We start from the raw sequence: 144,179 nt of genomic DNA, 5'->3' as shown, positions 1-144,179 counted from the left end.
AGTCGCCGTACACCTTGAGTAGTTTGACATTGGAGTCAATCGCTGCCTGGACGGCCAGGGCACATGCTTCATATTCGGCCATGTTGTTGGTACAGTCGAATCCTAACCTGGCTGTGAAAGGCACGCATTGATTGTCCGGAGAGACCAATATTTCTCCAACGCCATGGCCTAGAACATTCGACGCTCCGTCAAACCATACGGCCCATTTGTCCCGATCTTCGTCCAATTTTTCCTCAAACAAGGCCATGATGCCCTCATCCGGGAATTCGGGATGCATGGGCTGATAGTCGTTAAGAGGCTGCTGAGCCAAATAATCTGCCAAGGCGCTTCCTTTTATCGCCTTTTGGGTGACGTAAACTATATCAAACTCGGATAGCAGGACTTGCCACCGGGCGATTCGTCCCGTGAGAGCTGGCTTCTCAAAGATGTACTTGACCGGGTCCATCTTGGATATCAACCAGGTAGTATGGCTCAGCATGTACTGCCTTAGGCGATGGGATGCCCATACTAAAGCACAACACGTTCTTTCGAGCAAAGAGTAATTCATTTCACAGGCCGTGAACTTCTTACTCAGGTAATAGACAGCGCGTTCTTTCTTCCCGGATTCGTCGTGTTGCCCCAACATACACCCCATTGACTCGTCCAAGATTGTCATGTACAAGATGAGAGGCCTTCCAGGTACTGGTGGCATAAGCACAGGGGGATTCATGAGGCACTTCTTGATCCTTCCGAAAGCCTCTTGGCAACCCTCATCCCAGCGGTCAGTTTGGTTTTTGCGCAAGAGTTTGAACAACGACTCACAAATGGCGGTGAGCTGCGATATGAATCTGGCAATATAATTCAAGCGTCCCAGGAAACCTCGGACTTGCCTCTCTGTACGGGGTTCCGGCATCTCAAGGATAGCCTTCACCTTTTCGGGGTCTACCTCTATCCTTTTCTGGCTTACAATGAATCCAAGCAATTTCCCTGATTTGACCCCAAAGGTACACTTGGCGGGGTTCAACCTTAATTGATATTTCTTAAGCCTTTCAAACAACCTCCGCAGGTTGACAAGGTGTTCTTCCTCGGATTTAGATTTGGCAATTATGTCGTCCACGTAGACCTCGATCTCTTGGTGCATCATATCATGGAACAAAGCTACCATGGCCCGTTGATAAGTTACCCCAGCATTCTTGAGTCCAAAGGACATCACCTTGTAACAGAATGTTCCCCACAGGGTGACGAAGGTAGTCTTTTCCATATCCTCTGGTGCCATCTTTATCTAATTGTAACCGGATAAACCATCCATGAAGGAAAATAGAGCGAATTTGGCCGTATTATCTACGAGGATGTCGATGTGTGGTAAAGGAAAATTGTCCTTGGGACTGGCCTGATTCAGGTCCCGATAATACACACACATTCGTACTTTCCCATCCTTCTTAGGGACCGGTACAATGTTGGCGACCCATTCTGGGTACCGAGCGACGGCCAGAAAACCAGCGTCAAATTGCTTTTTCACTTCTTCTTTTATCTTCAAAGATGTTTCGGGCTTCATCCTTCTCAGTTTCTGCTTTACCGGGGGACACTCGGGATTTAGAGGTAATCGGTGTTGTACAATGTCAGAACTCAAACCGGGCATATCTTGGTACGACCAAGCAAAGATGTCTTGGTAGTCTCTCAGCAGGGTTATTAATTCTCCACGGATAGGTGCGGTAATACCTGTGCCTATCTTTACTTCCCTTTTTCCACTGCCAATTCCCAAGTCTACTAGTTTTGTTTCTTCTTGATGAGGCCCCATTTCTTGGTCCTCATGGGCGACTATCCTTTCTAATTCTGGGGGAATTCTCACATCCTCGTTCCCTTCATCTTCCGTTTGATTCGCTTCTTGCTCGAAGTTGATAGGCGGGTCCCAGGTATTAGTACCTTCGGGGGACTCGTCATCGGATCTGCCATTTCAGAAATAAAGAAGTAAACATGCAAATGGATGAGAATGGGTAGAGACGTAGGAACAGATGAAGAAAGATCCTTGTATTATAAATTCAAAAACAAAAGACACAAAGCCTTAACAAAAGAAAAACTCTAAAGCCTAGGCCCAACTATAGAGCTTTTAAAACCGTAAAGGTTTACATTATGCTCGTCGCGTAAATGCCGGGGCGTTCTTCCACTCGCCAATTTCCCAGCTGGAAATCAGGAGGGCACGGTCGTACCAAATCCAATGTACTCGGAACACCATCTTCGTATATCGCGACCACTTGACCTTCGTCCCCCAAACCCGCGCTTATAAAGCTCCTACTTATGTGGCAGGGTGGGCTTCCTTCACCTTCTTGTCTCAACCGCGAGTTTTGACTACCGCTCTTCCTTCCCGCTATGTTTCTCTTTATATCTGCCTGAGTGGGCTTATAGCCTAACCCATACTTCCCATGATTTCCTTTGGCATTTATCAGGCTAGTTATGCCGCCGTTGTCTTTGCCTAAACCCATCCCGGGTTCGTAACCGTTTCCCAACATAACTCGGGCCATCATTACTGCTGCATCGGACAGGCAAGCTTGCCCAGAGAAGGAATCCACGGAGGAAATGCTTACCACCTCGAAAGACTGGAAAGCGGTTTCTAATGACTCCTCTGCGGCCTCCACATAAGGCATAGAGGATGGGCAACTCACCAAGATGTCTTCCTCGCCTAATACGATGACCAAATGTCCTTCCACTACGAATTTCAACTTTTGGTGGAGTGTAGAGGGAACAACTCCCACTGAGTGGATCCACGGACGCCCCAACAGACAGCTGTAGGGGGGATTAATATCCATTATTTGGAAGGTAACTTGGCATGTGTGAGGGCCTATCTGTACTGGGAGATCGATCTCTCCCCTAACTTCTCGGCGGGTGCCGTCGAAGGCACGAACCACCATTGAACTCGGCTTTAGGTGGGAGGCATTGAATGGTAATTTCTCCAAAGTGCTCTTAGGCATCACGTTTAAACTGGAACCATTATCGATGAGCACCTTGGCTACGATATGGTCCATACACTTGACTGATACGTGCAAAGCTTTGTTATGCCCTCTCCCCTCGGCGGGGATTTCTTCTTCGGCGAAGGCGAGATAGTTGTTGGCAGTGATATTATTGACCAGCCCTCCGAAACCTTCTACCGAGATGTCTTGGGCCACATGGGCCTCGTTCAAAACCTTCACTAGCAGAGCCCGATGAGGCTCAGAGCTCATGAGTAACTCCAACAGCGAGACCCTGGTCGGGGTTTTGTTGAGCTGTTCGATAACCTTGAATTCGCTCTGCTGAATTATACGGAGGAACTCGCTGGCTTCCTCTAGTGACACCTCCTTTTTACCATCCTTTTTTTTCCGGAAGACCTTTCGCCGGAATATCTTTATTCGAAGTGAGGGGTGCTTCGTCATCTTGTTCCTCCACCACTTTTGCTTTCCCCTTGACGTTCGCGGGTTGGACTGGTAGGTCCGGGGGTGCAAACACACGACCGCTACGGGTCACACCACTCGGTCCCGTGATATTTGTTACCTTAGCCGACAATAAGCTGATGTCGGTGACTTCTTCTTCCTTCCCCCTCGGAGGTGTATATCTCCATGGGACTGCGTGGCTATTTTGGTACGGGAAAGGGACAGGTTTAGCTGCCAAGGGGTGTCCGGGCTTTTGCGAAGCTGTGCCCTTGGTGAAATATATCACCAAGGGTTTGGGCTTTACAACAGTGCTCCCATCCGTGGACTGCATGCATATGTGCTGCTCCTCTCTTCCTTCACTGCCAACTTCCAGTCGACCTTGATCTATCATCCGCTGTAACAATTCCTCTACTCCCAAACACGTTTCCATGTCATGCAGCTCGCCGGAATGCAGCAAACAGGAATCCTCCTTACGCCCACTATGGGGAATCACACCTCCCTTTTGTAGGGCCTCAAAGATAAACCTCCTAGGGGTTGCCACATCCCTTAAAGGTTTAGACCTACGCGGCCTACCGGACTCAACGGCATTAACCGCTCCCACTCCATGATTGGCGAGCGGGTTGGTTTTCACATTGGGTCGATCCTCTTGGAAAGTCAGCCATCCAGCATCTATCAAATGTTGGACCTTGTGTTTAAAGGCCAAGCATTTTTCAATGGAATGGCCCGGGGCGCCCCCATGGTACTTGCAAGTCGCGTTAGGGTCATACCACTTTGGGAAAGGGGGTTGGAAGACCTTTCCGGGAGTTACCACGGCCAATTGGTTGGCGATGAGGGACGGCAAAAGGTCTTCATATGTCATTGGGAGTGGGGTGAATTCTTGAAATGGCCTCAGAGGGAAGTTCCTCATTGTGTTGGAATTGCCGGCCGGGCGAGTCGTGTTCGGAGTTGGAACTTGGGGAGCTTCCCTCTGGGTGGGTGCCTTAGGCTGCACAGGTGCTAAACTAGAGGCGTTCCCGGTGTGAGCCGAGAAGCTCGGGTGATGTTGCGCGTACTGATGGGTACCATGAGGTGTCTGCGGGGGTTTGACCCATGCGGGCGTTGAAGAGACAGCATGGGTATCTCCTTCCTTCCTTTTTTCCCCCGTTGTCCCGATTCTTTTGGCATTCGCACTCGTGGAGGAAACGTAATCGAACTTTCCTCTTTTCAATCCTACCTCAATTCTTTCCCCGGCGAACACTAGGTCCGCGAAGCTGGACGGCATGTAACCTACTAGCTTCTCATAGTAGAACACTGGCAACGTGTCTACCATCATAGTGATCATCTCTCTCTCGACCATGGGAGGAGCCACTTGTGCTGCCAGGTCTCTCCACCGCTGTGCGTATTCTTTAAAGGTTTCGCCCTCTTTCTTGAACATATTCTGCAGCTGAGTGCGATCGGGAGCCATATCGGAATTATACTGATATTGCCTTAGGAAGGCAGTAATCAGATCCTTCCAAGTATGGATACGGGAAGCTTCCAAATTAGTGTACCAAACTACTGCGGCTCCGGCCAAGCTATCTTGGAAAAAGTGTATTAATAGCTTCTCATCCTTAGAGTGTGCGCCCATCTTGCGGCAGTACATCTTGAGATGGTTCTTGGGACAAGTCGTCCCTTTATATTTGTCGAAGTCCGGTACTTTGAACTTCGGGGGGATAACAACATCGGGTACTAAGCAGAGATCCGTCATATCTGCGAACGGATAGTCGCCAAATCCTTCTACGGCCCTCAATCTCTCCTCGAGGAGATCGAGCTTCCTCCTTTCCTCAGTTGCCGGGGGCGGTCCTTCCATGGACAAAACTATTGGTTGTGCTGTGATGTTGGGCTGAGGCAACGTGTTGGGTGCTGGCCCTTCGGGGATCGGGGGATAGAACTCGACATCCCTGCGAGCATAGTCTTGAGGGTCTTCGTGGACCTCGTCGGGCTGTTGGGGAGGCTCTCTTTCAAGGACGGGAGAAGCAATATGGCCTGCATCGTCTTGCAGGACAGGTGGTGAGTAGTTGGGCGGCAATCATAAGGGTAAGCCGCTCGGTTGTATCCCAGATGAGGGTTGCCGTCATGCCCCAGCGTGTTCCTTCCCCGCCCTACTATGTTTGAGGGAGGATGGCGCGCGGTAGCCAAGAGAGTAGGGTCTGCTTCGGCAGCCGAACTGACAGCGGCAGCGGTGGCCACGTTTTTCTCCATGAGCTGCCTCATTCCTAACATGGCCTCCATCATGGAAGCCATCTGTTCTTTTTATCGAGGCCTTCAACCATATTATCATGTTCTGCTATTTCAGTTTAATTTTTACTAATTTAACTTTTTATTAAATATAGCAATCAAGCTCTCACATTGCAAGCTCAAACACCCATTAAATTCTCAATTTTTCTAATTACTGTTGTTTTTTTCTTCTTCTTTACTTAGGATTGTTGATTCTCATTTGTGTATCCAGTTAATGAACTTTGTGATAAATTTAAAGCAATCACTAAATTTTAAATATTTTGTTTTATCTTAAATGGCCAACTTACACAATAGCTAACTATAAAATATTATTTAATGCTTGGCTTTCATAATATGATATCATCTTATAAACAATACCTATCATCATAACCTTAACAATAATATTCTGTAATTAAGCAAATCCAGAATTGAACAAACCAGCGTGAATCACAACAGCGTGTGCATACACAGGTTCTGCACTAGTTTAGTCAAAACCACACACATACATTCAATTTAAGCATAAAATTAAAAATTGTTTGTTAAAAGAACATGGCTAGATTCAATCTCCGGTCCTTGTAAATATTTAAAATAGAAAGAACCAATAAACCAAGTTAACTATTTAATAAACAATGACATATATAACTTAAATATAAATTTATAAATTATCATAAACCGAGTCATGTGAGTCAATTGTTAACTCACTTAGTCGACCCTGACTTAGTGGCCCAATACCCCAACTGAATCAATAATCAATGACCTTAACCCAATAATGACAAATATATATAAGTTAAATATAAATTATCATATACCATTATGATAGTTTGGAAAAAATGTTCCATTAAAAAAAATTAAAGGGGGACATTTTGGAGAAAAGTTATTTGCTTTTCCATTTACAATAAATTCTATTGAAAGATGACGGAAGCATCTAAATAAACAATAAATACTCATTATTAGAACGTACAAAATAAATATCCAACCTCAAAATAAATTTAGATGATTTAATATGGATATTTCATTTCTTCCCAATAAAAAGTTACAAGACGAGAAAACAAAATTAACAAGGACAACAAAATACAGAAAATGATGGCAATTCATCCAAATAAGATTTCTTTGATTCTCACATATTAAGTCGATGATAAAATCATGGAATCCACCTACTTATACGATCACATAGAGGGCATCGAATTACAGGTTGTTCTACAATGCCATAAAAAGTTACGCCACTGCAGCTAGTAGAGAACAGAAAAAGTCTTGGAATGTTTTGAAAATCTTGAAGGTTGCTTATTTCGTGAAGAACTTCTTGGTCTATGAACCTTGATCCAATAGTATTTTCAAAGAAAACACCTCCTCCAAGATCGACCAGGGGTCTAAAATCGAATATCACAAATCCAGTCTCATTGTTGCGGTAGTAAACAAGGTTCTTCTGTGACCAGATCAAGAACAACAAATTAAAATAAAAAAATACAAAATAATTTTTTTAACTAATAGGAAAAGTATACGTTTGTTATGTTATACATGTTAGAGATAGTGATAGAGGTACCTGAATATCAATAATTGCTTGCCATGGAAAAGGAACAGGGCATTCTCGGTTATTTAGAAGAAAGTTAAACAATACAGCACTATCCATGACAAAGTAAAACGAGAATAGAAGGTTATGGATACTTGAGACAAGTCTCGCTCTATATATAGTGAGTTTGACGCTGTGTATTGATCTTTCTCATATTAATATAAATGAAAGAAACTACTTTTATTGAACCGTTTCATGAAATTTAAGGAAAACACAATTTGTTGACTTTGAAAAGTTAACGGAACCACCCTTAAAATAAAGAATTAAAAGTAATTAAATATATATGTTTATCTTCTTGATTTCTGAGGGGTAGACTAATTCCTTAAAATAAAGAATTAAAAGTAATTAAATATATATTAAATATATATGTTTATCTTCTTGATTTCTAAAATTATTTCTAGATCCCTAAAATAAATGTTATTTATAGATTTTAAGATGAATGGAAGAGAACAAAAGTAGTTTTTTTTTTTGGTTTTGAAGGGATGAAAAAAATATTTTACAAGAATCAAAATTAAAATATTCATTTTACATAAACTAAAAATCTGCACTATCATATATAATTTCATACTAATTTTTTTAACAATAATATAAATACTAAAATTTCCAAAATATATATATATATATATATATATAGAGAGAGAGAGAGAGAGAGAGAGATTTATATAGTGGTATTAAATATTAAATTTTACCATAATTACTTTTATTTTCATATGTTTTCTATAAACATAGATTAATATAGAAATGTCATATATTTAATAAACATATATTTTATTAATTAAATTTTGATAAATATATTATATTTTATAATTTTAATATTTATCAAGATTACGGTGGGTATTATATATTCTATTTAATAAATTCAATAAATAATACTATATAAAATACTATATAAGGAAAAAATATTTATTTATTTATTTATATATATAATATTTTAATAACACTAAATACTACACTAATATTTGTGTTCAAGTCTATTTTACTTTTTCTATTTGGAAATTTTAAAATATGTTTTATAAACTTATTTTTTAAAATAATAAAAAATGTAAATTTTATATATCTCTCTCCATCTATAATGATGATGATTGTTTCCTTGTCATATACACAAACATCATTTTTTTTATTATCATACACGAACATCATTTACATGTCAAGTGATATTAAGTTGAACATGATACTTAAGTTATCATAAATCTTTTAATGCATATCTTCCATTCATTTAGATTAAAAAAATCTTGTTGATATGATTAATGTAGTACTTATTTAAATATATAATCTAATATATTTTTTTCTTAAATGGCATAAATTAAACTATTTATTAAGCATAATGCATATTTAAATTTAAAAGATTTATCAAATTTTACATTTATTATAGCATATCATGAGTATGAGCTATGTACGCATTAAATGTACCCCAGATACATATTAAAAAAAATATAACATTTAATAGAGTTATATTATATTTATTATATCTAATAAATATCACATTTTATAATACTATTAAACTCAATCATTTATTCTATTTATGAAATACTATAATAAATTCTATTAAATATAAAATGTTTATTGTTAAATAAATACTACATAAATACAAAAAATGTTTTATTATTTAGTCTTTCCAAGTTTAAATCCCTTGTATATATTAGATATATTTGAAATTAATGAAATATTTATTATTATTGTAGTATTTTGTTTCCTCCCAATAAGTATCATTTACATTTCAACAAAAAAAAGTATTATTTTCACTAGATACAACCCTATGAGTATTATTAAGATAATATTTGTGTACATGTAGTATTTATTCGAGGAACTTGCTAACATAATCCCATGTCACTTTTTTTTTTAGCAATAAGTTAGCAAGTAATAACTAAAATTATTTTAAAACACACTCAAGGTATAAGTTGCTAACATACTACTATAAACATTCTTTTCCTTATTAAAAAAATGACAATTTCAAAAAAATTAATGGGTGTATATTAGAAAAGCAACACTTGAAAAGAATAAATAATAAAATATTTAATTTGAATTGATGTGAATATATAAATAAATATTTTTCTCAATGACATTAATTATTGTATTTATTAAATAAAATAAATAATTAATTTTAATAGTGTTATTAAATGCTATATTTATTACATATAATAAATATAATTTATGTCTATTAAATGTTAATTTTTTAATATATATAACATTTAATAGACATAAATTATATTTATTATATGTAATAAATATAACATTTATTATTACTATTAAAATTAATTATTTGAATTATATTTAGTAAATGTCATTAAAAGAATTATTATTTGTTGCAATGTGAATATGATAGCAAAAAACAATTAAAGAAAAATATAATGAATGAGAACTTAAATAAATTCTTATTGATATCCTCCTTCATCTTAGAGTAGTGTGAAACTAGAAATAACATAGTTTATGATAAATAGAAACCATTCAAACCCCTTTATCCCTTCATTACATATATAACATGACATTATTGTGAAGTGTAAATAATATCAAACAAAACTCATTTAATATATGTTTAAAAAATATTTAATGTCATTAATTAGCTATAATATATTTAATATCATTAATTAATTAACTTTGATTTCATTTATTGAATATAATATATTTACTATCTTTATTAAATATTCCCTCAGTCCCAAAATAAGTATTGCAATTGAAAAAAAAAACTTATCCCAAAATAAATGACATCTTAGTTTTCCCTTGCACTATTAATCACTTTTTCCACCAATACTCTTAATAAATTTCACTTTGGTTTCTTAATGAAATATTATATATTAATCCTTTCATCTCATTATAATTACTATCTTAGGTTGTTTTATATGGATAAAGAAAATTCAATAAATAAATGAAAGAGAACAACAATTTTACAAAATTAATCTTATCATAATTAATTCAATTTTTGTTTTGAGCCTATATCATTAATATTATAAGGGTTACAAGTGGAAAGTATTAAGTAATGTTATATTAAAAAACTATAATAAAAATTATTTATAAAATTCTTACTTTTTCATCTCTTTATTAGCTTTAATTTTCTTTGTTTATGTAAAACAACTTAAGATGACACTATTTTTTAGGACAGGAGAGTATTATTTGTGTGTGTGTGTGAAAGAAATAATTTTTCTAAAAAAATTGCAAAATGATGAGATAAAAAAAACATCACAAGAAGGCTAGTTTAAAAGTAAAAATAAGAATATTTTAATATGTAAGTCTCACTGTAATACTCTTGAAGCTTCAATATTTTACAATGAGTAAAACAAAATAATATATCTTAAAAAAAAACTACCAGTCAAAATATATATTAAAAAAAGTTTTACAAACACCAAATTAACAAAAAAAAATTAAAAATAAAATCAACAAAAGCATTAGGGAAATGTTAGTGACACTTTCTCTCATACTTTCTTTTTAAGACTTGTTCTGATTGGTTAAAATTTATTAAAATTATCATTTTTGTAGGTTTCACCTCTTATTTAACGTTTGTCTCTCCTAAGTTATATTAAATGATAAGCGAAACCTATCAAAATGATAATTTTTAATAAATTATAACAAATCATAAAGAAAGTCTTTTACATGATACGAGAGAGTATCGTTAACTTTTCTCAAAGCATTATATTATAAGGATCAAAAACATATTTAAGCTTAAATTATCATAACAAAATTAAAAATTAATTAATGATATTAAATATATTATAATTAATTAATGACATTAAATATTTATTAAACATATATTAAATGAGTTTTGTTTGATATTATTTACACTTCACAATAATGCCATGTTATATATGTAATGAAGGGATAAAGGAGTTTTAATGGTTTTCATTTGTCATAAACTATGTTATTTCTAGTTTCACACTACTCTAAGATGAAGGAGGATATCAATAAGAATTTATTTAAGTTCTCATTCATTATATTTTTCTTTAATTGTCTTGTGCTATGATATTCACATTGCAACAAATAATTCTTTTAATGCAAAAAATTGCAACTTATATTCTTTATTTGGTCTCTATTTCCCTCATTCTTTTTTTCGTCTAACTTTAAGTTCTTTCTCTTTTATTATCTCTTCTCTTTATGTTTTTTTTTCTTTTCTTTCAACAGAGAGAGTTTTAGGAGTTCTTGCTGCTTTGTTTCATGCTTTAAGATTTTGGCAAAAAAGTTGTGGAGTAGATCTTGCACCACTATTGAAAGTTTGGAGAGGACAACCATTATGAAACTATGAGTAAGTGACCATAATATTTTTAAAGAAACTAAATTTCTAGATATACCTCAAAATCCAAACTAGCACAAGTATATCACAATAACCTTCACCTAAACATATGTTCTTTTTTCCAAAACCAAGTGCAAAATTTTTATTTTATTTTTTAGTTTGTCCTCCTCATAGGATGTTACATTAATTTTTTCTTCCTCATGGTTATTAACAAAATATGAACTAATAGGATTACATATTAAAATTTAATTATATTTTTGTTATATTGATTATCCATTAATTATACTATTTATTAAACATAATAAATATTTAAGTTTAAAAGATTTATCAAATTTTACATTTATTATTGCATAAATATGAGATATGTACGCATTAAATGTACATGAGATACATATTAAAAAATCTAACATTTGATAGAGGTATATTATATGTAATAAATATCACATTCAATAATACTATTAAACTCAATATGTTATTCTATTTAGGAAATACTATAACAAACTCTATTAAATATAAAATGTTTATTGTTAAATAAATACTACATAAATATAAAAAATGTTTTATTATTTAGTCTTTCCATGTTTAAATCTCTTGTATATATTAGAATATATTTGAAATTAATGAAATATTTATTATTATTGTAGTATTTTGTTTCCTCCCAATAAGTATCATTTACATTTCAACAAAAAAAAATATTATTTTCACTTGAAAAGAATAAATAATAAAATATTTAATTTGTATTGATGTGAATATATAAATAAATATTTTTCTCAATAACACTAATTATTGTATTTATTAAATACAATAAATAACTAAATTTAATAGTGTTATTAAATGTTATATTTATTACATATAATAAATATAACATTTATTATTACTATTAAAATTAATTATATGAACTATATTTAGTAAATGCCATAATTAATGTTTGTTAACCTACACCCACTTATTTTTCAGAAGAAATAAAGTAGCATAGTTATGACTACAAGTATCTTAAAATATACCAAGCCATAATTTATTAACTTATTTCTTCTAGATATTATATATATATATATATATATATATATATATATATATATATATATTAAAAAACTATTCCTTGTAATTTATTTCGTGGTTATACATCACATAAAGTGTTTATAAGTAACTTTGACAAGTTTATTAATTACTATTTATCTAGTGAAATTTTATAATTTTTAAACTATTAATTTAATTATAAAGTAAGAAAAAGAATATCATAATTAATTTTTTAATGGTGTAAATAAATTCTTTATTTAGGCAAATAAAATAATTTTTAATTTTGTTATGATAATTTAAGCTTAAATATACTTTTGATCCTTGTAATATAATGCTTTGAGAAAAGTTAGCGATACTATCTCGTATCATGTAAAAGAGTTTTTTTATGATTTGTTATAATTTATTAGAAATTATCATTATGATAGGTTTCGCTTATCATTTAATATAACTTAGGAGAGACAAACGTTAAATAAAAAGTGAAACCTACAAAAATGATGGTTTTAATAAATTTTAACCAATCAGAACAAGTCTTAAAAAGAGAGTATGAGAGAAAGTGTCACTAACATTTCCCTAATGCTTTTGTTGATTTTATTCTTAATTTTTTTTGTTAATCTAGTGCTTGTAAAACTTTTTTTATACATATTTTGACCGGTAGTTTTTTTTTAAGATATGTTATTTTGTTTTACTCATTGTAAAATATTGAAGCTTCAAGAGTATTAAAGTGAGACTTACATATTAAAATATTCTTATTTTTACTTTTAAACTAGCCTTCTTGTGATGTTTTTTTTTATCTCATCATTTTGCAATTTATTTAGAAAAAATTGTTCTTACACACACACAAATAATACTCCCCCTGTCCTAAAAAAAAAGTGTCATCTTAAGTTGTTTTACATAAACAAAGAAAATTAAAGCTAATAAAAAGATGAAAAAAATAAGAATTTTATAAATAATTTTTATTATAGTTTTTTAATATAGCATTACTTAATATTTTCCACTTGTAACCCTTATAATATTAATGATATAGGATCAAAACAAAAATTGAATTAATTGTGACAAGATTAATTTTATAAAATTATTGTTCTCTTTCATTTATTTATTGATTTTTCTTTATCCATATAAAACAACCTAAGACATTAATTATAATGAGATGAATGAATTAATATATAATATTTCATTAAGAAACCAAAGTGAAATTTATTAAGAGTATTGGTGGAAAAAGTGATTAATAGTGCATGGGAAAATTAAGATGTCATTTATTTTGGAATAAGTTTTTTTTTTTCAATTGCAATACTTATTTTGGAACTGAGGAAATATTTAATAAAGATAGTAAATACTTTATATTCAATAAATGACATCAAAGTTAATTAATTAATGATATTAAATATATTATAACTAATTAATGACATTAAATATTTTTTAAACATATATTAAATGAGTGTTGTTTGATATTATTGATAAAGGGGTTTGAATGATTTCTATTTATCATAAACTATGTTATTTCTAGTTTCACACTACTCTAAGATGAAGGAGGATATCAATAAGAATTTATTTAAGTTCTCATTCATTATATTTTTCTTTAATTGTTTTTTGCTATGATACTGACATTGCAAAAAATAATAATTCTTTTAATGGCATTTACTAAATATAATTCATATAATTAATTTTAATAGTAATAATAAATGTTATATTTATTACATATAATAAATATAATTTAGGTCTATTAAATGTTAATTTTTTAATATATATATATATATATATATATATATATATATATTAAAAAATTAACATTTAATAGACCTAAATTATATTTATTATATGTAATAAATATAACATTCAATAACACTATTAAATTTAATTATTTATTTTATTTAATAAATACAATAATTAATGTCATTGAGAAAAATATTTATTTGTATATTCACATCAATTCAAAATAAATATTTTATTATTTATTCTTTTCAAGTGTTGTTTTTCTAATATACACCCATTAATTTTTTTGAAATTGTCATTTTTTTGTAATAAGGAAAATAATGTTTATAGTAGTATGTTAGCAACTTATGCCTTGAGTGTGTTTTAAAATAATTTTAGTTATTACTTACTAACTTATTGCTAAAAAAACAAGTGGCATGAGATTATGTTAGCAAGTTCCTCAGATAAATACTATATGTACACAAATACTATCTTAATAATACTCATGGGGTTGTGTCTAGTGAAAATAATACTTTTTTTTTTTGTTGAAATGTAAATGATTTCAAATATATTCTAATATATATAAGGGATTTAAACTTGGAAAGACTAAATAATAAAACATTTTTTGTATTTATGTAGTATTTATTTGACAATAAACATTTTATATTTAATAGAATTTATTATAGTATTTCATAAATAGAATAAATGATTGAGTTTAATAGTATTATAAAATGTGATATTTATTAGATATAATAAATATAATATAACTCTATTAAATGCTATATTTTTTTAATATGTATCTCGGGTACATTTAATGCGTACATAGCTCATACTCATCATATGCTATAATAAATGTAAAATTTGATAAATCTTTTAAACTTAAATATGCATTATGCTTAATAAATAGTTTAATTTATGCCATTTAAGAAAAAAAAAATATTTGATTATATATTTAAATAAGTACTACATTAATCATATCAACAAGATTTTTTTAATCTAAATGAATGAAAGATATGCATTAAAAGATTTATGATAACTTAAGTATCATGTTCAACTTAATATCACTTGACATGTAAATGATGTTTGTGTATGATGATAAAAAAAAATGATGTTTGTGTATAGGACAAGGAAACAATCATCATCATTATAGATGGAGAGAGATATATAAAATTTCCATTTTTTATTATTTTAAAAAAGAATTTTATAAAACATATTTTAAAATTTCCAAATAGAAAAAGTAAAATAGACTTGAACACAAATATTAGTGTAGCATTTAGTGTTATTAAAATATTATATAAATAAATAAATAAATATTTTTTCCTTATATAGTATTTTATATAGTATTATTTATTAAATAGAATATATAATACCCGCTGTAATCTTGATAAATATTAAAATTATAAAATATAATATATTTATCAAAATTTAATTAATAAAATATATGTTTATTAAATATATGACATTTCTATATTAATCTATGTTTATAGAAAACATATGAAAATAAAAGTAATTACGGTAAAATTTAATATTTAATACCACTATATAAATCTCTCTCTCTCTCTATATATATATATATTGAAAATTTTAGTATTTATATTATTGTTAAAAAAATTAGTATGAAATTATATATGATAGTGCAGATTTTTGGTTTATGTAAAATGAATATTTTAATTTTGATTCTTGTAAAATATTTTTTTCATCCCTTCAAAACCAAAAAAAAAAACTACTTTTGTTCTCTACCATTCATCTTAAAATCTATAAATAACATTTATTTTAGGGATCTAGAAATAATTTTAGACGTATCATATGTTGACATGATATCATAAACACCAATAAGTGTTACTTGAGATGGTTGTTTGACATTCCAATAAACATAACGGTTAACGAGTGACACATAATAGTAGAAACTAATGTGATTTTAACTAAAAATCAAAGAATTTTTTTACAAGAACTAGAATAAAACTTACTGATTTTACATGAACTAAAATCATATTTAAGTCAAAAATTAAATACTAAAATTTCCTTTTTGACTACAACCTTTCTTCAATATCTTATTGATACATGCAAGGAATTAGTCTACCCCTCAGAAATCAAGAAGATAAACATATATATTTAATTACTTTTAATTCTTTATTTTAAGGGTGGTTCCATTAACTTTTCAAAGTCAACAAATTGTGTTTTCCATAAATTTCATGAAACGGTTCAATAAAAGTAGTTTCTTTCATTTATATTAATATGAGAAAGATCAATACAAAGTTGAAATTCACGTCAGACTCACTATATATAGAGTGAGAGTCGTCTCAAGTATCCATAACCTTCTATTCTCGTATTACTTTGTCATGAATACTACTGTATTATTTAACTTTCTTCTAAACGACCGAGAATGCACTGTTCCTTTTCCATGGCAAGCAATTATTGATATTCAGGTATCTCTATCACTATCTCTAACATATATAACATAATAAACGTATACTTTTCCTATTAGTTAAAAAAATTAATTTGTATTTTTTTTATTTTAATTTGTTGTTCTTGATCTGGTCACAAAAGAACCTTGTTTACTATCGCAACAATGAGACTGGATTTGTGATATACGATTTTAGGCCCCTGGTCGATCTTGGAGGAGGTGTTTTCTTTGAAAATACTATTGGATCAAGGTTCATAGACCAAGAAGTTCTTCACGAAATAAGCAACCTTCAAGATTTTCAAAACATTCCAAGACTTTTTCTGTTATCTACTAGTTGCAGTGGCATAACTTTTTATGGCATTGTAGAACAACCAGTAATTCGATGCCCGCTATGTGATCGTATAATTAGGTGGATTCCATGATTTTATCATCGACTTAATATGTGAGAATCAAAGAAATCTTATTTGGATGAAGTGCCATCATTTTCTGTATTTTGTTGTCCTTGTTAATTTTTTTTTCTCATCTTGTAACTTTTTAATGGGAAGAAATGAAATATCCATATTAAATCATCTAAATTTATTTTGAGGTTGGATATTTATTTTGTACGTTCTAATAATGAGTATTTATTGTTTATTTAGATGCTTTCGTCATCTTTCAATAGAATTTATTGTAAATGGAAAAACAAATAACTTTTCTCCAAAAAGTCCCCCTTTAATTTTTTTAATGGAATATTTTTTCCAAACTATCATAATGGTATATGATAATTTATATTTAACTTATATATATTTATCATTATTGGGTTAAGGTCATTGATTATTGATTCAGTTGGGATATTGGGCCACTAAGTCAGGGTCGACTAAGTGAGTTAACAATTGACTCACATGACTCGGTTTATGATAATTTATAAATTTATATTTAACTTATATATGTCATTGTTTTATTAAATAGTTAACTTGGTTTATTGGTTCTTTCTATTTTAAATATTTACAAGGACTAGAGATTGAATCTAACCATGTTCTTTTGACAAACAATTTTTAATTTTATGCTTAAATTGAATGTATGTGTGTGGTTTTGACTAAACTAGTGCAGAACCTGCATATGCACACGATGTTGTGATTCACCCTGGTTTGTTCGATTTTGGATTTGTTTAATTACAGAATATTATTGTTAAGGTTATGATGATAGGTATTGTTTATAAGATGATATCATATTATGAAAGCCAAGCATTAAATAATATTTTATAGTTAGCTATTGTGTAAGTTGGTCATTTAAGATAAAACAAAATATTTAAAATTTAGTGATTGCTGTAAATTTATCACAAAGTTCGTTAACTGGATACACAAATGAGAATCAACAATCCTAAGTAAAGCAGAAAAAAAACAACAGTAATTAGAAAAATTGAGAATTTAATGGGTGTTTGAGCTTGCAATGCGAGAGCTTGATTGCTATATTTAATAAAAAGTTAAATTAGTAAAAATTAAACTGAAAGAGCAGAACATGATAATATGGTTGAAGGGCTCGATAATGAGTGTGCTTGCTGAATAATTCGGAATTAGTAAGCCAAACTTGTAAAGGCACAATTGCTTTTGGCAAACAAAATGAACAACTACAAAATAATATGGTTGAAGGCCTCGATAATCAGTTTGATAAATGAATATAAGATTGCCTCGTATGAAAATGTATAGTAAAGATAGTGAATATAAAATTTATTCTAAAAGTGTGCAAATTTGGTTAGAGGTTTGTAGGAAAACCTATTACTGTTAAAGTGTTGTTGTTGTTGTTGTTGGGAAAGTGCATATGAATGGCAATGGATCCAGAACTGGGTGACTTGTAATTTACACTTTTCTAAAATGCAGTGTAGAATGTAGAGTTAAATCTTTTAAATAAGGAATATGTAGTAGAGAGCATGTGAAATAGATTTTAGAAGGTGATTCAGAGGTTAGGAGGAAGACTTGTGTTAGCAAAAGATTGTGTCACACCAAAATTCATAATAAAGATAGTATATGTAAAAGCCTATGAATTTCTGCAAAATGAATTATTGAATACGGTTAAATAGGCATTTAATGAATAATGTCATGTATTATAATCTAAGTAATGGTGAAACCTGTTAGTTAAAAGTGAGTTCCAGTGAAAGGTACACTAAATTCAAATGGATGAAAGTTAATATTGAAACAGCATAACATCATGTTTGATTTATTGTCATTCATGGTTGTGAAGTGAGTGTACATGCTGAATAAATCAGAATTAGAAAGCCAAACATGTCAAAGCACAATTGCTTTTGACAAACAAAATGGAAAACTACAAAATAATATAGTTGAAGGCCTCGATAATCAATTGGATAAATGAATATTAATAGTCTAGAAATAGGCAGAATAGTAAAATATAATATAGGATCTAGTTAACAAAACCTATTAGAAATTTTGGAAAACCTCTTTGAAGACAACATTGGTATATCTAATAAATATCACATCTTATAATTCTATTAAACTTAATCATTTATTCTATTTATGAAATACTATAATAAATTCTATTAAATATAAAATGTTTATTGTTAAATAAATACTACATAAATACAAAAAATGTTTTATTATTTAGTCTTTCCAAGTTTAAATCCCTTGTATATATTAGATATATTTGAAATTAATGAAATATTTATTATTATTGTAGTATTTTGTTTCCTCCCAATAAATATCATTTACATTTCAACAAGAAAAAAATATTATTTTCACTAGACACAACCCCATGAGTATTATTAAGGTAGTATTTGTGTACATGTAATATTTATGTGAGGAATGTTAGCGATACTCTCTCGTGTTGGGAAAAGACTTTCTTCATGATTTGTTATAATTTATTAGACATAATCCTTTTGATAGGTTTCGCTTATCAGTTAATATAACTTAGGAGAGACAAGCGTTAAATAAGAAGTAAAACCTACAAAAATGATGATTTTAATAAATTTTAACCAATCAGAACAAGTCTTAAAAAAAGATTATGAGAGAAAGTGTCACTAACATTTCCCTAATGCTTTTGTTGATTTTGTTCTTAATTTTTTTTTGTTAATTTGGTGCTTGTAAAACTTATATATATATATATATATATATATATTGATCAGTAGTTTTTTTTATGATATGTTATTTTTTTTTACTCATTGTGAAATATTAAGGCTTCAAGAGTATTGCATTGAGACTTACATATTAAAATATTCTTATTTTTACTTTTAAACTAGACTTCTTGTGATGTTTTTTTATCTCATCATTTTGTAATTTTTTTTAAAAAAAATATTTGTTTCACACACACACACAAATAATACTCCCCCGTCCTAAAAAAAGTGTCATCTTAAATTATTTTACATAAACCAAGAAAATTAAAGCTAATAAAAAGATGAAAAAAAAGAATTTTATAAATAATTTTTATTTTAGTTTTTCAATATAACATTACTTAATACTTTCCACTTGTAACCCTTATAACATTAATGATATAGGCTGCAAAACAAAAATTGAATTAATGATGATAAGATTAATTTTGTAAAATTGTTGTTCTCTTTCATTTATTTATTGATTTTTGTTTATCCGTATAAAACAACCTAAGACAGTAATTATAATGAGATGAAAGAATTAATATATAATATTTCATTAAGAAATCAAAGTGAAATTTATTAAGAGTATTCGTGGAAAAAATGATTAATAATGCATAGAAAAACCAAGATGTCATTTATTTTGGGATAAGTTTTTTTTAAATTGCAATACTTATTTTGAGACTAAGGAAATATTTAATAAAGATAATAAATATATAATATTTAATAAATGACATCAAAGTTAATTAATTAATAATATTAAATATATTATAATTAATTAATGATATTAAATATTTATTAAACATATATTAAATGAGTTTTGTTTGATATTATTTACAAAATATAGCTCGGGAGATACCAAAAGTAGCTTGAACTATTGAAGTGATTGAGAAAGATCGATCAATAATTTCACACCTGATTTGATATAAATAAAGACTTTTTCTGTGGTTTTACCTCCACAGCCAGCAAGGCAAGTCAAATTTATTAGCTACCCCTGAAAACGTCAAAATAAATTAGTGTAAACCTCCATTTCAGGTCCCAAAAATACAAAACGTCACTATTTTAGTTATTCATTAAAGTTTACGTCAATTCAATCTCTGTAGCATGTAATGTTAATATCAATTTATTTTCTTGATCATTATAAACGTTTATATTCTCTCCAAGTTCATTCAGCAAATCAAATAAATAACATTGAGATGGAAAAGGCACACAAATGATTGAATTGAAAAATAGAAATATTAGTGCTCATTAACTAGTAAGAATAATATGATTTATTATTTTATTGGTAAGTCAGAAACACATGCAGCAGATAATTAATTTATTATATTTCTAGTTTCTAGATAAGGGTCAAGGATTGGACTAGTGGGTAATTTCCTAGCATTTTTTTTTATTTGGTTGTAAGGGATATGCCGATCGAGGATACAATATTTGTTAAGGAAATTAATTTATGATTTTTGTTGGTAACTATCTCTATAATATTTGAACGTTTGTGTTCTAAACTTAGCTTTTAATAAAATTGTTTCCTAAAAAACTAATAAGAAGAATAATTCTTAAGTGAATATAATATATATTGGTACAATCAATTAAAAATTTAACATATATTAAATAATAATAATAATAATAATAATAATAATAATAATAATAATAATAAAAAGTTATATTATATTATAAATACTATATTATATTATATTATATTATAAACACACGCATACATTTATCTTTTGAAATATTTTTTTGTGATTTATGATTTTATTCTGTTTTTTATTTGAAATAAAAGTTACAAAAACTAGTAAATATTTTTTGTAAAAATTATTATTTGTTAGAAGTTAAATATGTAAAAATTTTAAAAAAAAATCAGATCCCCTCCGATGAATGTCTGGATCTGATTTTTGAAACAATGCACGTACAAAACACGCAAGCAAAAGTGCATTACTTTTTTGGCATTCATTTCCTGCATTTTTAATATCATGAAAGAGTATCGAGTTCCAAGAGTACAAGACACGAATTTATTTTAATAAGAGCACTTATAACTTATTGGGTTGAAAGAAAAGTTGCAGATTTTATTGTTTTCAAGTTAATATTTTCTTCTAATGCACGGCATTTGTGATTTATATATTCCAATTTTTTTTTAGAAAAATTAGAAAAAATAGGAATTAGAATAAATGAAAATTCAGAGACTTTATTAAATTTCACATATATAGTTCAATCATCAATAACTTTACACATATAATTGGCAAAACTACTACTTACGGATTTATGCCATTGGTGATTCTATATCAAGAAGTATGCAGATTTCCAAACAAGTCAAGCACTCAATGTTAAGCAAACTTACAATGGTATATAAGATCATCATATATTACATTTGAGGTGCTTCCAAACTAAAATAGTGCATTCCAGGAATGCAGAGAAGTATTACTTTGGGAAGCTATTTAGCACAAGATCATAAATATATATATATAAAAAAAAAAAACCGGGATTCATTCTCAAAACAAGATCACTGCATAACGTACACAACAAGTTGCGAACATTCTCAAAACAAGGTTCCGTGCTTAAATTAATTCAAAAGAACGAGCTAGTGTTCTTCTAAGGCATGCAATGCATTTTTTCCAGATATAGTCAAACTTGAAAGATAATCTTTTATGCATACCTGACCAACTTATGTGCACTTAGCTCAACTATTTCCTGATTGTCAATAACTCTGACTCTAAGGTATTCTTGTCTATAAAGTGAATCCCGCATGGCTTGGATATATCCTTCAATGTACAACTGCACCAGGCCACAAATCTAATTATTAACAGACAACCAAATCAACATTTTAAAAAATCAAGATGGAAGAAAGTATAAATATTTCTTTTGTTAAACATTAATGTATAAACATAAACACATAAGTTGGAAATTGAAGTCATTAGAATAATTAATCGTTATCCTTAGTATTATAGACCTCTTCGTAGATTTTGTTAGAATATCTAGAAAATATCTTGTAAGAGTCTCTGAAAAGTAAAAAATTTCTTAATCCAAAAGTTGATGGTACAAGACAGATGGGTCTGTGGGCCCAATACTAAAAGATATTGTAACATCTTTCTTAGAATAAATAACATCTTAAATGATATTGCAACATAAACTAGGGCCAGATCACTTTATATGATGTGTTGCTTTACTGCAATGAGATGGTCTTACTTGCATATCGTGGTGTATTAAAATTACAAAAAAAAAAAAAGGCAAACTATAGATTAAGCTAAAACAAAATCAAAATCTCATTTTGTATAAATACGAGTACACTTTAAATAATAGGATAGGATTACTAATTAATTATTACTATTGTTTGAAGTGGGGGATTAGGGATAGTCATTCTGGTGGATCATATGATGTAAAATCATACTTTTACATTTGTCCAAGGACGAGAAATACCTCAAAATAGATTGCTTTATCAGTAAGAGTAAGTTTGCCAGGCTATGCCATATTATTCTCCCATTTCAGAACAGGTCTCTTAGTTGGAACCAATGCATAAAATCCTCTCCTCAAAAAGTTGAGGAAACTCTGGAATTTGATATGATATCTGTTTTTCACGCACTCTGCAGTAATATCAGTACCAGTTCTGAAATTGTATCAAGCAATAAGCATGCTGTAGAACAACCATAAAAGGAAAGATGGAACTAACAAATTATATCATTTATTTATGCTGCAATACTCAACTGAGGCAACTGTACCATATGAAAAGTCTATAAAATACAAAGATTTTTACCATATAATTGAAGCATCAAAACTAAAAGTGAACCTCCAATGTAACGGATTCGAAAATTGAAGGGCAAATGAGAGGAGTATGAAGCAGAAGCATTATAACTCATGGCAAATTCCCTGGCCTCTAAGACCACCAGAGGAGGGGGTGCCATTCCCTCCCCCGTCCTCCTTCTCAGGCTCGTGGGCATTGAGACATTGTTGTACTCAAGAAATAAACATACTCAGTTCTGAATAAAGATATAAATATTTGGCTTTTAAGCTAGATTTGAGTACAAACACAGGGTTTCCCCTATAAAATAATTTCCTCCTTCAAAACACAAGGAATAACAATCTAACATCTTATTTCCCTTTTACTCTGCAACACTACTTATATATCACTATAACTATCACATCATAATTTATAACTGCCTAATACAAAATTAATATCAAAATAGATGCCTAATGACTTCCTAATACATAATTATAATAAATCAGGTTTTTCCCTATAAGACCTCCTAAGTAAACCTAAAAATAAAAAATAAAAGTAATGTGTCCTAATAGGAAAGCTGCTTACATACCTTTAGTATGATAGATTGAAAATTATATTCTTGTGTATCTCAGTCATAACTCCACTCATAGCTAGCAAGAACCACCCTATATTTTTGGATTGAAGAAAGCATTTTAAGAAAAGAAACTAAAAAAATTATCAGAATCATTTAGTATATTAGTTTATAGTAAACATTTTAAGGCAAAAGAAGAAAATAATCATTATTTAGTGCTTTGTCTTATTACATTGTCTTTTTTCAGTAATTTTGGGATAACAAACAAAATTTTTTACTGTGCATTTCAAGTGCAAAAGTAAAAACATGTATCATATAGCACTTCAATTATATACTTTAGTCTTGAATCTGTTAATATATATTCTATTTGATGAATGCACTGGTCCAAGGACCAATATAAAAGAATTTACATCCAAAATATAACAATTCACGCATATTCACCTGCTAAATTGTTCAATACAAATCACAGCAGCTAGAGAAAGAACCCCACATGGTGTTCTACGGTCAATTGTCTGCTCTATCATTAAAATGTCTTCCATAACTTGAAATCCACAATCATTTTCAGGATCAGGCTTCCTAGTTTGACCAGGTTTTGCAAGTGGAAAGGTAACTTCATTCCATAAATTTTGGGTCCTTGACATCAATACATTCAATCTTTCTTGGATAGAACCTTTGAAAAAGAAATGGAAATTTAATTATTGAAATAAAAGCCAGAATGAGAGAGAGATAAAGGAAAAATAATACACTATAATTTGGAGAAATGTTATTTTCTTTTAATCTCAAAGACAAGATTGTGACTAAAACAAGAAGGCAGAAGCTTAAAAAGTGTGGTACCACTAGTAGCATTAGAAGTAACAAGAGAAGGAACGTACTAGTACTCATGTCATTCAGCTTCCATTTATCCCCAAAGGACTGTGCCACAAACTTGAATGAGAACTTTTGCTTTGAGAATATTCTTGTGGAATACTTGTAGTTGTACGCACTGTGGGGAGAAATCACATGAACTTAATAGATCTGCTGCCAAATTATTTATTGTTGTATAAGCAATTATGTTTGAAAGTTGCAACCTTAGACTTACTGGAAAAAAAAGTAGCAACTTACTGAAAAATTTGGTGTTGTGGTTGTTCCCCTGTATTTTAGTGCTGCCAAATCTTAGGCTCTAGCTGCCTTTTCTTCTTTATCATAACCACCTGCAAGTAGTGACAACAAATGATAACTAAATGTAAACAAATTTTAACGTTCTCTTCTTACTTTTGGCCTAAAATAGAGGAACGTTGTAGATCATCATACCTTGCCTTCCTTTGCGAGTTTGTCCATCTCTTCTACAACTATTATCCCACAGGTGAGCCTCGTACCTCCCTGTCCACCTATGCCTTCAATTAAGTCAAAAACCCTAATTTCATAATCATTTAACAATTTTTTTTTTTAAAAAAACAACAATTCATTTACTAGAGGAACTTTTTAACTGAGATATGAAGCAGTGGTGAAAGATTTGTGACAGCTCAAATTTATATGCATAAACTAAATAAAAAAATATTCATACACATCTTTGTTTAGGTTATAAAATAAAAAAACCCTGTTAAATCCCGGTAGATTGAAGTTCTCTGTCCAAAAGTGTCAATGGACTTTCTCGGTGCAGTTTCAATGGCTTCAGTTTGGGAGGAATCAAGTGCGGCCGAGGTGTTTGGTTGTTTGTTATCAGAAGAACTCTCTCCATTATCCACACTAGCAGTGAGAAGGAGCAGTGATGTGCTTGATTGTGAACCAGTACTCATGGAAAGTGACGAGGGAGGAGGTTCTAGAAAGGGCTACTATCCGAGGCGGCAGATGAAGACAAAAAGTCGTCGTCGGATATCATGTAGTTGACGTGGACGGTTTTTTTAAACAACTCATCTCTATACAACATTCTAAGACAGTTTTTATTAACTGTGTTAGAATGAGTGTCGTAAAAGGCTCTTATTATTATTATATTTACAAAAATGTCAGCGCATCACTTTTTAGGTCGGTTCCCAAATAACTATCGTAGAATTCCTGTGGTAAATTGCTGTTTTTCTAGTAGTGGCTTTGCAAGAAAAAAAAGCTTACGTTCTATTTATACACGTGACATACTAAACATTATTTTATTTCAAATAATCCACACGACTTTGCACGACTACATGTAATCAAATCACACGTTTTGCTTCTACGCGACTAGCCTTAATATTATTCGATATATGTATTATAGAATTCTTGTCCAATTTTATGTGATATATTGGGAAACCATAAAAAACACATTTGATCTTGATGAAGCAAACACCACAACTTGTAGATGGAGAAGTACGTACTATCTCAAAAATATGGAAATGAAATCTTAATTTGGGTTTAAGGTTGGGGTTTCAGATATAAGGATTTGAGGATATAAATGGGGAAAGGTTGCTAATGCCATCATCATCTACGTCATTTCCAAGTCACATGATATGAACCTACTCGGATGCCACATTAGTAAATTAACAAATCACTAGAAGAATTTTTAGGGATTTTAATGGGAAAAATTAAAATGGAGGACAAAATGGAAAAACTCATGAATTTTTTAGGGACTAAAATCTTATTTAAACTTAAGACAAATTGTGTTTTTAAAGAAAATTCAATGATGAAAGTTCATGAATGAAATATAAAAGGATAATTCATACTAAAAGAATACAGAGAAGATGTTCCTATTTTAATTAAGTCATTACTTAAATTGTAGACGCACACACGCATATTGTGCTATAAAAATAACAATAACAGCATAATTAATAGAAAAAGAAATAAAGAAAAAATGCACTTTCCCCTTCTTATTTTAGTTGTCATCTTTTAAATATTTCCCTAATTCAAATTATTTGTAATTTTAAAATATAAAAAAGTATTAATTAACGTTTTCCCAATGATATCCTCAAGAAAAAAAATACACTCATAGTTATATAACTACAACTGTATAGTATAATTTATCATTTATGGAATTTATTATGAGAATTAATATAATTAATTGTTTTATTATAATTAATTAATTAATTATTTTAGTATAACGTGTGCTCATGCATTACCTTTTTTTTTACACCAAAGAACCATTTATGATTCAAATTTGTAATATTTTTTTTAAATCAAATCTTAAATTAAGAACAAATAATACTATATCAACATTCACCTTTTTAATAAATATCAATAACAAAATTTGACCTTTTATTGTTATTCCATTTGTTTTAGAGAAAAGGCCATATATATATATATATATATATATATATATATATATATATATATATATATATATATATATATATATATATATATATATGGCCTTTTCTCTAAAACAAATGGAATAACAATAAAAGGTCAAATTTTGTTATTGATTATATATATATATATATATATATATATATATATATATATATATATATATATATATATATATTGTCGTCCTTATCTATCCAGCTGGATTGGTTGCTTGCGATATGCCAGTGGTGTGCACGTATTCATTGGCCACGAGTTTAGGGCACAATTACATGTGTACAGAACTAGCAACAATAGAAAGTGTGTTTAAGTTATAATGTCACGGACCTTCTTGTCTCCTGCGTCATATGGGGGTGGTGGGTGGAGGGTGGAGGAGGATGCTCAATCACAATCATATTTCGAGTCTACCATTTGGCCATTAAGACATTGTGAACATATACACTCTAGTGCATAGCCTAAATTCAGCATTGTATATGATAAACTGAAAATATATAAGGATTGTTGTTTTTTGGATTCTGTTCCATGAATTATTAATTATTCCAAATGAAAGGTCAATTATTATTGTAGATGTAATTGCCTTTGGTGTTTTGATGATGATCATGATGATATGATGCAATTGATGCAAATGGACTTTTCAAGATTAAATTCAAGACAATACTTCAAGATTACAAGTCATAACATCAAGATGATCACTAGTATATTAGGAAGGGAATTCCTAATTGAATTAGCAAAAGGTTTGGCCAAGTAATTTAAATTAAAAAGTGTTTTTCAAAGGATTTACTCTCTGGTAATCGATTACCTGAGGATGTAATTGATTACCAGTGGCCAAATATGTTTTACAACAACTACTAAAATTTGAATTTAAATTTTAGACTGTGTAATCGATTACACAATTTTGGTAATCGATTACCAGCAGTTAATAAACATTTTAATTCAAATTTTAAAAGTTGTAATCGATTACACAATCCCTGTAATCGATTACCAGACAAGATTTTCAGAAAAATCTTTCTAAGAGTCACAACTTCTCAAAGGGTTTTTTCATGACCACCAATGGTCTATATATATGTGACTTATAACACGAATTTGCTTAGAGTTTTTCAGAACAAAAGTGTTTATCCTCTCAAAGAGCAAAATCATTTTATCCTCTTAAGAATTCCTTGGCCAATTCAATTGCAATTCATTAAGGAATTATTTGAGTGCTCAATCTGTAAAATCTATCTCTTTCTAGAGAGATTCATTCTTCTTCTCCTTTTAATTCTCTAAGGGATTAAGAGACCGAGGGTCTCTTGTTGTAAAGAAATTCTAGACACAAAGGAAGGATTGTCCTTGTGTGTTTAGAACTTGTAAAAGGAATTTACAAGATAGTGAAACTCTCAAGCGGGTTGCTTGAGGACTGGACGTAGGCACAAGGGTGTGGCCGAACCAGTATAAATCTGAGTTTGCACTTTCTCTTCCCTTAAACTCCTTTGTTTATTATTGCTTTATATTCATATTCAAATTGTTTTATTTGAATTAATATTTAAGAAGTTCATTGTTAAGGGAATTTATAACTTGAATAGAAAGTGAAATAGATTTTTAATTGGGGAAGTAGTTTGGAATATCTTAATTCAACCCCCCCTTCTTAAGATATCTGAGGCCACTTGTCTAACAAGTGGTATCAGAGCTTCATTCTTGTATAAAGTTTAGAAGCTTCAAGAAAAAGATGGCCTCAGCAAACTCCTTATTTCTAGAAGGGAATTCTATTAATAGACCTCCAATCTTTAATGGAGAGGGTTACCATTACTGGAAAACCCGAATGCAAATTTTTATTGAGGCAATAGACCTAAATATTTGGGAAGCCATAGAAATAGGGCCTTATATACCCACCACAGTAGAAAGAATTACAATAGATGACAGTTCATCAAGTGAAAGTATAACTATAGAAAAACCTAGAGATAGATGGTCTGAAGAGGATATAAAACGAGTACAATACAATTTAAAAGCCAAAAACATAATAACATCTGCCCTGGGAATGGATGAATATTTCAGGGTTTCAAATTGTAAGAGTGCTAAGGAAATGTGGGACACTCTTCGATTAACACATGAAGGAACTACAGATGTTAAAAGATCTAGGATAAATGCACTAACTCATGAGTATGAATTATTTAGAATGAATGCAAATGAAAATATTCAAAGCATGCAAAAGAGATTTACACATATAGTAAATCATCTAGCAGCCTTAGGTAAAGAATTTCAAAATGAGGATCTCATAAACAAGGTGTTAAGATGTTTAAGTAGAGAATGGCAACCCAAAGTAACGGCCATTACTAAATCAAGAGATTTGTCTAACATGTCCCTTGCCACTTTATTTGGAAAGTTGCAGGAACACGAGACGGAATTATTGAGATTACACCAACATGAAGAAAATGACAAGAAAAAGAAAGGAATTGCTCTTAAAGCATCATCCTCATGTCAAGAAGAAAGTGATTAGGAAAATGATCCAGATGATGATGATGATCTAAGTCTTTTTGTAAAAAGATTCAACAAGTTTCTTAAAGTAAGAGGAAATCAGAGGCGATCCAATTTTAAATCAAAGAGAAGGACAGAAACTTCATCCTCTACTTTAAAATGCTTTGAATGTAATCAACCTGGACATCTGAGGGTTGATTGTCCCATCTTCAAGAAAAAGATGGAGAAATCTGAAAAGAAAAATCTTAGTGAAAAGAAACTGAAGAAAGCATACATCACATGGGATGAAAATGATATGGAATCTTCTGAAGATTCAGAAAATGAAGAGATAAATCTCTGCCTTATGGCTAAAAGTTACGAAAGTGATGAAGAGGTAACATCTTCGAATAACTTATCTATTTCTTTTGATGAATTGCAAGAAACATTTGCTGATCTGCATAAAGAGTCAATTAAACTTACAAAATTAGTTTCATCTTCAAAGAAAACAATTTCAAATTTAGAAAATGAAATCTCAAAATTAAACAAAGAATTAGATCATCTTAGAAATGAAGTCTCAATTTCTAAAAAAAATGAAAAAGTTAATATCTCCACTATTTCTGACAAGAAAATATCAGATCCTTGTAGTTGTTGTGAAAAATATGAAAAAGAAATTAAAGAGTTGAAAAATTCACTTGCTAAATTTTCTTATAGTAAAAATAATTTAGATGTCATATTAAGTAAACAAAGGTATGTTTCCAATAAGAATGGACTAGGGTATAAATCTGAAAAACAACAAAAGTTTCATAAAAACTTTTCTACTTCCACACAAAAATGTAATTAAATCACTTGTTTTTACTGTGGAAGAAAAGGACATGGCATATCAACTTGCTACTTCAAGAAAAATTAAAGAAACATTAAAATGATATGGGTCCCAAAAGGATCCTCAGTTTATACTAACATGCAAGGACCCAATAAAGTTTGGGTACCTAAGTCAAAAACTTAATTATGTAGGTGTCTTTGAGGAAGAAGTGGTACATAGATAGCGGATGCTCAAAACATATGACTGGAGATGCATCAAATTTTACACATATCTCTCCAAAGAAAAGCGGACATGTAACATATGGTGACAACAACAAAGGTAGAATCCTTGGAGTTGGTAAAATAGGTACAAATTCTTCATACTCCATTGAAAATCTTCTACTTGTTGAAGGCCTTAAGCACAGCCTGCTTAGCGTTAGTCAATTATGCGACAAAGGCTATCTAGTATCATTTGATTCTCAAAAATGTCTTATAGAACATAAGCATGATATTAATATAAAGCATGTAAGACATAGAGTCAATAATGTTTACATGATAGACTTAAGCATAAAACTAGAAAACAATCATTGCTTTCTTAGCAAAGATGATGATCCATGGTTATGGCATAAAAGAATTGCTCACATAAACATGGATCACTTAAATAAATTAATTTCAAAAGATTTAGTAGTTGGTTTGCCTAAATTGAAATTTGAAAAAGATAAACTATGTGATGCATGTCAAAAGGGCAAACAAACAAGGGTCTCATTCAAACCTAAAAATGTTGTTTCAACCACTCAACCCTTACAGTTATTGCATATGGATTTATTTGGTCCATCTAGAACCATGAGTTTTGGAGGAAATTACTATGCCCTAGTTATATTGATGATTTCTCTAGATATACTTGGACATTATTTATTACACATAAAAGTGATGCATTCCAAGCATTTAGAAAACTTGCTAAAGTCATACAAAACAAGAAAAATCTTAAGATTGCATCCATTAGAAGTGATCATGGGGGTGAGTTTGAAAACAAAGATTTTGAATTATTCTGTGATGAACATGGTATTGAACATAATTTTTCTGCACCTAGAACCCCTCAACAAAATGGAGTTGTTGAGAGGAAAAATAGGTCATTGGAAGAAATTGCTAGAACTTTATTAAATGATACTTCTCTTTCAAAGTATTTTTGGGCTGAAGCGGTCAATACTGCATGTTACATCATGAATAGGGCCTTAATAAGACCCATTTTAAAGAAAACCCCATATGAGTTATATAATGGTAGAAAACCTAATATTTCTAATCTACATGTTTTTGGTTGCAAATGCTTTGAGCTCAATAATGGTAAAGATAATCTAGGAAAATTTGATGCAAAATCTGATGAAGGCATTTTTCTTGGATATTCATTACAAAGCAAAGCATATAGGGTATATAATAAAAGAACTATGAATATCAAGGAATCCATTCATGTTACCTTTGATGAATCTAATGCTATCTTGTCAAGAAAGAATATGCTAGATGATATTGCAGATTCTTTAGAACATATGAATATTGATGAACAAGATTCAAAAGGAAATGATACAGGAAACAATGAAGATCCTCCAGTAGATGTCAAATCCAATGATGAACTTCCAAGAGAATGGAAAGCTTCAAGAGATCATCCCCTCGATAACATCATTGGTGATATCTCAAAAGGGGTAACAACTAGACATTCTCTTAAAGACTTATGCAATAATATGGATTTTGTATCTATGATTGAACCTAAAAATATAAAAGAAGCCATAATAGATGATAACTGGATCATTGCCATGCAAGAAGAATCGAACCAATTTGAAAGAAACAATGTGTGGAAATTAGTAGAAAAACCTGAAAATTATCCTGTCATAGGAACAAAATGGGTTTTTAGAAATAAATTAGATGAACATGGTATAATTATTAGAAATAAAGCCAGGTTAGTAGCAAAAGGGTATAATCAAGAAGAAGGAATAGACTATGAAGAAACATATGCTCCTGTTGCAAGATTAGAAGCCATTAGAATGCTCTTAGCATATGCATCTATAATGGATTTTAAACTTTATCAAATGGATGTTAAGAGTGCTTTTCTAAATGGATTAACTCAAGAAGAGGTATATGTTGAACAACCCCCTGGTTTTGAAATTACGGATAAACCAAATCATGTTTATAAATTACAAAAGGCTCTTTATGGTTTGAAACAAGCCCCTAGGGCGTGGTATGAACGCTTAAGCAATTTTCTTCTAGAAAAAGAATTCTCTAGAGGTAAAGTGGATACCACATTGTTCATAAAGAGAAAGCATAATGATATTTTGTTGGTTCAAATATATGTTGATGATATAATTTTTGGATCCACTAATGATTCATTGTGCAAGGAGTTTTCCCTTGATATGCAAAGTGAATTTGAAATGTCAATGATGGGAGAACTAAAGTACTTTCTGGGATTACAAATCAAGCAAACTCAAGAAGGTATATTCATCAATCAATCCAAGTACTGCAAGGAATTGATCAAAATATTTGCGATGGATAGTGCAAAACACATGTCTACACCGATGAGCACTAGTTGTTACTTAGATAAAGATGAATCTGGTCAGTCTATAGACATAAAACAATATCGAGGTATGATCGGATCTCTTCTTTATTTATCTGCTAGTAGACCTGATATTATGTTTAGTGTATGCATGTGTACTAGGTTTCAATCCAACCCCAAACAATCATATTTAAGTGCAGTAAAGAGAATCATGAGATATCTATTAGGAACAATCAATTTAGGATTATGGTATCCTAAGAATTCAACATGTAACTTAATAGGATATTCTGATTCTGATTTTGCTGGATCTAAAACTGATAGAAAAAGCACAAGTGGAACTTGTCAATTCATTGGATCGGCTCTTGTCTCATGGCATAGTAAGAAACAAAACAATGTTGCTTTATCTACTGTTGAAGCGGAGTATATCTCTGCCGGTAGTTGTTGTGCACAAATTTTATGGATGAAGCAACAATTATCTGACTATGACATCATTCTTGATCGCATACCTATTAAGTGTGATAATACTAGTGCCATAAATCTATCCAAAAACCCAGTTCAACACTCTAGAACTAAACATTTAGAGATTAGACACCATTTTCTTAGAGATCATGTCCTAAAGGGAGATTGTGTATTAGAGTTTGTTGATACTAAGAATCAACTTGCTGATATTTTCACAAAACCTCTCCCCAAGGAAGTATTCTTCTCTATTAGAAGAGAATTAGGCCTCTTAGATGTTAGAGATTTAGAAAAATAAGGATTGATTGATTAATTTACTCTTATGATTGATTAGTTATAGATTATTTTGTTTGATCTTGTTTGAATTCTTGTTATTATGATAGAATTTATGATTTCTTGTGTATGTAATGATTGAATGATTGAATTAAGTGCATTAGTAGTGATAATTAATCATATTGGATGTGTTTTAGCATAAACATAGATATTCTCTTAAGAAACTAGCCTAGGATAGGCTCTGGTAATCGATTACCATCCAGTGTAATTGATTACACATGAACAGGCAGCCTGTAATCGATTACAACATCCTGTAATCGATTACCAGAAGGCTTATTGGTCCTGTAATCGATTACCAATCCCTGTAATCAATTACAATTCGTCCTCGTCTATAAATATTCACGAAATCAGAGCTGTTGTGCAGCCATAGCCTCCTCTCACGTCTCCTCCATACCTAAAACTTCAAATCTTCGAATCTCACTCAATTCTTCACCAAATCACGTCCCGTAAACCTCAATCTTCCTCTTTTTCACTCCTCTTTCACTTCCACCGATTAAAATCCACAAAAACTTCATCAAATGGCAGAGCCATTGAAGAAGAGAAAGGGATCATCCTCCACCGCTGCTACTGCTGCCCATCGCCACCACGGACCATCTGAAGCATCCACAACACCTACTTATCCATCTTTATCATCTCCAAGATCATCAACATTGTTTTCTTCCAATGATTAGCGTCTACGGTACCTTTCTCAGTTTTCTTCTAGAATCATCTTAGACCCTAAGTACCTAGACGTAGAATTCTTTAATGATGAAACGTTTGATTGCTATCAAGTGTTTCAAAATTTTGGTCTTGTTGATTTCATGTCATTAAAATTGCCATATTATCCTGAACTTGTAAAGGTCTTCTACTGCAATTTAAAAATTCAGGATGGCATTATTATTTCTGTGGTGCATGGTATTCCTATGGTCATTGATCAGTCACTGTTCTTTTCTTTAACTAATTTACCCATTCAAGGTGAACCTTTTGAGGGCACCATTGTTGATTACTGGAAATTTGATTATTCGAGTCATGATGCTCGTCGTATGGTCTGCAATGATCAAGCTGAAATGACCGGTAGATTGCTGGCCGGGTCATTAACATTTGATAATCGCATCATGCACTATATAATTGTTAGGATTTTGCTTCCTTGGTCTTCAAATTTAGCACAAGCCTCTGAGGAGGATTTGATTCTTATGTGGGATTTTCTTACCGATCGTCAGATCGACTGGGCCCATTTGGTTCGGTACCGAATGCATAAGGCATTACTGGCCAATGCACCTCTCCCTTATCCACATTTGATTACTCTGTTTCTGCGTCATTTTCAAATTCCGCTTGATGATGAACCATTTGTTCAAGTCAAGCGTTCCTTTGCAATTGGTGCTGGTGCCGTGACTTCCTTTGGGTACCGTAAAGATCGGAATGGTCAATGGCTGAAGAAGGATGCACTCCCTCCTCAAGATGAACGTACTCCTTCACCTCCTCCTTAGCGCGATGATTCAGCACTCATGAATGAAGTCCTCTCCGAATTATGGGGTCTTCGTTCTTATGTTGGTGACCGCTTCGACTCGTTAGATACACGCTTTGCCGGTATGGACATTCGCCTCACACAGCTTGAAGAGGATGTAGGTTACATTCGTCAGAGTTTCGATCTTCCACCACCACCTCCGCCTTCTTAGACTTTAGTTTCTAATTATATGTCTTTTATAAGCCGTGTATTTTGGCTATTCAGTTTCTTAGAGTTTAAATTATTATGTTAAGTACTTTATTTATCTTGTGGTATTTGGATTTCAGCCTTTTCTGCTTTGACCTTATGTGGTTTTTGACATTTTGATTTATTTGGATTCTGGTTTGGTTATTTCTTATTTGTGAGTTTGGATGGTTATGCCTTATACTTTGATATTTATATTTTTCTACTCCATTGTTATATCTGTGTTGATTCCCGAGTACTTTGGATTTTTGATGTTGCCAAAGGGGGAGAAAAGGTTGTAGAAAAACTTAACAAACTTAGAAATCAAGTGATCATAAATTCCGAAAGATAGGGGGAGTAAACACACATTTTATCTATATACAATTGTTTGTTGCTTGCTTGAATCTTGATTTCAGGAATTGTATTGTCATCATCAAAAAGGGGGAGATTGTAGATGCAATTGCCTTTGGTGTTTTGATGATGATCATGATGATATGTTGCAATTGATGCAAATGGGCTTTTCAAGATTAAATTCAAGACAATACTTCAAGATTACAAGTCATAACATCAAGATGATCACTAGTATATTAGGAAGGGAATTCCTAATTGAATTAGCAAAAGGTTTGGCCAAGTAATTTAAATTAAAAAGTGTTTTTCAAAGGATTTACTCTCTGGTAATCGATTACCAGAGGATGTAATCGATTACCAGTGGCCAAATATGTTTTACAACAGCTACTAAAATTTGAATTTAAATTTTAGACTGTGTAATCGATTACACAATTTTGGTAATTGATTACCAACAGTTAATAAACGTTTTAATTCAAATTTTAAAAGCTGTAATCAATTACACAATCCCTGTAATCGATTACCAGACAAGATTTTCAGAAAAATCTTTCTAAGAGTCACAACTTCTCAAAGGGTTTTTTCATGACCACCAATGGTCTATATATATGTGACTTATAACACGAATTTGCTCAGAGTTTTTCAGAACAAAAGTGTTTATCCTCTCAAAGAGCAAAATCATTTTATCCTCTTAAGAATTCCTTGGCCAATTCAATTGCAATTCATTAAGGAATTATTTGAGTGCTCAATCTGTAAAATCTATCTCTTTCTAGAGAGATTCATTCTTCTTCTCCTTTTAATTCTCTAAGGGATTAAGAGACCGAGGGTCTCTTGTTGTAAAGAAATTCTAGACACAAAGGAAGGATTGTCCTTGTGTGTTTAGAACTTGTAAAAGGAATTTACAAGATTGTGGAACTCTCAAGCGGGTTGCTTGGGGACTGGACGTAGGCACAAGGGTGTGGCCGCACCAGTATAAATCTGAGTTTGCACTTTCTCTTCCCTTAAACTCCTTTGTTTATTATTGCTTTATATTCATATTCAAATTGTTTTATTTGAATTAATATTTAAGAAGTTCATTGTTAAGGGAATTTATAACTTGAATAGAAAGTGAAATAGATTTTTAATTGGGGAAGTAGTTTGGAATATCTTAATTCAACCCCCCCTTCTTAAGATATCTGAGGCCACTTGTCTAAGAATTACCAGGTACGTGAATTAATTATTGAATTTATTTTAATTTATCTAATAATATCAAATTTGAATTCTAAATATACAACGGTATTAAATATTAAAAAAAAAATTTCACTCACCGAATATGATTGTCTTTCATAAAAAAATATGTAGAGCATGTTTGATCAAAAGCTTATTTAAAAGTAAGACTTTTGAGGAGCTTATAAATTTTTTGACTAGCTCAATGATAAGTTACTTGAGCAACAAAGAAGATATGTTGTGTGTGTTGTTGCTGTCAATGGGTTTTGGGGTGGTGTGTTTGGGATTGTGTCAGGGTGATTGTTGAACAAGGAAAATACAACTCTTTATGGTATAATGTACAACAAAATTGTATTTCCATTGTATATATGGGACAAAAAATATAATAAAATAACAAAAAATATGATTCTTTTGTATATTGTATTATTTAATCTTATTTTCATTATTTTATTCTTTTATCCTCATTCAGTAATGGAAACATGATTATGTTGCTTACATGGGGTGAAAAAAAAATAATTACAACTTAAACACAATTATGTTACACACTTGTACAACATAACGTGTTTCCATTATGTTTTGTTTATTTCACCTCCTATATAGGCAGTGGAAAGACGTTTCTGTTGTGTTTTTGTCAAAAGAATAATTTTGAGATAGGGTTAAAAGACACCCATGTAGATTTTGGTAGTGCCAATAGCAACTCCCAAAGAATACTATAAAATTGGACCCAGACCATGGTAGTGGTCCAATAATGATGATGTACAGGAATTTTAATTGAAATTTGTAAATAAAAATCTCACAAAATTAAGTATCACATCCTACCAATGTATCTTTATAAAATAGTTGATTTTATTCCTATTTTATTTTAAAGTAGTGGCCCAATAATTTATTTTATTTTTGCATTATAGGTGGTAGTTTTACTTTCTATTATTCTCGCTTGTTTGAAGTGGAAAACATCTGAGGACAGACCCGAAGACTTCAAAATATTGGACCTTGGATTTTCGGAGTAAGATTATAATGGGAATTACTAACACCAACTATTTACTAAACAAGTCCCATTATTTATTTTTAGTATTTTTCTCACAAAATTACCCCTTTTCCAGAATCTAATTCTCGGAACATCTTTGGAATGTTGTGGAAAAATTTCGGTAATGTATAATGCCTTACTATCTACTCCTCACTTAGTCAGTTTTAGAACTTCCAATTCGCATATCCCAAATCAACACTTAAGAGATCAAAATCCCTCAACAAATGAATATTATTGGAGACGTTGCTATGGTGGATAAAACTCATGACAAGAAGACTGCAACATGCTATCATGACATGTATAATTATCTTCAATGGAATCTTAATCTTTGTTGCCACCAAGGTTTGTGACTCGTGCTCTGGTCGTGTCTTCTTTTGGTTCTACGTGTACTAGCCCTTGGTTCCTCCATATGTCGAGGACAATCCTCACCATCCTACGATCTCGTAGGTTATCGTTTTTTCAACTATTTAACCACTCACTCTCCGCCTTTATGTCGTTCCAGTGGTTTAATTTCTCGCAATCATTTCAGATTCTCATGATTCTCTTCACCATCCTTGTGTTGTTGTTTATGGTTACAGCTTCTGAAACACGCCATAGGACCGTGGGATGTGTGCTATCCCTTCATGCTTAATTGCAAATTACGTTTTTGCTGCATTTCTTTTTCAAAGGGGAGTGTAATGCGTTAGAAACTGGAATTAGATGAAGGGTTTAAGTTTCATAAAAGGGTCATTTTGAGAAAAAGAATGATAAAAATATAAAAGGAGGTGTATTTAAAATATTAGGTTAGTGTATTTAGTAATAGCCTTATAATGATCCAATGATTCGGCTTAAAAGTTTTTGAGTCATATTGAATCGTTCATTTGTAACGTCTTAAGTGACAAAAAAAGAAAAGGACCAAAAGGGGAAGAAAAAAAAAGACCAAAACAAAATAAAAAATAATAGAAAAATGTCTTTTAGATTTCACTACCTGTCAAAAGAAAATAAAATAAAAATCCAAACTATGTGGAAGACTCCACAGTCTTACCTCATCAAATAAAATTAACTTCCAATTACTTCCCCAACGTTAAGAACATGTGGACAATACATGTGTTTTAGAATGAAACTAATAACGCTGCTAACTTGGTTTGGTTGATATTTTAACCAATTCTTAAATGGTCAAATCTAATTCAATTCATAGTTTGAGGTTGGATTGATTGGGTCCTTCTGAACAAAAAAAAAAAAAGTGGATTGGGTCCATCACTAGTTAACTGTTTTTCTCTCTCTTTTTTTTTATATATATTTATTGTAACGTACAAAGGCTTGTTTGTAGTTCTAAACTTATCAGTGTTAATGAACTAGTATGTGATTATTTATAGTTTTGTACTTTTAAACTCATTAGTTGATGTATTTGATATTTCAAGTATTTGAATATTTTGATAGACTGTTTTTTTTTTTTTACAGCTTTGATAGACTAGTTAATGATTATATAAAGATTATATATGGTTTTGTTTATGTTTAAATGATAAGTGAGTTTATGAGTCACTATTTTATAATTTTTTATTTATTTTTAAGGCTTAGATATGTTTTTAATCTCTTTTATATATATATATATATATGTTTTGACATTTGTTCCTTAATAATTTTTTTCTTCAAATTGGGTTCCTAATATTTTAAAAGTTTTGTTCGAGATCTTTGTCGTTAGTCGATATCCGTTATCTGCTTACGTGACCGTTAACCGGATACGTGAGCATACGACGTGTGATGTCACATGTACTCGTTGCTTGAGTGGGATTACACATGCCACTGCCACCTCATTAATAACCCCTCCCATGATGAGAATCCTGAAACTGGCCAAATACAGGCTAAAAGCCCAAGTAGAGAAGGACAAAGCCCCCAAGTGGAGAAGGATGAAGGCCCTAGTGGAGAAGGATGAAGGCCCAGAGGCAGAAACACTATCAAGACTATTAATTGTTGCTGAAGGCCCAAACTAATTTGAAGGCCCAAGTTAAATATGTTTTTTAGTTATAATTTTTATTTATTGTAATTTTGGCTCAAACTGTTTAGAAGGCCCATGTCTATTTTTATCTTTTTGTTCAGATACACTATAAGTAGTGGTTTTTGTTTTCAATAAAAAAACTTTTGGCATTTTCATAAAATTTGGTAAGAGCTTCTCTCTGGGTTCCTTGTTGAACCAATCTCAGACTTATCAAGGTAATCCTTGTGGTGTCTACCCTGACTTATCTTCCTTCATCGGAAGTGGCATCTACCTTGACTTATCTTTCTTCATCGGAAGTGGCGTCATCCAAAACTCCGTAGCCTGTATCAAACGATCCACTCCTAGTCAGGTTCACATCATCCCACCTCCTTCGTGACTGCGGTTTCACCCACCACCACTCCCCTTCGACACCGACTAGTCCTCCTCCACTTGCCTATGCACATGCAGTCAAAACCAATTCAAAAGTTTCCCCATCAAGTGGCACCCATGCTTGCTTCATCTGTTGGAAAACCAATAAACCATCACACCCTAAACCATTACTCGTGTACCCACCAATCATCAAATGCTATGAAGCAATCTTTTTGTCTGGCATTTGATCAAGCACTTGACGTGCATTCTTCACACTACCACATTTGCAGTACATCCTAATCAATCTGTTGCTCAATTCAACGTCCCCACGAAAGGTCGATCTTCTCAAAATTTCATGGACCCTTTTCCCCAATTCAAGCGACCTCGTATGCTCACACAACACCTTGACCCATGAGTTCCAACACTTGATCGAGGTTACCTTCTTCACGCAAGGCCACCAAGTCCACATTCAAGGGGTTTTGGTTTTGATGATTGAGCATCAATTTTTGTTCATTGGGATATTTCTCCTTACGCAAAGAAGGGATTTTGTGAGTGGAACGACGGTTGGTGTTGCCGTTTCGACGCCTACTAATGTTGGGAGTTGCGTAGGTGCAAAAAGGAACGAAGGAAGAGGAATGGGTGAAGATTGCATGTGGAATGGAAGCCATTGATGCGTGGAGTTTGAGCTCCATGCTTTCTACTCTGCTAGTGTTCCAATAGCTATCGCTAATAAAATATCTAGTTTATTGCTCCTTGACACCATCAATCGTGAAAGTAGATCTATGAAGAAGAGAGAGAGAAGAAATGGCGCTTGTGGATTAGGTTGTTTTGCGGATCCAAATGGGGCAGTTGCATCAAGTGCTCGATCCGGTTCTTGATGGTAGTGACTCCACTGTTGCCATCGCGAAGCTTGCTTTTCAGTGTGTTGCAACGGATAAGGACAACTGGTCAGACGCAAGGGAGGTGGTGGAGGAGCTGAAATGGGTGTGGAACAGAACAATTACGATGGCAAAGGAGAGAAAGTGTTAGGTTTTTTGAGGGAGAAAGAGATCAACACTTAAACGACGTCATTTTTAATTAAAAATATTAATTTTTTTCCTACGTCTAATCCCACTTAGGCGAGTACATGTGACACCACACGTCGCATGTCTACGTGTTCAATTAATGATTATGTAAGCAAATAACGAATTCTGACTAATGGCAGGAATCTCGGACAAAACTTTTAAATTATTAGAGACCTAATTCGAAATTTTTTTTTATTAAGGACCAGATGAAAAAAAAGATATATATATATATATATATATATATATATATAAATCTATAATGATAAATAAAAGGAATACCACTTTTGATAACTTCTTTTTGGTTTCTAATAAGTAATCGATCCAAACCGTGCTCCAAGAATAACCAACGTATTCTCATTTGTTCGTGTAACTTCTAACTGGTAACCACTTTACTATTCTTTAAGAAAACAATAGCTAAATAATTGCACCCGATCTTTCCTCCAACATATATGCATATTACCATTCCCTCCAAAATAACCGCACACTATCTTTCCTCCCACGTAACCGCAGATCACTTTTCATCAAGATGAAACATGACAATTTGTTTTTAATTTTCTCTCACTTTTAATTTAATTATTTTTTTTTTCATAAAAAAATTATATAGTTTTTCATCATTAACAACTCCCACACTTCATCTCGCACAACTCCCATTTTTATCATCTTCCCTCTCATAAAATTGGAATTGCAGAACATAATATTGTTATATTTGTTATTTTTTTCCATCCATTTCTATTTTTTTATCTAATGAACTTTGTGGTTTCTAACGCTACGTTATTGTGTTGATACGGATGCAACTATGCACGTTTAACACAAGGGATTGGTTTTTCAATATAGATGTGTTTTTATGAGCCTTTTGTTTTTATTTTTTTGTTATTTATTTTAAAACATTTTGTCCAGTGTGAGTACATAGTTTTTTGAGTTTTTATTTGGTTTTATTATGGTTGGGTTAAGCATGGTAGCTACTTCAACTTTAATCTCTTTCTTCAACTTTCTCTTTTTCTATTTTCATAGTTTCATTGGTCTTCTACCTTAGTTCTAACCTAGGTTAGCTTTTGTGTTTACATGTACAAATGGAACAATATAGAGAGGTTGGGTTGAACCCATAAGCATATCCTAAGATCTACTACATTATGGGACACCAAATTTTGATATTGTACTTCTTTCAATTTTTTCTTTTGCGGTTTGAACCACCGTCTTTCTACATCTTATCATTTTGGACTTACTATTCCCAAATTTTTAATGTGGGTTTAAGATATTTTGTTTTACTCCAAAAAGGAGAATTTGATTAATCTCTATCTCATCAATTTGAACATTGGAAAAAATGACAGGTATGTGCAACTTTATTCTATATTTAAAAAATAAAATGTCTTTTTTTTTGTGCATTTTGAATGAAACTGAAAGAAAGAAATGCATCTTACTTTGCCAAAGAAGACAAATGTCTCGAAGAACCTTTCAATGGAGACAAAACAACATGAATCTTAATGAGCTATAAAAGAAGAAAGTTGGAATTGAAATCATTCATAGAAAGATAAAGATTTGTCAATGTACTCTTTCATTATTAGTTTAATTAATATCAAAATTAGTATCTCATTACTTACTTTGACTTGACATTTTATTTTTATAAAAAAATGTTTAAAACGCAACATGATTTTAAAACAACTTTTAAGAATTGAATTTTTAATTTTTATTTAAAAAGGGAAAATTATGATTTAAATTTTAAAACTGAATCAAGATAAAAAAAAACTACCTCTTCATCTTATACAATTTTCAAGTTTTAAAATTTCCTTTTTTTTTTTAAATTAAATAAATTTTAAAACTGCATACGAATAATTGTGGAAGTGAGTAACCCACAATTTTGGTTAAATGAAAAATATTTTTAAGAGAAAATGTAAGATTAAAGTATTGAATTCTTTTTAAAATTATGATAGATTTTTGAATAAATTTAGAAAAACAAAAGCAGAAAAAACTCTGGACCCACATAATTATAAACCTATTTTCAAAAATGACTTTTTATAATTTTAAAATCAACAATAAAAAAATAATTTTAAAATCATTTATTTTTGTATCTACTAGGTATCTATATACCTATACCCACATATGTTACCCACATTTTTAGTTATATGTAAAATTAATAAATCATTAAAATGTATTAATTAAAAAATTAATATAAGTAAATTAAGAATTCACTCTTAAATTATTCATGACATTAAATACATCGCAACATAACATTAAAAACAACAAAACATAACGTTGAGTCATTCAAATATATGTCATAACTAAACAAAATTATAAATGTAATAATCTAATATTAAAAAAAAATTACATACTCACTCAGTTATAACAAAATAAAGTAAAAAAAAAATTATCAAATAAAATATGAAGTCTTATAAATTTGAAGCAGTAAAAAAAATGTCACATTCTTTTATCAAAGTCTTGTAAATCTAACCGAGGCACTTGCAGAGAAATTGGAAGTGTGGGGTTTGACAAATTAATCAAGACAAAAAAATTGCTAATTGTGGGACTAAGTGACAAATTGGCTTAAAATTTAATTCATATGCAACCGCATGTGCGAAGGAATCTCAAATGGAAACTAAATTTGCCTAGCTTTGAATCACAATTTCTCTAAGGTTCTACTAAACCAATGACTTGGAATAATAGAAAGAATGTTGTACAATGTACACAAATTCGTCAGGTGTTTTACTTATATTTCTTCAGAAATTTCTAAGTGATCATTTTGCTTTCACCAGTGTTATAAACTAGTATCCTAATCCGACAATGCGAGATCTTTTTTTTTTAATTATTTATATTTTTAAATATAAAAACAACGATATAGAATGTAACCAAATTTTAAAGTAAACCAATATTGATTCGTTCCAGTAACTCTTATTTCACATTAGGATGAAAGTTAATACTTTTTCCTTTTTATATGGTTATATTTTGTAATGATTTTGTCACTAAAACCTTCTAATAAAGCTAACAAAAACTATCACGATATCTTTTTCAGGAATGCACTTATTAAATTATTAATGCAATATTAAATAGTTAGTTGAATTAGATATGTATACATATTCACACATTAAAAAAATAAAAGACCATAACATCTTTTAATATATTCATACACTATATTTCAAGAAGTCATTACATAAGTATGTTCTTTTAAATCCAAAACATATAATAATTAGTAATATATATATATATATATATATATATATATATATATATATAATTATTTATATATCTATGATATTTACATTTTAATCAAATAAATATATATAATAGGTGTGTGATAGTTACTATAATACCCATATCCTCGCCCATCTCTATTAAATTTTTACGAGTAAATACTGATCCCAAATCCATTTCCATTAGGCAGATATTTTTTGGGTGCGTATTTTTTGAGGGTATTCACAGGATCTGGATACATTTTGTCATCTCTGGTTAATTAAGAGTGACATACTTATACATTAAATAGACCTATTTTGTGATTCTTAAACGGGAGCTTAAGATTAATTGGATATTTTTTTATTCCATTTTAATTAATAAATAAAAAATATTAATTTATTTATATTCATTAAAAATACTAAAAGATAATCTATTTGTTGAATACATTTTCTTAATATACTCTTCAAGCTTCTTTTCACCCAATGAAGTTCTTAACTAGTATTAATTTTCAAATATTAATTTTTCAGTACAAACGGGTGTTACTTGATATATATGGTCACTTGCCTTAATAACAAGAATCAAAAATAAAATTTGAACTTTTAGAGAAATGAAAATCAAATAAAAAATTATTAAGAATTAAAACTAAAACTCATTAATTTTGTAAAAATTAAAAATATATTTAAGCCTTCCATTATGTATATGGTTAAAAGTTTTTTGAAATCTATTTTGCATGACATGGTGGTTGCGATCCATCTATGGAAAATATTACATAGAAGGAATAATAAATCAATATAAATAAGCATGCATGATTGAGTGATGCATAATATTTTATGTTGTTGAGTCTTTGATGTTTTCTAATATTCAAATAATTCCATTTGTAAATAATTTAGTAATTAATTTAGCAGAAGCCTGGTATAAAACGACAGACATGCTCATTCTCAATTGATAATAATGAAGTTAGATCCGAATATGTAGGCTCACTCACTCTAATGTTGCTTGACGTATTAAAATTGAAAATGATTACACTTAAGAAAAAGGACACAATAGGACTGTTGAGCGTTGACCTCATGAGGCTAACGTGTTCAAGTTGCAGTGAACATTTCCCTTAGACCTTCACGCACAAATTGTTGTTGGCTTCTAAAAAAATTGCTAACACGGTGTATAAGCTTGTTTTATTTGACGCTTGACTGTACACTAAGAAATAAAAAAAAACATTCATAAAATACATTTTATAATCGAGTGATATGATAAAAAGTGACATGTATAATAAAAAGATATAATATGTGATATTATAAGAAAAAGGAAAAATATGAAATGAAAATTAAGTGGATGTTTAACATTTTCCTTAAGAAAACTAGATCAGATTGGTAATCGTATGTTCGATTTGTCCCACTGATATGATACGAGACAGTGCAACCAAGTTGAGAGTGAGGAAGTCCAGAACAATAGGTCCAAGAGGGCTATCAAGCAAAACCATGGCTTTGAATACGTTTATCATCGACAAAGGGGGAATAGAAGGTTCTAGAGAGTGGCTATGGTAATCTCTTAGAGTGAGTGGATAGTTTGTTAGAGGGGTATTCTGTTAGAATAAGTCATTCAGCCTAGCTATTGGCTACATATGGTTGTAATTCCTTTTATTGAGATATGTTGAATATTGCCTGATTTCTCTCTCTTTATTCTTCTTCAAGAGGTGTCTTTGACCTCTAATTCAGAGAACCATCACTCCTTGATTATTTGGTGCTTTCATTGAGTTCCCTCCTTTGTATGGTTAACAACACTAGATCCAAGAACTCCACAACCAATTCCACCACTCATACCGACAAGCTCGATGACATTGTGCAACGCCTGTCCCGTCTCCAGACCTCGTTGACAGATTGCATGGATGAAGTTGCAAATTCAGTTTCCATGCTAGAGAATAGTTCTTCCATATACTTATATGATTCCACTCATAGCTTCGGCTCCCATCACCGGAAGTATTTCTTGAGGCTCGATGTACCCCACTTTGACAACCAAGACCCATTGAAATAACAATAATTATACTAAAAGGGAGATTTAATAGTATGTTAATAAAAGATAATAACTCTTTAAAGATGTTTTTCACATATTCACATAGACATATAAATATGTGATAAGTTGTCCATTGAATAGAGAACAAGTTTTTTCAAGCAATTACTTAGTATGAAAAAGATGACAGAAGGTGCTAAAAGATTACTAATAAATCGTTGAAGAGGAAAGTAGAAATATTTGATTTATACTGATTCACTTAACTTGAGCTATATGTAGTTTTCCTTTGCATGATAGTAAAGAGTTATACTAATCAAAAATTGATTGTAAAACAAGTATTTTGTCCTATCACTCCTCGCTTTACAACTATTCTTAATACCACTTTTGGTACTATCTTAGACTCCTTTTGAATCTAAGAAACCCAAGTATTGTTTAACACTATGTCACTCCCCCCTGTCTTTCACAAATAGTAGTTTGAATGAATACAAGTATTCAATAACACTCAATGAGTGGATAAATAGTAAAGCTTAAATACAAGATAACTTTGCTTAGCAAATGATTAACAATAAAAGCTTAAATAGGTCGTCCAATGATTTTTGCAGGCTTGAGAGTTATTCTCGTTTTCTCGTGATAATATTGGTTTTTCTTTTTGGGTAGAGTTTGTCTTTTATAGACTTCACTGAAGGATCCCTTACGAGATCAGTGTTGAGTCCTTGAAATAACTGTTGTCTCACAATGAGAGATGAGGCTACATGGTATTTGCTGATTTGCAAGGATATGCGCAGAAGTACATATAGAAAGTTGCATGTGCTCCTTGTACTCGATGAAAGTGACCCATGTGAGATATTTTGTGTAGACCTTTCTTTATTATTTTGTCCTTTCCTTTAATTCAAATGTTAACAATTCAAATAAAGAGAGACAAAATAAAAATTCACAAATGGGAATATATGTACTTCCTTTTTTTTTTTTCAATTATCACAATCTTTTCGAACTTTATTGATCGCTTTGAGAGTGTGTATGAATCTCGTACAAATTGGACGCGAGTGGTAATAATACGTAGTGTATAACACTGGTTAATATCACGAATGAACACTCTTGGTTTTAGCGCGTTGAACGCTAGTTAATATTTAATATAGCATTAACCTCTTTGAGTGTGGACGATATATGTAGATTATAGTTAAGTCCTTTAATAATATTGATCCTGTCCACTTGTCATAAACTCATTAATTTATATTTATTGTTAATCATCAAAATCCAAGGTAGATGTAAAAAGTGGCTGTTTAGACCTAACACCCACATGTCTAGATCTTCAAAATTTCCCAATTCTTTGAGTATCATGTTATTTTGGTGGAGGAACGAATCATTGTTGGATCAAGTGGCCTCGGAATAATTAAGAATGGGGGGTTGAATTAATTATTAACGAACCTTTACTAATTAAAAATCTATCATTCTTAGGCTTTTACTATAATGTTAAGAAAGTAAATAACAGAAATGGAAACTTAACCAAAAGTAAAAGCGATAATTAAAGTGCACAACGGAAATTAAAGAGTGTAGGGAAGAAGAAAACAAACCCAAGAATTTATACTGGTTCGGCAACAACCCGTGCCTACATCCAGTCTCCAAGCGACCTGCGGTCCTTGAAATTTCTTTTCAACCTTGTAAAATCCTTTACAAGCAAAGATCCGCAAGGGATGTACCCTCCCTTGTTCTCTTTGAACAACCAAGTGGATGTACCCTCCACTTGAACTGATCCACAAGAGATGTACCCTCTCTTGTTCTCAGTTACAACAACCCAAGTAGATGTACCCTCTACTTGTACCACAAAGGATGTACCCTCCAATGTGTTAAGACAAAGTTCTCAGGCGGTTAGTCCTTCGAAACTTTTTGAAGGGGATACAAAAGATATCTCAAACGGTTAGTCCTTTGAAATATTTTGTATAAGGGAAAGGAAAGAATCAAAAGAATTTTCAGACTGTGTCATTTTGAATTCTTTGACAAGGGAGAAGGGAGACACAAAAGAATTCGGGCGGTTAGCCCTTCGTTCTTTTGGAAAAGGGAGAAGAGAGACACAAAAAGAATTCAGGTGGTTAGTCCTTGGCGAATTCTTTTTGGCAAAGGGAGAAAAAAAATAAAATATATAGCACACTTCTGTTTTCAAGGTTTGAAAAACCAGACTTTAGAAAGCTTTTGCAAAGGAAGAAGAAGAAGAAGAAGTTCAAGAGAATGTTCAAAGAGATTCAAAGGTTGTAAAAGAATATGTGGAAAAGTTGTTTGTAAAGGTTGTAAGTCATATTCAAATGCAAATCAAGGTCTTGCTTTTATAGACTCTTCAAGTCTGGTCAAGAAAACCATTGGAAGAGTTATAACCTTTAGAAAAATCTGAAAAACATTGGAAAAGTTACATCTTTTGATTTTTGTTCAAAACTTGTCATTGGTAATCGATTACAAAATCCTTGTAATCGATTACACAAAGCATTTTATGAAAGGATGTGACTCTTCACAATTGAATTTGAATTCCAACATTCAGATGCACTGGTAATCGATTACCAATATCTTGTAATCGATTACACCATTTTGAAATTAATTGGAACGTTGAAAATTCAGTTGAAAACTTTTGAAATCAAACTTTGCCACTGGTAATCGATTACAGGAAACTGGTAATCGATTACCAGAGAGTAAAAAACTCTGGTAACTTAGAAAATTTTGAGAAAACTCTTTTGAAAAACAAAATTGTGCTATGTTTGTTTTTTGAAAAATCTTTTCAATACTTCCCTTGTGAAGTCTTCTTGATTTCTTCTCTTGGAACTTGAATTCATCTTTTCTTGAATCTTGAAATCAAACTTCTCTTGATTCTTGAATCGTTGACTCAATCTTGAAATCATTCTCTTGGGCTTTTTGTCATCATCCTTTGTTATCATCAAAACATCTTGAATCAACTTGATTCATCATCATGAAGCTTGCTTCTACAATCAGTCACTTCATTCTATGTTGTCGGCGCTGCCTTGGTGTGGTACCAATGGATGTACAAAAATGGTCATATTCACTCTTGGCCTCAATTTCTTCAAGCCTTAGAGACTCATTTCGCTCCTACGATGTTTGACAATCCCGAGGGCAAGCTTTTTAAATTCACTTAATCATTAACTATTGCCACTTGAGTGATTTTGAGGCCTTGGCTAATCGTATGGGGGAGGGAGGGTTAAACCCATCCTTCTTGCTAAGTTGTTTTATCTTAAGACTAAAGCTGGGGATCAAACAGGAAGTGCTTGCACATCAACCAAGAACTCTCACCTAAGCTGCAAGGTTAGCTCATTTGCAAGAGGAGAAATTACAGGATTTGTTCCAATTAGCTCGTCCATGATACTTGCTTCCTTCTCCTTACGCCGTCACGCAGACTTTTACACCTCCTGCTCACAGAAAGATTTCAGACTCTTCTCCCATCCAACAACTTCCATCGTTGTTGCCCACACTCCATTCTTTAGCGAACCAACCATGATTAAAGTACAAGCACATTTAAGATGTTGAGATAGCTGATATGGATGATCCACACTCCTCTCTATCTGATTTCGATGATCTAGGTGAACAAGGAAGTATGGGTGGCACGAGTATTGTTCCATACTCGAAGACACAACTGGCCCAACTGAGTTTTAATGCATTGGACAGTTCTCATGCTTCATACCAGACCCTTTGGGTCATGGGTTAAATAGATATCTATGTGGTATGCATTTTTGGTGGATAGTGATAGTACCCATAATTTTGTCCAAAGTGGGGTGGCCGCTTTTTTAGGCCTCGTAAGTAGCCCAACAACGTTTTTATAGGTTCAGGTTGGGAATGAAGAAAATTTACATTGTGATAGAGTGTGATAAGGAGTAAAACTGGTGATTCAAGGTCATGAATTCGAGGTTGATCTCTGTTTTAGAGATTAGTGGGTCAGTGATGTGCCATTATTTTCTCCTACTTCTTAACCCCTTTTGCACCATTTTAATTACTGATTAGTCTTAATTGTCAAATTAATTAGGCAATTTTATTATTTGGGCTCATTCAGCTAATTTGATGTTTTTAATCTAATTTCAGGAATTAATGAAGCATTGAGCTTAATCCGGATTTTGGTCGTGGACTTAAAGAGGGAAAATAAAGCAACATTTACCTTAGTTAATTTCTAATTAGGAGATTGCAATTTTATTTTATGTTGTTCAGTGTTTATTTCGTTTTGGGCCAAAATAATGTAATAGGGCCCACTGACTTTGAGTGACCCTTATAAATAGCAGCCTTGGGATTCGTGTAAAAGAGGCTATTCTGTTAGGCTATTATTCAGAGCATAGGGTTTAGGGTTTTACGTTTTTGAGCTTATTGTTACTGTTCACGTAATGCACTTTTCCATTCTCTGCTTCTAATTGCAATTTCGTTTTTATTTCTTCTTCTGCATTTAGTTTCATTTACGTTTCTGCTTTAGTTTCATTCTCGTTTCTATTTCCAGTTTCATTTACGTTTCTGTCTTTAGCTTCAATTGCGTTTTCTGTTTTTGGTTGAATTTATGGAAGACTAAATTTCTGGTGTTGTTTCCTTCTGAGGACGAAGCTTAACTCTCTTCGAGGTTCTGTTTATAATGTAACTTCTTGGCAGTTTTCCCTTCACCAATTAACCCACATGCGTTCTATTAATATGTGCACGCTTCGAGGTTCTGTTTATAATGTAGCTTCCTGGCAGTTTTTTGGCTGAATTTTTTTATAGTCACTTCTTTTTATCCATATTTTGTGGGAAAAATAGCTGGAACCCTTAGTTTGGTCAGATTTGAAAGTTTCAAAAAAGTAGCAAATTTGATTTTTGTCAAAACTTCAAACGGCCATAACTTTTGCTCCGGTTATCAGAATCGCTATTATTATATATGTATTTGGGGTAGAAAAAAATTTTCCATGCCGTGGCAGCTGGCCATAATGGACTGGCTATATTACCTTGCTCCAAGGTCCATCACGAGCTGGGATGACCTCAAGAGAGTATTCTTAGAAATTTGTTTCCCTGCTTCCATGACCACGACCATCAGAAAGGATATTTCAGGCATTAGGCAACTCAGTGGAGAGAGCCTATATGAATATTGGGAGAGATTTAAAAAATTATGTGCCAGTTGCCCTCACCACCAGATTTCTGAGCAGCTTCTTCTCCAATATTTTTATGAAGGACTCAGTAACATGGAGAGAAGTATGATAGATGCTGTCAGTGGTGGAGCCCTTGGAGACATAACCCCTGCTGAAGCCAAGAATTTAATTGAGAAGATGGCTTCCAACTCCCAACAGTTTAGCGCCAGAAATGATGCTATAGTCATTAGAGGAGTGCATGAGGTAGCCACAAACTCATCTGCATCATCTGAAACTAAGAAGCTTGAAGGTAAACTAGATGCCTTGGTTAACTTGGTAACCCAACTGGCCATGAATCAGAAATCTGCACCTGTCGCAAGACTCTGTGGTTTATGCTCCTCTGGCGACCACTATACAGACCTTTGCCCTTATGTGTAGCAATCTGGAGCAATTGAACAGTCTGAAGCATATGCTGCAAACATCTACAATAGACCTCCTCAAGCTCAGTAGCAAAATCAGCCACAACAGAACAATTATGACCTCTCCAGCAACAGGTACAATCCCGGGTGGAGGAATCATCCCAACCTTAGATGGTCGAGTCCTCAACAACAACAGTAGCAACAACAACAACAACCTTATTTTTAGAATGCTATTGGCCCAAGCAGACCATACGTTCCTCCACTAATCCAGTAGCAACAACAACAACAACAACCGCAACAGCCCCAGAAACAGCAAATAGTTGAGGCTCCTCCGCAACCTTCCCTTGAAGAACTTGTAAGGCAAATGACTATGCAAAACATGCAGTTTCAACAAGAGACCAGAGCCTCCATTCAGAGCTTAACTAATCAGATGGGACAATTGGCTACACAGTTAAATCAACAACAGTCCCAGAATTCTGATAAGCTGCCTTCTCAATCTGTCCAGAATCCCAAAAATGTGAGTGCCATTTCATTGAGGTCGGGAAAGAAGTGTCAAGGACCTCAACTAGTAGCATCTTCCTCATCCACAAATGAACCTGCTCAACTTTACTCTACTCCAGAAAAAGATGATGACAAAAATTTAAAGAGTAAGTTACCTAACAATTTTTATGCAGGTGAATCTTCCACTGGTAATTCTGATTTACAGAAGCAACATATCCCTCTTTCATTCCCTCCAAGAGTAATTTCCAACAAAAAATGGAAGATGCAGAGAAAGAGATCTTGGAAACATTTAGAAAATTAGAGGTAAACATACCTCTGCTGGATGCAATAAAGCAAATTCAAAGATATGCTAAATTCTTGAAGGAGCCGTGCACTAATAAGCGAAAGCTTAAAGGAAGTGAAAGAATTAGCATGGGTATAAATGTCTCCACATTGATTGGTAAATCTGTCCCCCAAATCCCTGAAAAATGTAAAGATCCAGGTACATTCAGCATACCTTGTATTATAGGGAACAATAAGTTTGACAATGCCATGCTAGATTTAGGAGCTTCTGTTAGTGTTATGTCTCTGTCTATTTTTAATTCTCTATCTCTTGGTCCCTTGCAGTCAACTGATGTGGTAATTCATTTAGCTAATGGAAGTGTTGCATATCCTGCTGATTTCATAGAGGATGTCTTAGCTAGAGTTGGTGAACTGATTTTCCCTGTTGATTTTTATGTTTTGAATATGGAGGAGGGATTTTCTCAAGGATCAGTTCCTATCATTCTAGGTAGACCTTTTTTGAAAACTGCTAGAACTAAGATAGATGTATATGTAGACACACTATCTATGGAGTTTGGTGATATAAATGTTCATTTTAATATTCTTGATGCTATGAAACACCCATCTGAAGATCTTTCTGTATTTCGTGTTGAAATAATTAACCATGTTGTTGATGAATACATGACTGATCTTCATTCTAATTTGCATGTCTATCACTCTTCATGCATTGAATCTGAATTTGTACTTGATCATATGTCTGAATTTGATGTTGAGAGTGAATCTGAATTTGAATCTAGTGATGTTTTACCTCTTGAGATTGATTTTATAGAGTTAGATAGAACTAACCATGTTTCAGGAAATACACATACCTCTGACTTTCTTTATGAGATACAGGCTGAGAAACCATCTCTTTTTACCACTATCCAGCCGGCCACACCAGAATTGAAGCCTCTACTAAAATATGCTTACTTGGATGATAGAAAAAGCTTTCCAATATTATATCTGCCTCCCTTGCTGATGAGCAAGAGGAGAAGCTGTTATCTATTCTCAAGAAGCATAAGAAGGCTATAGGCTGGACCTTGGCAGAAATTCCTGGTATTAGCCCATCCACATGTATGCATCAAATAAATTTAGAGGATGGGGCTAAACCAATAAGATAGCCTCAAAGAAGACTCAACTCGGCGATTTTTTATGTAGTGAAGCAGGAGGTAACCAAGCTTTTGCAAGCTGGAATCATTTATCCTATCTCTGACAGCCAATGGGTCAGTCTCGTCCAGGTAGTCCCGAAGAAAACCGGCCTCACTGTGATAAAAAACGAGAAGGAGAAGTTGATTCCTACTTGGGTGCAGAACAGTTGGAGAGTCTGCATCGACTATAGGAGGCTGAACCAGGTTACCAAAAAGGACCATTTTCCCCTGCCATTCATTGACCAGATGCTTGAACGCCTGGCAGGTAAATCTCACTACTGTTTCCTTGATGGTTTTTCTGGTTATATGCAAATCACTATTGCTCCTGAGGATCAGGAAAAAACCACATTCACCTGCCCCTTCGGCACTTTTGCCTATAGAAGGATGCCTTTCGGCCTGTGCAATGCCCCTGGTACCTTCCAGCGGTGCATGATTAGTATTTTTAGTGATTTTTTTAGAAAATTGCAGAGGTGTTTATGGATGATTTCACTGTATATGGATCCTCTTTTGATGTTTGTTTGGATAGTCTGTACAGGGTTTTGAATAGATGCATTGAAACTAATCTTGTTCTAAATTTTGAAAAATGTCATTTTATGGTTGAGCAAGGTATAGTTTTAGGCCACATTATTTCCAATAATGGCATTGAAGTAGATCCTGCAAAAATTTCTGTTATTTCACAATTGCCTTACCCCTCTTCCGTGCGAGAGGTGCGATATTTTCTTGGTCATGCAGGATTCTACAGGCCTTTTAAAAGAGATTTTTGCAAAGTAGCCCTTCCACTATCCAACTTGTTGCAAAAGGAGGTGGAGTTTGACTTTAATGATAAATGCAAAGAGGCTTTTGATTGCCTCAAAAGAGCACTGACTACCACCCCCATCATCCAGGCACCCGACTGGACAACCCCTTTTGAGCTTATGTGTGATGCATCAAATTATGCATTGGGGGCTGTCCTTGCTCAGAAAATTGATAAATTGCTTAGGGTGATATATTTTGCTTCTAGGACTTTAGATGCTGCCCAAGCGAATTATACTACTACTAAGAAAGAGCTACTAGCCATAGTTTTTGCTCTTGAAAAATTTTGTTCTTATTTGCTTGGTACTCGCATTATTGTTTATACTGACCATGCAGCTTTAAAGTACTTGTTGAAAAAGGCTGATTCAAAGCCTAGGTTGATTCGATGGATGCTCTGGCTCCAAGAGTTTGACTTGGAGATCCGTGATAGGAGCGGAGCATAAAATTTAGTTGCTGATCATTTGAGTCGGATCGAACATGTGTCTGATGAGGACTCACCCATTCAGGATGATTTCCCAGATGATCATTTATATATATTGTATAGTATTTCTGATTCTCTTTCTACTCCCTGGTTTGCTAACATTGTCAATTATTTAGTTGCTTCTGTTTTTCCTCCCTTAGCATCTAAGGCCCAAAAAGATAAAATTAAAAGTGATGCTAAGCATTTTATTTGGGATGACCCCTACTTGTGGAAATTGTGCAGTGATAAGGTCATTAGGCGATGCATTCCAGATCATGAGACTGACTCAGTCCTGCAGTTCTGTCATTCTTCCGCACCGGGAGGTCATCTGGGTGTTCAATGGACAGCTCGCAAAGTGCTTGACTGTGGCTTTTATTGGCCCACCATCTTTAAAGATGTGTGGAAGATTTGTAGCACTTGTGAGCAGTGCCAGAGAGCAGGAAGTGCACTTACATGGCGACAACAAATGCCTCAGCAACCCATGCTATTCTATGAGGTGTTTGATGTCTGGGGCATAGATTTCATGGGCCCTTTTCCTGTCTCTTTTGGTTATGTTTACATTCTCCTTGCAGTTGATTATGTTTCAAAATGGGTGGAAGCCAAGCCCACTAGAACTAATGATGCTAAGGTTGTTGCAGATTTTGTCAGATCTAATTTGTTTTGAAGGTTTGGAGTACCTAAAGCAATTGTTAGTGATCAAGGAACCCATTTTTGCAACAAATCAATGCATGCCTTGCTTAAAAAGTACGGGGTTGTACACAGGGTATCCACACCATACCACCCCCAAACCAATGGACAGGAAGAAATTTCTAACAGGGAGATCAAGAGAATTTTAGAGAAGATTGTGCAGCCAAGCAGGAAAGATTAGAGTACCAGGCTTGATGATGCTCTTTGGGCACATCAGACTGCCTACAAAGCACCCATAGGAATGTCTCCTTATTGGGTTGTCTTTGGAAAGGCATGCCATCTTCTAGTGGAGATTGAGCACAAAGCATACTGGGCAGTGAAGACCTGCAACTTCTCTATGGATCAAGCTGGTGAGGAAAGAAAGTTGCAACTGAGTGAGTTAGATGAAATCCACCTAGAAGTGTATGAGAATGCCAAGTTCTACAAAGAAAAGACCAAGAAGTTCCACGATAGCATGGTAATTAAGAAGGACTTCATGGTTGGGCAAAAAGTGTTATTGTATAATTCTAGGCTTGGACTCATGAGTGGTAAGTTGAGGTCTAAGTGGATTGGTCCTTTTGTTGTTACTAATGTTTTTCCTTATGGTACAGTTGAGATCAAAAGTGACTCCACAAACAAGAGCTTCAAGGTCAACGGACACCGACTTAAGTCATTCCTCACAAATCCTTCTTTAGTGGACGTAGGGGTGGAAGAGACTTCCTTACTCCACCCTACTCTTCCTCCACCATGACTTAGGGAGTTCTTCTTTTCCTATCTCCTTCTTTGCTTTTATTACACTTGTCCGATTCTATTGGATGGTTTAATTGCTTTTAATCTTTTAATTGTGCTACATTGAGGACAATGTGTTGTTTAAGTATGAGGGGGGGGGGGGGGAGTGTTCTTTGGTTTTGCTAGTTTTGTTGGTTTTGTTAAATTTGTTAATTTTGTTAGTTTTGTTGGGTTTCTAGTTTAATATTTTAGGTCAATTCTGTTTGCATGTACAACTTTGCATATTTTTCTTTGAATTATAGGATATGTTTAAGAAATGGGTAATTGTTTTGAAAATAAAAGTCTCTTGACATTTTGTGATTTGAAATCCTTGTTTTTCCTCTACATGTCATGATAGTTTTGAAAGTTCAATTTGAAAGTGATAAGTTTACCTTTGTGAGAATTTGAGCCATCCATCATCATAATCATTTGGTGTATTTTTCCCCATTGATTGCTTGCACAATAGCCTTGGCTTAATTCTTGTTGATGCTTCCTAATTCACATGCATATTTGGAAATAATTTAGGCAATTTTGTTCTTATAAGCCTCTAGCCAAATGAACTTACCTTGAATTAATTCCTTTGATAGCCCTTTTGAGCCTTGTTTCCTTTTCCTTGTTTTGAAGCTCACTACAAGCCTTAAGTGAAAAACCATGATATCACCTTACCCTTAAGGAATTTTGGAGCTTTGGAATTGTTTTGGGAATAAGTGTGGGAGGTTTTGTTTCATTGGATAACATGTTTTGTTGGCTATGCTTCATGATGTATTTTGGGCTATACTTGATGTACATTGTATATTGGTTAAATGTTGGACATGCTGAATGAGATGCTGTTTCTCAAATGCTACAGAGTAAAAAAAAAAATTCAGTTGAATCAATTCGAAAAAGAAAAAGAAAAGCAATAAAGTTGAGTGAATAAGATCTTAAATGGAAAAAGAATGATGAGACTCTTGGTTCTACTCTTTGTATTTAAATTTTATCTTTAAGTTTTCTTATTTTTTCCTAATGTGCACTTATTTCCCATTACTCCTCTATTCCTTTGGGATTTAGCTACTTATTCCATATTTTTCCCTACCTTGTCCTTGGCCCCATTACAACCTTAAAAGACCTTTTGATCCTCAGGTGCTTGTGTTTATGGGTTGATTGTCAATTTTAGAATCTTGCCAAGTTTATATGGTGTTGGTTTTCATGGCTGCTTTGAGGGTAAATAGTAGCCTAGACACTTGAGAGATAAAGTGTATATCTTGTGAGGCTTTATCACTTTTCATTCTTGAGCTGATTAACTATTTTGCCATGATTGGGTTGCTTGGATGATTTTCAAGAATGTCTTGACTCTTTGGATCTCTTCATGTTAGATGTTATCCATTCTTTTCATTCCTTGATGTTCATTGAGAAATATGTAAATGTTTTTGTTTATCTCTCTTTGATATTCTTGGATTTTGTTCTTTGTTTCATTTTGCCCAGGAGTGCAAAAGGCTAAGTATGGGGAGTTTTGATGTGCCATTATTTTCTCCTATTTCTTAACCCTTTTTGCACCATTTTAATTACTGATTAGTTTTAATTGTCAAATTAATTAGGCAGTTTTATTATTTGGGCTCATTCAACTAATTTGATGTTTTTAATCTAATTTCAGGAATTAATGAAGCATTGAGCTTAATCCGGATTTTGGTCGTGGACTTAAAGAGGGCAAATACAACAACGTTTACCTTAGTTAATTTCTAATTAGGAGATTGAAATTTTATTTTATGTTGTTCAATGTTTATTTCGTTTTGGGCCAGAATAATGTAATAGGGCCCATTGACTTTGAGTGACCCTTATAAATAGTAGCCTTGGGATTCGTGTAAAGAAGGCTATTTTGTTAGGCTATTATTCAGAGCATAGGGTTTAGGGTTTTACGTTTTTGAGCTTATTGTTATTGTTCACGTAATGCACTTTTCCATTCTTTGCTTCTAATTGCAATTTCATTTTTATTTCTTCTTCTGCATTTAGTTTCATTTACGTTTCTGCTTTAGTTTCATTCTCGTTTCTATTTCCAGTTTCATTTATGTTTTTGTCTTTAGCTTCAATTGCGTTTTCTGTTTTTGGTTGAATTTATGGAAGGCTAAATTTCTGGTGTTGTTTCCTTTTGAGGACGAAGCTTAACTCTCTTCGAGGTTTTGTTTATAATGTAGCTTCCTGGCAGTTTTCCCTTCACCAATTAACCCACATGCATTCTGTTAATATGTGCACGCTTCGTGTTTGATTAATTGCCTCTGTGCTTAAATTGCGTTCATGCTTAATGAACGAAGGGTTAATTGATGTATGTGTTGCCTAATCACGTATTGACAACCCTAAGTTGATTTTCGCTTAGTAAATTAAAATAGGGTAGGATTAAGTGGTTAACTGTTAAGGACGAATTCTTCATAACCTAGGACAAGAGAATGACTTCTGAATCAGAGAAAACAACCCGTTTTTACTATTATGAATTTCGTATTCTAGTTCGCTTGTTCTTTAATTCACACAACAAACAACCCCCCCATTGTTACTGTTACTACAAGTATATTATGAACATTTGGTTTATCATTGCTCGTTGGAAAACGACCTAGGATCACTTCCTAGTTATTGCATTTTAATGTTTATTTGATTCGGGTACGGCCTCGATCAGTCAGACATAGTTTTTGGGGCCTAATGGCTTCGCCAATTAAGTCTTGTTCTAATGGACTACCAGACTTTAACCATGAAGTTTGCTCATGGGCTAGGTTATGCGGAACTGAAGGGTGGCTCTAATTTTTTACCCACATAACTTAGTCTCATTATGTTCACAAAATGGTTCAGGGAGACTTAGTGGCCAAATTTTATTCCCTCCGTCTATGATTCCACAAATGACGAATTGGATCCACTTACTATGGGCATTAATCCCTGTCTCTCAGATAGATCCTTTGTGAATTTGCCTTCCTTTTCGAAGAGCCTAACCAACTACCTTAATCTCATCCAACAAATCATTCTATGCCATTCTTGCCTAATTTCGCGTCAGTCAATGTGAGGCAATATTAGTATCCTCATGCACAAAAGATGGAGATTAAATCCCAGGTTTCAATGTTATTTGCAAATGGATGGATTCAACCAATAAGAAACCCCTTCTCTTCCTCTGTATTTCTCCTCAAAAAGAAAGACAATACTTGGCGTATGTGTGTCAACTATAGACACTAAATGCGCTTACAATCAAAGATTGTTTTCCCCTTCCGATGATAGATGAACTTTTGGATGAATTGGGTTTTGCGCATTCATCACCAAGTTGGATCTCACTTCTGGTTTTCATCAAATCTGGTTGCAACCTGCAAATATGCATAAAACTACTTTATAGACTTATGATTGCCACTTTGAATATTGGGTTATGCCTTTTGGCCTTTGTAATGTCTCGAAGACATTCTAAGCAACTATGAACAATACGTTTTGGTTGTTTCTTTGCAAAAGTGTAATTATCTTCTTCGATGACATCTTGCTTTATAGTTGATCGAAGCCATACCCAAATCAAATACACATTAAAAATGCAGTATCTAGAAAGTGATCCTAGGTCGTCTCCCAATGAGCAATGGTCAACCAAACGTTCATAACAGATAATAATAAAACAATAACGAATGGGGGGGGGGGATTGTTTGTTTGTGTAAATTAAACCGCAAGCAAATTCGAATTAAAGAAATAACAGAATTAAAACATGTTGTTCCCCCTTGATTCACAAGCAAGTCTGTTATCCTAGGTTACGAGGATTTATCCCTAATCAGTTCAACCACTTAATCCAACACTAAATTAACTTACTAAGCGAAAATTAACATAAAGTTGTCATTACGTGATTAGGCAACACATACACCAATTAATCATGAACGAAACTGATCATTAAGCATGAATGTAAATTAAGTGCAGAGATAATTAATCAAGCACTAAGCATGCATGGATTAATAGCAACAATTACAGAGCAATTGGTGAAGAGGAAAAACTGATCATAATTCAATAATAATAACAAAACCTCAAAGAGAGTTGTGCTTGATCCTCAAGAGAAAAATACGCTGGAGACTTAGCCTTCCATTAATCAGCAGAAAACGAAATTGCAGATTAAAGCCGAAAACGAAATTGCAGAAAACAAATTTTATTGCTACGTGAACAGTAAAAACTAGAATTGCAAAACCCTAAAATTATTCTCCTCTCCCAAACTCCCCTAAACTAAAACCCTGGTGTTGTTATATAGGTCCTCAGCCCCAAAGCTTACAAATATGTTTTAAGCCCAAGCCCATAAATGAAATAAAATAAAATCTAGACAAGATAAGATAAGATTGGATGAAATAAATTCTAGATGAAATAAAATCTGGATAAGATAAGATTTGATAAAATAAAATTGTCTGCTCTCTTCAAGTCCAAGCCCAATTGCTTATAATTCTCCTGAAATTAAATTAGAAACACAAAATTAGTCAAGTAGGCTCAAATGATAAAATTGTATAATTAATTTGACAATTAAGGCTAATCGGTAATTAAAATGGTGACAAAAAGGGTTAAGAAATAGGAGAAAATAATGATACATCAATAGTGCTACAAAAGAATTACACTAGGGGCACCTGGCATAGGTATTTTAAATCTTAGTTGAACACCATTTCTACTTGAAACCCCATAAATGCTTTTTTGGTTAGACTTAAGTGGCATATTTGGGGCATGTGGTGTCACGAGGGATTGCTTTTCCTAATCCTGCCAAGGTGCAATATGCTATTGATTGGCCAATTCTTGCTTCACTTAAGGCTTTACGAGGATTTCTTGGTTCGTATGGGTTTTGTCGTAAGTTCATCCGCTAGTTTGTTGTGATTGCTTAACCTTGGTCGACGCTCCTAAAGGACAATTTCAAATGGAACCCAAAGGCCTAACACGCATTTGAAGTTTTGAAGCATGCCATGGTCACCAACTTTGGTGTTGTTACTACTAGGTTTCATCCTTCCCTTTATCGCCTAAATTGATGTGTATGGGTATGCCATGAGGGCGGTCCTTCTCCAATCAAGACATCCAATAGCCTACTTTAGTAAACTATTTTGTGCTTGAATGGAATAGACCTCCACATACCTTTGTGATCTTCATGCCATTACTCATGTAATGAAGCGTTGGAGGCAGTATTTGATGGGTACTTTTTTACAATCTAGACTGACCCTAGGAGTTTAAAGGAGCTTTTCACTCAAGTGATTCAGACCTTAGAACAACAATATTATTTGTCTAAGTTGTTGGGGTACCACTATGAGATTCAATATAAGCTTGGGAATACTAATGTCGTTGCTAATGCTTTGTCACGATCCCCTGGTTTCGAGTTAGCCACATGCTAGTTCATGCCCATTCCATGGTGAATTGAAGTAGGACCTTTAATTTGATCCTCTATTTCAGGGTCTTCATGACAAATGCCTTTCTGATCCAGCTTCGTTTCCAAACTATAAGTTTCACAATGGTCCTTTGATGAAGCAAGGAAGAATCTGGATCAATCCCAATTCTCATTTTAAAGGCCTTTTGTTTCATGAATTTCACTTGCGGATAGTAAGGTAAGTCCAATTTTTCAACATGATTGTATAAGGTTGTCTCAAGTTGTGTGGTCTGATGTTTGATGTTCATCATGTTAAAGGGTGGAAATTGAATTTATTAGATTCCCATAGATTGCACCAATATAGTGTTTGAGGTGCTTAAGGTTGGCATTGATTGATCTCTAGTATGACTTCACTACTACAAAAATAGTGTTTTACATCGGTGGAAAACATTTTTCAAAGATGGTGGACGACTGTCTTTGAAAGTAGTGTCGTTGAATGCGAAACCTTCTATGACGATCGTAAAAAGACCGTCTTAGAAACACGTCATAAAGCAAATCGTTGCTTAGCCAGCAACGACGTAGAAAACACTAGTTTCTACATCGGTTAGTCTACGGCCGATGTAGAAACCTGTGTTTTCTACGTCGTTGTTGTCGTAAGCAACGACTTAGAATGAGCATAGCCAACGTCGGTTAATTTACGACCGATGTAGAAACCTGTGTTTTAAACTTATTCATTTGCCTCAGATCTTGATCCAAGTTTCCAAATAAACAAGTATCATAATTTCAAAAGCCAAAACTGCTTAGATAATAAGAGGAAAAAAATACTAAAAAGTATGAGACTAAGGATGATACACTCAATGAAACAAGATTTACCAAAGCATCTTAAGTTAAATCTAATATTGGCAATACTGGAATTTCATTGAAAGCCCAGGTTAAGTGTATAGATATACCTTCCCACGGTGCCCTTTCCCCCAGTTCTAACTGAACCGACCATCTTTATCAACTTTTCCCGATTCATTTGGGTAAAGGCAAAGAAGAAAAACATAAATTTCACCCTAAGCAGCAGAACCATACAAAGATCCCAAAATTAATGGTAATTAACTTGAGAGGAAAAATACGACAAAAAAAGATGACAAAAGACAAATAATCAAACAGTCTACATTGTATAATTGAAGCATACATAACACAAATTCTGCTGGAACAACATAAGTAATTTTATATGAACTTTTCATAGTGGTATGATTTTATAGTAATTTTACATGCAAATTCATAATAGATTTTACATGCAAATTCATAATAGAGAATATATATGTTGCTTATTCCATATTGAAGCCAAACAATTAGATTTTAAAAGATGTCGTGCTACCCATCAAAACAGGACTCGACTCTTGGGCTTGGACACTGTGAATTCAACTATAGTACTATACTAGATCATATCAATATGAAGGTGACAACCATGAGATAAATAAAGCCCACGTGAGTGTTGCACAAAATCCCTATTCTAGAAAGGATAACAACTACATCTTACATCAAACGAAAATGCATTAAGAAAATAAAATTACAACATTTGATTTGAAGAAAAATCAACAAAGTAGCATATATAATACAGAAGGATCTTATACAAGGCCTCCTCAGTTCAGGTCTCCAATATATTTTCCACATGGAAACAACTCAGAAGAATGAAAGTTTTATTTTTGTTCATCCTTGGAGGCAATGTGAAAAGTTAACAAGGTGACAACACTGAGTTAAATAAAGCCCACACGTGTGTTGCACTAAATCCATATTCTAGAAAAGATAAATACAACATCTTACATCATACAAACAATACTAGATTGAATTGGTAAGTCTAACTCCATATCATAATTTTACATAATATCTAACAACTTTCAGTCTTTCACATGAAAAAATAATCAAAAGATAAATATTAATTTAAGGATCATGGTTAATCAATAAGATTAAATTTTCTTGATGAAATAGAATTATCTTTAAAACAGAAAGAAAAGAAAAGTATAACCAAAGTAAAATAAAATCTTAATTAATTAATAGAATTATATTTAAACAATACAAACTGTCTAGATTCTACTAACAGATAAATGGACCATACTTCAAAGTCATATCATGAGTTATCTTGAAATAATTGGTCTTGTGCCATCATTTTTCTTTTTTGGTTGGGTTTCAAAAATAAATAAATTGGTCTAGATTTATATAAGAAACATAAGAAAGGAAGAAGCCCAATTGATTTTGGCAAAGAGTCTTGTAATACTTTAATCATTGGTTCAAGCAAAGTAATCTAGCAATACCACCCATTTACATAGTTAGTGAACCACGTTCAAATTTTATAATATCAATGAACCAGAATCAAGGTTAACCTTTGTAGAAGTCTTTCTTTTTAAGAGTGTGGGATATAAATTTTGAAATAAAAGAAAAGTAGTGTCATAATTAACGAATTCAACTAATAATGTCATAATTCAATAAAGTCATTAACGAATGCAAGAAGCTATTCAATTTCTACTCCTAAAAAAAACACCATTAACCTGCAAACATACATTGTCTGATATGCACACAAAGTCATTAACTTGCAAACATACATTGGAAATCCACACCATAACTCATAAGTGTCGCAACCTACCCTTCGGCGGGAGGGCGACGCATGACTTGCGGGTGCGTCTTCTAAGAAAGGAATACGCGCGGAGTCGCCACCAACGTTTATTTGAGGAAAACGTCGGAAAAACCGGAAAAAGACGTGATCTACAAACTTTAAGTGAAAGGTTCGGGAGTTGTATTTACGCACGAGGAATGCATTAGCACCCCACGCGTCCGTCACAAGAGACGACAACCTTTAATCAAATGTGCAAATATGACTTCAATTTATATTCTTTTCCCTTTTTACGTTCTTATGTCTTTTTTATGCCTTTTTATGTTTTTATCCTTTTGTGGTCGACAAGGGCGTTTCTCTTTGCTCCTATGTATTCCTCAATTGTGATGAGAAAATCAGACCTACGTAGTTCTTTTGTGAACAAAGCGTTTTGGTTAAGTTATTTTTTATCCTTTTTTGCAAGATATGTTTTTATTGGATGAAAGGTCATTTTAGGCGTTGGATCATTAGACAATCTTTCGATTCTTTTGAAAAGTGAGAAAAACATTAAGGCATTGGACCATTAATGATTTCTTTATTTTTTGAAAGAGGTAACAAAGTTACATATTGATTTTAGGCTTTTTAGAAATCTACACTTAACCAATAAAAGCGGAAAAGACCATTTCAAGGCGTTGGACCTTTGAAAATGGCTTTTTTAGGCAATGACAAAAGTTTGGTTTATGAATTGATTTTAGCCTTGGTTTCACTTTGGTTATTAGTCGATTCGATTAAGAAAGAGAAATCCAAAAAAAAAAAAGTCCGATTGATTTTTTTTTATATTTATTTTACTAAAAGATATTTTTGATTATTATATTATTATTTTACCTCTTTCTAGTTTCCAACGTGGTTACGGCATGACCGAACGGCCGGATTTCATTTTAACAGAAATTAACGGATGTTACAATTCAAATGATCGGTGGAAATTTATTTTATTTTTTGATTAGGCGAGAAAATGACTAAAGCACGTCAAAAGGGGGTACAGAAAGTAAATGAAATGAAAATAAAAGCACCTGAAAATAAATGAGGACCACTAAGGGTACATAGAATGAATTAGAAAGTTCGATTTCGGGAACTTACTGGTTGAAGACCGAAGAACGACGAAGAACGAACGACGAACGACGAAGAACGGTGGAAAATCTTCGCAAAATCACCCACGGAAATGTTACAGAAGCGCCTCTGCTTGAATTTTCTTCACGGAAACAATTTTTTTTCACTAATTTCAAGTGATCTCGAAATACCAGAAGAGCTGAACATTTTTGTTCTTCCCTCCTTCCCCTATTTATAGGAAAAGGAAGGAGATGCTTCCCACCCCCAGCTCGCCCAGGCGAGCTAGGTTGCTTCCTCCAGAAGCAACCGCCTTCTGGGCCCAAGTGGGCCTGGTTGCTATTTGAACCCCCATTTTTACTAAATACACCCCTTGCCTTTTTTTGGTGATTCTTTTTCCGTAAAGTTACGAAAACTTACAAATTTCGTGACGATACTTGTTTTCTTTCCGTAATGTTGCGAAACTTTACGAATTACGTAATCATCCCTTTTTTGCCTTCCGAAACGTTACAGAACTTTACGGATTGCGCACTAACACTTCCTTTTAATTTCCAGCATGTCACGGAACTTCACGGATTGTGCTATGACGCTTTTCTTTTGGCTTCTGGCATGTCTCAGAACTTCACAAATTGCCTAACGATGGGTGCCAAATACCTCGAAGTGGTCGAGCGAGGGTCGCATCCCAACAACGGATGGTCCCCGTACAAAATTAGGGTATGACAATAAGTAAGCACTTTCTCAAAACATGATCCATAAATCATCATAGAAGAGAACGAATTCCACCTCTGTTGCGGCTTGTGCATTGGCCAATAGTTGAGCACGAAAGTTCCTAGTAAAAAAGAAAAGAGCAGAATTAGGCAAAAGAAAACAGAAGAAAAATTATGAGAGCTTAAAAAGATAAAACATTTCAAAAGAAAAGAAAAAAGAAAAAACCTTGTGACAGGTTTAGACACGTTAATTCCATTTCCATGGCCTTGTTTAGCCACGAGATTCCCAATATCCTGCAGCACCCTTCTGTTTCTTCTTGCACCACCCATGTTTTTTTGCTTATTCAAACCACCAACTAAATCACACACAAAAAAATCACGAAAGGGGGAATTTCAGAAATGAAAAAATAAAAACCCAAACTTTATCCAAACAAATCTTAAAACCTAAAACCCAAAAACATTCAAACATTTATCGACACTGACAGCAAGAAAACAACAAAAAGAAAAAAAAAGAACAAAAACCTTGAAGACCACCATTTCGCCCCTCTCCTCCGCCGCTCATGTCGGTTCTTGCCACCGTGGAATCAAGCAACACTGTGTTTGTTTCTTGTTGGTAGCAACCTTTTTCCCTCTCTATCTATCTCTCTCTCTCTCTCTTGCTTCTACGCCGAATGAACGAAACGAAAGTATGAAATTTTGGGTTCGGAGAGGAAAGGAAGAATGAGAAATTTTGGGAATGGGGAATTGTGTTGGAGCGTGGAGGAGGACGAGGAGGATCTGGACCCAAGCATAGGGCGCGAATGCTTAGCGGAGGCACGCGACAAAGTTGGGGTCGGTGGAGTCTAGGGTTTTGAAGAGGGTGCAAGACGAATTTGGAACTGAAAAATGATTCGAAGGGTTTGAGACTGGAGGTGGATGAAACCAGTTTTGATTTTGAAACACTATGAGATTGAATGCGAGAGTTGTGATACTCAAAGAGCTAAAAGCCTCCTTGAGGAGTTCTTGAAGGAGAAGAGAGAGAGAAGCGAGAATAAAGGAAAGAAATAAAGGGTCACAAAAATGAAAAGGTCTCTGCTGCCATCGATAAGATGAGAGAGAAAAAATGATAAAAATATAAATATTTAAAGACGGTGGGATAAAAACGTCTTTGTAAGAGAAGCACTATGACAGTCTCTTTAATGACCGTCCTTAATTTTACAATTTAATTACCATAATGTCATCCCATTTGTTTCAAAGACAGTGATGCACCCACCGATGTTGTTAGCGCTTTGTAGTAGCCAGGTTTTGTAGCAGTGCTTAGACTAAAATACGACCTTTGTTGATTGAGAATTGAGTTGCATAAACAATTGCTTTCATTTTTGGTGCAATTGATATATGATGAAAAGGGTTGGATACATGTAAAAAGTACTCCAATGCTTAAGTCAATAGTAATTTTGATAATGTGATGGTGTGTCATAAATGGGCACCTGTGGTGAATAAGAACACTTCAATTTACTTTAGTTGAAGTAGGTTCCATTGTACCTAGATATATTGTAGTATCTTTGTTTCTTGGGTTATGGTGATTTCGGTCAACATTAAGCAATTTGAGCTAATTCTTGAAATTAAACCAAGATGTTTGCATGAATAGATTGAGCCTTGAGGCCATTTTGAAACAATTATCAACATAAATATGGTGAACATCCACTCAAATACACGGACTAGAAAATATCTTTGTACAAATAACTAATGATACAATTATCAAAATGGTCTGACCTGAATAGTGTGATGCATGGCTTGGGCTAGGATGTGAAAATTCAATGCTGAACTTATTATGGTCCGCCCTGGCTTGACTTGAAATTTTATTGGTCTGAAAGGGGCTGAACCGAAACCATATATGACAAGTTTACTATTATATATGTTGTTAATGTGCATTTTAAGGTGAATATTCTCTACATATTAAGTATTGTTTTTATGTTCTATCACTTATTTATTGTTAATGTCCATTTTTATGTTCTATCACATATTTTATTATTATTATTAATAACAATCTATAATTTTTAATTTATTTTTAATGATTTCAATATTTTAAAAGGTTCAACATAGTTAGTAAATGATTGAGTTTTTTAAACATGTTGCCAGAGTTCAATTTTCTAACCTTGTCTATGGAGAAAACTTTGTTAGGAGAAAAAAAATCCCGTGCATGATTTTTATATCTTAAGAGTTAATCTCATGACTTCCGTTATAAGAATAATTTACTTCTAGAAAAAAAAAAAAGCTGAACTTGGCTAAAAAAATTTGACTCGGTACCAAATTGGTACGGTCTGATCACTCGAAAATATGTTTGCACATAATACATCAGCCTGAATGGACTAAACTGGCCTTAATTAACAGCTCTAGTTGAAGATCATCATTAGCCCATAACTCGGTTCCAAGGAAAGATGATAATTAAAGCTAAGTCGTTGACTGTTAGAAATGCTAGACTTGCATAACCAACCATTGTCAAGAATCACGTGATTGGTCGAAAGTGAAGGAAGTTTTCTTTCTTATGGCTACACCTTTCTGTGATCTAAATCACGTTCCATGCATGCATGGATGGATGGCCACACAGTTATGAACGTGTGAGGAATGAAAAGTGTTTTCTTTACCAACTCAAAAGCCTGCTGTGTTAGTAATACACTGTTGTTAACAGAGAGAGTAAAATATGTTAAAGCTTGAAAATGCTGATACGAACATAAAGAGAAGTGAAAAAAAACGAATATGCTCACCTTTATTCACGTTATAATGATATGCACACTTCGATATCATTATCTGTGATCGAAAGAGAAGGGATTTGAGAACTTGAATTTCATATAGACCAGTAAATGGTTAGTTTTATGAACATTTTAGTTTCTTTTATGACTACTACGAAATTTTTAGTTACAAATTACAATACAGGTAAAGAGGTTAATTTAGTGAGCTCAGGAATTTAAAAAATAGTATAATAATATTTAGGGAGAGACACCGATGCTTATGGATTTACATAAGAACAACGGAATATCCTGGTCTTCCATATAAAAACATTTTATAGAAAAATTAAAATAATATCCTAAACATGAATTAAAATAAAACTTACTATATGCCTAGCCGTAAGTTCCAATGTATCAATCGTGGTGATGGCAATCAATAAACAACCATATCCCTTGAGACCTGTCTCCTGCCTACAACTCATTCGTAGAAGCAAAACAAAACAAAAATTCTATCATTTAAAAACCGAGTTTCAGAAAATCATTTTAATTAAATAATTCTTATGTAAAATTACTTACACGCACAGAATAAATTTAAACTATTAAATTAATAAAACAAATATGTATGCAGAGGAACCAACCCCGTGATTCCCGACTATATGGGGAAAACAATTCGTATTATCTGTTATATTTTTTGACAGCCACGTGATCTGAACCATTAGATCTATTTTGAATGTTTTAGCCAGGACAGGGATTGAAAAATGTGGAAATTCTACAAAAAGGAACTTAAAAAGGGTTGAAAAAGAGGCAGCATGGCCATGCTTCTCCTAGCACACCGATGCACTCTTTAGCATGGTCATGCTTTGATTCTCAAAAATTTGGAATCAACGTCAAAACATTCAAGAACGTCGTGCTCTTTGAAAGTATGGTTGTTGTTCCCTTCAAGTAGAACCACCATGCTCTTTAAAGAGCACGCCTGTATTCTTCCTCATGTTTGTTACACTTGTTATTTTATAAAAAGAGAATTGGGAGAAACTTTGTTTTTATCTTTTGTTTGTGTATGAAATTTGACTTGGTGAGTGACCTAGGTACAGTGTAAGAGCTCTTTTGGATTGGAAAGAACACCAGAAAGATTGCAAGGGATTCTAATTGTAATTTTTCTTATTCCCTCATCTTTCTCAATGATATGAGGTTATTGTTTTGCTTGCATGTGTCCATGGCTGACTAAATCTCTCTTTTCTCGGATTATGATATAATTTGCAGATGAATCCTAATTTAATTAATTGAAATTGTCTTTATTCCATCAATTAAGTTGTTCTAACGTGGTTAATTTCTTATTAGAATTAATCAATATATATTTTAGTTATTTGTGTATTTATGATCAATTTCATATGAATGGTGGAATTATAAAACAACTGAATCCTTTAGAATGATGATTGACCAAATACATTTTAGGCATTTTTGATTGTCATTCTTTATGCACTTATGCTTTTTTGTAATTTATTTCTTAATTGACCAAATTAGAAGTAAATTAAGAGAAATATTGTTGGAAGTGTTTGACCAAAGCCTTTTAACAACCTTAAAAGAAATCAATATTTGATAAACATTAAGAATTCAATTAGCATATAATTGGGGGAATTCAATGACAAGATTTAATCATAACCCTGGGCCGACTTATCTAATAAGTTCATTGCAGTGTGTTTGATTGCTCAAGAGTATTGTTTTCCAACAAGGTAATTGAACATGTTTCTCAACTATTGATTAAATCCAAATTGTTTAGTTTATTACAAATTAAATTATTATGGGAACAAAATTAGTCCATTAGATATGATACTCAGACTTAGGTCCATTGTTATTATGGGTAGGATAGACTAGCTTGTCTTGAGTAAACATATTTTACACATCAATATTCCACTAAAGAGGATAACTAAGTTTTATAATGAAGATGATCATGAATAAAATAACAAATATTTCGTACTAATTTTATAGTGATTAAAAAATTACAATCATGCTATCTCATTAAAATATGAAAGTATGCAAAAAAAAGTTAGTTTAATTAGAAAAATATTTGCTAGAAATATTTGTTGACGTTTTTTTAACACAGGACCTTAATTATTAAATAAATTTAGTGAGTCATACTAATAAAGTCTAATTAGTTCTACTCTCTTTATAATATAAAATGTGCTTGACAGAGTACGTAAAACATAAATCCAAAAATCAAACCCATGTTTCTAATTTCCTAAAAACAAAATATTTGTGTGAATGTCAGACTTATGGTCCACTGGCATATAATACTAAATTAAGTGTCAACAGTTCATTTTTATTACAATCATACTCTATTAATTGTCAGATAAAAGTTTCCTTATTCAAGTGGGAACAAAAAAAATATTGTATTCACATTGAAAATTAAAGATATTCCTTTCATTGATGTCCATGCAGATTTAAAAACATATATACATCAACATGGCCACGGTATGAAACCATATTATCGTTTACTCGTCTCACAGGCATTGACTGAAGAGAGAGAAAGCTAGCTAAACAAGGAGCTCTAAATTCCATTTGAAGATCGCTGTAGGGATTTTAACCTTATCGCATCACATATCTAGAGGTGTACGACTTGTCATCGATTATGCAACGTTCATGTTTCTAGGATCAACATTTAACTTTTATTTTTATTTTTATTTTTTTTCCAATTATGGAGGAGGATGAGCAATAGGAAAAGAAGCATATGAAAAGACTTCTCAAAATCCTCACTCCCCAATTATTCCTTTCTTCAATTAGTGACTTTGATTTCAGTAATTGACCTATAATTTATCCACACAATACTGTTTATTATTTTATTTAATTTTGTCTTGTAGTCCAAATTTTCAAGAAAATAGTAGCATAAATTTGAAAAATCAAGGTACACACAAAGATGGAAGAAAGACATGGCTCACAATGTTCAAAGACAAATCCTTCTAACATTGATGAAGATGAGGAGTGTGAAAGTGAGGCCAATGAAGAGCAAAGTACGCAAAAAAACAATGGAGGAAGCTCAAGTAACAGCACAGTGGAAGAGAATGAGAAAAAGATAAGGCCTTATGTTAGATCCAAGATGCCAAGGCTTCGGTGGACACCTGATCTTCATCTTCGCTTTGTTCATGCGGTTCAACGACTTGGAGGACAAGAGAGTGAGTTCCTTAATTATTTTAATTGCTTTAATTTTGGTTTTCAATATTTCGTATTTGTCATTAATTCGAGCAAGGTTGGTTCACAAAATTTCATGTTTAATTTAGTGCTTTGTTTGCTTTTTAATATTGATTTTATTTTCGGTATAGGAGCAACACCAAAGTTGGTTCTTCAATTGATGAACGTCAAAGGTTTGAGTATTGCCCATGTCAAGAGTCATTTACAGGTATTTATTAGATAATTATTACCCAGACTTGACTCTTTTTTTTTATTGTTTTTAATTTTATTTTTGCAAATAAATTATTTAAGATATGGTTTACCTAGCGTGGCCCAGCATGGTTTATTTCTTTTCTTTCCCGTTTCTTTTTGCTAGATGTTTAGGAGCAAAAAGGTGGATGACCGAAATCAAGGTACGAGATGTTCTTCATTATAAACTTTTCAATATCAAATAGTACTTGATTAGGGTTTCTAATTACAAATATTCCTGACGAATACAACTTGATTGTATATGTCTATGACAGTATTTGCTGATTACAATAATCTTGTTGAAATTGGAGACAAAAATATTTATAATATTAGCCAACTTTCAATGCTTCAAGGGTATAATCCGAGTCAAAGTTCATCCTTCAGCTACACAAATAATTATCCATGGTTTGCTTCAAATTCTCTCAAAAACAATTATTTTTAGATATAACTTGTTCTTATTTCAAAGCTCTTTCAAGAATTAAGCTAATTAAAAAACAATTATTATTTCTTTAAAATAAGTTAAACATAATGTGTAATTTATTGCATCCATTTAAATGTTCTTTCTTCTCTTGTAGTTATGGACTCGGGGATGCTTCTTTTGGTGTCTACGAAAAACTGTTACAAAGACCTTTCGATTGGTCTAATGCAATTTCTCGGGAAGGTTCATCCATTTTTGGGGAACAAAGCAAAATCCGTGAACCAAAAGATGAGTTTCTCTCATTTGGTGCTCATGACTCTCTAAGCGCACGCGCACGATTAAGCCACGTTGATCACATACCACCAATCAATATTTTGCAACAAAGAGCACAAAAAAATACCATGCCTATAAATCCAACAACAAATCCTCCAGAATTGAAGACACTGAAAAGGAAGGCTTCAGATACAACCCTAGATTTGGATCTGTCACTAAAACTAAACTCAAAGATTAATGATGCTGAAGAAGGAACATTAAAGAACCATGAAGTTGATAGCACAAACCTATCACTCTCATTGTGCTCTCAATCCTCATCCTCTAATAATCCTATCAGCAGGTTGATCAAGGAAGCACAACAAGATCGATGTGATGAACAAGGGAAAATGGCCAGTACTCTAGATCTGGCTATATGAATGAGACAAATTCTCAGTGAGATCTTGAGGTACTTGTCAGAAAAATATGCTTTTTTATATAACCAAATTCTTGCATTTATCTGACTTAGTTATGTATGTTTCTTGTCTCTTTCTGTATATGTACTGTTAAATACATGAACTAGCTAGATGAATGAATCATGATTTTAAATTCCACTATTCCAGTGTTGCCTTAAATATTATACTGTCATAAAAATGGCAAAAGAGAAAATTTAGTTAGACATTAAAAAAAAGAAAAACAATTAAAGTCTAGTTTTTTTAGGACCCTAAGCTAGATCAGTGATTTATGGATAAATGTTTTTAGATATAATTTTGTGTGAAAATAAAAAACTTGTTTATTAGTTTTTGACGTAGAATGAGATCCTTTATGATTATTATTAGGCAATATTTTGAAGTCTTACCCTCGATTTTGTGTTACTATATATTTTATTTTCACTAAAATAAAAGCCATATGTTAACATATCTTCTTCGGTATAACTTTTCTTAATAAAAAAACGAATGGTTAATATAAATAGTATAGGACTAAAGTAAAAATAAAATGATAGTAGTACATCATAATATGTTAGTTTATATTTTCACCAAAAAAAATGTTCATATGAAAGCAAACTCAAGGCTTCTTCTTTCGTATATAACAGTTTTTATAGTGTCTGTAATAAGTGTTTTCGTTGGGCAATTAAATCTTACTATATAGGGTTTTTTTTTAGAAGAATATATTTTTTGTTTTACTCCTTCAATTCATTAGGGAAAAAAAAATCTTAACTAATTTAAGATTTGATCGAAAAATAAGTAAAATTTGATTAATAATTATTTTCGTCAACAATCAAATTAAGATATTATCCAAACGATTCAATCTAAACTTTAACACATTAATCATTTATGTTTAATCACTTAATTTTAAGAACTATATAGGTTAATGATGTCTAACAGCTACGATTTCTATTTTTTTATCTGGATATAAAACAAATTAGGAAATAATTGAAAGAATAGTTCATTATTTGAAATAATAATTATGTTTTATTATAAAACTTTTATAAAGAATTCACCACTAGAAAAACTAATATGAACAAAACAATTCAAAGAGGCTAGCTGTTGTTAGAAGTATTTTTTTTTCTTCTTCAACCTCTATTACACTTGAAAATATTTGGGTGGAAATAGGATTGAATAGAACATTTTTAATAAGACGCGGATTGGAGTTTTGGGTGATGAAATAAGTGTTTATGTCATATAAAAATTTAAACCGTTAACATTTTCATTTATGATTGTGACATGTGAATATCAACGAGATTTACTTCCGTTAGTAGAATAAGTACCATGAATTATATATAAACTTCTTGATATATCTTTCTCTTGGATAAAGAAAAGTTGTGAAATGTGAAGATGGCATTACAATTCGTGAAAAAAAGAAACCAACTTAACAGATTTTATATACTTATTTTGTATATTATATTCCATATTAATTAATGAATCTGAGTTTTATAAATAAAGTTAAATTTATTAAATTATATTGTAATATATGAATTGCATATAAGTGTTTTAATACAATAAAAAAAAGTCTTATCCCTAAGGGAGTCCTTTGATAATATGAGAAAAAAATATGTAATGTAATTGACATTCAATCCTGAATCATGATGTGTATGATAACTTGATTAATTTTTATAATAATTTTTGTAAAATTTAGATCAATAATGATTTGTAATTAAATGATAACGTAAAATTATTTCTCATGATAAGTAATTACATAACCATTATATCAATAATAAAGTTTTAATATAATAGTATTTATATTAGAGAGGAAAACATATTTTTTGAAAGCTTAAATATGATGTTGGTTCATGAAAAATTGGGTCATTTTGATTTTGGGTCCTTTTAAAATTCTTCTTTTGATTTTAGTTCCTGTCAAATTAAATATTTTTTTTGTTTTCATTTTTATTATCAAGTAATAATGTTAACTAAACTCAATATAAAAGAGACATTGGTAGCCTGGTGGCTCTTCAAACCAGTGAAGAATTTGACATGATAGTTATGTGTAATTATTTAGTAAATTATGTTTTTAAATTTTTGTTTATTTAAAAAAGTTGATGACACTAGACTAGTTGATCGAGTTTTAAAACATAATTTATTAAAAAAATTACGCATAACTATTTTATTAGATTTTTTAATGATATGACAAGTCACTGATTGTTGATGGTTGTTATGTCATCCGTTAGCATTATTACTTGATAACAAGGATTAAAATAAAAAATATTAAATTTTACAAGGTCTAAAAATAAAAGAAATTTTTAAAGGATCAAAATCAAAATGATCTTATATTTTTGGGACCAAAATTATATTTAAGACTTTTTCAATTAATAATTTTCCATTTTACTTTATAATTTACATTTCTAATTTTGAATACTCAAGTCCATTTAATTTTCAGAACTTTTCTAGTATAAATTTGCAATATTTCGTTTACATAATAAAACTTTGAACCAATAGTTCATTACCGAAATTTTTAGGAAACAAATTAATCATGAAAATGTTCTTGTTTCAAAAGGTTTCTATTTTGTTTAACAGATTTTAATGTGTAATATTTATTTAATGTATAAATAGTTTAGGAAAAAATATATTTAGGAATGGTTTATTATAAAAGTACAAAAGAAATCAGAGTGCGCTAAAAAAACCTACCATTATGGAGAATTATTTGAGGAAATAGTTAATAATACGTACATAATGATATTGAGTGTGTTTATATATATATATATATATATATATATATATATATATATATATATATATATATATATATATATATATATATATATATATATATATATATATAAGAATTTATTATCAAATAATTTCATGCATAAATTATAAAGTACTGTTCTAACTTAATAAATAATTTTGAATTTGAATTTTATAATTATTATTATATTAAAATTTTGTAAAAAGATACATCAAAATTTGTTGGGTCACTATGATATTAATATAAAATATTTACTAATTGTGTTGTTAACTATTTTCCATCAAAATATCTCATTATTTAATCACTTTAAAATAAATATTTTTTTTCTACTTAATTTGTGACCTTAAAAAAATAAAATCTAATACTAGGATCAATAATATATTAAGAAATACATATATCAATTTTAATAGCCATACTCGACTATAACACATAAAAATATTCTAATACTAGTGAGTCAAACCCAAAAATTATTAATAAACGTATAAGTATATTTGAAATTGAATATAATGTTTTTAAATATTTTGAAAAACTTTCCAATTACGAAATATGTTTGGATGGAGTGAATGACAATAATTGAATTATTTTTAATGTATTAAACAATAAAGTATAATACAATATTAAATTAAGGGATATAATTTGAATTTCAGAGTCAGTCACATGAGTTGACACTCTGGGTGTCTGAAATCTGAATACCAGTGAGTTAGACAAAAATAAAATAAAATACCACTAACACGAAACAATCAAATAAAACAAAATATTTCGTTCTAGGGTTTTTTTTGTTTTTTTTTTACGCATTTCGTTGTTCTAGTTTGTTCACACTTTTTTTTAAGAGGTCTAGTTTGTTCACACATAAAACATTATTTTGTTTTCCTTTTATTATTCTACCGTGTTCTTATAAACATCTTTTCCGTTTTGGTTTTCTTACACCTGTTTTCCTTAGCTGATAATTGTTTTCTTTTATCAGATGTTTTTACGAATATCATCATGAAATCAATATATCTCCGTTCAAAGAAAGTGATTATGTAAAGTACTCCTCTTTTTAAATTTAATTAAGTTCCTCACATTAGCAAAAGTTTAGCAAGGATGATCACATCTACCAGTTTCACTCGGACCGCATATCAGTGTTGAATAATCATTCTAATTAGCATTTATTAAGTCCTTACAACTTCCTGGAAACTATACTTTGGGCGGAAATTGTGTGAGCTTTCGAGCTTACACCTGGTAGCATATTTAATTTTGTTGTTGTTGATAAACATGGTAGCATCTTAAATTAATTTTACAGATTGTGCAAATTTCTCGTAATATAAAAATGTGAAATTCAGAAACATGGAGAAACCGATTGCAACGTACATCTCTTTTGTTAGTTAGTGAGATTCTTAATTTGTGTGTATGTCCCTTCCGTTCCTATATTTATTCCCTCTGTCCCGTGAAAATGATAATCCTATTGTAAAAAGAAAAAATAAGTCCTAAAATAATCAGTATTTTAGTTTTTTAATATAATATTAATTATTTATTTTTATTTATAGTATATTCTTTGTAATATTAATGATAAACAACAAAAATTAAAAATGAATTAATGATAATAAGGTTGTGTTCTCACCAAGTTCACTAATGAGTAATCCGATCTCCTTTTTCATTGTATAAAGAGAGATATCTACAAAAGGAATTTCGACGATCAAATTCCGACGATCAAGTCAGTTAAGCTCGATGTATTTATGTGTATGAGAATGAGTAAAAACATACCTCTCTTTTGGTGTGTCGAGTATATGTATTAAGTGAGAGGGGGGGGGGGGGGGAAGCGATGTGAACTTGACTAGGAGCGGATTGTTTGATATAGACTACAAAGTTTTGGATGACGCCATTTCCAAAGAGGGAAAATAATTTAGGGTATCACAAGGATTACTTTGATAAGTCTAAGATTGGTTCAACAAGGAACCCAGAGAGAAGCTCTCACCAAATTTTATCAAATGCCAAAAAGTTTCTTTATTGAAAACAAAAACCAATACATATAGTGTATCTGAACAAAAAGATAAAAATAGACATGGACCTTCAAAACAGTTTGGGCCAAAATTACAATGAAAATAATTAGAAATAAAAAAAAATAGAACATATTTGGCATGAGCCTTCAAATTAATCTGGTCCTTCAGCAAAAATTAATATTCTTGGTAGTGCCTCTGCCTCTGGGCCTTCGTCCTTCTCTACTTGGGCCTTCATCCTTCTCCACTTGGGCCTTCGTCTTTCTCCACTTGGGCCTTCATCCTTCTCCACTTGGGTCTTGCTAAGTATGCTTGCTACCATTTGTTAGAGGATATCCACTGACTGTTTGGTCCTACTCCTAGTCACAGGTCCTTGTATTTGGGTAGTTTTAGGATTCTCATCAGGAAGTTACCTTCTATTATCTACTCCTTACCGGTCCGTTGTGTGCTTTCATGGTGAAGATCGTGTCAGGCCATGCTCAAGTATAGGATATCTATCCAATTAATAATTGAGCTTATGACCCATAATGTTGAGTACATGTCGAGCTTATGACCTGTATGATACACAAATTTTCTAAGCTCTGAGTTCAATATGAACGAGAGCGATTAATATATCTATCTAAGTATATGTCAAGCTTATGACTTGTAGGATACACAAGTCTCCTATGCTCTGAGTTTATTATAAACGAGAGAGATTAAATTGAGCTTTGGGAATTTGACATGTTTAACCATCGTGTGTTGTACACATCAATATTGTTTCTTCTTTTTCAGGCATCATTACATATTTTGACTGATAAAGTAATTTGAAAATTGTTGACGTATTCATGACACGTGTCATGATGTTGATGGTTTATATTGTCTTGTTGTTTGGGATGTCTTGTCATTTGGGAAATGTCATCAATCTTAGGAGGCATTACGAATTCGAGGAGTTGGTGTTGTGTGGCGTCCCTGCTACACTAACATTATTTTTTACTCCCAAGGTTGCTCTTGAATCAAAACATTCTCAGATGTGAGGAGTTTTGATGATGGGATGTTATTGGTTGTTGAAGAAAACAAAGAGTTTTAATGGTGAGTCATTACTAATGATCAAAGGGTTTTTATTCCTCCTTATAAAGGAGTGTTTGCAGCATTGGAAAATATTGCCTCTCTCTTCCAAGCATAGTCCTCTTCATTTTCTTCTCTTTGGCCTTCATTCCTTTCTTCCAGAGTTATGGGTTGGTGTTTGTTCTTAATTGTTTTTGCTCCTCATCTAGTATAGGTACACCCTTTATTTTTCTTTCCTTTTACTTCTATAAGCCTGCCTTCTTCAAATATGTTTTCCCCTTCTGGTTCTAGGGATGTGTCTCCTATTGTTCACCAGAAGTCTCTTTCAAGTAAAGAGGTGAGGAGTTGATATACATCAAATTTATAGTATTTTCATATTTAATTTGAGATGATTATTTGATATTTTAGTATACTTTAGGCCTTGTTTTGAATCAAATTCGTTATGTTTTTAGTTTTTAATATATTTTAGATAGGAATTATGATTTTAGAAGTTTTTAATATTATTTTTGTGAGTTTATACAAAGAGATAGGGTAATTTTACAAGGTACCTTCGCTCAAGTGAGGTATAGGCTGCTCAAGCTAGCTCAAACAGAGGAGAATATGAAATTTTATTGAAGATATCTCGCTTAAACAAGGAGCGTGCAAGATAGTGCATCCAAAAATTGAATTAATTCGAAACAAAGATAATTATGGAGATATAGCTCAAACATAAATGAAGAAAATCACTTGGAAGATAATTGCAAGAATTAAAATAGATTATATCATCTGAAGAGATATTATTTTGTAAATTAAGGAGATTATTTGTTTCTATTAAACACATCTATAATTCTATAAATAGAGAGGCATAGGAAGCAGCAAAAAACACACTTCTACACACCATCATTAACTGAAAAACCCTATTCTCTTCTCTCTTCTTGTATTTCATGATTGACTTGTTTCTTTCTTAGCCAGGAGAGGAAAGGATTGAGCCTTATTTGATGTAATTTTTTGACATTAATATATTGTTTGAGTTCATTATTTGCCTTCTATACTTAATGTTTTGTGAGCCTGCACACCTCATAGATGATTCCAGGAATTGACGTTCACTTTGGCAAATCTCGTTGAAACCCAAACTGAATCAGATACTTAATTGGGGTAATCTCTAGGGATAGAATGATCTTGGTTAAGCCTTGCTAATTCCTAAATGATAATGCTAATTGTTTGTGTTGGTTTGCCAATGGATTGAGCACGATGTGTAATTTAGGGTCTATCACCTAAGAGATTAAGGATAAAATACATTAGTGAATTGCGGATGAACTATATAACGACGTAGAAGTGTGAAGAATTGTAGCAACTAGGGGGATTTCGATTACAATCTTAGCATCTCAACGTTATTGTTTTTGTCTACAATTATTATTGCGTTAATAAGTAACTTCTTACCTTTTCTTTTAATTTCCATTATTAAATTTTCAGTAAATTAATCTCTCTAGAAAAATATATCTTTTATTTTTTGTTTTGATTAGTTTTAGTTTTAGGTAGTTTAAAATATAAAACAAAAAAATATCTTTATCCGAAAGGTTTTAATTTGAATATTTATTTTTCCAATATAAAAACACATTAATACCTGAGATTCGGTTCAGTAATACAATTGAGATTCAATTACACTTGGTCAACGTAAATCTTAACATAATTAAAACATTAACAGGAGTATTGGGGAACTTGATAGTGAGGGTAAAGTTTTATCTTCTACTTCTTTTTCCTGATTTTGAAGAAATGAGAGTTAATGGGAGATGATAGGGTTGTTAATGAATAAAGGAATATGAATTGGGATGCCCACAATGATCAACTTGATGTTTAGAATAGTGAATATGAGGATGGTGTTGAAGTTACTAAATAAGTGAGTGAGTAAGATAAGAAAAAGAGTTTCCAAAAAATCTCATGAAAAAGGAAAAAACCAAAACAAGATAAAAAATTTTGGGGATAAAAAAGGTTAGGAAGAATAAGAAAGATATTTTTTCTCCTGTTACCATTCCTGGGTATGAGTAGGTATTTGGGGAGGTCAATTCTTATTCTACTTGTTAATCAATTGTAGTTCTTAAGAAAGAAGTCGATATGATGATTTCTAATGATTTTGAGTTGTTATTTGTGGAGCCTTGTAGTCCAGATGAGTGTGTGTTTCTAAAAGCTTTTAAAAATGATTTGACTTCATATATTTTATATGAAGATGTATTTAAAGAGTTGCATGTTCAACTTCCCTTTATGGATTTTGAATGTGAAATATTGAGCACCTTGAATGTTGCTCTTGTTCAATTCCACCCTAATAGTTGGGCCTTTTTGTGATCTTTCCAAATTCTTTCCAGAAGTTTGCAAATCGTCCTTTATGGAGTTAAGATTGGTTGGGCTTCCTTGAATGCTCATAAATTTGGGAAATTGTTCCTGATATATAATCAATAATGGAGGAATTTCAAATCTAACTTCTTCTGAGTTCATCCTAACCCTGAGTGTAGAGACTCGAAGAGTTATTTTTCAAAAAGGATGAAAAAACTCCCAAATTTCCTTTCTACTGGAAACATTTCCCATTCAAATTCAAATTTCTCCTTCATCAAGTGTTGTCACCATAGGAAACTAAAGATATTAAGATTATAGGAGAACGGCCTTGTGAAATATCTTGCAAATTCATTTTTAGTTGTGAGTATTTGTAGTGTTGTTTTGTTAAAATGTTTAATGAGTTATAACCAATTTGCTTTATCTATATGCAAAAGTGATGAAGGGCTACAATTATAAGAGTTTGAGGGCCTTGGTTATCGATAACCAAGCAAACCCTGTGTTGGATCTCAGTAAGCAAAAGAAAAGAAATAAAGTTGAAGATTCCTCCATAACCAATTTGGGAGGAGTATCCAAACCTCTTGGTGGTAGTGACTATACTACAGATGATGTTGTTGTTGGTATCAAACTTGTTCAACAAGATCAAATAATTGATTTGACTGTTCAAAATGTGCAACCTGATGTGGAGAAAAGAAAAAAGATGGAGTCCGAGAAAGAAAAAGGAGAAGGAAAAAGAAGAAGAGAAAAAAAAAAGCAAAATGAAGAAAACGAGCTAGAGAAAGAAAATGAGCAATTGAAAAAGGAGCAAGAGATTAGTAAAAAGACGACCTTTTTTGCTTAAGGAAGCAATCGAAGTGGTCCCACTTTGGCTACTCAGCGTAGGGATCATACCAATAAATCCATTCTTCGTTATCATCAAGGCAAGTTGTGCCGGCTAAATCATGTTTTGGTTGCTCCAAATATTATTTTTCTTTGGAATGTTGAGTTGACTGGTCCATAATTCATCCAATCCTTTGCCTTTTTAAGTCAAAATGATTGGGATACGATGAACTATGTTGGACTAGTGGAGAGTTTAGATACAACTAATATTTTCCTTGGCCAAGCTCTTGCTATAGTTCAACATTGGAACAAAACAGTTGCTAGTGTTGATGAAAGATTCAAAGCAATGTATGAGCATTTGAAGACCATGAAAGTTGAGGTTAGTAAAACTAAACAACTTGGAGTGGCTCTAGCTAAAAGTAAAGAGTTAGCAACTAAGTTACAAATAGATATAGATAAGCATGTTTTTTTCATTATCTGCTAAGTCTGAGGAAAATGAGGCTTTGAGTACCCGAGTTATCACATTGAGAAAGATGTTATGGATGTTAATGCTAAACTTGATGGGCTATCATCAGAGCTTGCTATCGAACAATACAAAAGTAAAACTATAGAGGAAGAAAATAAGACTGCTTAAGATAAACTAATATATGCTGATGAGGAACTTGCCAACCTGAAAAAGACTATTGCAACTTTGGAGAGTGAGTTGCAGAACAAATAAGATATTAAGTCTAATTTGGTTACTGAGTTAGAAGAAGTTAAGGAAATGTTATTTCAAAAAGGCTCAATGTCAAGTGGTTGTGCTACTTCTAGATTTTGATTATAAAATACTTGATGCGAATTGTGATGTAGTGGATGGTGAGATTGTTAGAGAATCTCAACTTTGTTTTGAAGAAGAAGAAAAAGAAGAAGAAGAAGAATCAAGTAGACTCAAAAGTTGTTAATTAGTTTGTTGTTCATGTGTTTTTTTATATTGTGTTTTGCATTTTGTTAAAGTGTAGGTTGGGTTTTATATGTGTTTATCAATGAATGAAATGACATGTTATTCAGTACTATTTTTTTGAGATTTTTGAGTTATAATATGACTATATCAAGTTGCAGTGAAAGCACAATGTAAACTTGCATAAACTGAAGATGAAATCAAGTTAAAGAAAGATAAACGAAGCTAAAGTAATATGCTTGAAAAAAGCTCAAGTAAGGTTCGGATATGACCTTTGGGGAGTTGCTAGAAAAAGCTTAAGTAAGGTTCGAATATGACCTTTTACTTTAAGTATAGAATAATATCAAGTTTAGAATTATGTAAATATGGAATCATGTAGTAGGATTATAAGATAACACAATGAGATTGGGCGTGCCTTGTTAAAACCTCTTCATATTTAGTTTGGATACAAATCTGAATTATGTAAATATGGAATTATGTAGATCATATCTAATGTTAAATGTAAAAGGATTTCATTGATAATTCAGATCTTAACCAACATGTACATGTCAGATAATCCTTTTACATTTATACTTAGGTGTGCCTCATTAAAACTTCTTCAACCAAAACCCTTATATTTTTACATTTGTGAAAAAAGACTGAAGTAGGAAAAAGAGTACACCACCTGGATTTAACTGTAATTGGGCTTTAAATGAGTGGCACTCCAGGTTTTGGGAATGACCTTTCTTGCCAGATTTTCAAGTTTGTATGCCCCATTTTGCAGTGACTCAACTACTCAGAATGGACCTTCCCAATTTGGTGCAAGCTTTCCTTCTGAGAGGTATTTATGAGCTTCTCCTCTCATTCTGCAAACCAGATCGCACACAATGAAATTCCTTCTTTGCAGTTTGGAGTTTTATTTCTTGTTTACTCTTCTTTTGTATGCTTCATCTAAAATTTTTGCTTTATTTTTTACTTCTTCCCCCATGTTCAAATCTACTATTAGAGCTTCGGTGTTGTCAACTGCATTAGACATAATCCTTTTAAGTGAGGGTTCACCGATCTCTACTGGAATCATGGCATTAGTGCTATACGTCAGCATGAATGAAGAGTACAACGATAGCCCCAAAGTATGCATGGAAGTTCTTCAACCCTGAGTCCTTTTGGTGTTTTTGATAATCACTTTCTTAACTCGGTAAATATAACTTTGTTAGCCGTTTTAGCCTACCCCTTCATTTGAGGGTGTTCAACCAATGATGCAAGATGTTTCACTATGAGTTGCTTGAGGAACTCTTCATAACCTTTTTTTAGTGAATTGTCTCCTATTGTCAATTACAATGACTTAAGGTAAGCCATGTTTTCAAATTATGCTCTTCCTAATAAATTTTTGTACTTTCTGGGTTGTGATTATTGTTAGAGGTTTCTCTTCTACCCATTTGGTGAAGTAGTCTATAGCAACAAAGAGGAATTTAGTTTGACCTTTAGCCACTAGAAATGGACCAAGTATGTCCATTCCATACATGGCAAAAGACCAAGGAGATGTGATGCTATGAAGTTCCTCAACGGGTGCATGCTGAATATTTCTGAATTTTTTACATTCTTTTAAATTTCTTGATGTACTCAGCATAATCTACTCAGATTGTTGGCCAACAGTACCCAACACGTATAACTCGCATTACCATGCTCCTGCCTTCTATATGCATTCCATAGATTCCTCTATGCTCCTCATCCATGATATACTCTTTTTAATCTTAACTAATACAATTCAATAGAGGCCTTGCTATTCCCCTTCTAGACATTTCATTGTTTATGATACTATAGTGAAAGGCTTTGAGTTTTACCTTCAAAGCTTCCATTTCTTCTGAATGTAAGATATTGTTGATAAGGTAAGTCCATATTGGAGACATCATCCAACCACTTTGAACAACTTGATCGAATAGGATTTGAACTATGCCTGTGTGGGGTGCTTTTAAAGTTTCCTGAATGAAAGTTCTATGTTGACCTGTCTTTTTAGTTTTGGCAAGGTGAACTAAAGCATCAGCTCGATCATTCTTCTCTCTATCAACATGTATGAGTACATAGTTTTCAAAGTGTTCTAATAGCGTCTTAATCAAATGATAATATTTGTGCATTTGTGCTTCTCTGACTTGGAAAAATTTGTTGACCTACTCGATGTTGAGTTGGGAATCGTTTACACTTTAATTTTTTGACATCAACCTCTATTGCTAACTTTAGACTTGCAATAAGGGCTTCATATTCAGCTTGATTTTTTGAAGCTTTCCAATCAAACTTCAATGATTGTTCTATTGAGATATCATGTGGTCCTTCAAAGTAACTCTAGCACCACTAACTTTGTTGTTTGAAGCTTTATCAGCGTACAATGTCTACCAACCTTCATTGTCACTTTCACTAGAAGGGAGTTCAACCATGAAGTCGACTAAGCACTCCCTTTTGATAGGACCTCTTAGTTCGAACTTCAAATTGAACTTAAAGAGTTCGACTGACCATGCTACCATTATACTCGCAATCTCAGGTTTTCTTATGACTTGTTTGAGGGGATGATAAGTTTTTACTTTGATTTGATGGCTTTGGAAATATGGTCTAAGCCTTCTTGCCGAGGTAATCAGTTCTAAAGAAATCTTTTTAATCATCTGGTACCTTTTTTAGGCTCCTTGGAGAACTCTACTAGTGTAGTAGATCGACTTTTGCTTTTTACCTTCTTCTTGAAAAAGAGCTAAGCTTATTATTGAGTATGAGATAGCTAGGTATAATAGCAATTTAGCTCCAGGTGTTGGCTGAGTAAGAATCGGTGTAGTTGCAAGAAATGTCTTGAAGTCAGAAAACATCTTTTTGCACTGCTTACTTCATTGAAAATCTTTTGGCTACTTCAGTTACTTGAAGAAAGGCTTTGCTTTTTTTTTCCTTTCTATTTTTGGAAAAAAAAATAGGACAAGGATGCTAACCCGCCTGTTAACTTTTGTACCTCCTTTAAATTATGTGGACTCCTCATGGTGATTACAACTTCATACTTGTCTGAGTTGGCTTCAATGCCTCTGCAGGTGATCATGAAACCTAAGAATTTTCCTCCCCCTACTCCAAAAGTGCATCTTTGGGTTGAGTCGCATGTTATGTTTCCTTAGCTCTGCAAAGATTTCAGCTACATATTTTGGATGATCATTTGGGTTTGATGGTTTGACTACCATATTGTTAAGATACACTTCGATATTTTTTCCCAACAAGTTTTTGAAAACTTTGTCCATTAACCTTTGATAGGTTGCTCTTTTCAATCCAAATGGCATGACTTTGTAATAGAAGTTTGCATCTGCAGTGATGAATGTTGTTTTGCCTTTATTAGGTGGTTACATTTTGATTTGGTTGTAGCTCAAATAAGCATCAAGGAAACTCAACATTTGATTTTCGCAAGCACCATCAAAAAGTTTGTCAATGTTGGGTAGTGGGTATGCATCCTTTGGGAAGGTTTTGTTTAGATCTATGTAATCAACACACGTTCTCCATTTACCATTGGATTTCTTCACCATCACTACATTAGACAGCCAAGTGAAGTATTCAATTTCTCTAATGAAATCGGCTTTGATAAGCTTCTCAGATTCTTTTTGAACAACTTGTCTTATTTCTTCTCCAAGTTTCCTCTTTCTTTGAGCTATAGGTTTGGCTTTAGAGGAGATAGAAAGTTTGTGACAAATGAAATTAGGATTGACGCCTGACAAGTTAACTGCACTTTATGCGAACAAATCAACATTTTATTTTAACAGGTCCTCTATTTTTCTTCGAAGATCTACATCAATTTATTTCCCGATCTTCATGCACTATTGAGATTGTTTCTCGAGTTGAAAAAAGTTAATTCTTCAATTGGTGTCGGCCTTCTGTCTTCTTCATTTGATCTTAGGTTAAAGTCCACCCAATTAATTAGTTTCAAGTCTTCTATGTTATCAATGTTTGCAATCCTCGCATACTTGTTAGAGACAAGGTTGTGGGGTTTGACTAGGATACTTTTGGCATAACATTCTCGTGCTTCCTTCAAATTTGGTTATATAGTAACATGATATCTACTAAATATGAGTTATTTTTATAATAAAAATATATTAAAAATATTTATTAAGCATTTATTTTTGGCTTAAATATTAGGAATTGATATTTTTCTTATTTATGGCTTGCATATATGAAAAGGAGGGATTAAAAACAACAAAGATCTAGAAGATATAAAAAATATAAATAAGGAAGATTTTGGCATCAGTCCCAAGTCCACTCTAGCAACTATAAAATGGGAGTCAAGCCCAAGTCCACTCCAGCAGCTATAAAAAAAGATTCAAGCCAAAGAGAAAAGACACACCGAGTCTCAGAGCACTCTAATTCTTTTTTCCATCCCTTCTCTTCCATCATTTTCTATTCTTTTTTTCCATCCCTTCTCTTCCATCATATTCTAAACCCCTTTTCAAGTGTAAGGCTCCTTTTGGCTATAAGAGGCTAAACCCTTAGTTAGGGTCTGGCAGGCCTAAAAAACCAAAAGATGTATTATACACTTCATATCTATCAATGCAAATAGGTGTTTTCTTTCCTATTATTTTTTCTTATTTTAATTTCATATATCATTCATCCTTGGATCATATTTGGGGGTTAGGTGCTCGACAGAGGGTAATCCTTAATAGAAATACAAGGAAGGTCTTGCATGCATCTTTTTTAGAAATTAGTCGCTCGACAGAGGGTAATTTCTAATAGAACTAAAAGGAATGGGTATCTTAATAAAATCATTACTAGACATAGAGTGATTGCATTATGCCCATGCATCAAAGCAAGCATCTAGAATTAGAACTTCATGGATTTTATCTATTGAATCTTTGCAAAGACATTTGGGAGATAGATAGGTAAAATAAGCTTGTCATCGTAAGACATCAGGTTCAAGTATTCTAATAGATGTGGGTAGGAAAAATCCACCTGATTGGTAGAGAAAAATATCAAATAATACATCTTCGGCAAATAAGGCATGCTAGGTCCTAACATTCCCATTTCATTGAACTCCCTATTATTTCTTTTGTTTTCTATTAATATCTAATATTCATTGTCCTGTTCTTTTAAATTCATCTTTTATACCTCATCTTATCTTTTTCTCTTATAAATTGGAAATTATCTTGTACAAGTACAAAACAAAGTCCTTGTGGAAATCAACACTCGGACTTCCGAGTCTTTACTACTTGGACATTTGGTACACTTGCCAAACTGTTAACATAACAATATTACCTTTTGGGTTGGGAAATTTCATGGTGAGATGCGGGGTGGAGACAATGGCTCTCAAAACATTTAGAGAAGTTCATCCAATAAGTATGTTGTAGGATGTGTTTGCATCTATAAGGACATATTGGACGAGTAATGTCCTAAACAATTTCCCTACTCCAAAGGTGGTTTCGAGTTCTATAACACCATTAGTGCGAACTTGTCCTCCTACAAAATTGATTAAAGGCTCTAGATGGGGTTTAATTAGTTTTGGTGAGATGTCTAACCTTTTAAAAGTGTACAAGAAAAAGGATGTCAGCAGAACTCCTTCCATCTATCAAGACTTGTCTCACGTCCCAATTTGTAATTCGAACTGTGATCACCATTGGATCATCCTGCTCTGGATCAACTCCTACAAAGTCTTCATCTGTGAAGGCTATTGGAGGAAGTGATTTTTTGGTGTGTGATGCTCCTTGAACATGGTTTACATTCTTAATGGCTCATAAGTATCTTTTACGGGTTGATTTCTAGCTACCTTCACCTAAAAATTCACCAAAAATGGTATTGATAACACCTCATCTGTCTCGTTATCCTCCTATTATTTGATTGCTTTGCTCTGGTTTGGCTTTTACTTGCTCCTATCTTTCAACTTGATTATTTCATTCTTGACCGCTTTTATAACCACCCCTATTGTTGTTAGGGCTGTCGATATAGTTGTTGAGGGATTTTTCTTTTACCAATTCTTCAATTTTGTTCTTAAGGAAGACACATTCCTCGGTGGTGTGGCCATAATTATGATTGGAAAAAGATTGTTTTGACTTGTTTGTTGAGTTAACTAACCTGGTTGGAGGAGGTAGAGACAAGATTTCTGCATTAAATGCTTCATCCAGTAAACATGCTCTGATGATGTTTAATGGTGTGTAGCAATTGTATTTTGGTAATCTGGTGGCAGATCTTTTGAAAGACTTGTCTTGGACAGGTTTGAACTTGTCATGCAGAATTCTTATAATTCTTCCATTTGAATGTGTCATAATGTTGTTGCTCTCAACTCGTCCAAGTCTTTAGGTTATGTTCTACAAAGGTTGTCTGCAAATGGTACTAGTTTCAAAGCAATTATCATTGAATGCAGAGTGACACCAGAACCAAGATCTTTGATTTTAATTGAGATGGTTGCATATCTTTCCATGAATGACTACAAAGATTTTTCATTGGATTGATATAAATCAATTAGTTTCATAGATGTTGTATGATGAGGAAGATCAGTCTCATATTGTGCTCCAAAACGATTTGCTAGTGCTATAAAAGAATCAATTGATCTCAGAGGAAGACATTTGTACCATGTCGATGTTGATCATTTCAAAGAAATGGGGAAAACCTTGCATAACACAGCATCATCGTTATAGTATAAATTTACCTGAGTTGTGAATGCATGGAGGTGCTCATCTAGATCTGATGTACCATCATATATTTCAATATTCAATGATTTTCAGGTTATGGGTAGAGGTATATCCATAAATCCATTCACAAATGGGTGTAGTCTAACTGCATCATTGTTTAGGGTGAGAGTTCTAAGTCTAGAATGGATTGGTGTTTCTTTTTGGGTATTATGGGATGAGAATTGAGTGTGATTATCATTGTGTCTAGTTTCAACATGAGTAGGTGTTTGATAGGATGAAGAGTGGGAAGATGTTGGTGGTGGTGGATGATGAGTAGCAAGTTGCTCTCTGAAAGTTGCATTTTCAACTCGTAAGTAATGTAGTTCTATCTCATGTTTTTGTCTCAACGCTTCTAAATCAACTTCATTTTACTTATGTAATTGTTCCATCTGTGCTTGAACTTCTTGCATCTTCGAGGTCTCTACAATTGTTGATCTCACAAATGAACTATGACCACCTTTTCTGGTAGCTACCATTTGGTCTATATGGCTGAAGGAAAAATTCTCCTCGACCTTATGGTGAGCGCCAAATAAGGGACCATAACAATGTTCGTGGACTTGAGGTCAAAACATTGACGCTAGAAGGAGGGCCTATGTCACTCTTGACCCTTAATCTCAACCAGAGGGCTTGTTTTGATAACCACAAAGTCCCATATTGCTTAGGAGTCGAGGTTATGGGTCATTTGTGAACACCATCTCCTCTCAACTCGCTGAGGCACCTTTTATTAAGGATAAAACCGTGGTAGTCATTAAGCACCTGAGTGGACAACTCCTCGGATACAGGGACCCTAACGATGCTTGTGGACCTGAAGTCGCAACAGGTTAATTTTATAAAACTGTTATTCTCTTTCATACGTTTATTATTGTTTTTATGTATAAAAGAACCTAAGACCACAATTATAATGAAATAGAGGGAGTGATCAATTAATAATAATTATTAAATTAATAAATAAAATTTTAACAAGTAAATACTATTGATAATTAATTAATAATAAATAAATAGTTAATAATTAATTAATGGTAAAAGTTGCTAAAGAGTGGACTTGGATAACCCGAAGGATTGACGTAATGATGTAAGACTTTACATTCACATGTAGACAAATTATTTATTTAATGGAATAATCAATATTTGATTATCTCCCTATGCAAATTGTTTTATGTTGGAACACACATTGTTCCTCACTCAATTGCAAGAGATGCAATTCACTCACTCACACATTCACTCGTGTATTACTCACTGTTTCAAGCAAAGAATTGCACACCTACACACTAGGAATAGCACCAAAGACAGAAAAATGATAGAATGAAAAAACACTACTTATTAAGATGTATGTATGTCCTTTTATACAAGCAAAATAGAGCAACAATCCTTCACACTTAGGCTAGGCACTTATAACAAAATTTTAAAATTATGTTACTCTCTTATATTCAATGTACAATCAAATCTACACCATACAAAACAAAATTAAACTCTCACACCCTCCCTTAATTCTGATCTCCTAGGTTCATCAAGTCAATTTTGTCCCTTACATTTTAAACCTCTCCCATTTGAGGGGTTTGATTAAAATATCAACAAGTTGATCAAATGTGCAGCAGTACTCCACTTTCAGTTTCTCTTTGTTCACTTGATCCCTAAGATAGTGAAACCTTGTTTCTATGTCTTTGCTTCTACCATGAGAGGTTGGATTCTTTGACAAGCTTATAGCTTACTTATTATCCACAAAAAGCTTCACTCCATCACTTTCCTTGATTTTTAATTCTTGTAATAATGTGTCCAACGAGACAGCTTGGCAAGCACTCATTGTAGCTGCAACATACTTAGCTTCACATGTTGATAAAGCCACTATGGATTGCTTCTTAGAACTCCATGATATTGGTGTTGCACCATACATGAATATGTAACCTATAGTACTCTTTCTGTCATCTCTGTCTCCTCCCCAATCCGCATCAGTATATCCCACTAATTCCTCTGAGTTGTTGTTGTCTTTATTTGGAAATAGAATTCCAGTATTGATGGTCCCTTTTATGAACCTTAGAATCCTCTTAGCAGTTAGGAGATGAGGAATTCTGGGTCTTTTCGTATATGTACTTACCAGTCCAACAGCAAATTCCAAATCAGGTCTTGAATGACACAAGTACCTGAGAGAACCAACAATATGTTTGAACTCAGTTTCATCGACTTTGTCTTCCTTGCCCTCCCTTTCAAGTACAAGACCTGCGTCAGTTGGTGTTGCAACTGAATTACATTCAACCATGTTGAATCTCTTCAATATTTCTGTTGCATACTTGCTCTGGTGCATCAAAATACCACTCTCAGTCTTCTTGAATTCAAGTCCAAGGAAGTAGGATAGGACCCCCACATCATTCATTTCAAACTCACTCATCAATTCCCTTTACAGTTTTGCTATTTCACCTTCATTACCACCAGTGATCAACAAATCATCCACATAGAGGCATACAATAATGATATTACCTACTGATTTGGATCTTACATAGACTCCAAACTCACAACTACACTTATCAAAGCCGATCTTCATCATAAAACCGTCAATTTTCTTGTTCCAAGCTCTTGGGGCTTGCTTAAGTCCATAAAGAGCTTTTCTCAACCAGAGAACCTTTGACTCTTGGCCAGCTATAGAGAATCTAGGTGACTGAGTCACATAAACCTCCTCATCAAGCGGACCATTTAAGAAAGCACACTTCACATCTAGTTGGTGCATTGTCCAATTCTTTAGGCTAGCAATTGCCACTACTGTTCTAATAGTCTCAATTCTAGCAACTGGTGCAAACACATCTCTGTAGTCAATCCCAACTTTCTATAAAAATCCTCTAGCCACAAGTCTAGCTTTATACTTGACCACCTTGCCTTCTAGATTTGTCTTAATCTTATAGATCCACTTCACATCAATGGGCTTCTTCGATTTTGGTTGAGATACCAGCTTCCACACTTTATTTTTCTCAATAGATTTAAGCTCTTCTGTCATATCTTCAACCCACCTCTGATCAGTCATAGCATCTTCAAAGTTTATTGGTTCTGCTTCAGAAAACAGAGCAAAATGTACAAGATTCTCATCTGCACTTACATCAGCATCAAACAACATCTCAAAACCTTGAAATCTAGCTGGTTTGGGTGCATTTCTCTGGGGTCTCACTTTTCTTTGAGTGGTTTTACCATTCCCTTCACTTGTTTATTCCTCTTATGACATTATCATTATTGAAGGTCCCTTCATTTCAGTATTCTGCTCCCAGTCCCAGCTTCTAGATTCATCAAATACCACATCCCTACTAATTATTATCTGCTTACTCTTCGGCTCAAACAGCTTATAGCCTCTAGTTGAGCGATATTCGAGTTAGATCATTTGTTCACCTTTATCATCTAGCTTCCTTCTTAACTGATCTGGGATATGCCTAAAACAAAATGATCCAAAGATTCTGAAATGGCTCACATTTAGTTTAGCACCACTCCAAGCTTCTTTAGGTGTTATTCCTTCCAATCTCTTTGAAGGGCTCCTATTCAAGATGAAGACAGCTGTAGACACTGCCTCTCCCCACAAGTACTTGGGCAAACTCTTGCCTTTCAACATGCTCCTTACCATATTCATTATGGTTCTATTTTTTTCTTTCTATAGCTCCATTATGTTGAGGTGTGTAGGGAGGAGTCACTTCATGAATTATGCCTTCCTGATCACAAAATTCTTGAAATTCTGCAGAAACATATTCACCACCACCATTTGTTCTCAATATCTTGATCAATGAGCCACTTTGCTTTTTTGCCATATTTTTGAACTTCTCAAAGACTTCAAAGACATCACTCTTCCTTCTTATTAGATAAACCCATACTTTCTTGGTCAATTCATCAATAAAGGATATAAAGTATCTGTTTCCACCAAGAGATTCAGTCTGCATAGGGCTACACACATCAGAGTAAATCACTTCAAGTTTCTCCTTTGCCCTGATTGGTACATTTTGTTTGAAAGTGCTTCTTGATTACTTACACTGTAAACAACCATCACATACTTCACTAGGAGGCTTGATCTGAGGCAAACCCAGCACCATTTCTCTTGAGTTTAGCTAAATCAGATCTCTAAAATTTAAATGTCCAAATCTGTAATGCCATAACCACTCTTCACTGTTTACTGTAATGGGAAAACACTTCTGTTCTATCACATCAATCTCAATTTTAAATGTTCTATTTTTGAAAGAGGGGACTTCAAAATGAGCTTGTGATTTCTTTCAAACACTCTCAACATCTTGTTTTCAAGCTTAGTCATAAAGCCCTTTTCTAGTAATTGACTTAAGCTGAGGAGATTACTTTTCATACCTGGTACAAAGAGTACATCAGTGATGCAAGATTGACCTCTATCCTTTGTTTTGATAAGGACCTTCCCAATTCCTTTAGCACTCAAAGTTCTATCATCAGCAAATTTGACTTGGCTCTTCACAAATTGATCAAGGTTGAGAAACCACTCTCTTCTTCCTGTCATATGAGTTGAGCAACCTGTGTCTAGGTACGAACATTTATCACTTGCCCCTTCAATTTGAGTAGTTACCATTAGCAGTACCTGTTCAGTGTCATCATCTTCTTCCTGAGCCAATTTTGCATCATCGCCTTTAGGTTCTCTTTTGTTATTGGGTTTGCTCTAACACTCATAAGCAAAATGCCCAAACTTTTGGCAGTTAAAGCATTGAATATTTCTTTTGTCGAACTTCTTTCTATTTGAAGAGTTTTGGGAATTGGATCCCCCTCCTTTCTTGTGGTCCTTATCACTGTTTTGATTTCCCCTCCATTTATTGCTCTTCCCTTTAGTTTTCTCTTTCTTCCATCTATCACCATGCTTCTTTGAATTAGACTGTGCTTGCAAGGCTTGTTCACTTTTCTTCTCATTGATCCTTTCATTCATTCTCTGCTCATGAGATTCCAAAGATCCTTGCAATTCCTCTAGGCTAAGCTCTTCAAGATTTTTGGATTCCTCGATGGCTACCACAATATGGTTGAACTTGGGTGGCATGGTTCTAAGCACCTTTTCTACAACTGATTGCACAATTATCTTTTCTCCATAGCCCTTCATTGAATTCACCACTGTCTGTACTTTTGTGATGTACTCAGCAACTGATTCATTCTTTTCCATTTGTAGTAGTTCATATTGTCTCCTCAGAGTTTGCAGCTTGATCTTCTTGGTTTTTGTGGCTCCATCATGAGATTTCTCCAGAATGTCCCATGCTTCTTTAGAGGTTTGAGCCATTGCTATCTTTTCAAAGTTAGCAACATCTACACTTTGGTGCAAAATGAAAAGTGCCTTGCAATCTTTCTTCTCCTTTTCTCTATCAACAACCTTTTGTTCATCTGTTGCTCTCTCTCCCACAGGTATATAACCTTCTTCTACGAACTCCCAAACCCCTTGGAATCGCATCACCACCCTAATCTGAATCTTCCAATTTTCATAGTTCTTTCCTGTGAGAATTGGTAGATTTGCAGGAATTGAGTCATATATTGCAGCCATCAAAGAACTCCTTCAAGAACACCTCCAAGAACCTTTCTTTCTTTTCTTGTTAGCGATTCTTGCCCCTTCTATCGAAATCAATGCTCTACATATCAATTGTTGGAACACACACTGTTCCTCACTCAATTGAAAGAGATGCAATTCACTCACTCACACATTGACTCGTGTATCACTTAGTGTTTCAAGCAAAGAATTGCACACGTACACACTAAGAATAGCACCAAAGACAAAAAAAAATGATAGAATAAAAAAACACTACTTATTAAGATGTATGCATATCCTTTTATACAAGCAAAACAAAACCCTTCACACTTAGACTAGGCACTTATAACAGAATTTTAAAATTATGTTACTCTCTTATATTCAATGTACAATCAAATCTATACCATACAAAACAGAATTAAACTGTCACATTTTAGACTAATGATAGTCTCACACACTATGAGTAGTATTAATTTCTGACTACTATGTTGTGAATTGCATGTGAAACACCCTTAAGAGAAGGAAAAAAAAAAAGACTGGACTTGGATTATTTTATAGTTGTATAACAATAGCATTGCTTCATCTTATTTCAAAAGAAGACTGTATTCATAAATATTGCCATAACAGGCTAGGTACAATGTTATACATTGTATCATAATCCAAAGGAAGACTCGTTGCATAACAATATCATTGTTTAATCTTATTTATAATGTCTTCTTTCTTCATCCAAATTTCCTCCAGAGAATGGTTGCCTAAATCAAGTTGTTCCTCAACCTCTGTATCTCTTCCATCAGAGCCCAATTCAGAGCTGAAAAATAATAATGTGCATTATTATTGCTTTAAAGCCTTCAAAGGGAAAGAAAACATATGTGCATTATTATTATTATTATTATTATTATTATTATTATTATTATTATTATTATTATTATTATTATTATTATTAGTGCATTATTATTATTATTATTATTATTATTATTGGTTTAATTTCCATATATGGCCAGTTAAAGATTTTTACATGATTAGCCATTCAGAAATTATCTTAACTATGGGTTTTTAATTAGTTACAAAAATAAGCTATTATATCATACATGCTAATCTGCAAAAAAAAAGAGTAGTATAATGTAACAAAAAAAATTATACATGATAATCTTTAATTGGATAACAATGTAAAAAATGTTTATTGTAAATATATCATAATTAAATTCTATAATTAATACTACTAGTACTATACACTATTGCATTTACCTTCCTTCTCAGCAACCAGCTTACTAGCAATGTCGTATTGTGCTTTCATCATTGCATTCTCTTCAACTAGTTCGTCGCGGGCAGTTTTCCAGAAATGCAGTTGAGATTCATTCATTGAAACTTCCGCCTAGTCCAATAAATAAGGTACACATGCATGTAAAACATATTTGTGTATTAAAGTTATGTTTGAATAAATTTCTCTATAATTAATTAAAAGAGAAAAATTAAAAAAAGAAAACTAATTAATACTTATAGACTGATGTATAAATGAATATTAGCTTTATGAGAGAAATTTAATTTATTTTAAGTAACTTTCATATATTTTCTTCTACTATGTTTATTTTAATAGAGTCAACAAGGAATAATTTAAAAATGGCAAGCTAGGCTGGGTTAACTTTTAATTTATAAACCTCAACGTTTAAGAGAGCACAACTTACTTCATGGGACTCAGCCAGGTTTTTCAGATTTTGTAACCTGGCTTGCTTCCGGAGTCGATATCTAGCGGAATACAACCAGTTTGCCTGCTTGCATTCTATACAAAAGCATAAGAACCAACCTGACATACATAGATACATTTAAAAAGTTTTTAAAAGGTATAAATTTAGTAACATTGACACTTGATGAGCGGATATATATTTATTATTCCGTTCATCCTTAATTATAAAATGATTTTTTATAAGATTTTTTTTCTAATTTTTAGATATATTAATTATTTTTTTTCTACATGTCCTTACTTAATTATTCTCTCTTCAAACATTAAACATTAATGAAAAAAAATTAAGTGGATAGAAAGATAAAAAATGATAACTTTAAGATGATAGTACAATTAATTGAGAGGTTTAATGTGATTAACTAAATTAAACATTTTTTCAAGAGACATAAATCAGGTGAAAGAGTCTTATAATTAAGAAGGAAATGAGTAATTAACTAATATGTTAGTATGTGCATTAGACCAGATAAATATTTATTTTATAATAAATAAATAATTTTGAATAATAAATTATGTATAAATAAAATTGTCAACAAATAAATGTTTTAGACAATAATAATAAAATCTTATCCCATTGGGTGAGATTCACTGCATAAACAATTTACATTGTCATACAAAGTTATTTTTAACTATTGATAATTTCATTTAAAAAAAATATTAATATTCAATTTAGAAAAAAAAAAAAGATGAAAAAAGTATAATGAGAGAAACAATATATTCTAAACACACTCTTGTTGAAGAATAAATCTTAAAATAATATTGTTCAATATAACTATTTCATTTTATATAAAGAGAAGACAAAATATTATTTACCGTTTCAATTGAGCCTCTATTTTAAAGTTTGTGGTTTGGGCCAAATCCTCGAAATTGTTTGGAGAATTTGGATACTCGAGAACTTGTTCATCCGCATGAAACAACAAAGAAGGGTATTCTCATCTGTTTTCATCACATTTCTTGCGTGAAATAGAATTTCGTGGCATTCAGTGACATTGCGCTTATCATTATTGCTAGTTGGGGCCTTAGGAGGCAATTGAAGAGCAGCAAATTGCTTGTCATTTGTTAGAGCTTGGAATTCGAGGACCAAACAGCCTCCTAAGAGAGAAGAAGAGAGCCGAAGAGAGACTAAGGGAGAACTTGCTTTGATATTTTCTGATATTGGAAGCAATGCATTGAACTCCAACACTTTGAGAACAAGGTGTTTTTAAAGAACATGGGAATGTTACCAATATATAACACAGAGAGGCCCCATGCAGATGACATCGTACGTGAAGATGATGCTGCACCAGATCCCTTAGTGCCTTCTAGAAGATATGTAGGTAGTGGAATAATGGGATAGAGTTGTTAGGATATTCGTGATTTTGTTATCTTGTGGAGCCCTTGTTCCCTTGACAGCAATTATATATGTTGATGGATTGTGCGCTTTAAATATCAGAAAATATCAAAGCAAGTTCTTCCTTAGTCTCTCTTTCACTCTCTTAGGAGGCTGCTTGGTCCTCGAATACCATGCTCTAACATCATCGGTCAGCAAATTTGTGAGGGTTTGGTTGGCCATAATGTTGGAGGAAATGCTCTTGTATTGGACATAGAAAATGCAATTTAACACAAATGTCAAACCCAATTGCATAACATATCACGAACAATTAGAATACTTAAAAACAAATAAATTAATAGATAAATTGAAATTGCAAAAGTTTTGTGAATGTTATTCTCAATACATTTATCGAGGAAAAGTCACATACGTACGAAAGAGATCAGAGAGAAAGCCATATAAGAGCTGGTAGTGAATTCATAAAGCTTGGGTACCCTTTTATACAGTGATTGGTTAAGTGCTCGGCTGCACTTGGGTCGTCTCTAGCTGATCTACCTCTGTAGTAGAGATATTGACCATTTGTTTTATATTTAATGGTTACAAAAATTGGGAATATAAAAAGAATATATTTGTAATTGGTTAAAAAAGGTATAATATTATGCTGGAGTGGTTGCACGACTGTGGAGGATCCATATCCATGCTCAGCTTGGTTACCGTGTTGGGTTCAATCAATTTATAGGAAATCTAGGCAAATATGCTAAAAGTTATATTTTAACCTAAAAAAAAAACTTTGTAATAAGAATAAATACACATCAAGTTCTACGTTAGTTGAGAAACAACATTTTTTAGCTTTCATCCCTCTAAAATGTATTGTAAACCTTCCTTAGTCCCCGCGTTAAATATCTATGGATGGAAAAAGAGTTATTTACTTTAGAAGGAAAAGTAAGAAATATAAGCTATAATGGAAAATAAAAAATTACACATACATATATAACAAACAATGAATTTATTAAAATCTACTACCTTGATTTTCTGACCAATGGTTGTAATTCTTTAAATACATTTTTTTCTAAAATAAAATAATCAAGATATCCAAATATTTCATTAGATAATCTTAAAGACATACACTCATATTTGCTGTGTGCGTTTATGCAAATTAATATTTTTAGAGTTGATTTAAGATCCAAATGAGTCTAAGATAGTATTTGACCTAACTTATTTTGAATACCAATTCTTCTAACAAATAGAAATTGAACTAAGCATGTTTTTTTTTGGAAAGAATCCTAAAAAAATTAAAAGCATATTTTTATAAAGAAAAAGGAAAAAAATAATTAATTATTTAGAAAAGTTAGGTGATAGAACATTTGAAAAAAACCAAACCTTTCTTCCCTCTCTCTCCAAAATACTCTCCCTTTCTTTTTTCTCTCATTATTCTCACCTATTTGACTACCATATGCTCTCCCCGTCTATCTCCTCATTTTCTTGTCTCTCCTTGCTCTCTCCCTACTTCCTCTCAAGTCATTTTTAAGCTACAGAAATAAAAATTACCAAAAACTATTTTGAGCTTTAATTTTAAAGTCACTTTTAACTAAACACTAGTAAAAAAATAAATTCTAGATTGATTGTTTTTAATGGCTAAAATGCCATTTTGACCCGATATATTTTCATTTTTTTTTTGTTTTAGTTAGTTGTTTTAAAGTTTTATTTTAGTTTTTTATGTTTGTAAAATCATTTTAAATGGTCTTTGCGTCAATTTACCATTACTACTGTTAGTATTTTTTTATTTTGCAATAATTTTAGTAAAATGGCTATAAAAATTATTCACCAAATTCTTAATTTTATTTTTTAAAATTATAAACCACATTGATTTTTCTAGTAACTCACAATCACCTTCAAATGCAAACATCCCTTTTTCCCACTTCATTTAATCGATGCAAACTTCGTTGTCACCCTTCCCAACACCACCGACACCACCCTATTTTGCCCACCTCCATGACACCTGCAACCGCTGCAATAACTCCACCTTTGTCGTGTGTGAGCTCATCATTAAATCCTTCTCCCTCCTCAACCTCGTACCCAAGGCTCTCATCATCCTTGGCCTCACAACTATGCCACGACTTCAATGTTGGATGTGTCGCCAAATTTATACACTTAGAAGGTCATGATTCGCAGTGTTGTATCCAAAGGGAACTTGGAGAGGGTATGGGTTTTAATAAATAAATAATTAATAATTAATAATTAAATTGTAATTGAGTTTAATAGAAATTTTTTTTAGAGTTAATTGCTACTACTTGATGGATGAGAGTAGTGATTATAAAATGGGTTAATACCCACTAACGTGAAATAAGGTTCTTTTCCTGACAGAAAAGTATTTTCTCTCACCCACAGCCACTTAGAGAGAGACAAAAAAAAATCTAAGGAAGTGAAGTCTTATTTCTCTCATCTTCAAGGAAATCAAAATACATCGGAGAGAAGTCTTCATAGGGAGAAAGGTACGTATTATCTGTGTTTATTTATCATTTGTGAGAATCATAGGTTTCAAGATCCTGTTGGTTTTCTATAATTGATAATCTAGGAAACCCCTTAAAATTTTACATGTGGTATCAAAACATGTGTTATGAAATTCATGATTCTCCAAAAATGATTTAATTTCTCCCAATTATGCATAAATCATAATTATGAAATTTAGGAATTTTTTCTGCTGCAAGTATGAAATCTTATATTGAAAAGGATATGAATGCGTAAAATTATATTATTTTTTATTACGTTCAATGAAGAAAACTTATGATGTTTATAATGGGTACTTTGAATTGTATATATTAAATTTGAAGAAAGATTTCAAATTTATATTTTATGTAATCTGATTTGATTGCATGATAATGGTGACTGGTATTGATATTTTTTTTATCATATAATGTGAGAAAGCCATTGTGACCGTAAGTTTCATGCTTTTTGAAAAGTTGCGCCAGCACATACATTTGATGTAAGGATTGCTTTTCAAATTGCTATCTGCAAATCCCATTTTTCTATTCTCAATCCCACTTGTTCATTTTTTTTTTCCGAATACTAATGTTAAACATGATTAAAGAATTAAAAGTTTATATTCTGCAATTAAATTAATGCGAATGCTTTGAAATTATTGGTAGCAAGAAATATGTATATGCTACATATTCCTTTGTGATGCAATCCTACCCCCCAAGGGCATTGGATAGAAGACTCCAAGAAGATTGGACCAAAGATGCAAGAGAAGGCCCTAGGGTTCTCATGAGCCTTAGGGTAGATTTCGGGTCCATGGGCTAAGTATGAGCCCACTTATCTTTGTACATATTAGACTAGGATGTCATTATATTTGATCCTTGTATTTAGGGCTCCATATTGTAGGTAGGGTATCCTAGAAATATAGGATTTTTCAGCTCTTGTATTTTAGGGCACCTAGACTAGTTTTTGTATTAGGGGTAGTTTTGTAATTTCACATGCACTAAGTGAATATTTGACGTGTGTGGTTGGAAATAAATTTAATTGAATTGGTAGAAGCCCAATCCAATTAAATTTTAGAGGGGGAGGTGAGCATTTGCTTACTACACCCCATTGCCACATCATATAGTCACACTTTGTGCATGTCCTTCATGCTTTACATATCTTATGACACCTAAGCACACTTAGTGGAGAATCTTGGAATTGATCTTGGATTAGTGGGCTGAACCATAACTAAAATTCACTAATCATAATTAGTGAAATTTTGGCTCCAAAGTTTGGTTTCACTAATTCAATTTCAAATTCAAGTGAAATTTGAATTCAAATTCAAATTTCCCTCCAACTTTGTGTGACACTTAGGCTATAAATAGAGGTCATGTGTGTGCATTTTTTGGAACTTTGATCATTTGAATATTAAACTTCAGATTTCAAAGATCATTTAGAGCACAAAATTTCGTGCTCTTCTCTTCCTCTCCCTTCATTCATCTCCTTCTTCCTCCAAGCTCTTATCCATGGTCTCCTATGGTGGTTAGCTTCTTCTAGACTCATCTTCTCCTTGAAGTGACGTCTCCTCTCTCTTCCTTTCTTCATTCCACTGCCATTCATCTTCCAAGAAGCAAAGGAATCCATTGATGAAGAAGATCGTAGGCCTACAAGCTCCAATGGAGCTTACATCATGTGGTATCAGAGCATCTTCATCTAGGTGATGTTCTTTTGCTTCCTCTATCTTCTTGTTCGGTGAATTCTCTTTAATTCCTTGTTCTTCATCTTATTCTCCATGTATATCCTCCATTGTCTTGTGGTTTGGTGCTGTTTAGAGCAAATTCAAAAAAAATAAACCGATTAAATCTTAGATCTACACTTGTTCTTGCATTTCTATGGTTCAAATTTTGTAGATCTACTCTTGAATCTTGTTTTTGTGTTGATTTTAGGTTCTATCATTTTTCATTCATAATATTCTCGTGCTGAACCTTAGATCTAAATGTTCTTCCAAAATATTGATTAAAAAAAACACAAAAATCTAAGTGTAAATCACTTAATCCATGTTGTCTTAGAGTCATGTTTAGTCATAGTAATTGTCACATTATGTTCTAAGTTTGTGTTAAATTTTATTTTGTTGATTGAATTCTAGATACATTTGTTCATGTATTCTTGTCATTCTTAGCCTATCTTTTGAATTTTGAGTCTAATTCATGCATGTTATTTAGTTTATAACATGTTCTAAATCAATTCCTAGAAGTAGTCTTGTTCTTGAACTTTTTTTTTGTTTTCTAAGTTTCCTACATGATGCCTATGATGAAGTTGAGTTGTGGTGCTGAGTTGTGGCTGGATTTGTGAATCAAAATAAGTCTTAAGCTCTCTTGAATTGTGTTATTCAAGATAATTGAGCATAAGAAAACACAAATTATAACTATCCAAGCCTTAAGCAACATAAACACTACTCTTGATTTCTAGGTTGAAATCGCTGGTGCTAGCAGCTTGAACATACGAACTTGTATAAATTACTGGGAATTGGTCACTACGTTTTTTGAGCTAAAAGTTTTACTAAATTTTCTAGACATCCGGACCAAAATTATATAAAAAAGAACCAAGCAATTTGGATTAAAGGAAAAAATAAGAAAAATCGCACAAGTTGGCAGAAAAATCAGTGTCCAGGAAAAAAAAAGTGAAAGGAAAGTGTGCTTGTTGTTTTGACTCAAAATTTGTTCTATAATTGGTGCCTATTTTATACCAATCCTAGTTCTGAAATTTCAATTGAAAATTATTGTGAAAACAAGTGCCAAAACTAGAGGTTTCTAGAGTCTTTTTTTTAGAGTTTTTCTACTCTACTCTAGAGCCATTCTAGGTTTCTCTTTGAGTCCTAGCTTGCTTTTTTGTGCTTTTCATTGCTTTAATTGTTGAATAATCCTTGGAAATTTGTCTTGTTAAAACTCTATTGGTTTAGCTTTCATTTCATTTTTTTTTGGTCTTTGGTTATTGCTTGTCTCTTTGTTTCCTTGCTTGTGAGTTGCCATATAGGGAATTGGAAAGGAGGACTGGTGCCATATCTTGAAGAATTTGAGTCAAGAAGAAAGGGGCCAACCACCTTAAAAGCTATTGGAATAAGAAGCACTCCAAATTGAGTGAAACACTAAAAAGAGAATAGCCATCACAATTGAGGACTTTTTTCTTTGTAATTTTGTAATTGGCAATTTGCTTTACTTTCAAATTTTGTAACAAGAAGGCCTTTCATTGGAAGTAAGTTGGGAGCCTCCGCTAGGTCACCCTACTTCCATTTGTGTGTAATAATTTTAGGCAATTTTCCCTTAGGATAGTGAGTGTTTTGCTGGGAACCTTAAATGAGGTCATCTAAACACTCTTAGGAGCCGCCTAGTTTGCATTTCTTGCACTTTAATTTCTTACTTACTTTCATAGCTTATTTCTTTTACCCTCCATTGTCAAACCGCCTAGATAGCTTGCCTTTTACCAATTAGTTTTTACCTTATCTTTCACACCTCTTTTAGTGTTTATTTTGGCTAGTTTCAACCATAGTTTCTTTTACCTTTTTTTCAAACCCCCAACAAGAAAGAACCATAACTTAGGAACCAACATGAGTCTTCATTCTTCATCTAGTGTTAATGGTGAGGGTTCTACTCCTAAGGACCCCTTGTATAAGATATTAGATGAGTTAAGATCCCTTAAGTTGTGAAAAGAAAAAAAAGAGAGAAAAGAAAAAGGTAAAAAAAGAGTGGAAGAAATAAGTCAAGATGAAAGAGAGAAAATAAGAGAGGAAGAAAGAAGAAAAATAATGAAAGAAATGACAAGAGAAAAACATGCCTCCAATAGTAGTCATGACTCTTGCAAGAGTTTAAGTGAAGAACTTAGCGACTATTATAGAGGGCGTCATAGTTCACATACTAAACATCACTCCCAAAGAAGAGAAAAGGATAGAAGGCCTCAAGAGGTTAACATTAGCCTCCCATATTTCCATGGAAAAGATAATGTTGAGGCCTACTTAGATTGGGAAATGAAGGTTGAACAACTCTTTGCTTGCCATCATATTAGCGAAGAGAGAAAAGTTCCATTAGCAACCCTTAGCTTTCAAGGGTATGCCCTCTATTGGTGGACTTCCCTTGTTAGGGAACGAAGGATTCATGAGGACCCTCCAGTAGAGTATTGGAGGGAAATGAAGGTTGAACAACTCTTTGCTTGCCATCATATTAGCGAAGAGAGAAAAGTTCCATTGGCAACCCTTAGCTTTCAAGGGTATGCCCTCTATTGGTGGACTTCCCTTGTTAGGGAACAAAGGATTCATGAGGACCCTCCAGTAGAGTATTGGAATGATCTTAAGAGTGCCCTTAGGAAGAGGCACATTCCCTCCTACTATGAAAGGGAGCTTATGGACAAGCTCCAAAGGCTTAGACAAGGGAGTATGAGTGTTGAAGAATATAGACAACAAATGGAACTACTCCTTTTAAGAGCTGGACTTAGGGAGGAGGAAAGAACAAGCATGGCTAGGTTCCTTAGTGGGCTTAATATGGAGGTGAGGGATAAGGTTGAACTCCTTCCATATAGAGACCTAGATGAGCTAGTCCAACTTTGTATAAGAGTGGAGCAACAACTTAAAAGAAAGCCTTCTTCAAAATCTAATGGCTCTCACTCTTATCCAAGGAAGGACCAAGCCCAAGGAATTTTGGGGGCCACACCTTCAAAACCCAAGGAAGATAAGGGTAAGATCATAGAGAAATACACCCCTAAGACTAGTTCCCAAGAAATGACTAGCAACATTAAATGCTTCAAATGTCTTGGGAGAGGTCACATTGCCTCTCAATGCCCCACAAAGAAAACCATGATCATGAGTGGTCAAGACATTTGTAGTAGTCAAGAGGAGACTACTTCTTGCCCTTCCTCTAGTGGAAGTGAAGATGAAGTAAGGGGTGAAGAGTCTAGTGAGGAAGTTTACCCCCATGAAGAAGATGACCTCTTAATGGTTAGAAGGCTCCTTGGAGGGCAATCTTGTGATCTATCTCAATCCCAAAGAGAGAACATCTTTCATACAAGATGCAAAATTTTAGATAAAACTTGCTCTCTCATTGTGGATAGTGGATCTTGTTGCAATTGCTGTAGCACAAGATTAGTTTCCAAGTTGAACCTCACTATCATTCCCTACCCAAAACCTTATAAACTTCAATGGCTCAATGAGCAAGGGGAAATGATAGTTAACCAACAAGTGAAGGTACCTTTCTCCATTGGGACATATAAGGATGAAGTTAATTGTGATATAGTTCCCATGGAGGCAGGACATATTCTTTTAGGAAGGTCATGGCAATTTGATACGAAGATCATTTACAATGGCCTAACTAATGAAATTAGCCTCACCCATCTTGGCACTAAATTTGTGTTGCATCCTCAAACACCTTCACAGATGGCCAAAGATCAACTAACTATGAAAGATAAGAGGGATGAGGAGGAAAAACTAGAAAAACAAAAGAAAAAGAAGGATAGTAAGGCCTTGTCTTCAAAGGCCAAGGGGAAGGAAAAGGAGGAAAAGGATTCCTCCAAGAATATTGTTAAGAAGGAAAATCATTTTGCAACAAAAGCTGATATTAAAAGGGCACTCCTTCTTAAACAATCTTTCTACCTTCTCCTATCAAGGGAAACATCTCTTAGCACCGCCATACCTCTTGAGCTTGAGGTTATTCCTCAAGTAAAGGAGTTATTGGATGAGGGTTTGGTTCACAAGAGCTTAAATCCTTGTGCTTTGTTGGTGCCTAAAATAGGTATTATTAGGCACCAAATCCCTATGATAGGTGGTATGATGAATGTGTTGAGTGGTGCAACACTCTTTTGTAAAATTACTCATGCACCCAACATCTTCATGATTTGTGTACATAGGGACTCATTAGGTAGGTTTGTTCTTATTTTTTGTTTCAATGCAAACCTAGGTGCTCATGTGGGACACCTTAGGTTTGTCGTAATTTTTTGTAGGAATAATCAACATGAAAATAAAGAAAAAGGTATGCTTTATTCCATTACTTTACTTAACTTTTTAAATAGTGATCAAGGGATTCCCATGGACCCTAAGAGAATAAAGGTCATTCCTGAGTGGCCTACTCCACCAAGTATAAGAGAAATTTGGGGCTTCAATATCTTAACAAACTTTTACAAAAAGGTTTGTCCCATATTTTTCTATACTTGTAGCACCACTCATTGAGTTGGTGAGGAACAATATTCTCTTATGGGAAGATGGCCAGGAAAGGGGTTTTCAGTCCTTACCGTACTCTAACATACCCAACATCACTAATACATATGTTTTTATTCTTTTTACAGGTGTTGAGGAAAGAATTAATGAGTTTCAAGAACCTTGGGATTTGAGGTCAAATCCTTTTCAAGGGGAGGGAAACATGATGTAAGCTCCATTGGAGCTTGTAGGCCTAGGATCTTCTTCATCAATGGATTCCTTTGCTTCTTGGAAGATGAATGGCAGCGGAATGAAGAAAGGAAGAGAGAGAGGAGACGCCACTTCAAGGAGAAGATGAGTCTAGAAGAAGCTCACCACCATAGGAGGCCATGGATAAGAGCTTGGAGGAAGAAGGAGATGAATGAAGGGAGAGGAAGAGAAGAGCACGAAATTTTGTGCTCTAAATGAGCTTTGAAATCTGAAGTTTAATATTCAAATGATCAAAGTTCCAAAAAATGCACACACATGACCTCTATTTATAGCCTAAGTGTCACACAAAATTGGAGGGAAATTTGAATTTCAATTCAAATTTCACTTAAATTTGAAATTGAATTTGTGGAGCCAAACTTTGGAGCCAAAATTTCACTAATTATGATAAGTGAATTTTAGTTATGGTTCAGCCCACTAATCCAAGATCAATTCCAAGATTCTCCACTAAGTGTACTTAGGTGTCATGAGATATGTAAAGCATGAAGGACATGCACAAAGTGTGACTATATGATGTGGCAATGAGGTGTAGTAAGCAAATGCTCACCTCCCCCTCTAAAATTTAATTGGATTGGGCTTCTACCAATTCAATTAAATTTATTTCCAACCACACACATCAAATATTCACTTAGTGCATGTGAAATTACAAAACTACCCCTAATACAAAAACTAGTCTAGGTGCCCTAAAATACAAGGGCTGAAAAATCCTATATTTCTAGGGTACCCTACCTACAATATGGAGCCCTAAATACAAGGATCAAATATAATGACATCCTAGTCTAATATGTACAAAGATAAGTGGGCTCATACTTAACCCATGGGCTCGAAATCTACCCTAAGGCTCATGAGAACCCTAGGGTCTTCTCTTGCATCTTGAGCCCAATCTTCTTGGAGTCTTCTATCCAATGCCCTTGGGGGGTAGGATTGCATCACTTTGAATGTGTTTGAATGCAAAACACAAATAAATGTGAATATTATTTTATGGCCTCGAATGAAATTAATAGAATGACTATGAATTGTTAATAGCAATAAGTATGTGCAGGCCATATATATTTGGTTGAAATTAAATGTATGTTGAATTTGTTAGTCACCAAAGTGGCCAAATTTGTAAGGTTATTTAATTCCAAATTAATGATTATTCCAATTACTCATAGAATAATGGATGCTAAATTATATGATTATTGGTTTATGGGTAATTGAAATTCATTGTTATAAGGCATTTATGGATCGCTCAAAGGTTGATTAGTTGTTCTTATAATTAATGAATATAATTGTAAGCGATTTGTGTGTATCATTAGTTTTATTTATATACCCAAAGGAAATAAATACTACTAATTGGTGCATATTTAATTGCCAAATAATGTTAAGAATTTTTATTAGCATCATCATGTTTGTATGCTGTGTTGGTGTATCACCTAAAGGAGAACATCAATATACATTGACCGTTATCTGAATGAATCATATGTATGACATGTATTTTATGTCTCAAAACACTTATGTGAATTTTATTATGCAATAAATGTTCTCAATTCATTGAATTCTTATGTATCATCTGTGCCAATTTTAATGGGCTTAACTTCTCTGAATGAAATGAGCAAGTTCAATTTCACCTCGGTGTTTTGGATCATGATCTTGCTATGTTTGAAGAGAAGTTTGTTACTATTATTGATGCTAGTAGCAATGAAGAGAAAACTCATTATAAAGCTTGGGAAAGATATAAGAGACTCAGTCTAATATTCATGAGAATAACTATTGCAGATAGTATTAAGACAGATCTCCCTAAGACCAATAATGCTAAAGAGTTTATGGGGTTAGTGGGAGAATACTCTCAAACAACTGATAAGTCTCTTGCTGGGACATTAATGAGTACACTGACCACCATGAAGTTTGATGGTTCGTGTACTATGCATGATCATGTCATTGAGATGACAAATATTGCAGCAAGACTTAAGGCCTTGGGAATGGTTGTGAATGAAAACTTTCTTGTTCAGTTTATTCTAAACTCTTTACCGTTTGAGTATGGCCTGTTCCAAATGAGCTATAATACCATGAAAGATAAATGAAATGTACATGAATTGCACAATATGTTAGTTCAGGAAGAAACGAGGCTTAAGAAGCAAGAAAGTTACTCAGTCCATTATGTAAGCCACCAAGGGAATCAAGGAGCTGGAAAGAAATTTATGAAGAAGCATGATAAAGGCAAAGGGTCATTAAAGATCAATGACGACTCTTTGCAAATTCAGAAGAAGGTATCGAAGGGTAATAATTGTTGGATCGAGTGGCCTTAAAATAATTAAGAAGGGGCATTGAATTAATTATTCCTAAACCTTTACTAATTAAAAAATTTACTCTTCTAAGACTTTTACTTTTGTTGTTAAGAGAATGAGAAGTAGAAGAGAAACTTAACAGAAAGTAAAAGTGGAAATTAAATACACAACGGAAATTAAAAGAGTAGGGAAGAAGGAAACAAACACACAAGAGTTTTTATACTAGTTCGACAACAACCCGTGCCTACATCCAGTCCCCAAGCAACCTGCGGTCCTTGAGATTTCTTTCAACCTTGTAAAAATCCTTTTACAAGCAAATTGTTCTCTTTGAACCTAGTGGATGTACCCTCCACTAGAACTGATCCACAAGAGATGTACCCTCTCTTGTTCTCAGTCAAACCCAAGTAGATGTAGCCTTTACTTGTACCACAAATGATGTACCCTCCAATATGTTAAGACAAAGATCTCAGACTGTTAAACCTTTGATACTTTGTGAATGGGGATACAAAAGAATTCTCAGGCGGTTAGTCCTTTGAACACTTTTGTATTAGGGAAAGGGAAGAATCAAAAGAATTCTCAGACTGTGTCGTTTTGAATTCTTTGACAAGGGAGAAGGGAGACACAAAAGAATTCAGGCGGTTAGTCCTTTGTTCTTTTGGAAAAGAGAGAAGAGAGACACAAAAAGAATTCAAGCGGTTAGTCCTTGGCGAATTCTTTTTGGCAAAGGGAGAAGAGAATGAAAAGATGAATAGCACAAGTTTTCAAGGTTTAGAAAACTAGAAAACTTTATAAAGCTTTTGGTACAAAGAAGAAGAAGAAGTTCAAAGAGATTCAAGGCTTGTAAAGGATTGATTGAATAAGTGTAAAAGTGTATTGAAAAGCAAATCAAAGCCTTGCATTTATAGACTCTTCATGTCTGGCCAAGAGGACCATTTAGAAGAGTTATAACTTTTTAGAAAAACTTAAAACCAATTTTGGAAAAGTCAAAAATCTTTTGAAGAGTTACATCTTTTGATTTACTCAGAAACAATCACTGGTAATCGATTACCAAATCAGTGTAATCGATTACACAAAGCTTTTATGTGAAAGGATGTGACTCTTCACATTTGAATTTGAATTTCAACGTTCAAAGGCACTGGTAATCGATTACCAAAACATTCTAATCGATTACAGCTTTTTTTGAAATCAATTGGAACATTGTAAATTCATTTGAAAACTTTTTCAAATTCATTTTGCTACTGGTAATCGATTACAACAATATGGTAATCGATTACCAGAGAGTAAAAACTCTTTGGTAAACATGTTTTGAGAAAAATCATGTGCTACTCAATTTTTGAGAAAAACTTTTCATACTTATCTTGATTAAGCCTTCTCTTGATTCTTGAATCTTGAGTCTTGAATCTTGATCTTGATTCTTGAGATCTTGAACCTTGAATCTTGATTCTTGACTCTAAACTTTCTTCTTGAGTCTTGAATTCTTCTTGATTCTTATCTTGAAGTCTTGAATTCTTCTTGATTCACTTGAGTTTTTCTTTGATTGATCTTTGATTCACTTGAGTTGTTCTTTGATTGATCTTTGAGCTTTCTGTCATCACCTTTGTCATCATCTTTTGTTATCATCATTGTTATCATCAAAACACCTTTGAATCACCATGAAGCTTTGCTTCTACAGTAATTGTCAATTTTGTAGGAAATTAGGACATTTCCAGAAGGATTGCCTAAAGTGTAAGTCTTGGTTCAAAAAAACTGGCGAGCTTAATGTTCATGTATGTTTTGAATCAAACTTAACTAAAGTTCCCCATAATACATGGTGGATTAATTTTGGATGTATGACTCATGTTTCTAACATTATGTAGAGATTCTTTACAATCCAAAACATAAGCCCAAATGAGAAGTTCATTTTCATGGGGAATAGAGTGAAAGCTCCAGTGGAAGTAGTTGAGACTTATTGTTTAAAACTCAACACTGGACATCGTTTAGATTTATTGGAAACTCTTTATGTACCTAGTTTATCTAGGAATTTAGTTTCATTATCTAAACTTGATGTTACTGGACACCCTTTTAATTTTGGTAATGGATGTTTCAATTTATTTAAGCATAATCATCTCATTGGTACTGGTATTCTTTGTGATGGTTTATATAAATTGAAATTAGACAGTTTCTATGCTGAAATTGTTTTAACTCTGCATCATAATGTTGGCACTAAATGTAGTTTAGTGAATGAACGATCTGATTTCTTGTGGCATAAACGTTTAGGTCACATTTCTAGAGAAAGGATGGAAAGATTAATAAAGAATGAAATTCTTCCTTATTTAGATTTTACGGATCTAAATATTTGTGTGGATTGTATTAAGGGAAAACAAGCCAAACATACAAAGAAAGGAGCTACAAGAAGCACTCAACTTCTTGAAATTGTGCATATTGATATTTGTGGACCTTTTGATGTTAGTTCTTTCGGAAAGGAAAAATACTTTATCACCATTATTGATGATTATTCACGTTACGATTATGTTTATTTACTGCTTGAGATTTCTCAGAAAGGCAATTAGATAGAAAGGTGAAAATTATTAGATCTAATAGAGGTGGTGAGTATTACGGAAGATATGATGGAACTGGGCAACACCCAGGTCCATTTGCTAAGCTTCTTCAGAAACGTGGCATTTGTGTGCAATACATAATGCCTAAAACACCACAACAAAATGGTGTATCAGAAAGGCGTAATAGAACTTTAATGGATATGATTAGGAGTATGTTAATCAATTCAACTTTCCTCGTATTTTTGTGGATGTATGCCTTGAAAATTGCCATGTATTTGTTGAATAGGGTTCCTAGTAAGGCAGTTCCAAAGACACCTTTTGAACTGTGGATGAATAGGACACCTAGTATAAGGCACATGCATGTTTGGGGTTGCCAGACAGAAATAAGGATTTATAATCCGCAAGAAAGAAAATTGGATGCAAGAACAATCAGTGAATATTTCATTGGTTATCCAAAAAAGTCACGGGGTATATGTTTTTTTGTCCTAATCATAGTATGAGAATTGTCGAAACTGGAAATGCAAGGTTTACAGAAAATGGTGAAATTAGTGGGAGTACAGTTCCACGAGAAGTGGAAATTAAGGAAGTTAGAGTGCAAGTCCCTTTAGCTTGTGCCTCTAGTAGTAAGGTGATTGCTCCTTCAGTTATTGTTACAAACAATAACGAAGAAGCACAACACAATAATAAACCCATGATACATAATGAACCCATTGTGGAAGAACCGCAGAAAGTAGCATTAAGGAGGTCTCAAAGAGAAAGGAGATAAGCTATTTCCTATGACCATGTGGTATACCTACATGAAACAAAAATAGACTTAAGCATTAATAATAATGATCCAGTTTCATTTTCATAAGTTGTAAGCTATGATAGTTCTGAGAAGTGGTTAAATGCCATGAAAGAAGAGATAAATTCCATGGAACATAATGATGTTTGGGACCTTGTAGAATTACCAAAGGATTGTAAGAGAGTTGGTTGTAAGTGGGTCTTCAAGATTAAACATGACTCTCATGGCAACCTTGAACGTTACAAGGATAGACTTGTTGCTAAGGGATTTACTCAGAAAGATGACATTGATTATAAAGAGATATTTTCACCGATCTCACGAAAGGATTCTTTCAAGATTATCATGGCATTAGTAGCCCATTATGACTTGGAGCTACATCAAATGGATGTGAAAACCGCCTTTCTTAATGGAGATTTAGAGGAGAATGTTTATATGGACCAACCAATGGGATTCTTAGTTGAGGGAAAGGAACACATGGTGTGCAAACTAAAGAAATCAATATACAGTCTTAAAGCAAGCTTTCGGCCAATGGTATTTGAGGTTTAATGATACCATTGTTTCCTTTAGATTTAAGGAAAATACTGTTGATCAGTGTATGTATCTGAAGGTCAGTGGGAGTAAGGTTATTTTTTTAATTCTGTATATTGATGATGTCTTTCTTGCAACTAACGATCTTGGTCTTCTTCATGAGACTAAGAAATTTCTCTCTAGTAACTTTAAAATGAAGGATATGGGTGAGGCAAACTATGTGATAGGGATAGAAATATTCCATAACAGATCACATGAATTGTTAGGCTTACCTCAGAAAGCATATATCAATAAAGTATTAGATGCTGGATCAAGTGGTCTTAGAATAATTAAGAAGGGGGTTGAATTAATTATTAATGTGTCTTGACTAATTAAAAAATTTATCCTTCTTAATATTACTAGATTCAATTAGGCTTTACAACTAAGTTATGAGAAAGTAAAGAACAGAAACAATAACTTAGACAAAAGTAAAGCGGAAATAAAAAGTACACAACGGAAAAGTAAAGAGTGTAGGGAAGAAGAAGACAAACACAAGATTTATACTGGATCAGCCACAACCCGTGCCTACATCCAGTCCCCAAGCAACCATCGGTTCTTGAGATTTCCAATAACCTTGTAAAATCCTTTACAAGCAAAGATCCACAAGGGATGTACCCTCCCTTGTTCTCTTTGAACAACCAAGTGGATGTATGCTCCACTTGAACTGATCCACAAGAGATGTACCCTCTCTTGTTCTCAGTATTACAACCCAAGTAGATGTACGCTCTACTTGTACCACAAAGGATGTACGCTCCAATGTGTTAAGACAAAGAATTCTTAGGCAGCTAGTCCCTTGAATCTTTGTAAGGGGAAACAAAAGATATCTCAGACGGTTAGTCCTTTAAAATCTTTTGTAAGAAACAGAAGATATCTCAGGCGGTTAGTCATTTGAAATCTTTTGTCAAGAGGGAGAAGGGAAGAAACAAAAGAATTCTTAGGCGGTTAGTCCTTTAAATCTTTTGACAAGAGAGAAGGAATGAAGAAAAAGAGTAGCACAAGTTTTTGGTCAATGAACTTTTCTTGAAAGAGAAAGTATTGAACAAAAACTTTTAGAAAGATGAAGAGAAATGAATGAAAGAAATCTGTTATGCATGAAAGGAATCAGTCTTTTTAAATTTGTGCCATGGTCACATATTTATAATCATTTGGTCACAAGTTAAATTTCTTTAAAACTAGTCACTTTTTAAAAGTTGTGACCCTGTTGAAAACTAGTCACTTTAAAGTTGTGACTCTTTTGAAAACCTCTTCAGAAACAAGTCACTTTAAGAATTGTGACTTTTGGTAATTTATTTTTCCAAATCAGTCACTGGTAATCGATTACCATCATAGTGTAATCGATTACACATCAACAGATGTGACTCTTCATGTTTAAATTTGAAAATCAAAACGTTTAGAAACACTTGTAATCGATTACACAAGTTTGAAATGATTTGAACAAGTTCTATCATAAGTTGTGACTCTTGAAATTTGAAATCTAACATTTTAAAACATTGGTAATCGATTACATGATTATGGTAATCGATTACAACTTTGTAAATCAGTTTTGAAAAGAATGCTGGTTACTGGTAATTGATTACTGCCTTCTGGTAATCGATTACCAAAGAGTAAAACTCTTTGGTAAAAGATTTTTCTTTTTGAAAAATTCTTGTGTTATTCAATGTTTTGAAAAACTCTTTTAATACTTATCTTGATTGAGTGTTCTCTTGATTCTTGAATCTTGAGTTTTGATTCTTTACTTGAATCTTGAATCTTGATCTTGATTCTTGAAACTTGTTTGACTCTTGATTCTTTGGCATCATCAAAATAATCTTGGAAGGCATTGCTTCCACAATCTCCCCTTTTTTGATGATGACAATCCTGAAATCAAGAGAATACATACAAGTTTTGTTCTATCGTTCACTCATCTCTTTCTCCCCCTTTCTTTTTGAATTTATGCTTAATTTTAAAGTTTTGAAATCTAATATCTTGATTTCTAAAATACCCATTTTCTCTCCCCCTTTGGCAACATCAAAAAGCCAAAGTACGTTGTAACATAAAATCATACACAAAAGGATAAACATACAAGAAATGTATTCATACAAGAAAAAGGAGAAACTTATAAAAAATCAAACAAGATAATAAATTGTCCACAAATCATAATAAAAGCATATATATCAAATAAGTCATAAGACATCATAACATAAAACAAATTATTTGTCTAAGTCACTAACATCTAGAATTCCTAATTCTCTTCTAATGGTGTAGAAAGAATCTTTGGGTAGTGGTTTTGTGAAGATGTCTGCGAGATGGTTTTTGGTATCTACAAATTCTAGAACACAGTCACCTTTTAGGACATGATCTCTAAGAAAATGATGCCTAATTTCTATGTGCTTGTTTCTAGAGTGGAGGACTGGGTTCTTAGATATATTTATGACGCTTATGTTGTCACATTTTATGGGAATATGGTCTAATTTAATCCCATAATCAGATAGTTGTTGTTTCATCCACAAGATCTGTGCATAATAACTACCAGCAGAGATGTATTTTGCTTCGGCTATGGATAATGCTACACTATTTTGCTTCTTGCTGTGCCAAGAGACAAGAGTAGATCCTATGAACTGACATGTGCCACTAGTGCTCTTCCTATCTGTTTTAGATCCAGCAAAATCTGAATCTGAGTATCCTATTAAATTACATAAAGAATTTTTAGGGTACCATAATCCTAAGTTAACTGTTCCTAAGAGATATCTTATAATTCTTTTTACTGCAGTTAGATGTGAAAACTTTGGATTTGATTGAAATCTTACACACATGCACACACTAAACATAATATCTGGCCTACTTGCAGATAAGTAAAGTAGAGATCCAATCATACCTCTATATTGTTTTTCAGTTGACCGGACTCATCTTTGTCAAGGTAGCAACCAGTGCTCATAGGAGAAGCCAAGTGTTTTGAGTTCTCCATTCCAAATCTCTTGATGAGTTCCTTGCAATATTTTGCTTGATTGACAAAGATCCCATCATTTTTTTGTTTGATTTGTAGTCCAAGAAAGTAATTTAACTCACCCATCATGGACATCTCAAACTCACTTTGCATGTCAATAGAAAACTCCTTGCATAAAGATTCATTAGTAGATCCAAAGATTATGTCATCAACATAAATTTTACCAATAAGATATCATTATTTTTCTTCTTTATGAATAAGGTGGTATCTACCTTTCCTCGAATGAGATTCTTTTCTAATAGAAATTTACTTAATCTTTCATACCAAGCCCTAGGTGCTTGTTTTAACCCATAAAGTGCTTTCTTTAATCTATAGACATGATCTAATTTTTGTGAGTCTTCAAACCCGGGAGGTTGTTCTACATATACCTCCTCTTGGATTAGACCATTTAGGAAGGAACTCTTGACATCCATTTGATATAGTTTAAAGTTCATAATAGATGCATAAGCTAAAAGCATCCTAATGGCTTCTAATCTAGCTATGGGTGCAAAGGTTTCTTCATAGTCTATCCTTTCTTCTTGGTTGTACCCTTTTGCAACTAGTCTAGCTTTATTTCTAATTACTATACCATTTTCATCTAGTTTATTTCTAAATACCTATTTTGTTCCTATAATGGGGTAGTTATGTGGTTGCTCAACTAGTTCCCAAACATTATTTCTCTCAAATTGATTTAACTCTTCTTGCATAAGAACTATCCATTGATCATATATTATGGCTTCTTTAAAGTTTTTAGTTTCTATCATAGAAACAAATGCCATGTTATTGCATAAATCTTTGAGAGAGTGTCTAAGTGTTACCCCTTTTGAGATATCTCCGATGATATTGTCAAGAGGATGATTTCTTGAGGTTTTCCATTCTTTGGGAAGCTCATCATTTTTTTGGGCTATGCCATCTTGAACATCCTTGTTCTCTTCATTTCTCTTCCTTTTTAGATTCCTTTCTTGATTGTGCATATCTTCCAAAGAATCTGCAATATCATCAGGAAACTCCTTTCTCGGAGAGGTAATATTAGTTTCATCAAAAGAAACATGTATTGATTCCTCAATTGTCATGGTTCTTTTGTTGTATATCCTAAAGGCTTTGCTATGTAGGGAATAACCAAGGAAGATGCCCTCATCCGCCTTAGCATCAAATTTACCTAGGCTTTCTTTACCATTATTTAGGACAAAACATTTACATCCAAAAACATGTAAATGAGCAATGTTTGGTTTTCTATTATTAAATAGTTCATATGGGGTTTTCTTTAGAATGGGTCTTATTAAGGCTCTATTCATAATATAACATGCAGTGTTGACAGCTTCAGTCCAAAAATATTTTGGAAGTGGAGTGTCATTTAAAAGGGTTCTAGCTATTTCTTCTAAAGATCTATTTTTCCTTTCTACTAGACCATTTTGTTGGGGTGTCCTAGGTACAGAAAAATTGTGTTCTATGCCATGTTCATCACAAAACATTTCAAAATCGTTGTTTTCAAATTCACCTTTTTGATCACTTCTAATGGAGATAATTTTGAGACTTTTCTTGTTTTGGATGACTTTGGCAAGTCTCCTAAATGCATGAAATGCATCATTTTTGTGAGTAAGAAATAAAGTCCAAGTATACCTAGAATAGTCATCAACAATTACTAATGCATAGTAACTACCACTAAAACTCATGACTCTAGAGGGTCCAAACAAATCCATGTGTAGTAATTGTAATGGTTGAGTGGTAGAGACAATATTTTTAGATTTAAAAGATGCTCTTGTTTGTTTACCTTTTTGGCATGCATCACATAATTTATCTTTTTCAAACTTTAATTTTGGTAAACCAACAACTAGGTCTTTTGAGATTAATCTATTTAGATGATCCATGTTAATGTGAGCAATTCTCTTATGCCACAACCAAGGATCACTATCTTTACTTAAAAAGCATTTATCATTTTCAGATTTTTGTTTCAAATCAATCATGTAAACATTATTTTCTCTGAAACCTATATGCTCAATGTCTTTGTCATGCTCATGCTTGATAACACATTTTTCAGAATCAAAAGATACTTTATATCCTTTATCACATAATTGATTAACACTTAATAGGCTATGCTTTAAACCTTCTACAAGTAACACATTTTCAATGGGAGTAGAGGAACTCATACCTATTTTCCCGACTCCAATGATTTTGCCTTTGTTGTTGTCGCCATATGTAACATGTCCACTTTTCTTGTGGGAAATGGTTGTAAACTTGGATACATCTCCCGTCATATGCTTGGAACATCCACTGCCGATGTACCACTTCTTCCTTACAGATTCTTTCTCGTTGTTCTCATGAGATTTTGTCATGAGACATAAGTTGGCTTGATCTTCATCATGATCTTGAAATGATTTTAGATTTGACCTATACCTGAAATTACTTTTGACAAATAGAGAATTTAAAGAGGCCATTTATCTTGAAGTTGTGAAACTTTTCTCAAGAAACCTGCTCTGATACCACTTGTTGGATCAAGTGGCCTCGGAATAATTAAGAAGGAGGGGTTAAATTAATTATTAATGTGTCTTGACTAATTAAAAAATTTATCCTTCTTAATGTTACTAGATTAAATTTGGCTTTATAACTAAGTTATAAGAAAGTAAAGAACAGAAACAATAACTTAGACAAAAGTAAAGCAGAAATAAAAAGTACACAGCGGAAAAGTAAAGAGTGTAAGGAAGAAGAAGACAAACACAAGATTTATACTAGTTCAGCCATAACCCGTGCCTACGTCAAGTCCCCAAGCAACCACCAGTTCTTGAGATTTCCAATAACCTTGTAAAATCCTTTACAAGCAAAGATCCACAAGGGATGTACCCTCCATTGTTCTCTTTGAACAACCAAGTGGATGTATGCTCCACTTGAACTGATCCACAAGAGATGTACCCTCTCTTGTTCTTAGTATTACAACCCAAGTAGATGTACGCTCTACTTGTACCACAAAGGATGTACGCTCCAATGTGTTAAGACAAAGAATTCTTAGGTGGTTAGTCCCTTGAATCTTTGTAAGGGGAAACAAAAGATATCTCAGGCGGTTAGTCCTTTGAAATCTTTTGTCAAGAGGGAGAAGGGAAGAAACAAAAGAATTCTCAGGCGGTTAGTCCTTTGAATCTTTTGACAAGAGAGAAGGAATGAAGAAAAAGAGTAGCACAAGTTTTTGGTCAATGAACTTTTCTTGAAAAAGAAAGTATTGAACAAAATTTTTTAGAAAGATAAAGAGAAATGAATGAAAGAAATCTTTTATGCATGAAAAGAATCAGTCTCTTTATATTTGTTCCATGGTCACATATTTATAATCATTTGATGACTCAAGTTAAAGTTTATGACTCTTGGCAATTTCTTTAAAACTAGTCACTTTTTAAAAGTTGTGACTCTTTTGACAACTAGTCACTTTAAAAGTTCTGACTCTTCTGAAAAACTCTTCAGAAACAAGTCACTTTAAGAATTGTGACTTTTGGTAATTTCTTTTTCCAAATTAGTCACTGGTAATCGATTACCATCATAGTGTAATCAATTACACATCAGTTGATGTGACTCTTCATGTTTAAATTTGAAAATAAAAACATTTAGAAACACTTGTAATCGATTACAAGTATTGTGTAATCGATTACACAAGTTTGAAATGATTTGAAATAGTTTTATCACAAGTTATGACTCTTGAAATTTGAAATCTAATGTTTTAAAACATTGGTAATCGATTACATGATTATGGTAATGGATTACAACTTTGTAAATCAGTTTTGAAAAGAATGCTGGCTACTGGTAATCGATTACTGCCTTCTGGTAATCGATTACCAAAGAGTAAAACTCTTTGGTAAAAGATTTTTCTTTTTGAAAAATTCTTGTGCTATTCAATGTTTTAAAAAACTCTTTTAATACTTATCTTGATTCTTGAATCTTGAGTCTTGATTCTTTACTTGAATCTTGAATCTTGATCTTGATTATTCTTGAATCTTGAATCTTGATCTTGATTCTTGAAACTTGTTTGACTCTTGATTCTTTGGCATCATCAAAATAATCTTGGAAGACATTGCTTCCACATTAGAGGGATTCAAGATGGAAAGGTGTTTAACATCACCTGTTCTAATTTAGAAATGAGACAAATTTAGTCTCGCACAATGTCCTAGAAATGATATGGAACGAAAATAAATGGAAGTAATTTTGTATGCATCAGTTGTTGTTGCATCTGAAACCTGAGTTTGTAGTATGTTTTGAGGCTACAATTCAGACTAATTGGCTACGAAAATTTATTTTAGGGCTTGGAATTGTCGACAATATTGCTAGGTGTTAGTCAGTTAATACGACTAACTTTTGTGTAAAAAAACTGTGTAAATTGTATTCGACTCCTTCCATTTACAGTTCTTTTTATGGTATTGTAAGTACTTTTTGTAAATTTAAGTAATAAGTACTTAGTGTCCCACTTTTGTGTATTTAATAACCTTTCCATTTCAGTTTCAGGTAAAATAAGCAAGTTTGGTGAAGTTTGATTTTTGCAGTTCACTGAGCCATCCTCCTCTGGCTGAGCGCATGATCCGCTGGGCGCAACATGAGTGGCTGAGCGCACAGAAGAACCTGGAAGAAGATGACCTAGACAGGTGCGTTGTGCGAGAGTCAAACTCGCTAAGCACACCACTTGCACCTCCAGGCTGAGCGAAGAAGAGGCGCGCTAAGCTAAATGTCACTTAATTAGGCTGAGTGAACCAGAATATGGCTAAGCTAACGACCAAAAATCAGCAACACTATTTAAAGCCTGAAATCATAAATGGAAAGGAGTTCTTAATTTTTGGCGTTTTCTCTGTTCTTGGAAGCATTCATCTGAGTGGCAGAGAGAACTTCTGGTCTGAAGATCCTAAGGGACAGCAGAGATTGAAGACGAAGTTATCTTGCAGAGTATTGGATGAGAGTTTGAGTGATTGTGAGGTTTCTAGAGGTGACAGAGACATCCTTACCACTTGTACTTCCTAATCTTTCATTTTCTCTTTTTCATCTTTGTAAGAGAAGCTTCCTAGCTATGGAGAGCTAAATCCTCAGTTGGTTCTTCCTACGAGGTACTTGATGTAAATACTCTTATATCTATCTAATGATGTTGCATGTGTTCTCTATGCTATCAGTACTTCATTTTAGTATGCTTTTGCCTTGATCACATAGATGCATGCTCATTTAGGGTCACTCAACATTGGGAAATGGTTTGATCCTTAGAACTTGATAGGACGGGGCTAGTTTATTGTATTTTCATGAGGGATCGGGGTACAATAACCTAGTTGTTGGTATGTATGTCTTAATGCAGTTCTAGTCAAGTTTAGTCCAACAAGAGGGATCTGAGGACGACGCTTGATTAGGATTAGGCTAAACATGCACGAGTCAATGAAGATGGAGGAAGAATGCTATGGTATTACAAACACCTGGGGAGAAAGAATTTGAATATGTGACAGAATGCCTTGTCAATGAAGATGGAGGAAGAATGCTAGCTTATATTAAAGAGCTGGGGGATCCAAATGATGAATCTATTGGTCATGTGATGTTTGAAGAATTGGAAAACAATAGACATAAAGAAAAGCCCAAAGTAGAATTAAAGACCCTTCCAGCGCATCTAAAGTATGTATTCTTGGAGGACAATGAGACCAAACCTATTATAATTAACATCTCCTTGCAGAAGAAAGAAAAGGATCAATTGGTACAGATTCTGAAAAGTCACAAAGCCACTATTGGTTGACACATCTCTGATTCAAAAGGATTCAGTCCCTTATATTGTATGCACAAAATTAATATGGAAGTTGATTACAAGCCAGTGAGACAACCTCAAAAAAGGCTGAATCCAATAATGAAAGAAGAAGTTAGAAATGAAGTGCTCAAGTTGCTAGAGGCAGGTCTCATTTACCCAATCTCGGATAGTTCATGGGTTAGTCTTGTTCAAGTTGTTCCAAAAAATGGAGGTATGATAGTGATAAAGAATGATAGAGATGAGCTAATTCCTACAAGAACATTTACTGGGTGGGGAATGTGTATTGATTATAGGAAGCTAAATGAAGCCACCAGGAAAGACCATTACCTGCTTCCCTTCATGGATCAAATGTTTGAGAGACTTGTAGGGCAATCTTTCTACTGTTTCTTAGATGGATACTCGGGCTACAATCAAATTGCAGTGGATCCTCAAGACCAAGAAAAGACAACTTTCACATGTCCTTTTGGTGTATTTGCTTATCGCCGCATGCCGTTCGGTTTATGTAATGCCCCAGCTACTTTCCAGAGATGTATGGTGTTAATTTTTGCTGACATGGTAGAGAAATGTATTGAAGTCTTTATGGATGATTTCTCTATCTTTGGTGCATCTTTTGAAAATTGCCTAGCAAATTTAGAAAAAGTGTTATAACACTGTGAAGAATCTAATTTGGTGCTCAACTGGGAAAAATGTCACTTTATGGTTCAAGAAGGTATCATGCAAGGACACAAGATTTCTAGAAGAGGAATTGAGGTGGATAAAGCAAAGATTGAGGTTATTGATAAATTTCCACCTCCAGTTAATGTTAAAGGCATACGAAGTTTTTTGGGTCATGCTGGATTCTATCTGCGATTCATTAAAGACTTTTCCAAAATTGCTAAACTACTGCGTAATCTGCTGAACAAGGATGATGTGTTTGTGTTTAATGATGAATGTTTAGAAGCCTTTAATACCCTTAAAGCCAAGTTGGTCTCTGCTTCTGTGATCACAACACCAGACTGGGAACAAGAGTTTTAATTAATGTGTGATGCAAGTGATTATGCAGTAGATGCTGTGCTGGGACAGCGAAAGGGTAGAATTTTTTATACCATCTACTATGCCAGCAAAGTTTTGAATGATGCTCAGATCAATTATGCCACCACTGAGAAAGAATTGCAGGCAATTGTTTATGCACTTGAGAAATTCCGATCTTATTTGGTTGGGTCAAAGATAGTAATTTACATTGATCATGCAACAATTAAATACTTGTTGCGCAAAGCTGATTCCAAACCACGACTTATTAGATGGATATTGTTACTTCAAGAATTTGATTTAGTCATCAAGGGCAAGAAGGGATATGAAAATGTGGTAGCAGGCCATCTATCCAGATTAGTCAACGAGGAGGTCACTTTAAAGGAGGCTAAAATAAAAGATGAATTTCCTGATGAAGTTTTGTTTTTGATTGTAGAGAGACCATGGTTTGCTGACATGGCAAATTTTAAGGCACCTGGGATCATTCCCAAAGACTTCACTTGGCAACAGTGGAAGAAATTTTTTCATGACGCACGATTTTATATATGGGATGATCCACACTTGTTCAAGGTAGGTGCAGATAATCTCCTCAGAAGATTTGTGACAAGTGAGGAAGCCAAGAGTATATTGTTGCACTGTCATAATTCACCATGTGGAGGGCATTATGGTGGAGACAAAACAACGGCTAAGGTCTTACAGTCAGGATTTTTCTGGCCAACACTCTTCAAAGATGCCTATTACCATGTCTTGAAGTGTGATCAATGCCAAAGAATGAGAGGAATTTCTTGGAGGAATGAAATGCCTCTTCAAAACATTATGGAAGTTGAAGTTTTTGATTGCTAGGGTATTGATTTCATGGGTCCTTTCCCTTCATCTGCAGGTAATGAGTACATTTTGGTGGCTGTTGATTACGTGTCTAAATGGGTGGAAGCTGTGGCCACTCCAAGAAATGATGCGAAGGCTGTGGTAAAGTTTATAAAGAAAAATATTTTTGCTTGATTTGGGGTGCCTCGGATTTTGATTAGTGATGGTGGTTCGCATTTTTGTAATGCTCAGCTTCAAAAGGTGTTGAGTCAATATCATGTGAATCATAAGGTAGCATCACCCTATCACCCTCAAACTAATGGCCAAGCTGAAGTATCCAATAGAGAATTAAAGAAGATATTAGAGAAAACAGTGGCATCAACTAGAAAAGATTGGTCAATCAAATTGGAAGATGCACTATGGGCTTACAGAACTGCATACAAGACCCTAATTGGGTTATCTCCTTTTCAACTGGTGTATGGGAAATCATGTCATTTACCAGTTGAAATGGAACACAAAGCATATTGGGCTCTGAAATTCCTAAATTTTGATGAGAAGGCATCCAGGGAGCAAAGGAAGATTCAACTTTTGGAATTAGAAGAAATGCGACTGATAGCGTATGAATCTTCAAAAATCTACAAAGAAAAAGTCAAAGCCTATCACTATAAAAAGCTGTTGAAGAGAGATCTTAAACCAGGACAACAGGTACTACTTTTTAATTCAAGATTGAAATTATTTCCTGGTAAATTGAAGTGCAAATGGTCTGGACCTTTCGTCATTAAGAACGTTCGGCCTTACGGTGCAATAGAGCTGCATGATCCATAATCTCAGGACCCTGACAGAACATGGGTGGTGAATGGTCAAAGATTGAAATTGTACCATGGTGGAGAGTTTGAGAAGGCAAACACCTTCTTGCATTTTATCACCCATTGAGGTATATGTGTCAAGCTAATGACGTTAAAGAAGCGTTTCTTGGGAGGCAACCCAGTTCTGATTCCTTTCATTTTGTTTTTCATGCATTGCATAAGTTGAAATTTGCTTTTTGATATTTGAAAGGGGGATATCAGCTTATAATGAGTCATAGATATGGGGGGGGGGGGTGGTTGTTCTACATGTTTTGAGTAAGTGGACTGAAAATAACTTAATTTTTTTTCAAGGAAACAGTTCACTCGCTAAGCGCATATCATGTGCTGAGCGCATCTTCGTTTTTCGCTAAGCGAGGTTAGCTTGGGCTAAGTGCCCAAACCCCTGCATCTCAAGGTGATTGGCTCACTAAGCTGGCCATGGGCGAGCTTAGCCCAATTCAATTCGATCTGAATTGGGCTAAGCGAGAGTACATTCGCTAAGTGCATTATGTTTAGTGGCTAAGCGTGGTGCACTTGCACTAAGCCCTATTCTTTGCGGCCAAATCACTGGTTTAATTGAGCTAAGCGCGACCCATTCGCACTAAGCGAAATTCCTTGCGGCCTGGATAGCGCTAAGCTAGCAACCACTCGCTAAGCGCATGCCCCCCCTGTATGCATGATGCAATATTTTCGATAAGCCAACCAAGAGTCTGGCTTAGCGAGAGTTACAGGAATTTTCATCTGCACAACTCGCTGAGCGCGTCTATTTGCGCTAAGCCCAATCAAAAAAAAAATTGAATTTCAAAATTTGGGCTTGGGCTTAGCGAAACATCCTGCTAAGCGAGCGTCTTGAGAAACCAAACGTCTCTCGCTACCGCTTAGCGGCCGCACTCGTTAAGCGAGTTGGTCGAAAAATAGATAAGTGAGTGTAACAGCAGTTACACTCCCATTTACTCAGTTTTTTTTTCTAAAACACATCCCCTGCAATCTCTCTCTCTCCCAAATACTTGCACATTGCATTTGTGCATCCTTCTAGCATCTTCTGTTAGTCTTCACAAAGCACCCATGATCTAAGTAAGTTCCTCACTTTATTTATGCTTTTGCTTTTGTTGAAACCTTAGGATAGAAAACATTAGGTTAGCAATATAATTTTTAGGATTATTTTGTAAATAAAATAGATAAAAATTAGGACTTTGTTATGGATTGTACTATGTAGGTAATTTTGATGGTTTTGCATGTTTGATAGGTGCCTTTTAGAGGCCTAAATAGAGAAGAAAATAAAGTTCATTTTCTGCATTTTTTTTGGAAAATGCGACGAACTCGCTAAGTGCGTCAGATGCGCTAAGCAAGTTCATCTTTTTAGATGAATGTTCATCATCTGGTATGAACATGGCTAAGTGACAGCTGTGTGCGCTAAGCCACCAGAGCCTTGAAAGAGATAGCACTAGGGCTAAGCGAGTGTCATCCCGCTAAGCCTAAGTAACTTAGAGAAATCTGAGAAGGCCGTCTTGTGCTAAGCCGAGCTGATTTGAGCTAAGCACAATTCCTTGCAGCAAGTGATTGGCTAAGCGAGTCTGATTCGCTAAGCCATATCACTTAGACAATTTTGAAGTTTTGAAAAGCGTTAAGCCAGCCCTGCTGAGCTTAGTGCAATTCGTTGCGGCAATCATTGGGCTAAGCGCACCCTGTTGCGCTAAGCCACTGCGTGAAATAATTTGCTCTTGGCTAAGCAAGTACCTGCCTCGCTAAGCCAATTATGCAAAACAAAATTTTGCCGTCATAACTGGCTAAGCGCCACCTATTGCGTTAAGCCAGTGTGTTGTTTTTCCTAAGGCGTGCTGAGCGATAGCACTTGCGCTTAGCGGCTGATGCTTATTTGTGTTTTATTTTTCTATTTTTAAAATTGAATAACTTATGGTCTAATCAACTTTTTTGGGTTCTTTTTACAAATGGTATCCAGGAAAAGGAAAAGCACTACTTCCAGGCCTCAAGCTCAATATGATACTAGGAGATTTCAATCCTTGGAAGCCTAGAACTGATATACAGATAACATTCTGGACCGGAGGATCCTTCTAGAAAGGAATGTTAAGATTTATCATACTGAATTCGATGAGTTTAAGGCAGAGTTGGAGAGGCGTAACCTACACAGATGCCTTGCCAAATTTCAGGAGGGAAACATAGATGTGGCAGTGGTGAAAGAATTCTATGCCAACTTATATAGCCCAGAAGACCAAGCTTCCAAGTGTGCCGGAGTAAGAGGTCATATGATCAAGATATATACAGACAACCTGAATGAATTGCTTCAGACCCCAGTGTTATTAGAGGAGGGGGAATCGTTACCCACCTACTCTAGATTTTGCAGATTAAGGTCTGATCCCAAAGAGATGGAGGCTAGCCTGTGAATTCCTGGCAAGGGCTTTGTTCTGAACACTGAGGGCCAACCATGGAAGCTCCTCAGAAAGGATCTTACTACCTTGGCCCAGACATGGAGTATCTTCTCTTACTCCAACCTAGCTCCTACCTCCCACACCTCAGACTTGAATATGGACAGAGCTAGGTTGGTTTATGGCTTAGTCACAGGGATGGACATGAACAATGGTGGCTTGATCTCTAGACAGATACCATTATGGCTCAGTCCAACTTTTTTCGCCTGGGCTTCCCAGCTTTAATCACAACCTTGTACAGGTCGAAGGGAGTTGGATCTGATGCTCTTACTTCTTACAAGAGCCTGAGGCTGTTCATTAACTTGGCCTATATTAAAAGGAAATGTTGGAATGTGAATGACCAAACAGTTAATTTCCAGGGGCAAGGAAAACCAGGTCCAGAGCAGCTGGTGTTCCCTCTTCTTCTGCACCAGCAGCTGACATCCCTTCATCTTCTACTCTAGCTCCTCCTCCAGCATCAATAACCCCATCTGCCCAAAGCTCCCAGACTTCAGATGCTAAGTTGCAGAGTTTGTTTGAGGGACAGATTCTCATTATGCAGAGCTTGCAAGAATTGGTCCACCAGAGGCCAATCATGAGTGTCGAGTAGTTCATTGAGTAGGTGGCCTAGCCCGGAGCTCAACCCTCTTTTGTTAGAGATAATGTAAGCTCTACAGCCCAGAAACCTCAGCAGCAAAAGCCAGAGCTAGAAACTGACCAATCCTCTGAAGCCATTGTTCCTGGAGCTTTTGAGGTTTTAGAAGGTAGATAAGAGATGAGATCCGATGAGGCTGCTTATCCTGAGCCAGTACCAGTACCAGCTGATCCACCATCTCTAGTGGTGGATCGATCTTTTCCCACGCCAGAAGCAGCTCTCCCATCTACACCTATTATTATATCTGATGACCCTACAGTGCAAGCACCTGGATTGGCTCCTACTCCTCCAGCCACACCTGAGCTTTAGTTTTCAGATGAGGAGGGGGGATGGATTACTACTCCTCCGGGGATGCCAGTGTTACTTTTCGATGATGAGGAGCAGGATCGAGATGAATGACAGGATTTGATTACCTGTCCTACTTATTATTATTATAATTATATCGTTATGAGTACATTTTAATTATTATGTTTACGTAGTATAGTGGTTGTATGGTTTTAGTACGTATGAACTATTATGGTTCGTGGCATGTGAATATGTTTTACAACATACTTTTTGTTTTGGAAACATTTTGAAAGTCCTGATGCATAAAGAATAGTTTAACTTGACTATTTGAAAATGCAGTGTTGATATAAGTTTGAAATGGTGATTATGGATTGAATGCATGAGTGAAATGAAGATTGTGTTTTATCATGAGTTGAGCAAGTGTGTATGTTAGATGAGAAAGAACAAGAATGTGAGCTTGCAATTAGAAATATTAGTCAGGGGACAGATTGATTGAGAAAGAAAAGCTTGAACCATAACCCGGTGAGAGTGTGATCTTAAATTATGAGTGAACGACTAACATTGAGTAATATTATTTGTATCAGTCTCTGAATTTTAGAATGAAATGCATAAATTTGAAAGTGATGAAGGCCATTGTTCTATTTGTAAACTATTTGACCAGAAAGCTTACCTGTAATTATAATTGTATCCTTTGCACCCTTTGTGAACTGAATTAAATTTTCAAATTGAACCCTGAACTTGAATGAATGTCTCCAGCTACCATGTTTAAATTCTAGGAGAGCATATGGTTCAAGGCAATTTGCCCCAAATTTGGGGGAGTTAGTTGGGATGTGAAGTAAAAAGGCAAGGCACCTCAGCACACACAACAAATAAGTTGTGTTAAAAAAAAAAGAGGAAAGTAAAATGCAAACAAAGAGAGTTTGTGTTGTGTAATAAGGTCAAATGCAAGGCAAGTGAGTGAGCTAAATAAATTGAAAGGAAACACTTTTGTTGAGTCTAGGATCCATGCTCTCTTAGAATTTAAGCCTTTGAATCCTAGAAAAACCAATATTTTGGTAGCCCAACCTCATTACAAGCCAATAAAAGTCCTTCTGATTCAATTTGTGTAATTCTGACTTTATGGCATGAGTTGAAGTACAAAGATTGGACCTCTTGTTAGTTGTTATTGATAAAAAAGCTTAAACACTTATGCTTGAGTGAAACAGAAGCCGTGAGATTTCGGTTAAGCATCTTTCCAAGAACTTTGTCTCCTGCCTAGCTTTATTTAGTTGTGTTGCTCACTAACATGTTCTCTTCTTTGAAAAACTGCATGCCTTGTGAATGGCAATTGATAAAGGCATTGTGTTTCATTTATGTTCATGTGATTAATATTTTTGTATACAACATACTTTTGTACATAATCACTGCATGTTTTTTATCACTTGGCGACTAGTGAGCTATTCTTTATTTGCTTGAGGATAAGTAAAACTGTAAATTTGGGGGAGTTTGTTAGTCGGTTAATATAACTAACTTTTGTGTAAAAAAATTGTGTAAATTGTATTTGACTCCTTCCATTTATAGTTCTTTTTGTAGTATTGTAAGTACTTTTTTTTTAAATTTAAGTAATAAGTACTTAGTGTCCCACTTTTGTGTATTTAATAACCTTTCCATTTCAATTTCAGGTAAAATAAGCAAGTTTGGTGAAGTTTAATTTTTGCAATTCGCTGAGCCATCCTCCTCTGGCTGAGCCCAAGATTTGCTGGGCGCTGCATGAGTGGCTAAGCGCATAGAAGAACCTGGAAGAAGAAGACCTGTACAGGTGCGCTGAGCAAGAGTAAAACTCGCTAAGCGCACCACTTGCACCTCCAGGCTAAGCAAAGAAGAGGCATGCTAAGCCAAATGTCACTTAATTCGGCTGAGCTAACCAGAATGTGGCAAAGCTAACGACCAAAAATCAGCAACACTATTTAAAGCCTGAAATCAGAAATGGAAGGGAGTTCTCAATTTTTGGCGTTTTCTTTATTCTTGGAAGCATTCATCTAAGTGGCTGAGTGACGGAGAGAACTTCTGGTGTGAAGATCCTGAGGGACAACAGAGATTGAAGAGGAAGTTATCTTGTGGAGTATTGGATGAGAGTTTGAGTGATTGTGAGGTTTCTAGAGGTGACAGAGACATCCTCACCACTTGTACTTCCTAATCTTTAATTTTCTCTTTTTCATCTTTGTAAGAAAAGCTTCCTAGCTATGGAGAGCTAAATCCTCAGTTGGTTCTTCCTACAGGGTACTTGATGTAAATACTCTTATATCTATCTAATGATGTTGCATGTGTTCTATGTGCTATCAATACTTCATTTTAGTATGCTTTTGCCTTGATTACGTAGTTGCATGCTCATTTAGGGTCACTCAACATTGGGAAATGGTTTGATCCTTAGAACTTGATAGGACGGGGCTAGTTTATCGTATTTTCACGAGGGATCGGGGTACAATAACCTAGTTGTTGGTATGTATGTCTTAATGCAGTTCTGGTCAAGTTTAGTCCAACAAGAGGGATCTGAGGACGATGCTTGATTAGGATTAGGCTAAACATGCACGAGACATCGGGGCTTAGCAATCCAGGAGACAACATAGAACACAGAAACGTTGTTAGGTAGAGAACATCTTTAGTAGCATGAGTCGCCCAGTAGGAAGTACAACACATTGACCATCTACCTTCACACCCACCACTGCTCACCTTTCTATTTACCTTTGATTAGTTAGTTTACACACGTGTCCATACTACACACAAACCTTTTACAACTAGACGCTTATTTACAGAACCACAACTTTACCAAGTAAAACAAGTTCCCCAAGAGTTCGATACTCGGTTCTTACCGTTTTATACTACTTGCACGATCCGGTGCACTTGCCGACCGTCGAACACTAGGCCGCTGAAAATGTATTGTGATAACTCCGCAACAATAATTTTGTAAGAACGACAAGTACTCTAAGGGTGCTAAACACATGAAATTGAAGTACTTTGTCGTGAAGGAAGAAGTTCATAAACAAAGAGTGTCAATAGAACATATTAGCACAAACCTTATGAAAGCTGACCCTTTGAATAAGGGATTACCGCCCTATACATTATAGAACATGTTGAAAGTCTGAGCATTATTGTTATTGATGATCATTAAGTGTAATTTATCTTATGATTTTAATGACACTCTAAGCTCAATTATGATATGTTTCTGATTACCTGTTCTCTATGTTTGCATGCATGTTTGTGTTAGAGTAATGTTAACAGGTTTTGTCTTGAATGAAGACATTATGCTGGACCAATTATGTACTCCTAACTAATGGTCATATTAAGGAGAAGACTAATTTGTAGTACATGGAAAGGACTATGTCGATTAGATGATGTACAACCGTCATGACTCGAATTGGTTCCTATTCTTAATCATGAAATTATGATGTACCCAATGTATAGAACAATTTAGTCATTTTTAATGCGTATTATGTTAGTTAATCTATTTATTTATTTAGTCCATAATGTTTATTAATGTCACATGAGCCAAGTGGGAGAATGTTTGAATTAATGTCTCATGTGAAAGGCATGTGACTTATGTAGGGACTAATAAATAAATAATTAATAATTAAGGACTAAATTATAATTGGGCTTAATAGGAGAAGTTTCTAGAGTTAACTGCTACTTGATGGGAGTAGTGGTTATAAAAGGAGGTTAATACTCACTAACGTGAAATAAGGTTCCCTTCCTGACAGAAAGGTCTAAGGAAGTGAAATCTTATTTCTCTCATCTTTAAGGAAATCAAAATACACCGGAGAGAAGTCTTCATATGGAGAAAGGTACGCATTATCTATGTCTATTTATCGTTTGTGAGAATCATAGGTTTCAAGATCCTATTGGTTTTTTATAATTGATAATCTAGGAAACCCCTTAAAATTTAACAGGATTTGCATCTATTCCCTTTATTGTTTCAATTGCATTAGGGTTTTCGATTGTTGATTTTTTTAAATGCAAACATTTGATAATCGATTGTTGAATGGTTTATCCCTTTCTTTTTAGAGATTTTTGGAGTTTGCATTGTTTTCTATGCCATTATACAATTGGGCATTCAATAATTTTTTTTTTTTTACTTTTTTGTTTTTTTTAAATGGCTTTTATTTGTCATGTAGTTTTCAGTTTGATTTGGATGATCTTCTATGATTTCTTTTGTTCTAGTGTAAAAAATTGGTTTTTTGTTATTTAAGATCTATGCAAGAATTCACCAAAATTGGTTTTCAGCCATGACTGGGTTTCAAAATTTTGATGTGGAAGTAAGATGCTTCAATTTGTGTGTGTCTGTTTTCATCTTGTTGTGAACTCAAAATTAATGTCGTTCATGTGAAATGGGTTGGGTTTTTTTTTTTTTTTTATTGGAATTATAATCATTTGATTTGGTCATAGAGGTGGGTTTTTTTTTTTCATTATTGCGTAGCCGAACTTCGAGAGGCTACAATTGCAAACTCTAACCTACAAATATAGTCATTCTTCATAAAGAATCATATATTTCATTTTGGGGTTTGAGGACGGTGAAAAAGAAGGATTTTGGGGTCAATAATTTTCAAAAGTGAGTGCTTTCAAGATGTATAATCAATTGATACAAAAAGTGAGTGCTTTCAAGATCGATGATCAGTTTTGCTCACAACTGATCTAGAAGGAAATTTTTCATATTGATTATGGATATTAGAACTGATATAAAAAGTTTGTTTTAGAAAATACTGAAATAGACAATACTTTTCCTAATGTACAGTTAATTGTATATGAAAATATTCCAATGAGAGAGATAAAATCAGAACACAAGCTTACAAATCATTGATAAAATATCAACAAAATCTTTTATTATAATATAATACAACTTATCAAAACAAGAGTTTGTTTTTTTACATGTAATAGAATTTAAATGAAAAAAATGAAAGCAATTACAAAAAGTAGTAAAGTACAACAAAAGTGAAATTTCTTCTTTAAAAAAAGAACCTAAATTCATCGTGTCACAACTCTTAAGTTAAGGTGTTAAGAAATAAATTTGTCCAATGGCTTTAAACTTCTTAAATTTCCTCTTGAAAGAGTAGAAATAAAATGTTCAATCATTTTAAGTTAAATCAAATTTAAAACAATATTACATGAATTCAAAATAGTTTGACAAAATTGATTAAGCTGAAAAAACTGATTACCTTTCCAAATAAATTAACAATGTTTATGAAAATGATATTCAGTGTATGTGTTATGACAAAATATTCACACTCATAGTTGTCAACTTGTTTAGGACAATTATAGATGAACACATAGAAATCATAAAACAAAAGAAGTTTTTATGATGAAAATAATTGGAAAAAAGGAATGGATGGTTTCCTAGGTACTAGGTTAAAAACTACTTACAAGTGGCATCACCAATATAGGCTTCTTCAACTGTTATGAGCGCTTACCACACATCATTTGGTACATATTCAAACATTCATGATCAAACAAATGCATGAGAATTATGTTATTCAAAAATTCATGATCAAACAAATGCATGAGAATTATGTTATAGACTAGTATATTTCATTAAGTAATTCTTTTTTAAAATAACATTTTATATATTTATCAAATTCTTCATCACATCGTGCCAAAGGAAGCTTAAGAATGTAGCAACATTTTGCTAACGGTTAATAATCATCAACTGTCAACATTTCTTACAAAATTGAATATGAATTATTTCAAGCCAACGTCTCATAAATCCATTACAATGTTTTTCTTACTATTAATGATATGATTTTGGTAACACTCGTTGTTGCCCTCAGATAAGTTACCATTAATTTAGGCTAATAACATTGTGGATCATTCCTTATGAGTGAAATGGACAAATAAATCCATAATATCAGTTAGTCCCTTTGAGATATAAAGGTTATTGACATAATTGTGAAATTAGAAAGATATATAAAATGTAGGTAAGAGTTGAATACTTAGATTTTGTTTAGAACTTAATATTTACATAAAACACGTATTTATGTAATGGAGATGCAAAGATTTAACACTATCTTAGAACTTAAATGCATCATTCTAACATCCAAAATAGTCTAACTCGTAGTGAATAGCATTTGATACCATATGAAGAATATATATATATATATATATGAATGAATGAAAAGAGACTAAAAAATATCAGTGTAATTTTAATAATTATTATATTATTTTACAATTTTTAATTGAATAATATTATTTTAAAACTCACCCTTAAATTAGAAATTCCTTTCACATAGGTGATATATGTATAATTAAATTTCATATTATTATTTATTATCTTATTTATATAAATTAAAATTAATATAATATAAATATTTTAAAATATGAATGATTTGATTATCTTTTTATTGTTGATTAATTTTGACAAAATTTAACACAAATAAAATATTGATAATATATAATTATAATTTAACATTTAAATTAATAAAAATCACATACAATATTAAATAATAAAAATTATATATATATAAAAGCCAAAGGAGAATATTTATATATTAGGTAGATAGAAAAGTTACATAAAAAACAGAAGATCCACTGTATAACAAAATGAAACTAGAGCTGTCCATATAAGCACTCTAAGGTTTAGAACACCAAGAAGAGAAAATGTAACCCCGCTTAATCTCCTCTTTGTACAGTAACCATTACCAAGATAATCTCTGTATTTGTGCCATTATGCTTCCACTGTCGAACTGACCACCATTAAAAAATAGCACTGTTCTATCAAGCCATATACACCAGCAAGTTACGTGCCAAAAAACGCTTCTCCGCTTTCGATTTCTGCAGCTCCACAAAATAACCCCCATATGTGCATATAAATGAGAAATATCAGCAGGTAAGACATCTGCTACTCCTATCCAATTTAACACTGAATTCCAAATTTGATTAAATACTGGACAATGTAGAATAAGGAGATTTTTGTCTTCGGATTGAGGGCGACAGAAAACACATGATTGGTGTTGGTCTTGAACAAGTATTCTCCTTCTAAGCAGCTGATCGTGGGTTGGCAAACGATTTAACAGCAGTCTCCATGAAAAGACAAGCACTTTTGATGGAGCTTTGCTTTGCATATGAAGAATATATTATAGGGTCCTTGATTTTCATTAACACTATAGATGTGTAAGTGGATTAATTAGGGATTGTGACGTTGGCCATAGAGTTAATTCATTACAAACAAAATTTTTCTAAATAATTAAGGAAGTTCGATTCAATTTTGTGGATTATCAAATATATAATATGATAATTGTTAGAAATATATATATGATTTTCCATTTCAGAGTTCCTAGATGGGACAAGACTTTAGTAAGCATTCAGGTCCATTATTCCATTTTGTGTCTGATTTAACAGGTAAACATGAACACCATATCCTCTCTCAAGGCAACCGTCTGTATTAGTACTCTAAAATAGTTCCTAATGCCAAATCCCCATCCAACTCCTTAGACATAGCCATGGTGCTTCAATCTCCCACTAGTAGTGGAAAAATATCATTTTTGCTAGCTGGAGTGAAGCTTCCCAAAGTGCTTTAATTTCTTTTCAAGAGAATCCTATTACTACATAACTAACAATGATAATTAACATTTCAACAAAAAAAATAATCATAATAATTAGCATTTATATTGTTAACGGCAAATAATATTTTGTTTATCAAAAAGTGAGGATTGTGAAAAGAATGAGAGTAAGAAAAAAAGGAGTCAGATTGAGGTAGTGAAGTGTAATGGGGATTTGAAAACAAAGAGCCAGTTAGCTAAGGAAAAGAAGAACATGGTAGTGAATCCTCCTGCCAGGGATCTTCCATATCCATATGCTCCCACAAAGAAGGACAAAAAAAGACAATATGTAAGGTTTCTAGAGATTTTCAAAAGATTGCAAGTTAATGTTCCTTTTTTGTAAGCTCTAAAGAAAATGCCCACCTACGCCCAATTTTAGAAAGCGATTCTCACCAAGAAGAGATTTATTAAGCAATATACAATTCAATTATTGGCCTGATGTAGTGCCTTCTTCCTAAAGGATTTGTCACCAAAACTCCAAGATCTGGGTAGCTTCACCATTCCAATAACTATTGGAGATCTCAAGGTGGGGAGAGCTTTACTTGACCTTGGAGCTACCATTAATGTTATGCCTCACTTTTATTTGGCAAATATTGGTGATCCTGATGTCAAGCCCACCCGAATGACTCTTTAATTGGCAGACCGTTCCATTAAGCATCCACATGGTGTTCTTGAAAACATACTTGTCAAAGTGGATAAATTCATTTTTCCCGTCAATTTTGTAGTGGTGGATGTCATACCCTAATTTCGTCCGGGGACCTTTGCTCGATGACGTGCGACCATTCTTTGGTCCTCGTGAGGTGCTTGGCACCCATCATTAGGCAATTTGTGAAATTTCAGGACATGCCGAAAAACCAAAAAAATATTGATGCACAATCCGTAAGTTTCCGTGACACACCGGAAATCAAATGGAAGCATCATTGCATAATTAAGTGAGGTTCCGTAACATTCCGTAAGTCAAAAAGGGGATGATTATGTAATCCGCAAGGTTCCGTAACATTACGGAAAGAAAACAAGTATCGTTACGAAATTCGTAAGTTTCCGTAACTTTACGAAAAAAGAATCACCAAAAAACAGCAGAGGGGGGTGCACTTAGTAAAAATGGGGGTGCAAATAGCACCCAGGCCCACTTGGGCCCTCTGGAATATTCCTCCAGAAGGCGGTTGCTTCTGGAGGAAGCAACCCTGCTCGCCTGGGCGAGCTGAGCTCGCCTGGGCGAGCTGGGCGGCAACCACCTCCCCTATTTTGCTATAAATAGGGGAGGAAGGCAAGAAGAAAAGGGTTCAACCCCTTGGGCACTTCTCTCTCTTTCGAATTTGCTTGGAAAAATTATTTCCGTGAAGAAAATCTAAGCCGAGGCGCTTCCGAAACGTTTCCGTAACGTTTTCCGTGAGGAATCTCGCAAAGGTTTCAACCGTTCTTCGACGTTCTTCATTCGTTCTTCATCGTTCTTCGATCTTCAACGGGTAAGTACCTCGAACCAAGCTTTTCGATTCATTCTATGTACCCGTAGTGGTCCACATTGTGTTTCGTGCATTTTTATTCTCGTTTTGTTTACTTTTTATACCCTCTGTTGACGTGCTTAAGCCATTTTACTTAAGTCATTTCTCGCTTAACTTAAAAATAAAATAAATTTCCACCGAACGTTTGAATTGTATTATCCATTAACTTCGGTTAAAATAAATTCCGACCGTTCGGTCGTGCCGTAACCACGTTGGAAATCAAAAAGAGGTAAAAAATAATATAAATAATCGAAAAACATCTTTTAGTAAAATAAAGCGGAAAATCAATCGGACGTTTTCTCTTTGGGATTTCTCATTCTTAATCGAATTGATTAAAAACTAAAGTGAAACTAAGGCTAAAATCAACTCGCCTAGTCAAGCTCGTCCACAAAAAATAGGCTTTTGAAGTTCGTCATTTCAATTTCTCACTAAGTAAAATGGATCATTTTTAAGGTCCAACGCCTTAAAATGATCACCTCTTAAAGTAAAAAAGAATCACTTGATAAGAAAGAACTACGTAGGTCTGAGTTCCTCATTGAGGATACGTAGGAGCAAAAGCCCCGCTTTTGTCGACCACCCCAAGAGATCGTTAATGGTCCAATGCCTTAACGTTTCTCTCCTTTCAAAAACAAGAGATCGTTAATGGTCCAACGCCTTAACGTTTCTCATCTTTCAAAATCAAAAGACCGTTTAATGGTCCAACACCTTAAATGACCTTTTGTTCAAATAAAAACATATTTTGCAAAAAAGACAAAAACAAACTTAACCAAACACTTTGTTCCGAAAGAACTACGTAGGTCTGATTTCCTCATCACAAATTGAGGAATACGTAGGAGCAAAGGGAAACACCCTTGTCGACCACAAAAAAGAAAAAAATATAAAAAGGGTATAAAGGATATAAAGAACATAAAAGGGAACATAAAAATCAAAGTCATGTTTGCACATTCGATTAAAGGCTGCCGTCCCTTGGGACGGACGTGTGGGGTGCTAATACCTTCCCCGTGCGTAAATACAACTCCCGAACCTTTCACTTAAAAGTTCGTAGATCGCGTCTTTTCCGATTTTTCCGACGTTTTCCTCAAATAAACGTTGGTGGCGACTCCGCGCGTATTCCTTTCGTGGAACACGCATCCCGCGAGTCTCGCGTCGCCCTCCCACCGAAGGGTAGGTTGCGACAGTTGGCGACTCCACTGGGGACTGTTTTTTAGAGAGTTAGGCCATTTAATCTTGTGCAATGTTTTATCATGACTTTCTCCTTTGTTGGTTTCCCTTTATTTGTCTTATGTTCTTGTGTATATAAACTTTTTGTTGCTTTTAGTGTGTTTTAGAATGTATGCATGAGGTAAATATTTATTCATTTGATGCACACAAACACTAACACTATTTGCACACACTGTGAGTGAAAAAGGGCCCTATACCCGGGTTCATGGGAACATAAGGAGTGGAGGTGAATCTGTGATCATGCTAGGTCTCCGACTTGCTTGATTACAGTGAACCCTCATCTAGAGCTTTTCTCTTTGAAAACTTATTGTTGCTAGTAGTCCCTACTACTGCAATATGTTCTTCGAAGGGGATGATACCTCTAGAAACCATCAAGAGAGATATGACTACCTTGGGGATTATTGCTAAAAGCCTAGTTAGTTCTCTCCCTTATAGGTCCCTTAAATAGGGGCACGGAGCAAACACGCTGCGTGCCATTTTTCACACTGCCATGCATAAGTATCATATACCCGTTTGCTTATGTTCAGTGAATATTATCATACTATGTACATCCCCGTATTGTACCTTTCGCATGTGCATCATGTGCGGGTTCCGTCTTAATCCCCTCTCTTGGGCAAACCAACGGAGGGTCCGTGTCACCTTCTTAAATACATACGTTGGGCACTTTGCTACCCCAAGACGTTGTATCTAAGAAAGAGACAATTTCCCGAGCTCCCGTATTCATAAATTGCATCCGTGTCATATGCATTCCTTCATGCATTCATCCATTCCACCCATGATAGATGTCGGAGTTTTGATTCGCACTAGATTTTATTTCACTTTAGTAAAACATGGGATCAAGTCAAAAGCCTTCGCTTAAAAAGAGGTTTTATCAAGTCAAAATCAAGAGCTTAGAGGTCACCAGTTTACGAAAGTTGGGGCAATTAATGGGTCAACTTCAACGGCAAGCCTTCCGCAAAGCCTATGGTAAGCATTTGGGACCTAGCTAGGGTAGAAGTCTCCATGGAACCAATTGCCTCCCTCGCCCAGTATTATGATCAGCCGTTGAGGTGCTTCATCTTTGGGGACTTCCAGCTATCACCAATGGTGGAAGAATTTGAAGAGATCCTAGGATGTCCTCTAGGGGGAAGGAAACCATACCTCTTCTCAGGGTTCTACCCCTCATTGGCCAGAATTTCTAAAAAAGTCCAAATCTCGGCGTAGGAATTAGACCGCCAAAGGCAAGTCGAAAATGGGGTGGTCGAAATACCGAGAAAATATTTGGAGGTAAAAGCAAGAATCTTGGCAGATAAAGGCGAGTGGACCCATTCATAGATATTCTCACACTGTTGATTTTCGAGGGAGTCCTCTTTCCAAATGTGGATGGGTTGGTGGACCTGGCAGCGATCGACGTTTTTCTTGCCTATCATAACCACAAGGAAAGTCCGGTTGTCGCTATGCTAGCCGACCTATATGACACCTTCGACCGAAGATGTGAAGAAAGCAATGCAAGGATTGTTTGCTGTACTCCAGCTCTCTATGTGGGGCTGGTTTCACACCTTTTTCTCCAAGAAGGTAGGCCCGTCTATCCGCTACAAGGTTACCGCTCGTGCGTCGAAAAAGGAAAGGCGAATTGGGACCAACTCTTGGCTAGCATGGGGGGGCGTCTGTTAATTGGTTCCCTCGCTAGAAGGAAGGAAGAATCAGGATTCTATCTTCATGCGAAGGATGTCCAAATGTTCCCTTGATGGGAACAAGGGGTTGTATTAATTATAATCCCGTTCTCACCATAAGACAGCTTGGCTACCCCATGAGAGGAGCGCCATTAGACGAAAGCATCACGCCTTTCATCGCACGGGGTTTTAGTGACCACAACGCGAGGGTACTCCAAGGAGTTCGCAAGGCATGGGATGCGGCGTGAAGAAAGGACAGAGAGCTTAGGGGAAGCAGTAATGGGATCATCGGCGGCTATCATAAGTGGCTGAGAGTCCGAACACAAGGATTGGATTGGCTCCCAAATCTAAAGATTGTGAGGGACGATGAGGTTAAAGCTTCGGAAGAAAGTGATGAGGTACAAGCCCTAAAGGCAGAGCTTGAAAGAGCCTGGGTAGTCGAAGAGAAGTTCAAGTCCATAGCCATCAAAGTCTGAAAAGAGTATGATGAACTAAGGGATGTCAATATGGCCACCGATGAAACCTTGGAATGAGAAACCAAGAAGGCCCGAAAGGAAGAACACGACCAAAGCAAAGTTTTGAGGGGCTTTATAGGGCAGCAATAGTGAGCTCAAGCTCCGAAGAGGTGAAAGGAATCATCACGGGTCAAAGGCATGATCTTGAAGGACGAGCTAAAGGTTTGCCTTAGGTCGAAAAGAAATTTGTCCCAACAGTTAAGCGAGACTGAAGGGAATATGTGGGCCATCATCGATAAGTGCAAAGAGAGGCTAAATCTAGCGGCGACTCACGAGCAAAGGCTAGAGGATGAGTACGCCAAGATATCAGCAGAAAGGGAAGCAAAGGAAAGGGTAATTGATTCATTGCACCAAGAGGCAACAATGTGGACGGACCGATTTGCTCTTACTTTGAACAGGAGTCAAGAACTTCCCCCATTGCTAGCCAAGGCCAAAGCAATGGCGGACACCTACTCCGCCCCCAAGAAGATCCACGGACTTCTCAGCTATTGTCAACATATGATAGACTTAATGGACCATATGATTAGAAATCGCTAGGAAGTTTGTATTGTCGCTCAGATCTTGACTAGTTATAACTTTTTGAAAAAATGAGTTTATCCCACGTTTTTACTCCAAAAATCAGCGCGAATCAAGTCACTCCCACATTTTATCTCTAGCATGCATTGTATGTTGGTCTCGTCCTTTGTCACGGGAAGCCGGAAGGTCCATATCACCTTCTTAATTGTACACATGGGGCACTGCGCCCCCAAATGCGCAAGTAAGAAGAGATAATTTTCCGGGCTCTCGTGTCCTTAAAATGCATTCATATCATGCATCGCATAAGCATCTCTTCATAACATCATAATGAACATATCGTTCCTGCATTTGTCCGTTATCATATTCCAGCCTCACATTTTGCATGAGTCATGGCATCATCATGCATATGCGTTCAACAAACTTTTTGATCTGCAAAATTGCATACCATTTGTTTTCATGTTTGCTCATCCTTGCGTTTTCCTCTACAAAACAAAAACAAAAACAAAGAAGGGGGAAGCGTGAAACTTCACACTACATTCTTAGTTTCATGTGTTAGGCACCACGAGCCAACCATGTTGGGATCATAAACCCGTTTCACTTAAAAACAAAATAATTGAACATGGTACCTAATGCATGGTTAACTAGGAAATGGTGTTTCTTCGGGCATCTCAATTTCATAATTACATTTTCCGTGCATAAGCTTAAAGTACGCCCGAGTCATTCATCCCTATGAGATGTTGTTGAAGTATTGGCGATCAGAATTGCCATTCCTTGGATTATAGGGTTGAACCAAGCTCATGCTTTTACAAAAAGGTTCATCAAGTCAAGTTGAAATATGGAAGTAACCGTCTTGCAAAATTGGGGCAAAAGATGAATCGAGTCACATCACTGCTTCGTCTACTACCAAACACATTTAGGATTATTGATGTCCTTGTTACTTCCAGTTTCACCTTGACAAAGATGTCATGGACCATGTTGAAAATCTAAATTGATTCAACCCCATATCTTGCGTAAAAAATCGCAATACTTCAACTGTACATCATTCGCATGCATCCATGCTTTTCATTAGTTGCATTGCTCGTTGCATTCTTTCCTTGAAAAATAAAATAAAATGAACTTAATCATTGTTATAAAAAAGAAAGGGACACGCTTTACGACACCCTTACCAAACTCGTGCTAGAGCTAGAATAATGGGTGAAGTAGAGGAGATACAAGAGAAGATGAAGGCCAACATGGAGGCCATTAAAGAGAAAATGGCCACAATGATGGAGGCCATGATGAGCGTGAAGAAGATAATGGAAGCCAATGCGGTTGCAATTGCCGCTACCAGCGTTGTTGCTAAGGTGAACCCGACGTCCCCATCCGGCCTCAAACAAAAGAATCATCCAACCTCAAATATGGTAGGCAAAGATTTAGGAAGTACGGACGACCCCCATGATGTGCAAATTCAAAACGAGCACGCCTTCCCATCATATGGCTTGCCTCCCAACTATACACCACCCAATGTGGCGTACACTCCCAATAAGAATGTCAATAACTCCACTCCTATACCCATTAAGAGCCAACAATCTCAATCTGATCATGCACATGTCTCTCGACCCATGGAGGAGACACATGAAATTCCCCACCACGATCTAGCCAACTTTGAGCCTTGCCTCGGATATGCTGCTGAAGGGCAAGCAGTTGGTGGTATACCCCTGCAAAACACTTTGGAGGGCCCTCAATATCATCCACAACCACAACCCTCACGTTCCACAGCGGTTAAAAACCCTCATGACTATGGCAGGAATGGGAAAGTTGGATCATCTAGAGGAAAGGCTCAGGGCCATTGAAGGAGGTGAAGATTATGCCTTTGCTAACCTAGAAGAGTTGTTCCTAATACCCAAACATGGTCATTCCCAAGTTCAAGGTGCCGGACTTTGGCAAGTACAAGGGGACTACTCGCTCCAAGAACCATCTAAAGATGTACTGTCGGAAGATGGGGGCATACGCAAAAGATGAGAAACTGCTGATACATTTTTCCGGAGAAAGTCTTACTAGGACAACTATCGCCTGGTATACTAACTTAGGAACCTTCTTGAGTCCATTCTTGGAAGGACCTAATGGTTGCCTTCATTAAGCAGTGTCAGTACAATTCTGATATGGCTCCGGATAGGATGCAACTACAAAAAGTGTGCAAGAAGGGGGCACGAATCTTTCAAAGAATACGCCCAAAGATGGAGAGACTTGGCAACTCAAGTAGCACCCCCAAAAACAGAGAAAGAGATTATCACAATGATAGTAGACACGTGACTGGTGTTCTACTATGAAAAAAATGGTGGGTTACACACCTTCAAGTTTTACAGATTTGGTCTTCGCCAGCAAAAAGATCGAAGTGGATCCGAAAAGAGGCAAATTTGATCGTCCTACTAGGACGACTGAGAAAATTGGGGCAAATGAAGAGGGTGAGAAAGAGGGAGAAACCCATGCTGTGACTGCCATTCCTATACGGCCAAGTTTCCCACCAACCCAACAATGTCATTACTCAGCCAATAACAAACCTCCTCCTTACCCACCACCCAGTTATCCACAAAGGCCATCCCTAAATCAACCACAAAGTCTGTCTACCGCACTTCCAATGACGAAGACCACTTTTAGCACAAACAAAAAAAAAAAAAACACCAACAAAAAGGAATTTTGCAGCAAAAAGCCTGTAGGGTTCACCCCAAATTCCATTGTCATATGCTAAACTTGATCCCATATCTACTTGATAATTCAATGGTAGCCATAACCCTAGCCAAGGTTCATCAACCTCCATTTCTCTGAGAATACGACTCGAACGCAACGTGTGCTTGTCACGGAGAAGCCCCGGGGCGTTCCATTGAGCATTGTAGGGCTCTGAAGCGTAAGGTGCAAGGTCTAATTGATACGGGCTGGCTGAAATTTGAGGAGAATCGCTTGTTGAATCCTAA

The 144,179-nt window shown here is 33.8% G+C and overlaps 3 protein-coding genes, 2 long non-coding RNA genes and 2 other non-coding genes across 12 annotated transcripts; 1 reads left to right on the top strand and 6 right to left on the bottom strand.

Annotated features, from left to right (window-relative positions):
* Positions 1-6,663: 6,663 nt before the first annotated feature.
* On the bottom strand, positions 6,664-7,252 carry LOC114405168. Its single transcript, XM_028367812.1, has 2 exons — positions 7,156-7,252; positions 6,664-7,038 (listed from the first exon to the last, which is right to left on the bottom strand). The coding sequence occupies exons 1-2, from the start codon at positions 7,240-7,242 to the stop codon at positions 6,757-6,759; spliced, it is 369 nt and encodes a 122-aa protein (XP_028223613.1). The 5' UTR covers positions 7,243-7,252; the 3' UTR covers positions 6,664-6,756.
* A 13,100-nt stretch (positions 7,253-20,352) lies between these two features.
* LOC114416341 lies at positions 20,353-25,617 on the bottom strand. Of its 6 annotated transcripts, none has more exons than XR_003667453.1 (8): positions 25,152-25,617; positions 24,963-25,051; positions 24,734-24,875; positions 24,303-24,531; positions 23,880-23,955; positions 22,993-23,179; positions 22,232-22,350; positions 20,361-20,578 (listed from the first exon to the last, which is right to left on the bottom strand). It is a non-coding gene; the product is annotated as an uncharacterized LOC114416341 (long non-coding RNA). The 6 variants fall into 6 exon arrangements; XR_003667451.1 differs by having other exon boundaries at positions 20,363-20,578; positions 22,993-23,156; XR_003667450.1 differs by having other exon boundaries at positions 20,353-20,578; positions 22,993-23,955; positions 24,734-24,878.
* Positions 25,618-51,481: 25,864 nt separating this feature from the next.
* Positions 51,482-51,588, bottom strand: LOC114368974. Its single transcript, XR_003657460.1, has one exon. It is a non-coding gene; the product is annotated as a small nucleolar RNA R71 (small nucleolar RNA).
* Positions 51,589-63,501: 11,913 nt separating this feature from the next.
* On the bottom strand, positions 63,502-63,588 carry LOC114368716. The gene has a single exon (XR_003657394.1). It is a non-coding gene; the product is annotated as a small nucleolar RNA Z159/U59 (small nucleolar RNA).
* Positions 63,589-66,339: 2,751 nt separating this feature from the next.
* LOC114405161 lies at positions 66,340-66,688 on the bottom strand. Its single transcript, XR_003665171.1, has 2 exons — positions 66,489-66,688; positions 66,340-66,384 (listed from the first exon to the last, which is right to left on the bottom strand). It is a non-coding gene; the product is annotated as an uncharacterized LOC114405161 (long non-coding RNA).
* Positions 66,689-71,446: 4,758 nt separating this feature from the next.
* Positions 71,447-73,662, top strand: LOC114416334 (two-component response regulator ARR18-like). The gene is made up of 6 exons (XM_028381203.1): positions 71,447-71,572; positions 71,823-72,134; positions 72,282-72,358; positions 72,506-72,542; positions 72,654-72,783; positions 72,954-73,662. Exons 2-6 carry the CDS (start codon positions 71,879-71,881, stop codon positions 73,483-73,485), a joined length of 1,032 nt encoding a protein of 343 aa, XP_028237004.1. The 5' UTR covers positions 71,447-71,572; positions 71,823-71,878; the 3' UTR covers positions 73,486-73,662.
* Positions 73,663-91,657: 17,995 nt separating this feature from the next.
* Positions 91,658-92,320, bottom strand: LOC114379696 (uncharacterized mitochondrial protein AtMg00810-like). The gene has a single exon (XM_028338414.1). The coding sequence runs from the start codon at positions 92,318-92,320 to the stop codon at positions 91,658-91,660; it is 663 nt and encodes a 220-aa protein (XP_028194215.1).
* Positions 92,321-144,179: the final 51,859 nt, after the last annotated feature.

Source organism: Glycine soja, chromosome 1, assembly GCF_004193775.1.
Source record: "Glycine soja cultivar W05 chromosome 1, ASM419377v2, whole genome shotgun sequence".
Taxonomy (NCBI): Eukaryota; Viridiplantae; Streptophyta; class Magnoliopsida; order Fabales; family Fabaceae; genus Glycine; species Glycine soja.
The sequence above is the reverse complement of the archived record's forward strand: the minus strand, read 5'-3'. Positions and strand labels throughout refer to the sequence as shown.

What these genes read in the sequence shown, in the direction of transcription:
- LOC114405168 (XM_028367812.1), bottom strand. Translation starts at nt 7,242, where the DNA reads ATGGATAGTGCTGTATTGTTTAACTTTCTTCTAAATAACCGAGAATGC. An exon ending in AAGCAATTATTGATATTCAG is followed by an intron (nt 7,039 to 7,155) that starts GTACCTCTATCA and finishes ATCTGGTCACAG; the next exon opens with AAGAACCTTGTTTACTACCG.
- LOC114416334 (XM_028381203.1), top strand. Translation starts at nt 71,879, where the DNA reads ATGGAAGAAAGACATGGCTCACAATGTTCAAAGACAAATCCTTCTAAC. An exon ending in ATGTCAAGAGTCATTTACAG is followed by an intron (nt 72,359 to 72,505) that starts GTATTTATTAGA and finishes TCTTTTTGCTAG; the next exon opens with ATGTTTAGGAGCAAAAAGGT. An exon ending in GGTGGATGACCGAAATCAAG is followed by an intron (nt 72,543 to 72,653) that starts GTACGAGATGTT and finishes TGTCTATGACAG; the next exon opens with TATTTGCTGATTACAATAAT.
- LOC114379696 (XM_028338414.1), bottom strand. Translation starts at nt 92,320, where the DNA reads ATGAATGATGTGGGGGTCCTATCCTACTTCCTTGGACTTGAATTCAAG.